Source organism: Rhinolophus sinicus, chromosome 14 (assembly GCF_057876585.1).
Source record: "Rhinolophus sinicus isolate RSI-liver-muscle chromosome 14, RSI-T2T, whole genome shotgun sequence".
NCBI lineage: Eukaryota > Metazoa > Chordata > Mammalia > Chiroptera > Rhinolophidae > Rhinolophus > Rhinolophus sinicus.
The window spans coordinates 25,052,781-25,157,951 of NC_142514.1; the positions used below are offsets into that span (position 1 = coordinate 25,052,781).

The 105,171-nt window shown below is 43.7% G+C and overlaps 3 protein-coding genes across 6 annotated transcripts; 2 read left to right on the plus strand and 1 right to left on the minus strand.

Annotated features, from left to right (window-relative positions):
* The first annotated feature begins 9,547 nt into the window (after positions 1 to 9,547).
* On the plus strand, positions 9,548 to 81,403 carry THRAP3 (thyroid hormone receptor associated protein 3). 3 transcript variants are annotated; one of them, XM_019726532.3, is made up of 13 exons: positions 15,990 to 16,142; positions 39,419 to 39,518; positions 49,070 to 49,240; positions 63,007 to 63,178; positions 67,170 to 68,072; positions 69,605 to 70,318; positions 71,382 to 71,554; positions 72,292 to 72,403; positions 73,404 to 73,488; positions 75,399 to 75,586; positions 77,277 to 77,472; positions 77,893 to 78,033; positions 79,860 to 81,403. In XM_019726532.3, exons 4-13 carry the CDS (start codon positions 63,042 to 63,044, stop codon positions 80,079 to 80,081), a joined length of 2,871 nt encoding a protein of 956 aa, XP_019582091.2. In that variant the 5' UTR covers positions 15,990 to 16,142; positions 39,419 to 39,518; positions 49,070 to 49,240; positions 63,007 to 63,041; the 3' UTR covers positions 80,082 to 81,403. The 3 variants fall into 3 exon arrangements, with proteins under 3 accessions (XP_074190503.1, XP_019582091.2, XP_019582090.2); XM_074334402.2 differs by lacking the exons at positions 15,990 to 16,142; positions 49,070 to 49,240 and adding an exon at positions 9,548 to 9,790; XM_019726531.3 differs by lacking the exon at positions 49,070 to 49,240.
* Positions 81,404 to 82,311: 908 nt separating this feature from the next.
* MNMIP1 (manchette microtubule inner protein 1) lies at positions 82,312 to 94,289 on the plus strand. Of its 2 annotated transcripts, none has more exons than XR_012497136.2 (16): positions 82,312 to 82,703; positions 82,870 to 83,027; positions 83,116 to 83,179; positions 83,428 to 83,546; positions 83,775 to 83,865; positions 84,047 to 84,102; positions 84,192 to 84,237; positions 84,387 to 84,487; positions 84,607 to 84,693; positions 84,849 to 84,891; positions 92,545 to 92,638; positions 92,723 to 92,775; positions 92,880 to 92,974; positions 93,106 to 93,817; positions 93,974 to 94,037; positions 94,111 to 94,289. XR_012497136.2 is itself a non-coding variant. In XM_019726534.3 (16 exons), exons 1-16 carry the CDS (start codon positions 82,700 to 82,702, stop codon positions 94,174 to 94,176), a joined length of 1,926 nt encoding a protein of 641 aa, XP_019582093.3. In that variant the 5' UTR covers positions 82,322 to 82,699; the 3' UTR covers positions 94,177 to 94,289. The 2 variants fall into 2 exon arrangements, 1 of the variants encoding a protein (XP_019582093.3); XM_019726534.3 differs by having other exon boundaries at positions 82,322 to 82,703; positions 93,106 to 93,890.
* Positions 94,290 to 95,070: 781 nt separating this feature from the next.
* EVA1B (eva-1 homolog B) lies at positions 95,071 to 96,889 on the minus strand. Its single transcript, XM_019726605.3, has 3 exons — positions 96,516 to 96,889; positions 96,020 to 96,223; positions 95,071 to 95,735 (listed from the first exon to the last, which is right to left on the minus strand). Exons 2-3 carry the CDS (start codon positions 96,084 to 96,086, stop codon positions 95,308 to 95,310), a joined length of 495 nt encoding a protein of 164 aa, XP_019582164.3. The 5' UTR covers positions 96,087 to 96,223; positions 96,516 to 96,889; the 3' UTR covers positions 95,071 to 95,307.
* Positions 96,890 to 105,171: the final 8,282 nt, after the last annotated feature.

Consider the following 105,171-nt stretch of genomic DNA (forward strand, 5'->3'; position numbering starts at 1 on the left):
CCAATGGAGTTGGATTTTTTGTTATGTGTAGCCAAAAGCTTCTAAAGTATCTAGGGACACAGATAAACAAATATATAAATGTATTTCCATTGTGAGCTACGATAAAGGAAATCAAATGGATAAAAGGATGGGCAGTAGGAGGGACACCTACTCGGAGAAGTTATTCTCTAAAGATGCAGCAATTAAACTTGACCTGAAGGATGAGGAGGAACCAGCCACGTGAAAAAGCAGGGAGAACAGTTGCAGGTGGAGGGGTATGTGAGGGGTCCTGGAGGAGTGGGAGCAGAACCAGTGTTGTTGGGGCATTGAGGACAATGGGAAGAACTGCAGCAGGGGAGAGGTAGGTGGGACTAAGTCACAGGTGTTGGGGATGAGGAGGGGCAGGGAAGGGACTAACAACTTCTAGGCCCTCTCCATGGTGAGAGCTTTGCATACCCTTCCCAACCCCCAGTTCATATTCACACTGAGGTGGTGGCACCAACATTTCCCTGAAGGCAGTACCTTTGAATACTCTGCAGGGGAATCACTTATTCATTTATTCATTCAATAAATTGTGAAGCACCAGAGGGATATGTTGGTAACCCAAAACCAGATGTGGGAGCTCCTGGGGCTTCCTGGTGGGGATAGATGGGCATTGGTCAAATAACCACTCAAACAAAAAATAAAAAATGTGATCAGTGCTCAGAAGGTGGAATATAGAGAGCAATAAAAGCATCTAACATGGAGACCTAAGTTGGGAGTCAGATAAGCTATCCCTGAATAAATGGTGTTTAATCTGAGATGTGATGGGTGAGTAGGTGTTGACTTGGCAAAGTCAGGAACTTACAGAAAGGAGAGGAGAGAGATGCCCTTTCCAGACAAGGGGGAAAGCATGTGCAAAGGCCCTGTATGGAAAGGAGTATCTGGAGGATTGTAAGCAGATCTGAAGGAGTCTATTTTTACTCACCACTGAATCCTCAGTGCCTGGTAAAACAGGCACTCATATTTGTTGAATTAAGAAAGGTCCATTGAGGAGGTGGAGTTTGGCATGAGGTGAGCCAGAATATGCAAAGCCTTGTAAGTCTATGTCAGGAGTTTGGATTTCAAAAGGTCCATGGGAAGCCTCTGAAGACTATTAAAAAGCAGGTGGGAAGGGTGACAGTCAGACTGGCATTTTTATTAGGCCATTCCGGTGTTGGGTGGGAAACTGGTAGGGACTTGATTATACACTGGGAGACCAGTTAAGAAGTGATTGCTGAGGTCCAGATAGGAGATGATAGAGGCTTAGGGTCAGGAAATAGAGATGGAGAGAAGTGTGCAACACGCAACATTAATTTACTTATCCAAGAAATACTGAGCACCTACTATGTGCCAGAAACATAGGTGCTGGAGATTTTCAAGTGAGCAAAAATTGACGTAGTCCTCACCCTCATGGAGCTTACAGTCTAGTGGAAGAAACACATATTACAAACAAATGGACAATTGCAACTACAGTAGTCCCCCCCTTACCTGCAGGGGATACATTCCAAGATCCCCAGTGGATTCCTGAAACCACAAATAGTACCGAACTCTATATGTACTATGTGTTTTTCCCCTACATACATTCGTGTGATAAAGTATAAATTAGGAACAGTAAGGGATTAGCAATAACTAATAATAAAATAGAACAATTATAATAATATACTGTAATAAAAGTTATGTGAATGTGGTCTCTTTCAGCAAGCTAGCACGAATTTCTTTTTCCTTCACAAGTTCACAGACAGAAGATTTATTCTTTTTTTTTTATTTTATTAAATTTATTGAGGTGACAATTGTTAGTAAAATTACATAGATTTCAGGTGTACAATTCTGTATTACATCATCTATAAATCCCATTGTGTGTTCATCACCCAGAGTCAGTTCTCCTTCCATCACCATATATTCGAGAAGATTTATTCTTACTGTAGATCTCAGCAACCTCAGCATATGATTTTGAAACACTTTATAGCTTCTCTTTGGCACATCCAAATTGCCAGCATCACTAGTATTGTGCTTTGGGGCCATTCTGAAGTAAAATCAGGGTGACTTGAACACAAGCACTGCGATACCATGACAGTAGATCTAACTGAGATAGTTACTAAGTGACTAATGCGCCGGTAGCCCATACAGCATGGATACTCCCGACGAAGGAAGGATTCATATCCCAGGTGGGACAGAGCAGGACAGCAAGAGAGTTCATCACGCTACTCAGAATGCATTTTAAAACTTATGAATTGTTCGTTTCTGGAATTTTCCACTTCATATTTTCAGACCATGGTTGACCGCGGGTAACTGAAACTGAAAAGCAAAACTGCAGATAACGGAGCACTGCTCTATGACAAATACATGAAGGAGAAGTATGTGGGGCTAGGAGAGTTAATAATAAGGGATCTGACTGAAGCTGAGATCTGAAGGAGTGGGAGTTAACAAGGCAGAAAGGTAACAGTATGTGCAAAGGCCCTGTGATGAGCACAGCCAGTGTAGTTGGAACAGAGAGAACGAAGGTAGTGCTGGAGGCAGGAAGGACCAGACCATGCTGGACCCTGTGGGCCATGCTAAGAGTTTGGTCTGGGAAGCTACTGAAAGATGTCCGAAGATGCATGATGATTGATGGTTTGAAAAGAAGGTCAGGGTTACCACCTGGAGAAAGGATTGAAAGGAGGGGGAGAAGAGTGGTACTAGGGAGTTCAGACAAGAGCACCAGTTCTGGTGAGGGATGATGGACACTTGGTCCAGTGAGCAGCGGAAACCGAGAGAGAGAAAAGGCGAAAAAATGGACTGGACATGGGGAATGAAAAAGAAAGGTGTCAAAGATGATTCCCAGGTTTCTGGTCAATTAACCACATAGATAGAGAAGAGAGGGAGAGCCAGTTTTAGGGGGACAGCTCGTGATTTTGACCTGAAGTCGGTGGATAACAGTTTCTTTGTACAGGTCTAGCCCTCGGGGGTTTGATCCCACATGCACACGCCGGGAGCAGGGAGCCAGGAGTGAAGAGTGCCTGGGAAGGTCTGGGAGGCCAGCAGTGTTCAGGAGCCTGGGGCCTCTGGCGCAGCCGTGCTCCTCAGGGAAGTCCTGGGGCTGAGGGAGTTTTGGAAGAACTGGCCCAGGCTGCAGGAAGGCTGGCCTGGTCTATTTCCAGGTTTCCCGCCGGAGACTTAGGAATGTCCGGTCTGTTCCTGAACTAGACTGAGGAGAACCAGGGCGGAAGCAGGGGCCCTGCGCTCTGGAGAGTCCTCCCTTTCTCCAGCTCTGTCCTTTCCCCAACAGGGCCAGACAAGGCAACAAATGCCCTTCTCTCCTCCTCCCTGCATCCCGCTGCCAACGCTTCTGAACTCCGGCTCTCTTACAACACAACCCCCACCCCTACTCCGCCCCCGGACAAACCCTTTCTTTACCAGGATCCTCCAGCTTTACCAGCGGATATCGGTCCGGGTGGGCCTAAGTCAAAAGAGCAGTCGCTCCACCCCTAAGCCTGGGCCCGGCTTGCTCCCATGGACGGCCATCTGGCGCCCCTTCGTGGTTAAATGAGCATATGACAAGACGGGCGAGGTCGGAGCTGCAGGGACCAGACGCGAGACTCTGACGCGAGTCTGGGAGGACAGATCAGGAAGCGAGCGTCCAGGCCTGCTCAGTGACTCGCTCTATAGTCAGGCAATTCTCCTGGTTTCTGTGAGTTAGTAAAAGTTAGGCCTAGTCATATGGATGAGGCATTTCTTAAGCTAACACATAGAATAATAGTTCTGTTACTTGCAAGGCTTCCTCTGCACCTCAGGGGGCTTTGACGGCCTGGGGCAACCCAACTCCTTCTGTGTCCTACAGGCCACTTCCCCAAGCCACTTCACTTCCGGACAGCCATGTTAGACGTATTCTGATGAGGCCATAATATTGAGCACTAGTTGATCCACAGGGCCAGGTCCTTACTTTCAGGGTGCTCAGCCTAGAAGTGGAAGGAGACAATTACAATACAATGTAAGAGTTCAGTGACAGAAGCAGACATAGAGTACAATGGGGATATAAAGGAGAAATATCTGATCCAGATTCAAGGAGGGAATGTCAAGGGAATATTTCGTGTAGGAAATAACACCTGAAAAGGTCTTTTAAGTTAAGGGCTGAGAACTTGAATGCCTCCAAAGGGCAGCCCCTGGTACTCAACTCTGGTTCACATTTGCAATTGGTCCACAGGTGGAATTGGATTCCAGTATCGCTGGGAGTGGCCTGTCAAGTGTAAGATGATGGTAGGGGTCTGCCTGCCCCAGGTGTAGGGCGATACAGGTGCATTGTCTGGAGAGAATTTAAGAACCATAATAAAAATGACTAAAAATCGCTTGCTTTTTATTATCACCATCCATTTGGCAATTTTAAAACAATGTCAGTCAAAAATGCTTCTCCCTGAAAAAAACTATTTTATTGGTCTAAGTTCTAAATAGTTCTACAGGTAGTGTTCAGTTTTAGTAATATATATACGTAAATTTCAAATTAGCACAAACCTATTACTTACCTTTTAATAAAAATTGTATTCTACATGGAACTTAATAAGGAGAAATCTCATTTAAATAGTTGACTCTTGACACACACAAACTCAGATACACATGTTCATTTTGAAAGTAATTCCTTAATAGTTTGGAATCTCTCCAAACTATTGCTTTGGGCTCAGTTGGTGTCTCCAACTCTGTGACATTACATGTTCTCTGAGTTTAAATAGTGGTTTCAGAATAAACAACCATGACACAATGACTATAAAGGCAAAGAAACAGAACTTAAGTTACTTCAGTTCTATCATTCTATGTGACCAGTGGTGCTAATTTAAAATTTACATATATATTATTAAAACTCAATTACCTAGGGGCCGGCCCGGTGGCACAGGTGGTTAGAGCTCTATGTTCCTAACTCCAAAGGCTGCCAGTTCGATTCCCACATGGGCCAGTGGGCTCTCAACCACAAGGTTGCCAGTTCGACTCCCTCAAGGGATGGTGGGCTGCACCCCCTGCAACCAGCAACGGCAACTGGACCTGGAGCTGAGCTATACCCTCCACAACTAAGACTGAAAGGACAACAACTTGACTTGGAAAAAAAGTCCTGGAAGTACACACTGTTCCCCAATAAAGTCCTGTTCCCCTTCCCGAATAAAAAAAAAAAATCTGAAAAAAAAAATTTAACTTCCCATTACCTCCTCCACTCAACCCCTGGCAACCACCATCCTACTTTCTGTCTCTATGAATTTGAGTACTTAGGTACCTCATATAAGTGGAATGTATAATATTTGTCCTTGTATGACAGGCTTATTTCACTTAGCATAATATTTTCAAGGATCATCCATGTTGTAGCGTGTCAGAATTCCATCCCTTTTTAAGGCTGAATAATATTCCATTGAATGTATCTACCACATTTTGTTTATCCATTCATCTGTCGATGGACATTTAGGTTGTTTCCACCTTTGACTACTGTGAATAATGCTGCTGTGAACATGGGTGTACAAATACCTGTTCAAGTCCCTGCTTTCAATTCTTTTGGGTATGTACCCGGAAGAGGAATTGCTGGATTATATGCTAATTCTATTTAATTTTTTTTAGGAACTGCCATACTGAACTGTTTTCCAAAGTGACAGTACCATTTACATTCCCAACAAGAGAGCACAGAGTTCCAATTTTTTCACATCCTCCCTCACCACTTTTTTTTTTTTTTTTTTTACAGTAGCCATTCTAATGGGTGTGAGTGAGGTGGTATCTCATTGTGGGTGTGATTTGCATATTCCTAATGATTAGTGACTCTCCTCCGTGTCTCAGGGCCTTTGTACGACCTCTTTCCTTGGCCTGGGACACTCTCCCCTGCCTGTCCCCCTACCCCGTGGTTGGGTGATGACTGTTCCAATCTGAAATATCACTTCTTCCAGGAGGCCTTTTTTGACCCTGAGCTCTGTATGTACCCTAGCACAATAGCGGCTTTATTGTAACTATTTGTCTGTTAAATGTTCCTCTGCCAGAACCTGAGTCACAAGAGCAGGAATATCTCAGTTTGCTCACTGTGTCCTTCCTAGCCCCCGGTGCCTGGCACACAGTAGATGCCGTTTGTGTGCAATAAATGTCTGACAGAGAGAAACATGAGCAAGAGCATGGACGCCAGGACAGGTGGGGGAGCAAGGGACACTAATAGGCAGGTCGTGTTTCTGTGATGCCATGTGAGACAGGCAGGAGCGGTGCCAAGTGTCCCAGAAGCTGGACAGGAGTCAGGCATGGAGCGCCTTGTAGACTGGTTAGCTGGGAAGTTTGTTCTTTCTCCCATGGCATGGAAAACCACAGAAGGGTTTTAAGTCAAGAAGTAACATGATTGGAGGTAAAACCCCAGCCGGCCACAGTATGGAGACAAGAGGGCAAAACTGGAGTCAGGAAGACAGTTCTGAGGCTGTGGCAATAAAATGGACCTAGGAGGAAACACAGAGAAATGGGGAGGGGAGCTGGGGGGCTGAGGGGCAGGGGCGGATGAAACATTTCATTGCATGCTCCCGTGTCCCGTGTCCCTATGGAATTTTGAATCACGTGACCATATTACTTGGTTAAAAAGTCATTTTAAGGATTGGACAAAGGGGTATGTTGCGATAATCTAGGCAAGACATAGAGTCTATATTATTAGATTTTTTTATGGTACATGAATGCTGACACCTTAAAGAAAATGTGAAGCTATATAGAAGTAGAAATAATAAAAAGGAGAATCCCCTAAAGTTCCCTCTACCCAAAAGTGAGCTGTGATAGAAACACTGTTTTCCCACCTAAAGCTACAGGGAGATAACCTAGGTGAGGGCTGGGGGTGAGGCTTATCATAACCCTGGTGGGGTTGCTGGATTTCATAAATTGAAATACCGAACCCCTGTTCAAGTAGAATTTCAGATAAACAATGGAAAAATTTTTAGTAGACTTATGTTCCAAATATGGCACGGGACATACTTACATTTTAAAAGTTTTTGTTATTACAGAAATTCAAATGTAACTGCTCAGCCTGTATTTTATCTGCCAAACCTATTCCCTGGCCTTTCTCCTCCCTCTGCTTATACTGCTGGTCTTTTCCCCGATTTTTATTTTAATTCCTCATTTGAATGAGTTTTACTTCAAAAGCCACCCAAATTTGTTTTAAAAATTGCCATCAGACTTTTCTGCAGGGTCCCTGTCCTCACACAAAGCCTACCCTGGGCCCTGCTGTCCCAGCACACAGCAGTGTAGGCCGCTGGGGGTCTGCCAGGTGAAGTGAGTGGGAGGGGCAGGGTGGGCAGCTCCGGCAGCAGGCACTGAGGGCTGGGTCCTGGGTCCTGGTGATGGGAACTGGTACTTGAGCTGTGATGCTGAGCATGGACTCCAAGCACAGCGGACCATGTCCTGGCTCTGAGTGCTGGGCTCTTGGTCCTGGAAACCAGGGCCAGGGCAGAGGCCACTGGTCACTAGGCGGATGGTTTTGGGCTCAGCGGTAGTCATGAGTCTGGTATTATTTACTGCCCAGGATGGGGCCAGGGGCGAGGAGCTGCCCAGCCCCCAGTTGTTTTGTAACAGCTGCTGGACTAGGCTAGAGGAGAAATTTAAGAAGCCAAGGGTGGGGTAGGGAGGAAGGGGTCTGTGGGCAGGGCACGCCCACTTGGGTATGCTGACTTTGGTCCCGGGCCCTGGGAGCAAGAGGAAGAGAGCAGGCTGGAGCTCCGGGCCTCTCACAGGCAGGCAGTAGGGCCCTAGAGTCAAAAGCAGGATGCCCCCGTCTTTGCATCCCCCCTTTCACCAACTTCCTGGCTCAGCTCCCAGGCCAAGTCAGCTGGAGTGATTAGTGTGGGCCGAGGGAGCATGAATGCCAAAGGCTTGTCTCATGTCTCAGAACACAAGGCTCCAGCCAGAGCAGATGGCATGACTGAGAGTGAGAAAAAGAGACCAAGAGATAAGCAGAGATAAACGGGGACAGCACCAGAGACAGACGGGAGAAGCAGGGCAAGATACAATGAGTGACTGAAGGACCCACACTGAGAAATGAGTGCCGTGGGGAAGGAAGGGATAAGTAGCTACCTGGCAGGCAGACCTTTCCTTTATCTTTTTCTAGACCCTGCCCTGAGTATCTCCCCACTGTGTCTCCTATCCCAAGGTTTCTCGGCCTCAGCACTATTGATGTTTGGGGCAGGATAATTCTTTGACGTGGTGACGGGGGCGCTGTCCTGGGCATTGCAGGATGTTTAGCAGCATCTCTGACCTCTGCCCACCAGACGTCAGTAGCAACTTTCCCCCACAAAATATCCCTAGACATTGCCAAATGTTCCCTGGGGAGAAATTTCTCCCAACCAACAAACTTCCCTCCTTCCAAGTAGATCCATGTGGTTGGGAATAGGCAACTCCTGGTTCTCCCATCAGCCCTTGCCCAGCATGGCTTCAACTGCCCTCACGTGGAAGCCGGGGAAACTGGGAGAGTTGTTGAGACTGAGCAGGGGCCTGAGGGTCTGCGGAAACAGCGGTGAACAAAGCCCCTGCCCTCATGGTGTTTCTGGTCTCATTTCATCCAGAAGGCACTACAGGTGTGTTTTGGGGTATGCTAAAGGGTGCTTTGTTAGTGGGAGGAGGAAGAAATGAACCCCAAGTATTTCTTGACTAGGTATTTGTAGCAAATGTGCATTTTATCCACAATACTCAGATGTACGACATGTCACATTTACTTATTTTTTAAATCACATTGTATGCTCTAAACACCCCAAAATTCAAGCATAATTATATTTTGGGACTCCTCTACCCAGTGGCATAAATGTTTACAAACAGCTTGAGAGTGGGTGTTAGGGAGAGACTTGATTTGTAGCATTTGCCAATTTCTATGGTGTAAATACTCCCACCAGGGCCAATTTCAAGCTGCCAATGACTTCCTGACAGTGTTGCTGGGAAGAGGTTCACAGCAGTGCCCCATTATGTGGTATTTCCACCATACAGCTGTGAATAACCCCAAGAGCACAGATAATACCAAAATATAGTAAAACAATTAGGAAGTGATGCACTCTGAACGTCATTATCTCTGAATACACTTTATTTAATCATAACTTTACATAATTTAATTTTGTAAAGTGGCCCACCCCTCTGAGGCACTGTGTATAATTCTTGAGGGTTTCTCCAGTCCAGAACATTCCAGGGAGGACTCTGATCATCAGTTTGTTTTGATCTATCTTCATGGATCTGTGTGGCTTAGCCACAGCAGTCTTTTGTTGTGACTCCCAAACCACCACTCTGAGCCCTCACACACCCGACCCTGCCCCTCTAAACTGCAGCTCTGCAGGCCGCTCAGAGGTCCTGGGAGATCTGTGTGGGAGTGGAGCTAAGTTGCTATTACTCAAGGAAAGACAACAGCCGCAGCAAAGACATCAGACCCTGTTCACTTTCTCAGGCTCTGGGAAAACTCTTCCAACCTTCTCTGATGGGGCCACTTCTGCCCTCCCGAGCCTGGGAGCCCTGTGTTCAGGAATGTCTCCTAGAGCTGGGCCTTGGTAAACAAAAGCCCTGGCTGGGGATGTCTTTTGGTGCCTGGCAACCTCTGCTTTTGGCCTGGCAACCCCGAAGCCTTTAACAGCCTCTATCCTCACCCCCAAGCAAAAAGAGGGAACCATACCCACAGCAAGGAGGCCAAAATGCAAATTACAACCTCAGTGTTTCTCAGCAGCATGGTCAGACGATTGCGGTGGCAGCAACCCGCTGAGGCACTGAACTAAACAAAAGGAAAAGGAGAGCTTCCAGCTAGACTTCAAGAAAGACTTCCGGACCTGGCTGGAGGGAATTAAACACAGACACTGTGAGGGTGAGTAGTCTCCCCTCCAGCCTGCCCCAGCGGCCACTCAAAGCTGACAGGCGTTAACGTCCTCTGATGGCCCCCTAACCGCCTCAGGATAAAGTCATACTAGTAGCTGAATGCCCGAACCTTGTAAGGTAGGAATTGTCCTCTTTTACTGATGAGAGAACTGAGTCAGAGAGGGTAAGTCACTTGCCTAAGGCACACAGCTAAAGAAGTAGTCAAGGCTGGAATATGAATTCAGATCTGATTCCAAAGCCTGTGTTCTTTGCACTGTGTGACCCCATCTTTCATCCCCATCTGACCCTAATCTACCTCTGCAGCATCCCACCCTACCCCCACCTCCACCACCTTCGGTACTTGAGCCAGGGAAAGGAGAGCAAGTATCCATTTATTGATAAATTGCAAAATAACCTTGTGTTAGCCTTTGCTGGTCAGACCATAAGAATATTTTAAAGCTTAGTGTTATTGAACTTTTTCTCTCTAAGAAAGATAGAGTTTCTCAAACCTTGACACTATTGATATTTTGGGCAGGATTATTCTTTGTCGTGGGAACCATCCTGTGCATTGTAGGATGTTTAACAGCATCCCTGGGCTTTGCCCATCAGATGTCAGTAGCACCCCACCTTCATCCCCCTACCCCGTCCTGGGGTTGTGACAACCAAAAGTATCTCCAGACATTGCCCAATATCCTCTGGGGGATGAATCTGCCTCCCCCCCCCGCCCCCCGCCCACACAGTTGAGAACCAGAGTTAAACCAAAGATAAAAAAGCAGTTGTTTCAAAGAAGCAGATCTTAGGAGTAAATAAAACAAGCCAAGGAGGAATAAGTCCCCTGTTCTGAAGTAACTTGGGGGGTCCAGGTTCTGGCTTCTGATGCAAGAGGGGATGCGGAAGGCGGGGTCTGAGGCCTGAATCCCAGTTTAGAGAAGGATCTGCGGTGATCCCTTGAGGCCTAACTCTGACTTTCCTGGGAACGGCTGGCTTTCCTGGGACCCCGCACTATAAAATCAGAGTCCAAAAGGGGTCAGTGATGTTACACTGAATGCCATCCCAAAGGAGGATGTCCCAACTGCCGGAGGAACTTGCTCAGAGGCAAGGTTGGGAAAAGAGTAGTGACTGGTGGTTGGTGCCACATCCTGCTTTTCCGTTAGGACCTATTCTGTGAGCCTCTTTTCTTTCTGTAAGTGTCTGGTATTGAGTGCTCAGTCTCAGTTGATCTGCCCACATGAGTGGACTGAGGAGGACTGAAGTGAAGCCCTGCCCTCTGGTTTACTCAGAGATGTGTGCAGATGTGGGGGTGTCATTCAGAATAGTCCTTCCAAGTGTTCTTGGGGGAATCCAATATCCCATTAAATGAACCGTTCATACCTCCGTACCTTTACACTTTTCCTGTAACATCTCTCCCGTCCTTCAGGAACCAGCCCACATGCTTCTTTTTTGAGAAGCCTTCCCTGCCCCTCTGGGTCTCTTAGTCACTGGGACCCCCGAGAGCAGGGATTATACTGCATCTCATTTGTATAGTTTGTGTCCCTTCCTATCTCATAAATGGAGCAGGAATTTAATCAAGACCTGAGTCAATTTATATTATTTATATTGAGAACTTCCATGGGAATCTCTGTGCTAGGGGAATACAGAAGACACAGGACACAAGTCCAGTAAGAAGAACCAATGAACAGAAGTTGGTACAAATGCTAGTATTAGGGTTTGAAAGTGATATTTACATCCCAGCTCTCACCCCTGAGTTCAGACCAACTGTTCTCTGATCCTGTTTGGTTTGGTTCTCCTGCAAAGCAGAGATGGAAGTGAAGGTACTTTGGTTGGTCTGAGCAAAGGTCACTGCTCCTCTTCTCCACAGGTGGCCCTTCCAGGCTTAGCGGGTCACACACTGATGCTTGTCCCAGTCTGTTCTGATTTCCCTTCCCATCTTCCTTCCTGTCCTGAGAGCCTCTTGTGTGCAACAGATAGGTCCAACCGCTTCTCTCTGCCCGTCATAACTCTAGCTGGGAAGTGACAGAAACCCAGCTCAAACGAATTCATTTATTGCCTCTTGCATGAAAGAGTTCAGAGGTGCTGCAGACTTCAGGCATGGCTGCATCCAATGGCTCAGCCTGGGAGAGCCAGGAATGTGTCTTTCTCAATTCATGGCTCTGCTTTCCAATTGTGTTAGGCTTTGTTCTCAGGAAGTCTCTCTCCAGTAGTGGCAAAGATGACCATGAATGAGTCCAGGCTGCTACTCTTTCAGTTTAGCAATCACCGGCAGCAAGCGAGGGTCCTTTTCTCAGGGTTCCAGCATAGGTCTCAGGCTGATGCTCATTCCCTCTGCTTGCCTGTTTTGAGCCACCTGCCAATCACTGTGGCCAAAGGAGTGAAAAGTGCTGATCAGCCAGAGTCACCTACTCACCCTGGAGCCAGGGTGGGGAGGGAGGGCTTCTTAAAGGATTATCAGAGTGCTGTTACCAGAGGAGAAGGAACTGAAGAAGACACACAATAGATGTGTGGCACAGCAATAGATGGCCGCTCTGTTTGTTCCCAGGTTAGTGGAGGAATGGATGTGTAGAAATCACAACAATGTAAGGGAGGATCTGACAAATGCAGAGGAGTTGTTGGGGTGCTCCTGAGGGATGGGACCCTGAACTGATGAGATAAGTCTTTGACAGGTGGGACCACTGGGGAGGAAGGGCATGAGCTGCTGGCATGAGGAGACAGGAAGCCCAGAATAGCACACATGACTGGAGCATTGTCATGAAGGAGCCGAGGCTGATGCGCCCAGATGGTGCAAGGCCTTGAGCCTACCCTTCATCCCTATGGCAATGGAGAGCCTTTGAAAGTGTTTGAAAGTGAGGGTGAAACTGGAGAGATTGTCAGAGGTTAGACCACATGGGGCCTTGTAGACCACATTGGCGATTCAGGGATTGATCCCAAGAGCCCTGGAGTCAAGGAACGACACAATCAGAGTTGTACTTGAGAGACAGCACTCTGACTATCTTCCCGAGGATGGCCTAGATGGAAAGAGGCAGGAGGCTGGGAGGCAGGGAAGAGCTCTTAATCATAGCTAATACTTACATACCTCTTAGTCTGGCTCAGGCACTGTTCTAACCACTTTACACCTGCCAAGACAAGAGAAGGCCTGAAACAGGGTGGTAGGAGATTCAACAAGTGTTCTGTGGGCAGAATACATTGGACTTTGTGATTGATGCCATATGGTGGATGAGGTAGAAAGAGGAAGCCAGAATTCCTCTGAGATTTTTGGGTAGTCAGAAGGCTAGAGGACCCTCTATCAGAAAAAGAGAAATAACAGAGAAAGGTCCATATACATTTATTGCCGGCAATTGTGAGCCTAGCCTACCTCTGGGCCCTAGGAAGACAAGAACAAGCTAGTTGTTTCATCTAGGAGATGGTTCTCTGCAGGAGACACAGGCATGAGATGGATGATTTCAATACATTGTGATGAGTGTGGGGAGATCCGTACAAGCAGAGTAGGGTAGGGAGGCAGTAATAGTATTTCCATCCACACAGCTGCTCAAGCCAGAAACTTGAGGGTATACCTTGACTCCTCCATCCCTCTTTCATCCAGACAATCACCAAGACCAGTAGATTTGATATCCTAAATACCTTTTGAGCACCTTTTGAATCTGCCAACTTTTCTTCATCTCCACTGAGAACACACTAGATCAAGTCCCTGTGTCTTCTCATTTGAACTATTGTAATGTAACTTAATTGGTCTCTCCATTCTCATTCAGGTTTGCCCTAATCCATTCTCACACTGTGCCAGAATAATCCTTTAAGAAAGGAAATCTGAATCCCTTTCCCACTTATAAAACCTTTCAATGGCTTCCCATTGCTCTCAGAGTAAGGTCCAATATCCTCAACCTGGAATATTCAGACCCAGAAGAATCTGGCTTCTTATGACCTCAGCAAGCTCATATGCCTTAGTTCCTACTGCACTCCAGGGTCAACGGCAGGCCTAACAAGATTCAGGATGTTGCAGGTTCCTTCAGGCCACAGGACTTTCCTGCGTGTTGTTCTTTTTGCTTGGAATGCTCTTCCCCAATTCTTCGCCTGGTAAACTACAAGTTTATGGGTCACTTCCTCAGGAAAGCCTCCTCTGACCTTCTAGCCCTAAGTGAGGACCTTCTTAGCCCTAAGTGAGGACCTCAAGATTCTATGCCAAGAGTCAGCAAACTTTTTCTGTAAAGTGCAGATAGTAAATATTTTAGGCTTTGCAAGTCACAGAATATCACAACGACTTAACTCTGCATTATAGCAGCCATAGACAATACATAAACAAATTTATGGATATGAACTTCAAATTTCATATATACTTTTCACGTCTTGAAACATTAGTCTTCATTGATTTTTTTTCAGCCATTAAAAAATGTAAAAGCAATTCCTAGCTTCTGGCCATACAAAAACAGGATGCAGGTTGGAATTGGCCCGTGGGCTGTAGTTTGTGATCCCTGTTCTATGTTGTCATAGTATAATATATAACATGTACGTTCCTGTGTTGCACTTATTACAGTAGTAATTATGCATGTGATAGACTTCTTAATGTCTTTCCAGCTGAAAGTAAGCTCTTTGAGGGCAGGGACCACATTTATTTTGTTTACCATTTTCCTCCTGGGCTTCTAGTATAGGACCTTGCCCATAGCAGGTGCTCAATAAATGAATGGAGTGATAAGGTGTTCTCTTCCTTGAGAGGAGCTCAAAGCTTAGTGGAGAATACAGATGTAAACAATTAATTAGGTAATGCTGTATTGGAGAGAGGTAAGAAGAGATCCAGCATAGAGTATTTTAGAAACCAAGAGGAATGATTATGTATTTTTGTATCCATTTAGTTTACCCGTGTTCATAGATTTTGCACTGGGCATGGCATATAGTTGACACTCAGAAAACCTGTGAATTGGAAATTAAATTGCATCAGAACCTTTCAAGAAGCACTACACAGCATGCAGCCCACTGGAAGTGTTCAAATAAGGAAGAAAGACTAAGCAGTGTGGAAGTAATGTTGCTGCGGGGTAAAGGCGAGGGTTGATGCTCGTGGGGTCTGAGACTTAAGTTGAGCCTGGTAAGCTTTTCCTGCAGGAAGACCAGTACATTCCTTCACTATTTATTCACATTTATTCAATATTTGTTTATTTATTCAATATTTATTCATATTTATTTACTTTGCCTTGGGGATGCAGAAATCCACCAAAACTGATCTCTGTTCTCGAAGAGGTCACAATCTGGTGGGGAAGACAAACATAGGCCCTGATAATTATTACAGAATAAAGTGCAAAGGTACTGTACGAGTGCAGAGACAGGGAAGGAGCTAGTCAACTTGGGAGGCTTCACAGAAGAGGTGACATCTGAAATCAGTCCTTAAAGGTGTGAGTTCACTAGGGCAGGAAATCCAGCGGAAATCAGCCTGTGCAAACCCTGATAAACGAGGTAGTTCGCAAACTTGTATGTGCGTAAGCATCTCTGGTGAAATCGGTTTCTAATGTACATTCTAAGGCGACACTCCCCGGGAAACTTCTGGTTCAACAGGTGAGTGCCACCTATTTTAACAAGCTTCACAGGACCACACTTGGAAAACCTCTTTCGGTGATCCCATTGTCATGGAAGGCGGGAATGGGGGGAGGCGCGGAGGTGGGAGTCGAGGCTGGAGAGAGCTTTGCCCATCCCAGCTCCTGGATCTTCGAAGGTCATACTATCACAATAAAAACAACTCCATTTTCAGTCGCGCTTTCAGGGTACTAGACGCTTTCAAGAGCCTTACTTTGCTCGAGCCTCCCAACAAGTCTGTGGGGTAGAAATTACGAGTCTTATTTCGTAGGGCTGGGAACTGAGGCTCACAAAGGGGGGCGATGATTTGCTCAAGGTCACAAAGCGAGAGTTGGCCGGGTAGAGACTGAAAGCCAGACCAGATTCTCAGCTCAGGGACTTTTCCACAGCAAAGGCAGGCCGCGAGTGGGTGGAGCTCAGGCCCTCCCTCCAGGCTGGCTCCAAAATGGTGGGGGCAGTAGCGTCAGCAACGCCTCCTCCCCTTCCGTCCACCTCCCTCCTTCTTCCCCTGGCCACCCAGGCTGGGGGAGGGGATGGAACGGAGCAACCCATGTGACTGCCGACAACCTGGCGTGTGACGCAAAGCGGCGGGCCCATCGATCATCTTGTGTTATGGGAAACGTAGTTCAGTACATTGTCGATTAGGCAAAGAGAGACGGGTCTAGGACTACATTTCCCAGGAGGCAGCGAGGCGACGCCGCCGCTGCCGCCGTCGGAGAGCGGGGACGCGGGGCGCGCTGTCGGGCGGGGGCGAGCTTCGGGCCGGTTGTGCCGTTGCGAGGCTGCAGCTGCGATCGCTGCGGTGGGCCCAGGTGAGTGAGGGCCTCAGATGGTAACTAGGGCAGCTCGACCCGCTCCAATCGTTTCGTATTTTATCTTTTCTCGGTGGCTCTGGGTCAGGGTCCCCAGGCCTGCCTGGCGCGGAGCCGCTCCCCGGCGCCTACCCCTGGCCTCCTCTGAGCGGGCCTCGCTCCCTCCGGCTCCTCCCCCTCCCCGCCCTACTGGGCTTCCCCTGGCTCTGGCCTAGCTCCGGCCGAGCTCCCGACGCTCTAGGCCGCCTTTTCTCCCGAGCTGCTCCGACCCTCCTTTCTCCTCACAGGCTGTCGTGGGGCGGCCTCCACTTCCCTCTCCCCGTTTAGCCGTATGAACCTGATATTTGGATTTCTGCTTTTCCCGGAACTCTTGAGTGCCCTCCCCCCACCCACCTAGTCTCCATTGGCCTGGTTCTGTCTTCCCCTAGGGCGCATGTGGCTGGCAGTCAGTAGTACCTCTTCCGTTCTTTTCTGCCGTGTGGCCAGAGAAGGTATAGTCCAAATTTATCTGCCACGGGAACGAACATTTGTGCGCTCACTTTTATTTCAGTCTCTTGGTCTGGAGATGAGGCCGGCTGCATTCCAGTGGTAATCGGCGTGTGTTCTGCTTCTATGAGGCAATTTTCTTTGCCTCCCTTAGCACCTAACCAACTTTTATCATCTGTTATATTTGCCTTTCTAAATCTTAGGGAAGGAGCATGGCGGCTGAAGCTGGCGAGTAGCGCTGGCGCTCAGAAGTTGGAAGCCATCAGTGGGAGTACAGTGTTTAGGGGAGGTTGTTAATTGGATTTAAGGAAAAAAGCCTCTGAGAGTAGTCTAGCGAGAGACAGCCGATGAAGCCTCTGGTGGCAGCATAACAGAAGGATCCTGGAGCCAGCTTGCCTGGGTTCACATTTTGGCCCTGCTAGCTTTTGATTTTAGGTCAAGGGGCTTCACTCTCAAGTACCCCAGTTTCCTTATCTGCAAAATAGCGGTAACAAGTGGCCACTGTATAGGATTATTGTGAAGATTAAATACGATTAAATTGAAAACCGCTTAGCTCATTACCTTACATGTGGTAAACACTATTATTATCACCGTCATTTATAGGATTTCTAGATTGTGGGCCCAGAGTCGAAAGGCATGTATCACACCATCTTCCTTCCCTTTCAGATGGCCCTCCCTTTTTTTGTTTGTGTAAATACTGTGTGTGTAGTCTGCCCTGTAATCTAGGATGCCTTATGTGTCTGTCACTGTATAGAAAGAAGCCTGTGAAAGAGCCAGAAATGGCTGCTGCCATAGACAACTTGGGGAGCAAATTGGGCTTAGTTTGTTCTTTGCTGGGAAATGTGTTTTGTGAACTAGTGTACACACTAGACATTTCAAAAACTTTTTTTTTCCTGCAGCCATTTAGGCTTGATTCTATTTTGTAGAAGAGGCAAGTTGAAGTTTCTATAAGAAACTGTTTAACTAAAAACCTTTAGGTCCAGTACAGTTCCATCTTTGTTTTTTTCAAACTTTACACGAGTGAAAAAAAAAAAAAACTTTACATGAGTGAAAGCTCTTCAGTTTTGGAGACTGATGTTTTTAGTCTGCAGACTAGGTGCAGTTCAATTTTAGCCGTGGGTAGTGTTGGCAGTAGTAATAGCAACAGCAGCAGTAGTTCTTTAACACCAAGTACAGGCACTTTTTGAATTTGGGTTAGCCACTGAAATTATGGATTGTGAAAGTAATGGCCTATTTTGTACTGAGAAATTGGAGGGAGGAAGCTTGGAGTGTTTCTTAGATTAGCTCTGAGATGGGACGGGATGAGGCTGACAGAGAGCATAAGATGTACGATTTACTTACGTTTTAGAATGGATGGTCTTAACTACCAAGAATTTTAAAGTGCTAGCCTGTTTCTTTTGGGCGTAGTGACATCCTGAATTGACGGAGGTGTGGTTAATGCTGTTCTCTCACATTAGATTTTGATGGATTGCTTCACACACTCATTCTGTAGACATCGAAGACTGATCAAGTATTTGACTGAGTGGGAGATTGAACAAACGGTGCCAGAGAATCCACCATCTCTGGGAGTAAATACAGGGAGTGTGAGGCACAAGGGGTCTTGCCTTTTGGGAATTGAAAGTGTAGTGGGAGAAGACAACAGGTAAGAAATAAATTACAAATTGAGAAAAGTGATGTGGAAGTATTAAGCAGGGGACTCTGCTAGACACTAAAAAAGGAGAGAAATTCAGAGGAAAAAAGCAGAGAAATTCTTTTTGTCCGGAGTGAGAAGACAGTTTTAGTTTTGTGCGGTGTCAAGAAGAAAGCATTCCAGGTGGAGGGAACAGCAAGCGCCAAAACTTGAAGATGGGAAGAGTTTAGCATGCTTTCAGAACTGAAGAGAGGCCAAGTGTGCCTGACACGTGGAGGAGAGGTTAAAGATGAGATGCGGAGGTAAGGTTGTTTAGGGAAGCCATTGAAGCCTTCTAAAGGATGAAAGGAGTTTCCGTCTGATTTATACTTTAAAATCATGTTTACAGAGTTGTGGAAAATGGATTGTGGAGGATATCACTTAAGAGGCTATTGTACTGGGCCAGGCTGGAGATGGTAGTTGCCTGAAGTAGATTGATGGAATAGAGATGTAGCCATGGGAAGAGACAGGGTTTGGAGATTACTTAGGTTTAATATGCTCTAGAACAGGATATTATGGTCCGTGGACTATAGGAGGCCTGTGAACTCTGTAAAATGTTTGTGAGGGAGTGCATTTTCTCAAAGAAAGTGTTACCTTCCATCGTGTTCATCAATCTCGAAGTGTTAAGAACTACTGCTCTAGAGTCTGTAATGTAGATTTGTAACCCATAAAAAAGTAACTGCCCATGGCTTACCAGCAGAGTAAGAATCATGGGTATCCTTTCTAGAAGATTCACTTTCTTAGTCTTTCAGGGGAACTTCTGTTTGTTTGTTTACATCAAGGTTAATTGCCAAGCCATAAAATCATCTTTTGAATTTCTTTGTCTAGAAGATGCACAATACTGAAAAAGCTGAACATTAGTGAACTCAGTTTCACAAAAACTTATTTTCTAGTGTTTTCTTCCATTGGATTTTGTTTATAGTTCCTAGTCTGGTGGAAGAAATGGAGCACCTTACTGTGTGAAGAGTAAGATGATTTCTTGCTTTCCTTCAACAATTACGGGTTTCCGATGTATATTCGTATATTTTGTGTATTTTCAGATGATACTGTGTTGGAAGCATAGGGCGTGTGCTTTCTACCCCCAAATTAGCACTGAAAGAACCAGGTTTTTTCTTTCTATGGCAGAGGTTGCAAACAGAAGGCTCATGCACTGAATTCAGTTTGCAGATGTGGTTTGTTTGGCTCACACAGTGTTGTAAATTTGAATTAGTTGTCAACATTACAAAACAAGGAGATTTCATGTAAAAATTTGGATTCAAGGTGCTTTTGAAAAATCTGACCTGGTAGCTGTGGACCTGTGTTTTGGCTTTGCAGCAGCCATCTTTTATTATAGTTAGAACATGTTCTCCAGTTTGTCACAGACCTCTCCTCAGCCTGGACATGTATCCCTGACACAGAGCAGAGTGTTAGTTGATGCTTATCACTTTACACCTTTATATTACTTGTCTGTAGGCGTTTTAATTTGCTGTCCCTGTAGATATATGATACAGGTCTCTAATGTCCCCACTTAAAGTCATTCTGCTGCCATAACATTACATCGCCACTAATTTGTCTGTCTTGGTGCCTTATTTCTTTTCTTTGTTCTTTAAAAAAAAGAAGGAAATTTTAGTTAACTTTAGAAGAGGTAGATGAAGCAGTGTGAGGGGGGAACCCAAAACATTGAATTATTTTGTTTCCAAGCTGAAGAAACCCAAGGCTTATGGAAAGCATGAAGACATTGATCTGACCCTTGCCCATGCCTTTTAGCTGGCATATGTGCAGTGTCCTCATTTTTGTTCTGCCTGATTTGCTTTTTTAGCATCTGGAATATCGTAACTGCATAGCTTGGCTTGTTTCAGAAAATAGAAGGCCAAGCAAAGTTAAGTTGCTGAATGTCCACTTAGAAGACTTGGTTCCTATCCTGAGACATAAGAACCAGGGTTTTTTTTTTGTTTTTTTTTTAATGTGCCTATGAAGTCCATTGCTTTGCTTTCAGTAATTCTGCATGTTTTTTGAGGTGTTAATAACTCAATTTTCTTTTTCTCTTTTAAGAAAAAGCAAGATAAATAAAGGATTGATAGAGGAAATCATAGAGGTGAGACTGCTTTTTAAAGGTACCCAGGAGATTTCTTCACTCCAGGGCTCTCCATTACATTAGGGCTTCCCCAGAAGATGTTCCCAGTGTATATAAAGCTTGTGTCCTAGAGTATTGACTAATACCTTTGGCTACCAGACTATCAGGAAAAGAAAAATAAAAAAAGCTTAAGAAATGAAGATTGAGGAAGCTGGTCAGATGCCAGAGTAGAATTGACCAAAAGAAAAAAAGAATTGGATAATTTTTTTAATATAAGAAATTTTTTTTCAGGTATAATAAAGTGATTCTTCACAGAGCTTTGCTTTGTATACTCTGAAGTTTTTACTTCTTAGCTGTCAAGGAGTTGCTGTATCACATTTTTGGCTTGAGCCATTTTGATGTCCCCTTGTATGCATGTATCACATTGGGAAGTGTTCTGAGAAAGGCCTTCCTTGACCACCCTCTCTATAATAGTGCTCCTTTCATCAACTGATAACCCCCCAACCCTGCATTGTTACTATGGGACATTATATTTTAAATCTTTTGTGTCTTTACCTCTTTAGAGGGTAAAGCAGGGGTTTGTTTGATTCACTGATGAATCCCCATATCCAGGATGGTCTCTGTCACACAGAAGAGGCTTAGTAAATACTGAAAGAAAGGACGAATTAATATGGGAATAAATAGACGGCTGACGGGGTTGCAGTTTCGAAATGCTCCCACTATCAAGTCCTAGTTTACTCAGATTGTGTTCTACCAGATGAAAATAATTTGTATGGTAATAGATGAGGAGATTGCAAAGGGGCAAGAGGGTACTTTCTGGAGTGATAGAAATACTCTGTATTGTGGTTGGGGTGGTGGTTACACAGTATTTTTGTCAAAACTCACCGAATTTTATTCTTAAAATGTGTACACCTATTCTCTGTGAATTACAAAGTTGATATATAAAAATTTCGTATTCAAAACCCATCCTCAAAAATCTATTCTGTAAAACTGAGGTAACTAGATTGTGATAATGATTGTTTAGTAACTTTAGCCAAGTATAGATTGGACAGGAGACTTTAAACTACTCTGCAATGAAGAGGTGCCTCAGGAGCTGTTGAGGGAAAGAGACTGAGCTGGCAGGGCTCTGAGCAGCCCACCTCCCATTTCAATCAGAGCAGTTCTGCACTGGTATTTTATACTTTGGGGTTCTGCTTACCATTTCATTTAAAAAAAGATATATCTTTTAGGTCTCTAAGACCCTCCAACCCCTACACCAGGGTTTAGTTAAGCAAGGCATAGCCTATAAAACCATTGGTGGGGGCAGGTAGTTCAGTGTTCTCTCCTGCTCACAGATAGGTGCTTGTTGAAAAATTTCAGACATTGCAAAATTATGTAGTGTAGAAAGTAAATGTTTTCTGTAATGCCATCTCTTTAGGCCAGTGTTAACAATTTGGATATATAGAAGACATTTCTACTGTTTTGATGTACATATAATTTTTTGGTGCAAGGAGATTTTTTTTTTTAAAAAACTTTTTTTTAATATTAGTTTTAGGGAAACAACAACATAATGATTAGACATTTACAACCCCCATAAAGTGATCACTCCACCAAGTCTACTACCCACCCGACACTGTACATAGTTGTTAGAACATCATTGACTATATTCCCCGTGCTGCACTACTGATCCCCATGGCAGTTCCTTTTTTAAAATTATAGCTGACATTCAGTGTTATTTTATATTAGTTTCAGGTGTACAATGTAGTGGTTACACATTTATATAATTTATGAAGTGATCCTCCAGTAAGTCTACTACCCATCTGACACCATATATAATTTTTACAATATTGGCTATATTTCCCATACTGTACTTTACATTTCCGTGACTCTCCTGTAACTTACCAATTTGTACTTCTTAATCCCTTCACCTTTCTCTCCCAGCCCCCCAACTCCCCTCCCATCTAGTAACCATCAGTTTGTTCTCTGTTTCTATGGGTCTGTTGGTTTTGTTTGTTCATTTATTTTCTTTAGATTCCACATGTAAGTGAGATCATATGGTATTTGTCTTTGTCAGTCTGACTTACTTCACTAAGCATAATACCCTCTAGGTCCATCCATGTTGTCGCAACAGTGAACAGTATCTTAACAAATTGTTGGACTCGACTCTTGATTCAGAAGCAATGGATCTGAAATTTATTGAATGAATGATACAGAAGAGTATCGTTTAATTATTGTAAATGCTTTGTCATATCAGTTATGATCATCTCTTTATATTTTTGGAGCATCTGTTTGAGAGAATGAAGCTTAATGAAGAAATTTTTAACATGCTTAACCCGAAGTACAAGCTTCCTGATAAAACCTGATACCTACTCTGACTGTTAACATGTTGAGGTATTTGATACATGAGCCATAAATGTAAGTGAAAGATAATTGTTCAATTTCAGAATTGTCAACTAAATTACTGTTGTGGTTATTAGGAAACTAAGATTTTATGTGCTAGTCAAATGTACAAGGTATGATCAAATAGTATGGTGAATGACTAAATTTTTAAAAAATTTTATTACTGTGAAAGACACATTGCCATTAATCTCTGCAAAATACTCCCCCTCCCTTTGAACACTTATCCCAGCATTCTTGCCACTTTCTGAAGCACTTCCTGAAGTCCTCTTTTGTGAGTGGCTGTTGTGGCTGCCTCGATGTCCTGAATCATTTTGACTGGGGAAGAGCTAGAAGTCCCATGGTACCAGCTCCAGTGAAGAAGGTGGATGAGGACACACCGTAATGTTCTTTTTTCTTTTTTTTAAAGATTTTATTGGGGAAGGGGAACAGGACTTTATTGGGGAACAGTGTGTACTTCTGGGACTTTTTTCCAAGTCAAGTTGTCCTTTCAATCTTAGTTGTGGAGGGTGCCGTTCAGCTTCAAGTTGTGGTCCTTTCAGTCTTAGTTGTGGAGGGCGCAGCTCAGCTCCAGGTCCAGTTGCCGTGTTCTAGTTGCAGGGGGCACAGCCCACCATCTCTTGCGGGAGTCGAACCAGCAACCTTGTTGTTGAGGGGATGCACTCCAACCAACTGAGCCATCCAGGAGCTCAGCGGCAGCTCAGCTCAAGGTGCCGTGTTCAATCTTAGTTGCAGTGGGCAGAGCCCACCATCCCTTGCGGGACTCAAGGAATTGAACCGGCAGCCTGGTGGTTGAGAGCCCACCGGCCCATGTGGGAATCGAACTGGCAGCCTTCAGAGTTAGGAGCACGGAGCTCTAACCGCCTGAGCCACCGGGCCGGCCCCCATAATGTTCTTATTTGACAGAAATTGCCGTATACCAGAGCGATGTGTAACACGGAGCGTTGTCATGATGGAGGCTGATTTACGGCACACTTTAAAAAAACACCTCAACCATAGAACAAGTTGAAACCTGTCACACACTGTTACTGAGTTTCAAATTGAGGATCCCTGCCTTGGTGGTGGTTGGCAGTAGCATTCACCATATGTTTTGATCACAACAGAAAGGCTCTGTGTCACACATTGCTTCTGGTATGGCAATTTCTGTCAAATAAAAACAACAGTGTATCCTCATCCACTTTATTCACCAGCTCTGGCACTCTGCGACTTCTGGCTCTTCCCCAGAGTCAAAATGACCATGAAAGGTAAACGTTTTGAATTAATTCAGGACATTGAGGTAGCCAGGGCGGCGCAACTAAAGACACAAAAGAGGACTTGCAGAACTGCTTCAGAAAGTGGCAAGAACGATGGGATAAGTGTGTGTTCAAAGCGAGGGGGAGTATTTTGAGGGGGATTAATGGCAGTGTTTTTTACTGTAATAAATTTTTAAAATTTAAACATTCACCGTATTTTTTTATCACACTTGGTATACAGAAGCTGTAACTTTGTATGCAATATGTTATTCTAGCTGGAATTTAGACCTTGCCCTTCTTACCTGTTTTTATTCTGGTAACTAATCTTGGAGCTGCCAACAAGAATAAGAGGTGCTTTCTGAGGACAGGATCTTTGGTTTCCTTGTTGAGTATTAGATATCCCTGCAAAGCTATAGGGATACATACAGGCTTTGTCTTTTGGATCATTCATCGTCCTCCCTTTACTCCTTTTAGTGTGTACGAAACCATTGTTTAAATTGTAAGTGCTGGATACACTATTTTGATGCTTGTCTCCCGTCATAAAGAATTGTGTGTGCAAAACTCCGCTTTTTATATAGTAACTCTTGAATAATCTAGTTTCCTGTTGAAAATATTTTAAAACATTTTCTTGACTACATTTCTTGTTTAAAGTTATTTAGTGTGTAATTTTCCTCTCTGAGTTGTCAGCATCTGAACTGGACCTAATGTGGAGTTAGGCAACATTCTAGAGATTTAGCTTGATCTCTACTTTGCATTGTACAGGTATTTGTGTATCGGCTTAGTTTTTTTTTAAGGTGATTCTGGCAACAAACATCTTTAAGGATTTAATTTGTGGTTTGGTGATTATGTAAGACTGTTGCTGGGGGGGAAAAGTCTTCATGAAGTGTAAAATAAACCTTGATTTACTCCTGAAACAGTTGGAAAAACAAAATTCTCATTGTTGAGCATATCCATTATTATCCTCTCCCTTCCAATTTTTTATTTTTCAAACTGCCCTTTTAGAATAAAATGCTATGTGTTTAATGTTCATTAATTCATTTAACTTTTATGACAAATTTGTTAGTGTATCTGCTTTTCAGAGATGAGGAAATTGAGTAAGATTATATACGTTGCTCAAGGCTGCACAGATGTGGAGTCAGGATTCTAATCCTGGCTGCACATATGTGGAGTCAGGATTCTAATCCAGGTTGCGCATGTGTTTTCGAAGCTCTTGTTCTTAAGCACCCTGCCTATACTCAACATACACTTTCATATTTTTATCCTTCAGTATGGAGTTGTTTCTTTGATTTGACCTTAAAAGTATTGCTTTATGGGTCCTATTTCAGTCTTTAGAACTTGTTTGCAAACATGTAAATATGTGTGGCCAAGAAACTTGTGAGGTATATGGGAATGCCTGTACTTTTCTGTCACTAGCATAGGAAATTTTATTATTCTTTTTCTTCTAGGAGAGGGACTGGGAAAGGAAGTCTAAAGGTAGCGCAAGTACAGTATTTAGCATGGTATAAACATTTTTTTCATGCTTTAAAAAAGTATGCAATATGAAGACATGCAAAAAAGTGCAAAGAATAATACAGTTAGTACCCATGTATTTAAGAGAGAAATTTAATAAACTTAAAGTTCTATCGCCATAGCTAAATCTAGGATTGTTCACCCCTTCTCCTCCAACCAGTCTTCTGATTTTGGTGTTTATGATACCTAAGCATTTTTCAAGACTTCTATTAAAAATGTATGCATTCCTCAACAAAATAAAGTTTCATTTTTGTGTGTTTTTCAGCTTCATATAAGCTGTGATAGCGATTTACCTTTGTGATGTATTTTTCTGCTCAGCCTTGTTTGTGGGATTCATTCGTGCTATCTTGTTTTTCATTTTCACTGCTGTATAGTATTCGTGGTATGAATGTGCCACTTTTTTAATCCATTTTCCTGTTTGTACTCAGAGAGTGCTGCCAAGAATTTTCTTGTATATATTTTCTAGACTTGGGAGAGTTTATCTAGGTTTTATACCTAAGAGTGGAATTGCTGGGTCATAGAATGTACACATCTTGGACTTTATTAGACATGGTCACATTATTCACCAGAGTGATTATACCAACTTATACTCCCAGTATAAACATTTCTGTTGCTACCTATGTTAATGACACTTGATATTATTAGACTTTAAAATTTTTGCCATTCTTAAGAGTATATAATATTTCACTGTAGTTTTAAATTGTATTTCTGTGATTACTAGTGAAGAGGAATCTTCTCGCATATATATAGCCATATAGGTTTCCCTGTTTTTGAATTGCCTGTTTATCGCCTTACCCTACTTTATTTTTAGCATCTATCATCATTTGACATACAGTATATAGTTGTTTGTATGTCTCATCCCACCTGAGGTCAGTTTCTCCTTTTGTCAGTGTTTTATCTCTGGTGCCTAGGACAGTGCCTGGCATATGGTAGGTGTTCAGTAAATATTTATTGAATAAAAGTAATCTTTTTTTACCTAAAAGAATTTTTTTGCCTTTTAATTGATTTGTAGAGGTTCTTTACTCATGTATAGTCTAGCGTCTGGATTTTAATCCTTTGGTTATATGTATTGCAAATATACTTTCCTAGTATGTGGGTTCATTTTGATTTTCTAAAGCATATAGACTTATCAAGCTTTACCTTTAAGGTTTAGACTTGTAGTATCTTATTTGAAATTCTACTCTGGATTCATACACATATTCACCTATATTTTCTTCTGAGTTTTAAAGCTTTTCATCTTTAATATTACTTGCTTGTGGTTTTTTTTTTTAGTCCACTTGGAGTTTATTTTTGTCTGTGATGTGAGATAGGTGTCTAGTTTTACTTTCTTCATATGATTGGTTTTAGTATTTATTAATATTCTGAATCTCAAGTCCTAACTTGTTTTGGGGTTTTGTATTGTGGCCTTTCTACCATTGTACCTTTGTATGGTGGCTTTTATATCTTTTTGCCAGGCTTAAGTCTTAACTTTATACATGAGAAATTGGAAAAATAGTAATGTAATCTAAAACCAAATTTACTGGAAATAGAAAGCAGGATTGCTATATCAGGGAGGGAATGAGTCAAACAGCTGAATTAAATCTGTTAGAGGGAAAACTCCATTTATAAAAATTACTTTGACAAGTGAAAATAGTTCTCTTAGTAAATGGAAATTGCAGTTATACCATTTTTATAGCAATCTATTTTCCTGGTTAAACAAGAATATAGAGCTGATTCTGGGGAGCTATTACAGTGCTTATAAATGCTGTGGAACTAAGATGCATGTTGTGAGAACCCTCTGCTTAGGTAGCTCTGGGATTTAGTATTTTGTGGGAAGAGGGTTTTGTTTCCCTAATGGTGTTTGTAAATTGCTGTTGGGTGAACATCAGCTGCAAAGCAGCTGAAAATTAATTTTCTAGAATTAGCAGAACCAGAGAATATAGACATTTTGGATAGATTTCCAAAATTGCTGATAAGATTATTTTTAATAGTAAGTTTGGTTGAAAATAAGTTTGATAGTACTCTGAGAAGTAGTTTTGACCTTCATGTCAAATCTAGTAGCTACTTTTTTAAAAGAAAAAGAAAAGAAAGAAAAAAATTTCTGAAGGTGAATGTACTTTAGTGGATTCTCCAGCATGGTATGATCATATTTGTGATATTATTCTGGCATCAAATTCAGTCTCTTTCCTGTTGCTTGTTTACAGATGGAAACAAATATGACTCATCCAGAAGTTGGTTATACTGGTCTGATGACCTGTTTTAAATGGGCTGTTATTCAGATTACTATTTTGGATGGAATTTTTTTTAGTAAAACTAATAAGCATTTGTGGAACATAGACTCTGAATGTTCTGCCCACTTTTCTAGCTCTAAAATTGAATTTTTGACTGAAATTTCTTTTCAAATAGGCCTTTAGTGGGTTAGATTGATTCTTATTTAGCATTCCCTGTGATTAGATTTATTCTTAGTTAGCATTCCCTGTAGCTTCCAATAGAGTACATTTTAGCTAAATAAGTAAGATTATTTAGGAATGTTTCTAAAACCGATTTCATAAGGTACATTAAAAAATTTTTTTTCCTTTAGGTCATAAGTAACTGGAAAGAAAAGTGAGAAATCAGAGCTGCCTGGATGAAGTTTGTGGCTTAAGGTTCTTTAACAGGCAAAAGGGGGCCTGATGATGTGAAAGAACTAACGGTCAAGGAAGGGCCTGTAGGCTCTAGTTTTATGCAGAGCTCGCCTTATTGGGCAGATCCCTTCCTTTTTCCCTTCTGTAAAGCTAGGGTTGTGCTAGATAGGCTCTCTCAGAGTGCTTCCAGTTCTTAATGCTCTGCGACTCTAATTCTAGTCATATTTGTCTAAAACTCTGATCTTCTGGCTCAGTGGTCTTGCACGTAGATTGGATTGGCTCATGGTCTCTTAATCACAAAAATCTTCACATTATGATTAAATCCAGTTGAGGCTACACACCCTATACATGGTCTAATGATAATGAACTTGATTCTCTAGCACTTCAAATCACAATTATATTTCGCAAATAACTATTTCAGAGAGATTTAGAACTAGATTCATAAGAGTTAGAATTAATTGTAGGCTGGAAGTTGTATTAATCTGGTTCTCAGCAGAATAATGATAATACTGAGCAGAGATAAACTCCTCTGTTGTATTACAAGCACCTGGAAGGGCACAACTTCTGATTCATCTTTGTGCTTTCTACAATGCCCTGTGAAGGAAATTAATAATTAGTTGTTACTCTTACTTGAGTGCTTGCTATATTATTAGGAACTATACTATAATTTAGATGTTTTTGTCATTTAATCATTGCAACAGTTTATGAGGTAGCGTTACTCCTATTTTATAGATCAGGAAACTGAGGCTTAAAAGAGTGAAAATGTTTTCAACTGGTTTTTATGTGATTCCAGAGCCTGTAATCTTTCTTGCCTCAACATGCTGTCTGGCAAAGACGTTATTCATATGGTGCTCTCACTGAACTGTTAACTTAATGAAGTATTTGTAAAATGTTCTTAAAATTTTTATGTACATTGTTTTGTATCTTTATGTTAGTATTTTTAGAAGAGAGGAACAGCCAGCCCTCATAGGCCAACTGAGTATCTTACTAATAGAACGTCCTCAAGGCGAGGCAGCAAGTAGTTGGTGATCGTGTTCCAAAGTAAAATATTTTTAAACCAGGGAGGAGGACTGGAAGTTGGGGATAGGGAGGGCAGAAATTAGGAAGGAGACCTCTTTTCATTATATGCTCTTGTACAAGTTTTTGGTGTTTTGTTTTGTTTTGTTTTTTTTTTAAATTGGGAAAGGGGAACGGGACTTTTTTTTTTTTTAATTGGGGAACTGTGCTTTCAGGACTTATTCCATGTCACGTTGTTGTCCTTTCAGTCTTAGTCGTGGAGGGTGCCGTTCAGCTTCAAGTTGTTATCCTTTCAGTCTTAGTTGTGGAGGGCGCAGCGCAGCTCCAGGTCCAGTTGGCCTTGTTAGTTGCAGGGGCGCTGCCCACCATCCCTTGCAGGAGAGGAGGAATCAAACAGGCTCCTTGTGGTTGAGAGCCCACTGGCCCATGTGGGAATCGAACTGGCAGCCTTCGGCGCTCCAATCGCCTGAGCCACTCGGCAGGCCCTATGCTCTTGTACAATTTGAAATTTTTACTGTGCATGTGTTACTAAAAAGAAAAAACTAAGAAACATTTTAGTATGTTTAGGCAAATAAAACACTTTATGTTACAATCTCAAGTTCTATGATTCTGTACATTTTTTCCTCTTTTAAAACTTCATAGGTGACAACATGGATGAATCTTGACATTATGTTGGGTGACATAAGCTAGACATAAAAGGACAGTATGTATGATGTCACTCAGATGAGGTAGCTGGAGTAGTCAAATTCACAGAGACAAAGTAGAATGGTGGTTACGGGGAGGACACTATTTAATGGGTACCCAGTTTCAGTTTGAGGTGGATGGATGGTGGTGATGGTTGCCTAACAGTGTGAATGTACTTAATGCCACTGAACTGAACTGTACACTTAAAAATGGTTAAAATGGTGAATTTTGTGTTATGTATATTTTACAATAGTAAAAAGAAAAACTGTATAGCTAATACTCATTTGTCAGTCAATGAACATGTAACTAGACACTAGGAATACAAAAAGGAATTTGATCTGGTATCTGTTTGTTATCAAGGAGCCATTTAGTTTAGTGATACTGCTCTAGTAGTTTTCAAGGAAATAGAGGCTTATGTTGTAGGGAAATGGTAGCTTATAAAAGTTTTGTAATGTGATGAAAAGATGATAAATTATGGGAAAGTAGCTTTTGGGGTTTCAGGGGTAAGACACAGTCTTATCTGGTGGTCGGTGGGTCGGAGGACTCAGATGATATGTTATTTTGCTTTAGGGCACCTCAACATGATTTTAAAAACCACCTGTCTGTGTAGAAACTGTCAGGTGCACAGATGGCATGTAGATCCCTTGTAAACTGAGAACCTGTGGCACAGAATAATGATGTCATTTATGGGGCAGACTCAGCATGGGATCAAGTATAGCCTGGGTTTGTTGCCAGAGTGTTCTGCTTCTTTAAGAGGTTTTGAAGACGTAATAAGCATCTTATATTTTGAGTCTGCCTGAGTTCTCAAGAGAAAGAAGGTTATTGTAACAGCTGTATACAATGTCAGAGAGACAGTAGACTTGGAGGGGGGGGCTATCACTTTGTGAGGGGTACGAATGTCTAATCGTTATATTTAGTACACCTGAAACTAATATAATAAAAAAAATGTACAACAAAATAAAAAAGAGAGAAAGAAGGTAATTGTTTAATAGTGTGACTACCCGTACCAGCTGGCTGCAGTCCTTTTGTCTTTTAACGGCCATTTTGACATTGGCCTGATTAACAATATAGTAATAATATTTATTAAGTACTTACTGTGTGCTAAGCACTCTTTCAAGAACATTACACACGAATTAATTTATTCAGTTTTTTCATAACAACCCTGTGTAATAGGAACCAGTTTTACAGATGAGGAAACAAAGATAGTAAGATTTAATCAAGGGACTTATCACAGGCCTCACAACTGCTAGTTGGTGGAGCTGGGGACAAACTTAAGTAGTCCGGCCTTAGAGCTCTTTCTTACTATTTGTTGGGCCAGTGCTTGGGAAATTTGGAATGGTTGATTACTGATTTTATTTGCCTTACTGTAAGTTGCTGGGCGTAAGTATTAAAAAATGAGTTTCTGCCATTTGAGACTCTTGAGTTTTCGGAAATACTGCTCAGTGTTTATCCTTGTTTGGCCATTTGCACTAAATGCCTTTGCTAGGCAAGTGATGTAGAACCAGAGTTGGCAAACTTTTTCTATAAAGGTCCAGGTAATACTTTAGACTTTGGGGCCAAGGGGCAAAATTGAGGATATTATGTAGGTACTTACATAACAGAAGAGAAAACATTGTTTTAATTGGCAGAATTCAGAATACAATACTTGAATACAATTCTTGTAATACAGGTCTGTTAGAAGAATGGGATTCTTTTTGGGGGGATAACATTTTACTTGGGTTGAAAGTTAACTTCATCTATCAAAATTGATGGCAAATATTCGTCTGTGAATGTTGAAATCTGGAATGACATTTTACGTATGTCATCTTTGAAAATGTCTTCACACAGAGAGGTACTGCCAAGTACTAATAATCCATGAGCGTATGATTTTTTTTGAGCACAGGATTTTTATTTTTATTTTTTAAGATTTTATTGGGGAAGGGGAACAGGACTTTATTGGGGAACAGTGTGTACTTCCAGGACTTTTCTCCAAGTCAAGTTGTCCTTTCAATCTTAGTTGTGGAGGGTGCCGTTCAGCTTCAAGTTGTTGTCCTTTCAGTCTTAGTTGTGGAGGGCGCAGCTCAGCTCCAGGTCCAGTTGCCGTTTTCTAGTTGCAGGGGGCACAGCCCACCATCCCTTACGGGAGTCAAACCAGCAACCTTGTGGTTGAGAGCCCACTGGCCCATCTGGGAATCGAACCGGCAGCCTTTGGAGTCAGCGCGGAGCTCTAACCGCCTGAGCCACCGGGCCAGCCCGAGAATAGGATTTTAATTGGGCATATTCATCACTTGGAAAACAGAATTCTGTTAGATTCTTGATATTTGCTTTTTAGCATGTAATTGCACTGCAGATTAGTCATTTCCAATTGAGGATTAGATGGAAGCTCCTCAGTTGCAGTTAGATGGATTTTGAAAGATGGTTATTTCCTTGGTACTTGCATTGAGGTTGGAAATAAGTTGAAACTATAGTTGGAGCTAAGAAAATATGTCTGCTTTAGATTTGTGTGGGAATGGAGATGTCATTGGTTGTTTTAACATTTGACAGCAAGAGAGTGAATAAAGTAACTTAACATTACTTGTGATTGAAACAATGTTAAAATTAATTTGCTGCATTGTTTCCCAAAGTGCTATTTTGCCTTGTAATTTTTGATTGAATTCATTAAGAAACGCCAAGTCTGCAGGAAAAGATAATTTCCAAAGCCATTCAGTATTCAATAATAGTGTTTAGTAGTGCGCCCTCTTGTTGAGGAAATTTCCAGATTTTTAAGCCCTGAGCTTAAAAAAAAAAAAAGTCAATAAAATTTACCACTGCTGCGCCATTGAACTATTGTTTGGTAGGCAGGTCAGGACTCACTTTCTATTTTTGACAAAAGTTCACAGAACTGACAATGGTTAAGTCTACAAAAGTAAATTGAGAGCAAATGAAAGTCATTCTTGACAATACTGGCTCAATAACATGTGATAGTTTAAAAATTTTTTGGGGGGGCCTGGCCTGGTGGCTCAGGTGGTTGGAACGCAGTGCTCCTAACACCGAGGTAGTGGGTTCGATTCTCATGTGGGCCAGTGAGCTGCGCCCTCTACAGCCAAGATTGTGAACAACGGTTCTCCCTGGAGCTGGGCTGCCCTGAGCAGCCGGAGGTGGGTGTAGGCTACTGTGTGCTGCCCTGAGTGGCCAGTGGCCAGCGTGTGAGTGGCTGGCAGTCAGCGTTGAGCTGCTGTGAGTGGCAGACCGGCGACCAGCTGCCTCAGCCGAGAGGACTGCAAGGCTCATAATACCAGCATGGACCAGGGAGCTGGGTCCTACACAACTAGACTGAGAAACAGCGGCTTGAACTGGAGTAGGGGGGGGAGGCAGAAGAAGGGGCAAAAAATAATATAAAATAAAATGATGTTTAAAAAAAAATTTTTTTTTTTTGCAGAGCACCTGCTGGTGAAAATAGGGAATAATCATATGCTTTAAATACTTGACATTTTCACAAGCTTTGTAAATTGGTCCAACTAAGCCCTTTCTTCACCACACACATTTTTAGCACAGTCATTTTGTGACACCTATTATCAGATTCAAGTTCAGGTTGTATTGAGTTAGTGTTCTTTCAACTTGAAAAAAATTCATACAGATTAATCCATACAGATTATTCAAACAGGCTAACTCTTCAGTCACTTCAAACTTGGCATTGGCTTCTCCAGTAAACAATGAGCAAGGTCAGTAATAGCTGTTGAATCATCAAGAGCCAAGGAATACCACTCAAAGTCATTTGCCTTTTTTCTTTTTAGACAAATGCTTTATTTGAACAGTTTCAGATCTATAGAAAATCAGGAAATAGTACATGTATACGTTTTCCCTGTTAACATCTTAGTATGGTACATTGGTCACAACTAATGAACCAGTATCAATACAGGTTTTTTTTAGTTTCAGATGTACAAAACAAATTGATCAGACATTTATACCCCTCACAAAGTAGTAATCCCAACAAGTCTACTACCCCTCTGACACTGTACATCGCCATTCCAATACCAGTGACTTTCCTATGCTGTACTATTGATAAGTTCTTAGCTAAAACCCATGTCTTCTATTCAGATTTCCTTAGTTTCTACCTAATGTCCTTTTTTGTTCGAGGATCCCATTTAAGACAACACATTTAGTTGTCATGTCTCCTTAGGCTCCTCTTGGCTGTGACAGCTTCTCAGACTTTCCTTGTTTTTGGTGACATTGACAGTTTTGAGGAGTGCTGGTTAGGTATTTTGTAGAATCTTCCTCAGTTGGGTTTGTCTGATAGTTTTCTCATGATTAGACTGGTGTTGCTGCTTTGGGGCAGAAAGACCACAGAGGTAAAGTGCCTTTTTCATCACACATGAAGGAATACATGCTGCCAGTGTGACTTACTGTTGGCGCGAACCTTGACCATCTGGCTGAGTTTCTCCAACGCAGGTTACTCCCTCCTGTTCCCCTCCATCCAGTACTTTGTGGAAGGAAATCCCTTGAAGTGCAGAATTATGTTCCACCTCCTGGGGAGAGAGTATATACATAAATTATTTGGAATTCTGTGTGGGAGCTTGGTCTCTTGACCCATTTATTTATTCCATCATTTGGGTCTATTAATATGGACTCATGGATATTTTATACTTCGAGTTATAATCTGGTACTACTTTATTTTGTTCATATTTTTCCGAATTTAGCTATGGCTATTGAGACTTTTTTTTTTAAATTGGGGAATATTGGGGAACAGTGTGTTTCTCCAGGGCCCATCAGCTCCAAGTCATTGTCCTTCAATCTAGTTGTGGAGGGCGCAGCCCACCATCCCATGTGGGAATTGAACCGGCAGCCTTGTTGTTGAGAGTGTGAGCTCTAACCAACTGAGCCAGCTGGCTGACCCTCTGGAAGCTCAGCGGCAGCTCGTTGTCTTCAGTCTAGTTGTGGAGGGCGCAGCTCACTGGCCCATGTGGGAATTGAATCAGCAATCCTAACCAACTGAGCCATCCGGCCGCCCCTGGGAGCTCTTTCAGTTGGACAGGAGTGTCCTTTTGACAAACCCCAATGAAGATTGTGGCTTCTTTTTTGTTTTAAAGCACTTCCTTACTTTGTGGCCCTTCAAGATACTCCAACCTCATCCTGTGTATTCCCTGCCCCAGCCCTAGAACCAGCCATTTTCCTAAGGAGTCCCGGTTTCTTTTATTGGAAAGGGGTATTAGAAATTAAGATCTGGGTTTTAAGTGTGCTCGTTGCTACTGGAATGTTATTGCGTCTAGGTCTTCTCAGCTGACTGAGCAAGGAAACATATGTGTGTATACTAACATATGTGTTCCATATACCTAAAGAATATATGTGTGTACACATACAGGAAATGTGTATATAAACACATTCTGTGTACTTATAGAAATATCTTTGAATAGTTCTGATATTTCTGTGTGTCCATTTGTATCTATATTAAGCTAAGTATTAGTTCATAATGGTATCTCCAACTAATACAGTTCCATGTCAATGATTTCTAACCTTTTCCTCTTTTTTGTCTATAACCTCCCACTGTCTCCCAACAGTGAGAAACTTGGCTCTCACCATCTGCCATCCATTTACTTATTAATTCCAGTATGCACATACAGTGGTTTCAGAATCGTTAACCCAAACCCCCTTGGGAAACAACTCTTATCAACTAGAATGCGGTGGTTTTGTGCAGTTTCTTTTCCATTTATTCTTCCCTATTCCACTCATTCCCACAGTTACTTAGGTCAGCACCTTTCCCCTCCACCTGCCGTATTTTTTAATTGACTGCTGATGTTGCTCTCATTGTGCCTGATTCGAAAGCCAAAAAGCTAATAGTCTTAAGTTCATTTTCTCTGGACACATTTCTTTGGCTGCTGTAGTCAAACATGGTTTAATTAGCCCACTATAAATAACAAAGTAATTAATAGTATAGCAATATAGTAGTAGCAGATTTCCTTGTTACCCTAACAAATGAACCTCTCAGGAACTTAATTTGGTTTTAGCCTCATTTTTATTTTTTGCGAAGATTTTCTGTGTTGTTTTAAACTTTCTGATTTTTCTACTAGAGTCTGTGAGTTGGGACTATTGTGATGAGTGCTTAGTTAAGTAATGTTGACATGTTGTATCCCTGGCACAGCTATGGTGTCATTTCATAATAAACATTACTTTACCATCTAATTCGATAATAAAATGATCCACACGCCACATTGTGCCTTAAATGGGTAACAAAGTCTACTTTTCTTGTTTTGACATAATGGATATGCACTGGTAATTTAAAAATAATAAAATGTGATGCGACGGAATGCATGGTACTTGAAATGTTGTTGAGTTATAACTTCACTGCAAAGTGGTGAGATCACTGCATGCAACCTCTGTTCCAACTACTCAGCTTTGCTGCTGTAGTGTGAAAGTATAAAATAATGAACGTGGTAGTGTTCCAATAAAACTATTCATAGATGTTGAAATTGGAATTTAATAGAATTTTTTATACATCATGAAATACTCTTGAATTTTTTTCAACCATTTAAAAATGCAGAACCCATTATTATCATGGGTGGTACAGAAACAGGTTGGGCTAAATTTGGCCTGTGTGCCATCATTTGCTGACCTCCCCAGTGTAGAGAAGGTCTTGTATACACGACCCTTTGGGAAGTATCTGTCTTTCTCTCCAAGGCCATTTATAGTAATTCCACAGTGTTGGATTCAATCTTGGTTCCTGCTGTTACCGGGGAAGCTACATGGAGCAGACATTGCAGTTCTCTTTGGTAAAACGTTAAAGGTTTATTTACTCAGCTGTCATGATCTTATCAATTCCTGATTTTTTTCACTGGGGATTGGCCAAGATTAAATTTTGTTATTGATTGGCTACTTTGGGTTAATTTGAGTAGAAGAGACACTGTCTTCTTGTTTGCTTTTATTGGTGTCATGTTTTTGAAGATAGAACACATTAGTTCATCAGTATTTATATAAGCACGTTATGCCTGGTGGCTTAAAGGACTGGCTTTGACCTCAGTTCATAAGAGCATGCAAGGTTATCCTTGTGTTTCCTTATGTTCTGCATCTCAAAAAATTAGCAGGGGTGCCTGAGATGAGATAAAAAAATTTCAGTCTTCTTCATCCGTAGGAGGTACAAATATGGCCCTAGAATATTTGTGTTCACCGTTTCTTTTGATTTAGGAACTGTGTTATGGAAGGTCTAGTAGCATATAGGACTTTGGAGTATTCTGAGCTACACCCGGGTCTAAGCTACTGCTGTCCTTTACCTGGGTGATTGTAAGCAATATCTACCAGTTCCTTCTGCCCTTGCTCCATTAAAGTCTGTTCCTCACTCAGCAGCCAAGATGATCCTTTTGAAACATAATTCTGGTCACATTACTCCTTTGCTCAAAACACTCCAGTGGCTGCCCACATTACCCAGAGGAAAACTAGAGCCCTTACGATGGCTTGCAAGTCCCTATCCATTCACTCATATCTCTGACCTGGTGTTCCAACTGCTCCCTGACAACTTTTTACATTGCAGCCACACTTTTCCTCCCTCAGATACGCCAGGCGTGTTCCCTCCCTAGGGTCTTTGCACTTGCCGTTTTTTGTTTGGTTCCCTCTACCTTCAGTTAAGGCACATCACACTCTTCAAGTCTGCTCAGCTGTCTCATGAGAGAGGTCTTCCCTGACCACTTTATATAAAATTGTAACTCTTATTCACCCATGTACCCCCACCTACCCCCTAGAATGCAAGCTCCAGGAATGAAGAGATTTTTACATTGTTGACTCTCCATTGCCTAGAATAGAGCCTGGCATTGTAGTAGGCACTTAAGTGGACAATTAGAAGGGAAACTGTAGAAGGGGAAAAAGTATCTGACTAAGGGAGGTTCAGGAGACAGGCCAAAACGTATGCGTGTGACTGTCCAGGTGACACAGGTAGGACAGTTTGGGGTTGTGGTGTATGGACTGGTGGTAGGGGTGACTCAGGGCTTCAGGTGTCTCCTTTCTGTCACAGAATAACTAAGGGCCAGAGACTCAGGTCTGCTTCTCCACCCATTGTGGTGTGAAAGATTGAAGACTTGTTGGGATGATAAAACTCACCAACATCCAATAAGAGGTTAAGTAATAGGAAAGAAACAGGATGGGGTAGTAAAATGGAAGCCTGTGTGTTTGCTGTCTGGTTAGAATTTTAAGAATGGATGTATTGGAATAGTCCTTTTTAAATTCAGTGAGTTTTAGAGTAAGGTTTTTGATCCTGTAGCCTTTTCCTCAGACTAGTTGGTGTGAGCGCTTGTACCCAGTTAGAAATAGGGAAAGAAGTTTTGGCTGATGTAACCTAGAATAACCTGCAAGGCTGCAAGGATATGTGCACAAGTAGTTTGAAGCAATGAGTTTTTGAAAGTGCTGTGTTTTTACTAGTTATCAACTAAGTAAATATAGATCAACATTATTAATTTGGTAAAAGTTTTGAAAACTGACTTCATCTGGATAAAAGTCTTATCTTAGTAGCTTTAAGAGTAAATTTTTGTTGGCTTGTTTGAAGAGTAGGTTTTTGTTGCCTGTTTGTACTGTTAATGGCCTGATTACCTTTGGTATAGGTCAGGAGTTTATTGCTTGAGTAATTCATTTATTCAGCAGACACATATCACTGTCAGGGAAATTGACATATGAACAGATTGAATGAGATGAGTGTAAGGAGAGACGTGTAGGGTAACAGAGATGCAGTCCCTGACTCACCTGGGAGAGAAGAGCCAGGACTGCTTGCTGGAGGAGGAGACCCTCAGAGGAATGCGGAGGAGTTTGGTGAGAGGGGAGGAGGCTTTCTAGGCTGAGCCTTCCTCATGTACCAAGAGAGCATAGTTTACATTCCTTTCTTTCCTGGCTAAGTAGGCAAGGGTTAAGCTATGTGTAAGCCACAGGTTTCAGAAAAACCGTGATCGAGTGAATGCTAAGTAAGTGAAAAGAAAAGGTTAACATCAGGCCTGCATGGATGCCTTCCTACTTTATTAGTAATGTGAATGAAGCATAAAGCTTTATTAATAAGCTAGAAGTGAGGATGTTAACTACATACATGAGCTTGTTGGTTTTGGAACTTTGTTTTCTTATTTGTTTTGGTAACACTCTACATAACTATTGTATGACCATGTTAGTAATGTTTAGATCTGAGAATATTTAAAAAACTGGATCAGAAGAGAGGGTGTGTGTGTGTGTGTGTGTGTGTGTGTGTGTGTGTGTGTGTGTGTACACGTCTACGTACTTTGAGGGATGAAGATGGGGAGTTATTTTAACTTGAAATGTATTTGTTAAATTTAGTTCAGCATACCTCGGTTATTTTTTTGTTGTTTCACAGATACCTAATTCTTCTGAAGTAATTCTCCAGGTTGAATGATGAAGTTTGTGAATTAGTCTTGCATGATACAAACCGTAGCACCTGAAGTGTTGCCAGTGAAAGTATCAGGGTACTCAAGAGGAAGGTTTTAGTTTTTTATGCTGCAGCCTTACCAGAGGAAGTCGGATGGATAAAAACGTGAGAGACAGACAGAGACTCTCAGGCTAGTATACTTTGAGAGAGAAGCTTGTGCCCGCTTGAAGTGAAGTTGAGGACTAGAGTAGAGGTTTTGCTTATCGATTTTAAGTATCAGTATTTCAAGATGCAATCTGCAAGGGTTGGGTAGCTATTTATCACTGTTTGTTCTCCTCATTTCCAGAATTGTATCCTGACTGTAAACTGGAGACGCCAGCGGCACTGCCAGTGTTCCTTGAGGTAGTGTGTGTTTGGGATCTGGTGCAAGTCGAATCACTCATAAGGTAAATGCATGGTCGTAAAAGGAACTAATGACTTCACTGACTTACAAAACCAATCTTACATTGAATTGTTTATTGATAAAATTCCTTAATGGAAGTTCTGGGTTCTGACTAAAGCAGTGTTTGTTTTTCAGTTTAACAAACTGAAATAAGATGACAAAGGAGCATTGCTGTCTTCTCTGATTCCTTTCTAAGTTGTAGAATCAGCAGTTACTTTTTATTTTAACTAACATTTGAGTTTTTTAATAACATATGTTTATTCATTTGGAAATACTGAAAAAGGTCATCTATAAACTTGACCTACGTATAATTATTGTTAATATTTTGGTGAATAGTCTGTTTATGCATATGTTACTTGGATATGTGTATTTAATCAAAATTGGGGTTGTACTTGCTTGTCACCTGGTTCTTGTTAACAAGAACAAGTTTTTCTCTGCATTTTTAAATGACTCATGGTATTTCATTATGGATGTGCCATATAATTTATCTAGTTCCTTTTTGGTAGACATTTAGGCTCTTCTCTCATTTTTCCCTGTCTCAGATAACTATGTAGTGGACATGAATAAATGCAGGTACACAGTTGACTTTTTCCCATAGTTCATTTTCTTTTCTTTAAAAAGTATCTTATAAGTGTATTTGCACTTTTTTTTTTACTTTATTAAAACATATACAAAACTCCTATGCATAGATACATCAGACCATCATCTCCACAGGGATTTTTATGAAAAACAGCAGTCCCTCTCTGCCCCCTTTCTAGTCCCTAGAAGCAATCATTTCCAACTCTTTACTCTTTCTTTTGGTTTTACGTTTAAATACAATCTTATTTTGCTACTTACTGATTTTCCAGTTTTTGGTATTTATTAACTTCCCACCTCAGATAGTAGCAGTTTTCTGTAAGAATTGCCCGACACCTCACACATCCACATTTGTTGTCACTCTGGTTTTATAATGTAATTTTGGTTAGATCAGCATTCACTGTTGATGATATTATGGTTATGTGTAGCTTATTCACAGCCAAATCATGTTACATGCTATAGTTAGTTTTCTTTTCTTGTACAACTTTTTGTCTTCTCTGTTGATACCTTTTTTTTAATCTCTTTTTTTTCTCTATGTGCTTAGTTTCTATATTTTTATCAGTAATTCCTCTCTAAACACTACCTAGAAGAGTCAATCTTCCTCGAGCATTTTAGCTAGATTATAAATTTTATCTTGTGGAGATACCTTCTGATCTGCTTTGTCCCGATGTGTGCTCGAGGTAGCTGCGCAGCTGCCATACCTGCCATCCCAACATCATCATCATCATGATTTTTCCTTCCTCTCTCGTACTGGATCCCATTATCTTTTCCCGTATCTTCTTGACTTATCTCTTGTTTTGGAGGAGCACCTTTCTCCATTAGCTTCCTGAAAAAAGGCTATACAAGAAGTAAAATTTTTAGACATGCGTATCTAAAAATGCCTTTATTCTGCCGTCACATTGGTCATTAGTTTGGTGGGGTATAGAATTCTAGTTTGGAAATAATTTTGTTTCATAATTTTGAAGATATTGCTCTATTGCCTTTTGGCTTTCAGTGTTGTTGAGAAGTCAGTTACATTGCATGTAACCTGTTGGTGATCTATGAGACTTTAAAACTTTTTTCCCCCAATGTTATGAAATTTCATAATGATGTTCTTGATTTGACTGTTTTCATCCAATGTGGTGGTCATGACCGCTCAGTGCGCTGAAACTTATGTTCCTCAGTTTGTGAAGTTTTCTAGAATTACATCATTGATTCCCCCTGTCCCCCCTTTATTTACTCTCTTTCTGGAATTATTTGGATCTTGGATCTTTTGGACTGATCATGCACATTTATCTTTTGTTTTTGCTGTTTCTTTCTCTGTGTTTTTGTTCTACTTTCTGGAAGATTTCCTTGGCTATGTTTTCTAACTTTTGTTGTCTTTTATTCACTTGTGTTCATCTATCTATATCTGTCTATCTATCTAGATTTTATATACACACACACACACACACACACACACACACACATTTCATATTCAGCAAGAGTTTTGTTTAATCCTAGTTTTTCATACAACTCTAAATAACCTCAGTCTCTACAAGACATAGCTATGCCCTTCATACATTTGCAGAAACTTGTACCTTCTACAGCTGCAAGGACAAACTGACAATAGTTGGTTCTTTATATTTTCCCATTTGAGTCATGGAGTCCGATTGCAATAAATTACAAACCACTTCCCACCTCTCCTGAAGGCTTTTCAATTTGCTAACATCATGGATGATAAGATTTATTTTATTCTGGTAAGAACATTTAAGATGAGATTTACCCTCTTAACAGATTTTTAAGTGTAGAATACATTGGTGACTAGATACCATGTTGTGCACCAAATCTGTAAACTTCTCATCTTATTTAACTGAAACTTGGTGTTCACTGACTAGTAACTGACCATTTCTCCCTCCCCTTGCCCCGTGATAACACCATTCCACTCTTTGAATCTGTGAGTTTGTCTCGTATTTTAGATACCTCATATAAATGGAATCACGCGCTATTTGTCTTTCTGTGGCTGGCTTATTTCACTTAGTGTAATGTCTTCAAGGTTCATCCATGTTGTCACATACTGCAGAATTCTTTTTTAAGGTTGAGTAGTATATTGTATGTGTGTGTACACATTTTCTTTATTAATTCATCTTTGATGGACATTTAGGTCCTTTACACATCTTGGCTATTGTGAATGGACTGCAGTGAACATGGGGGTTCTAATATTTCTTCAGGATCCTGATTTCAGTTCTTTTGGATAAATACCTAGAAGTGCAATTGCTGAATATGTGTTCTTTTTTTTTTTTAAAGATTTTATTGGGGAACAGTGTGTACTTCCAGGACTTTTTTCCAAGTCAAGTTGTTGTCCTTTCAGTCTTAGTTGTGGAGGGCGCAGCTCAGCTCCAGGGCCAGTTGCCATTGCCAGTTGCAGGGGCGCAGCCTACCATTCCTTCAGGGAGTCGAGGAATCGAACTGGCAACCTTGTGGTTGAGAGCCCACTGGCCCATGTGGGAATCGAACCGGCAGCCTTCGGAGTTAGAAGCATGGAGCTCTAACCGCCTGAGCCACCGGGCCGGCCCCAGTGATAATCTTTTTAATAGTTTTAGACAGGCCTAACAAATAGACACTAATATTTTTTTTAATGGCTTGCTTTTTTACATTTCTTTAACAGGAATTTTATTTCTGTTTATGGTAAGAAGATGGAATCTAACTTTTTGTACCACGTTGTTAATCAGTTGTCCCAACTATTGCTTTATTATTTTTCCTAATGATTTGAAAGTATTATAGGGTATATTTCTGAACTTTGTATTTTGTTCCATTTATCTGTCTAACCTTGTGTTAATAATACTGTGTTTTTAGTATTGAAGCCTTATTCATCTTAAATACTTAGTGATGCAAGCCTTCCCTCTCCAGCCTCAGCAAACAAAACACAGTTATTTTCATAGTTCTTTTTGTTTTTTTGTAATCCATACGGAAATACGGCAGTTCTTCAAGAGACTTAAGTATTGGAAATTAAAAAATAAAGAGTAGAAGGACATGTACATAGGAAGCCAGTTGGCATAATTTTTTAAATAAGCATACTGGATTTTAACCTCTAAGATTCTTTTCTTTGTCTTTTAAGGCTGCTTTTCATGTGTGTTTTTTTGATTCATTCAGTTAGCAGGCACTTGAGGGCTTATTACCGTGCCTGCTGTCTGTTCTAGGGAAAGCAGCCATGAGCAAGACAAACTGGGCGCTGACTTTCTGGTTTGGGGAGGCATATAAGATCATTTCAGATTTTCCTAAGTGTTAGGAAATCAATAGGACCACAAGATAACTTGGGGGTGGGGGAGCAGTGAGGTTTCCTTAGATAATATACTAAAGGAAGACGTTTTCAAGTAGGTGATGAGCTGAGATCTGAAGGATGAGCAAGGAACCAGCCATGCTTACTTGAAACTAGCAGAATGTTTATGTGGAGACAATGGCAAGTGTAAAGGTGCTGAGACTATAAATGCCTGGCTTGTTCAGGGAGCAGAAAGAAGACCGTTTTTGGCTTGGGGAGAGTGGTAGAAAGGGGAGATGATCGTCTGAGATAATTTTGGAGACATAGGCAGGGGCCAGATCATTGAGAATTTTGAAACTATGGTGAGCCAGAGCTTTAATTGTAAATATGAATTTAGTTTTGTTCCTTTTTAAAAAAGCAAAATACGTAAGATGTCCTGGGAAATAATTAGACCTATTTCTGTAGTAGGTTATATGCTGTACTGAAGGAAATCCCAGAGGGGAGCCACACTGACCACATGTATCTGAACTAAGTTCTGGTTGAGTGTTGGATCTACCTGGGTTTGAGGTAGTTGAGTTGTCTTCAAATTTAGATAGCTTGCAATAATGCCTTCATCATTTTATTTTTATTTATTTTTTCGCCTTCTTCCGCCTACCCCCCCAACTCCAGTTCAAGCCGTCGTTTCTCAGTCTAGTTGTGTAGGACACAGCTCCCTGGCCCATGCTGGTATTAGGAGCCTTGCACCCCCCTCCCCGCCCCCCAGGCTGGTCGGTTGGTCTGCCTCTCATGGCAGCTGCAGGCCACTCACACGCTGGCCACCAGCCGCTCATGGCAGCACACAGTAGCCCATGGCAACACATAGCAGCCCACAGCAGCTCACGCTGGCTGCTGGCCACTCGCGCTGGCCACGCCGCTCACAGCAGCACAAGGTAGCAGGTGGCAACTTAGCTGACCTCAGGCTGCTCACCGCGTCCCAGCTCCAGGGAGAGCTGTTGTTCACAATCTTAGCTGTAGAGGGCGCAGCTTACTGGCCCATGTGGGAATCGAAATGGCAACCTCGGTGCTGTGTTAGGAGCACTGCGCTCCAGCCACCTGAGCTATTGGGCGGGCCCAGTTAATTCATTTTAAATGGAAGCAACACGTTGGGTTCTTTTTTGTTTCCTTTATAGACTCAGGTGACTGGTAAGATAAAAAATGATAGCAGATCTTGAAATCATTTTTTGGTTTCTTATGTAGAGTTGTGTGTATATTTAAGACATTCTTTTCCCCTCTTCCCAACTTACCTGGTAAAGTACAGATGTAAATGGTGAAGTAAGATGTAAATAGAAAGACATCACGTAGCTAACAGGATAGTCTTAGTGGATAGAAATTAGAAACTGCAAAAATAAATCACAAATTTAAAAGTGACGAAATAACTTTGGGTCAAGTTCAAAACTTGAACAATTGAAAAGACATAATCATTGTTATCTTTTAGGATAGCACCGTCCAAGCAAAGTGGTGTGAACCACACGTAATTACATTTTCTAGCAGCCACATTAAAAAAAATAAAAAGCAGATGAAATTAATTTCAATGATTTATTTTATGTAACTTAATATATCCAACACATTCTCCTTTCAACATGTCCTTAATATAAAAATAGTTAAGGGGCCAGCCCGGTGGCTCAGGCAGTTAGAGCTCCATGCTCCTCTCCCAAGGCTGCCGGTTCGATTCCCACATGGGCCAGTGGGCTCTCAGCCACAAGGTTGCCAGTTCAATTCCTCGAGTCCCACAAGGGATGGTGGGCTCCGCCCTGTGCAACTAAGATTGAACACGGCACCTTGAGCTGAGCTGCCTCCCGGATGGCTCAGTTGGTAGGAGCACGGGCTCTCAACCACAAGGTTGCCGGTTCAACTTCTCGAGTCCAGCAAGGGATGGTGGGCAGCACCCCCTGCAACCAAGATTGAACACGGCACCTTGAGCTGAGCTGCCGCTGAGCTCCCGGATGGCTCAGTTGGTTGGAGTGCCTCCTCTCAACCACAAGGTTGCTGGTTCGATTCCTTGACTCCCACAAGGAATGGTGGGCAGTGCCCCCTGCAATGGCAACTGGACCTGGAGCTGAGCTGCGCCCTCCACAACTAAGACTGAAAGGACAACAATTTGACTTGGGAAAAAAAAGTCCTCAAAGTACATACTGTTCCCCAATAAAGTCGTGTTCCCCTTCCCCAATAAAATCTTTAAAAAAAAAATAGTTAAGCTATTTTACATTCTGATTTTTGTACTAAGTCTTCAAAATCCTGTAGTATTTATTTTATATCTATAGCTCATCTCACTTCAGACCAGCCTTATTTTAAGAGCTCAGTAGCCACATGTGTTTTGGACAATGCAGCTCCAAGAGCTCATACTTCTGAAGGAATAGATAAATAAATATGATTTAGTTATTGAACAATTACCTTCCCATATTCCAAACTCAAAGCAGTGATAGACTAACATACGAAATAAACTCCAACACAAATACTTTTTCCCCTCTAAACCTGTGTGTGATAGATTTGTTTGAGGAAGATGATTTGATCCTATAAAAGACCAGTGTCTATCAAAGATGTCAAACAACTTATTTCTTATAAAGTTGTAAACAAGCTTTATGTAGAACTCCATGTAAACCGTGGATTTCGGTGCATCAGTGGTGGGAGGACTGTTTTACAAAGAGAGATCATAACCCTAGTCCTTGGAATCCGCAAAGAATAGCTGTCAACCACTGGTTCTGAATCCCTTTCCAGGTTTTCTGAATAAGAATCTTAATAAATGGCCTTTTTAAAAGCTCTGTAGGTGATTGCAATATGTACCACTAGTTCAGCCCAAAGTATTAGTAGTAATAATTTCATTTTAAAAAATAAGTAGTTGAGTGTCATGATTGGCTGTTTAGTTTTCAGAAAGGTTTGCCATAATGAGAGCTGGTAGGAAGCCATAGTCCATTAGTTAACATAGGCTACAGTGTCTTTATTAAGTTAGAAAAGCTAAGAGTTTCTCTTCAAAAAATGAGAAGAACATATTCCCTGATGGTAACCCACACCCATTTAAAACAGGAACTAAAATTGCTGTTACCCTCCCCTAAGAATATAGGAGAAGAGCGCCTGGGGGGTGAGTTGAGATTATTTAAATTAATGCTGTGTTTTTCATGCTAATGATGAACGTTTAATTGCTTGGATGATCCTGAGCTTAATAGACATCTATGGAGCAAATTCTCAGAAGATACAAGTTGCCTACACTGGGGATATTGTGATGAACAAGTTCCAAATGAATGGCCCCCTCAGCTTGCTGTGGATTTTCTCTGCTAACATCTAGCAGCAAAGGGATTTGTTCTCTAAAGGTCATGGCCTTAGAATATGACCTACTCTTGCTTCTATATATCTCAGTGCAGCACATGCCAATTTAGCCATTAAAGGTAAAAAACACTTGATTGTTCTGTGTTGGAAGATCTGATTACTTACTACTAATAGCAAGAAAATGGAATCAGTGGTGAAGGCTGTTTGCTCAGAGAAGTTCCAACCTGGGGTTACTCTGGGGTTACAGCTAAATACAGCCTATGGTGTGAACTCATCTGCCGTATGGCAGGCAGTTAACATAGACTTACTAATTTAAATTCCATGGCGATCACTTTTGGAAGATTGAGAGTATCTTATCCAGCTAAGGAATGGAGGAGCTAAGATTTGAACCCAGTTCTTTTTTGGTGTCAAAGCTATTACTGTCACTGGTCCATTATTATAAAGTGACTCACATCAAGGGTTCAGTCCATTTGGAAATTTTAAACTGAGTATTTGCTTCAGCATATTCCCTCACTTATACCCACCTTTATGTCCATCTTGAAGTAGCATAATGTTAAGGAAAACACTGAATGAAACCTGAATTCTAGTCCTCGCTCTGTTGCTTACTATGTGTTGGGATTATGGGTCCCCTTTCCATCCAGCAGGGATTTCCTAGTTATCTGTCTACCTTGGCATAACTGAGATAGGAATACCATTACCTCTGTCTTTTTTTTTAATAAACTTTTTGTTCGAGATTAGTCTAAGATTTACAGAAAATTGCAAGGATAGTACAGAATTCCTGTATTAGTTTGCTACGGCTGTTGTAACAAAGTGCCATAGACTGGGTGGCTTATACGATGGCAATTTATTGTCCCACAGATCTGGAGGCTAGAAATGAATAAATCAAGCTGTTGGCAGGATTGGTTCCTTCTGAGACCTGTGAGTTCCAGGCCTCTCTCCTTGGCTTATAGGTGGTCATCTTCTCCCTATGTCTCTTCACATTGTCTTCCCTCCACATATCTCTATGTCCAGATTTCCCCTTTATAGAAGGGCACCAGTCTTATATCTGTATTAGGATCCGATCTCCAAATGACATCACACTCTGAGGTACTTGGGGTTAGGACTTCAACATTTAAATTTGGCGGGAGGGTGATACAGTTTAACCCACAATTCCTATATTCCCTGTGTCTAATTTCCCTTATTATTAACATCTTCCATTGATATGATACATTTGTCACAATGAATGAACCATTATTAATACATTATTATTAACTAGTGTTATTCTTATTTTTAACACACAAGAAAACTTCAAAGAGGGAATGTGACTTGGAAAAGTCTTACTACTAGTGACCTCCCTTCTGACATTACTCTGGTGCAAGCAAAAGAAATCTTCCAAAGTCGTATTAACCTGAAGAGATAATAAATAAAAGATAATTTTCTTCCTATAATTACAACAGTACAGAGAACTTGTTCTTGTTTGCTACATATAGCATAATGCATGTCACGAGTTAAGTGTTCAATAAATTCTGATAGAATGAACAGAAGAATGCTCTTGGTATTTGCTGGACCATGGTATTTTTGGAGAATATACTCACCAATTTACCCAACTAACTATAAAATACAGAGATTGTGAAATTTGTTTTAATGAGAAAGTAAAACTATTTTAAAAATTGTGAAATTGTGTGTTTACCTTTCTGGTAAGCACCGCTTAGTGCAATGTCTTATTTGTGTTTGTAAAACTCAACCTGCCACCTATCCTGAAATCTTCAACGTTGTATGTCAGTATTTTATCCACATTTCACAAAAGAATAAACTGAAATCTACAGAGATTATTACTTTCTAAAAGTCCCCCAAAATTCCTCTCTCATTCCAAGTCACTTCCTTTTGCTGTGATGTTATTAGATAAACTGTGTACTTACAACATCAGAGTGCCAGAAACTAAGTTGAATTTACACCTACATACTTTTTATTCCTTCAGATTCCCTTTAGGAGGTATAATTAATAATAAACGAAATTGGTGTGTAAAATATTTTGCATGCGTTTTATTTTACTAGCTTTTTTCAAGCCGGTGACTTGAGACCTAACTTCATTATTTGTATATATTTTTCAGATTTTTCCAAGCACTGGTTGATTAAATTATGCTGCTTTCTGTGAATATTGTGTAATAAATATGCTAGCTGTTTTAAGACTTCCATATATTTTAATTTTGACTGTGGGAGAAAACAGTTTGATTGAAAGAATGAATAAAGATATTTCCCAGCAAATGTTTGTCATTATGATCTTAAGTTATTTAATATTTTATCTGGTACTAAAAAAATAAAGAAAAAAGCTTTATGAAACTGATTCCTGTGTGGAAATAAGGCTTGAAATAATTAGTGCCCCTCTGCATGCAAATGGAAAATACATACATTGAATTTTTTCTGCCTTTACAAGTTACTGAGAGGTAATATGGTGTTGTTCCTTTATAAAATGAAACACGGAAGAGGTGGAGTTTGCCATGTCATTGGGACAAGAAACTAATTCACTCATTGAAGAGCTGGAATGAAATGTGACCTCTTGCTGTCGCTGATAGAAAGAAGCTAGCAGCCGTGTCCTCACCCTGATAGGATTCTGTAGCAGATCCCTGATTCATTCTGGGAACTCGTCTTTCCCAGGTGAGGTTGATGCCTGAATTTGGTGTAGGTGGATTGCCCCCGATCCAAGTGATGAATATTTAAGTATTGTCAGAAGGTAAGTGGCCAAGTCCTTGGTCAGCTAATATCAACTTTCAGACAGATTGGCTAGTTTTTATGAAGGAGTAGAATATGATAGGAGTCTTAAATGACTTCTTCTACAGTAAATTTCAGTGATAGGATGGGGGTGGAGGGCTGATCTTTTTTTTTTTTTTTTTTTTTTAAGATTTTATTGGGGAAGGGGAACAGGACTTTATTGGGGAACAGTGTGTACTTCCAGGCCTTTTTTCCAAGTCAAGTTGTTGTCCTTTCAATCTTAGTTGTGGAGGGTGCCATTCAGCTTCATGTTGTTTTCCTTTCAGTCTTAGTTGTGGAGGGCGCAGCTCAGCTCCAGGTCCAGTTGCCGATTTTTCTAGTTGCAGGGGGCGCAGCCCACCATCCCTTGTGGGAGTCCAACCTGCAACCTTGTGGTTGAGAGCCTGCGCTCCAACCAACTGAGCCATCCGGGAGGCAGCTCAACTCAAGGTGCCATGTTCAATCTTAGTTGCAGGGGGCGCTGCCCACCATCCCTTGCGGGACTTGAGGAATTGAACCGGCAACCTTGTGGTTGAGAGCCCACTGGCCCATATGGGAATCGAACCGGCGGCCTTCAGAGTTAGGAGCATGGAGCTCTAACCGCCTGAGCCTGAGCCACCGGGGCCAGCCCCCTGATTTCTTTTTTAAGAGCAAAAGTTTAACCCTTTTAATTCCACCTTTAGGATATGACTGAAGTATGTGCAGACTTCTATGTTTTTTAATCAGTTATTTTATTTATGAAAAAATAGGCACAGAGAGGTAAAACACTTCCCCAAATAGGGTTTTGGTTTTATTAGAGGCATTAGTTTGTTTTGGTAAATTTCTCTTATCTAAGGTGCTTGAACGCTTGTTTGGTGCTAGCGCCATTGGCAGTGAAAAAGGTCAGGTCTGCCTTTCCTCAGAGGTCTTGATATTTTGGAGTGGCAAGGTGGTGCTGGGAGAGAAGAAAGCAGCTTGCAGTAGCCAAAAAAGAGGCTCGAGCAACATCTGTTATTTTAGTTGATGATTGGTGCTTGTGTTTGAAAGGAGAAAAGTGGAGAAAACTCTGAGGTAGGATGGACTTCCTGTTAGATAGACAGGAGTCCGTAGTCCCCACCCCCACCCACAGAATACAGGGCAGCTGGTGGCTTTTGGAGATGAGCTCTGTCAGGACAGGTCTGAGCAGCCCAAAGCGGTCAAAGTGGCAATACTATTAGAAAGGAATTATCCCTTTTCTTCGAGTTTGAAGTGACAGCAAAAGGTCATCACTGTTTTTTTCTTTTTTTGTTATACAATTTTATATGAATTTTTTAAGAGATAGGTAACTAACTCTGTTCCTGTTTGCTACCCAAAGAAATATTAAGGCTAGAAAAGGGAGAACAGAGATGGACTTTTGGAGGACTTGGAATTGAACCTTTATGGATAAGAGCTGGCCCTGTACTTCCCACATTGGCAGTATTCTTGACCTAGGGAAAAAAAGCTCTTTTATTGTTATAAATGATCCATGTGTCCTTTTATATCAGGTTTGCCATTCCTTAATTGCTGTACTTGTAAATGACTTCAGAGCTTACCCTCAGGGTAACTTCTTAATGCTCACTTCAGAAAAATTATCCATGTGTCTGGATAGCTATCATGAGGTGTGTGTTGTTTTTTTTTTAAATATAGTAAAAACAATACACAGAGTTGGACCTGTTGTTTCTGCAGTTACCCTGACACAAGCCTCAACGGCCAGATACTGTTTCTCTTGGGGTGTGGGTTTTATAGCAGTTCTTTAACCTTCCCTTACTGAACACAGAGGACTCCTTGTGCTGAACTGTTTCTGTGAAGTTTGCCAAACTGCTTCCTGCTTGAATTCTCTTTCTAACCTAATAACAACTATTAGGAAGGACAGTTGAGAATTTGTTTTGTAAACAGGTCTGTTAGCATAAATGAACTGAAATAGTGCTCTCATTAATAAAAGTTATTTTCAGGGAAATCACTAGTAAGACTTGCGTAAAAGCACATTGGAAAAAAATGACAATGTCAGATATTTCCCCAAATGCCAAACAAACCAGTTGAAGTGAGTTCATAATTTTTACAGTGGATTTTGGACTCTGTAGAGTTGGAAGCCTTAGCTTTTTTGGTTTGCTGATCGAAAAATGTAGTTTATTAATATGTATTTTCTCTCCTTATTTTCTCAGCTGTTAGGAAGTCTTCACACTTCTAAAAACAAGTTGATGAAACAGCCCACAATAGAATTGGTATTTTGGATTACTCATGTGCTATAATTAGGAGATAGTTTAATGTTGCACTTTGGAATTTACTTTAAATGTCTTTGTACTTAAATTGGAGTGATTGTTATTGCTAGTAAATGATTCTCCTTTTAGACTTATTTACAGAGCACACATGGAGAAGCATGTAGAGGTGAGCCATTTGGGTCCCTTCATTGCGTGTTTGTGTTTTTTAATACAAGGATTCTCTGATATTTTTAGGGAAAGGGCATGGGAAAATAGTGGCAGAGACTCGTTATATTCATCCAAACTAATTAGGATTTTGACCATGAAGAGAGCCCACCTGCCGAGTTGATGATTTTTAAAGCTGGATGATGGGTACACTGGGTTTCTATTCTTTTCTACTTTTGTGTGTGTTTGAATCAATACATAATAAAAACATTTAAAAAAAATAGAGCCCAGTTGGCTCTAAGGCTGGCCCTTCTTAACCTTCTTTAAAGTTATAAAAGAGCAAAACAACTCCATTGTAGTAAGGTTCCCTGAAATGGACTTTGAGTAATTAAAATGCAGTTTTATTTATTTAGGGTCATGTGGAAATTACAACACTTGATCTTAGCTAAAAGGCCGAGAAGCGATAGGAAAATTACAATTTTAGATTTTTAAAATATCTCAGAAGTAGGTAAATGTTTTGATTTCAGATTGAAGACAGAAGAGTCAACACCATTAACTATGAATGTCAATAACTTTCTTTTAGAATAATATAGGGAAGTCATCTATGAAATCACTAGCTAAAAAAAAAATTGTATATAAGGTGAAAAGCAAGTGCTTTCATTCTATCTGCCGCATTTTTTGTGTTTCCCTTTTCCTGCTTTCTTCCTTTCCATACCTTTCTTCCTGCTCTGCAGAGGTAACCACTGTTAACAGTTTGCTTTTTGTGTTTATATACATATGTTTTATATGTACGTCTGTACCTACGTAGTACACATTTTTAAAGCAAGTTTTACTAAATTCCATGTAATTCAATATTTAAAGTTTGAGAATTTTAGTACTAAGCTCCAGAATAATCTTGATTTTATAATACAGACAAGGGCAAGCCTTTTACTATATCTTTAAATTGTTTAAGCAATAAATAAAATTGTCATTCTTCCTAATGGACTGTATCTCCACCTTTAGGAAGGTGCTTCATGCACAAGTGGGTATTCTTCTCTGTAAATTTTAAGACCTCAGAATTGAAATTAGTGTTATATTTACTGAATTATTTAATAATTTGAGAGTGTCACTTAATAGAGTAAATATAAGAAATGGGGTCTCTGGTTTGATTTCTTCAGGGATATGGGTGGGGTGTGAAGCCTTGGCAAACTGTTAACCCTAGAGATATCCACAGCTGCTCTTGAGTCTGTTTCCTTCTGTCACTCCCTCTTACACAGGAGAGGATAATCTCAAGAGAAAAGTGCAAAATAGTAAACATGGTTAATATTTCCCCTGAATTCTGCTTTCTTCACCAGCCGGAGGCAGAGGGCACACACCGGGCCTACTGCGGTGCCTACAGTCCTTTAGAAATGCTTAATGTCCTTCTTCGTTAATTTTTGCCTCTATCTTTTCTTTATCTCAGTCATTTGTGTCTTTCACCAAAAATCTTGTGCTTGGCCTTTAGTGACTGTTGAAAGCATGGTTATCTTGACTGGGCTTGGAAGCAGTGGTTTTCACTCTAACCTGGCACCGAAAAATGAAGTGTGTGTCCCTAATACTGAGATCAGTCAGTTTGGCCCTCTGCGCCTTTGAGTAAGATGTAGAAAGGATAAGAATGATCTCAGCTTCCAGTTTAGCAGTAGTGAATAGGGCTGTGGTACGTATTTATTTTCTTCCTGGACTATATTGTTAATATTTGATGAACTGATCTTTTATTATTCCTGCTGATGTGGTAAGGAGAACGGAGAAGGAAGACAAAGTTTGAAAGCGCCTTTTCGCTTATCAAATACCAAGTGTTCCCTCCATGGCTAAGCTAAGCACTGTGCAAAGACTGAAGGTAAAATGGAGAACAGATCAGACATGATCTCTGACCAGTTCATATTGTAGCCTCTTGGGTTTGGTATCCTGAATTATTAAACATATTTGATAGGACTCTTGTGTTACCTAACAGTCATCAAATATAGTGCCATCGAAAAGTGTGCTGTCCTCTTGGCAGAACAGAGACAGTCTTTAGGCCTGGGCAAGGGACAAGGGAATGGAGGGCCCATGGGGTCAGTCCTCAGGGACCTTTCCTATTCCGTCAAGTTTATGTTAGAGACCCATAGATAGGTGAGACTAATTTAAGATCTATTTTTAAAGTAGGTGTTAGGCGATCACAGTTGAAAATCAATTAATGTAATCCATTGTATCAATAAAATAAAGGACCAAAACCATATCATAATCTCAGTAGACTACACATAGTAAAGACTTTTTTAAAAAATCCAAACTTTCATAATAAACATATCAATAAACTAGGAATAGAAATAAACTTGCTCAGTTCGATAATAGATACCAATGAAGAACTACATTATCATCATATTTTTAAAGGTGGAAGAAATACTGAATGTTTTTCCCCCAAGATTGGGAACATGACAAAGATGTCCACTCTTGCCACTTTTATTCAACATTGTGCTGGAGGTTCTAGCCAGAGCAGTTAGGCAAGAAAATGAAATAAAAGGCATCTAACTTGGCAAGGAAAAGGTAAAACTCTTTTTGATATGATATGACCTTATGTAGAAAAACTGAAGGAATCCACTAAACTATTGAAGTAATAAATGAATTCAGCAGGGCTACAGGATACAAGATCAGTATGTTAGGTTGGTGCAAAAGTAATTGTGGTTTTTGCAATTTTTCAACCTTTTAAATCGCAATTGTGCACCAAACTTACTTATAGTGGAAATGAAGAATTGTATAGCTGCTTTGGAAAATAGTCTGGCAGTTCTTCATAAAGTTAAGCATAGTGTTACCGTATGACTGAGCAGTACCACTCCTAGGTGTATATACCCAAGAGATGAAAACACAAAAAATACATGAACGTTTATAGCAGCACTATGCATAATAGCCAAAAAGTGGAAACACCCAAGTGTCCATCAGCAAATGTGATATATCCATACAAAGGAATGCAGTACTGGTAACATGCCACAACATGTATCAACCTTGCAAACATGCTGAGTGAAAGAAGCCAGTCACAAAACCCCACACAGTAGGAGATTCCATTTATACAAAGTATCCCGCAAAGGCAAATCTCTAGAGACAGAATGTGCTAAGTGGTTGCCTACCACTGTGGGGATGGGGGTGCACCTGGAAATCAGTCTGTCTGTACAGCCTGGTGTAGGCGAGCTCTAGAGCCGGGAGTCCCCTCAGAAAGAGGCTGGTGTTGAGCTGCTCCTCTGCGAGATGGATGCTTTTCCAGGCAAGGACCGTTTTTGTTTTTTTTTACCCTTGGTCATTAATGTTCGTGTTTCTTGTTATTAGTCTCTTGTTACACAAAGCTCTTTGTTCGCATCAACTGGCTGTAGCTTTCCTAGTTTAGGCTCTCTGAAATCATCTGTAGCAGAAACATTCCTGCTGTCTTTGGCAAGGGACTTCTTTTTGCACTGGAAGTTCTGAGACAGATTTCAGGCAGAGCCTATTTCCATGTTTTGCATGTGTTATGAGTTAGAGAAAGGGTGGGGAAAGAACTGTTGGCTGCTTTAGTTCAGCTAAACATCTCAGCTTTGCTGGTTTAAGATAACTATGCTTCAGAGATTGATTTTGATTTTTAACTGATCAAATTCACAAGAGACTGATGAGTGGGGTATGACATGGGACTAGCTGGTGAGGTCTGTGTTTGAATTCTGGACTTCATTAGCTGTGGCACTTTGGGGGGCATGTTAACTCCTAAGTCCTGGTTTCCTCTTCTCCAAAACAGGTACATGACGTTGTACTTAAGAAGGTTTGTGTGTATAAAATTAGATAATGCTGAAGGTTCGTAGCTCCCTGTCTGGCACATCTTAGGAAATGTTAGCAGTTATTACAGATAAATAAAAGTGCCAGGGAATCAATTTCCGATGGATATGAATCTACCAGGAAAGCCAGTGTTTGCCTGGGGTAGTCTCTTCTGGTAGACAGGTCCATCCAGAGACCAGATTCTAAGTTAGAAGGGTGTTTGGTGAATATATTCTAGATATAGAGCAAGAGGCGCTGGATGTTCTTACGTAGGAAGTCCATCAAATCAGGGTAGCTAAACTGTCCTTGAGGAAATAATGTATCCGGGCCTCTCAGGAAAGTCCCAATTTAAAATCCTTTTCCCCATTGTCAACTTAAATATTCTGTAAATTGTACATTGCTGGATACAAATGTCACACTCACACCTCCAGCCTGTCTCAGCCAGAAGCAGGGTAAAAAACCTTTTTGTTTAATGATATGCTAATTTTTAGGTTTGAATTCTATGGTTCCCCTACTCCTCGATGGATATTTTTCTTTTGACAATTACTATGAGGCATTAAATCATAGCCTTCTCTTTCTCTGAACTTAAAGAAGATGCATATTCTTTATGCTTCAGTTTCCCCCTTTCATTATTTATTTCAGTATTTATTACTAAAACTTACGCGTTTATAAACTCAGGTCACAGATGTTACACATTTCAGTGTTTCAGTGTATCTTACAGTATTTACATCTTAGAGACTTACCTAAAAGGATTCTGTCTTATGTTGAGATTTTTGCATTTTTTTTTTTAGCAACAACAAAACGATTTATTGAAATACATAAAAATTATAGATTTATTTATTTTTTAGAGGTGATAAACATTTTCTTAGATTTATTAAGTTTTTTTGCATTTCTTTTTGGAGGGTTATTTTTGGGGAAGATTTCCATAAGTGACTGTTTTTATCCATTGTTTTGACCGTTTCCTTTTAGAGGGTGATATTTATTGCTCCTGTCTTGAAATTCCTTGGGCTTAGATTTTATTTGGGTCCTGTAACCCAAATTAAGCAGATTAAAATAAATGATCATTTGTAATATTCCTGCTGCCTTGAGTTAACACCTGGCTTTTCTAATGAGCCTTTGGAGTAAGAATTAGTAATAAAAGTTTCATGAAGTTAATGTGTTCTAATAACCTAAGAAGATAACGGCACCTCTATGCTAGATTGTTGAGGTAGCTGCTGTGTTAATGTTTATCAGACTACCTCATACTTCGTTTGCTCTCAAATTGGTTGTAATATGGACATTGAAATGAGAGTTACCATGAGAAAGGCTCTGAATATGCTCTTCAAGGTACATGAGATCTCTTGGAGAAATTGAATATCCTGTGAGGCAGTAAGTTTGATATTAATGCGAATGAGCAAAGGACAAAGAGTGGTTTGCCCAACAAAGCCCTGTACAGACATTAAATTACAGCAGTGAAGCCATTCAAAGCAGTAGTTAGGTGTAGGTACCAGAGATCAAACTATTTACCAGTAGGCTTTAGTTCCCTGGTCCAACTCAATTTCCATACTCTTCAGTGGTTTGAGAGAGCGTTAAAAACTTCGTTTTGAATTTATTTTTACACGTTAGGATGGCTGTGTATCTGTTTGATGTTATTTTCAGGTTATAGTATGTTTGCCTTACATTTTTATTTGCTTGACTGGTAGTAAATCCTCTTTCTATAAAAATAAACAGTTAAGAATTTTCTTTGAAGACCTTTTGAATATGAGCCTAGTATTCATAGATTGAAGGATAGTTGTATGGTTTCTGTGTAGCCTGGCCATTTAGGACTGCCAATGTTGGAACCTCAGGGTGGCCCTTTGAGACGCTTTATTTGGCACTACTTAGTTTTAGGAACCCAATCTCCTGCCACATATAACTGCTCAGTAGGCTACCCTCAGGGTTCCAAACATGGGGCAAACTGTAGTAAATACTCCCAAAATGTTCATCAGACACGTACCATGTGCCAAGCACAATGCTGGCATAGTCAGTAGGGATACCAAGAAGAAACTTAATACGGAATGAGAAGGGGGAGGAGTAATTTAATTCTTCCTTATCTTTGAGAGTTGTTGATTGAGAGAAGTTTGGTTTTGCCTTCTCTGCCAATATTATTCCTTTTTCTTGGAGTTGAAAAATAAGATCTGTGTTTTTTGTGATATACAAGCCATGTAATTATATATCTTAAGACCTTTGTTTTGTTTTAAGTAAATGCATCTGTTCTTCTAAGAGCTGTGTTCTTTCAAGGACCATTGATCTGCTTGGTAATTAGGTGGTTTGGGTGGAGAAGCCTTGGTCTTTGAAAAGGGTGATGGGTCTGGAACCTATCCTCAAGGGGCTTTGCAGAACAATTTGAAAATGAATCCTTGCTCCAAGTGACAGAATTGTATCTGAAATGCTTTCAAAAGGCTGTTTGAAATTCTACACTTGGGTTTTAAATGAAAGGGGAGAAAAAGAAATAAAACAACTGTTGTATAAATACAAGAAAGAGGAGGAGGACATCCTGCAGCTGAAAAAGGGTTTATGAAAAAGGACTTCAGGGCTTAGTGACTCTGAGCTCACTCGGAATCAACATGTGTGGCTGCCAGAAAGAGAAATGGTAGATTGAATAGTGTCTAAATAGTTCTATATTAGGCTACAATTTGAGAATTACATTAAGTTCTGAGTATCCCAGTGAAGGAGGACAAACAAGAATTGGTTCAATGATAAGCAGGATAATAATGGGGATATGAAACCACATCATCTGGAGAATGTGGGGAAGTTGAGGATGCGTGGAGCCTCCCAGACCCTTAACTGGGAGTTTAGGAGCTAGGTCTTACATTTCTGCATCCTAACATGCCAAACATAATAGATAGTATTGATCACCACTATCAATAGATAGTAAGTATTGATCATTACTGTCAAATAGATTGTAAGTATTGCTCACGAGGTGGATTCTTTTATAATGCTGTTGTAGGCACACAGCTACCTTACCTGAAGTAGGAGATTTTTTTTTTTCTTTTTTTTTTTTTTACTCAAAATAGTTGTGTTTTAGGAGGCACCTTTTTACCTGTGGCACATTTCATAGCCATGAGCTATGTAGGGACTGCACTTTTTCAAAATAGTCTGAACAAAACAGCATGTCCAGAAAGAGTGGGCATTGTTGAAGCAGCAACTTTCTTTTGGGGGAATTATAGTTGGAACAGAAACCATGCTAGGTACACGTAACATGTAAAAGGTGTTAAATTGATTTCCAAGGTAGTATTTGTCAACCTCACTTCCCATTGTATTTTTAGAGCATGAACACAGTAGAAATGGGAAAAGCTATCTGTATATGAAGTTTGAAGGTCTTCACAATAGAATTGAGAGTTGTTTTGAATGAATCTTGGTAATTTAATCAGCTGGCTTTAGTTATGATTGTCCCTACCTTATCCTAAAATATATGTATTTTTTATATGTTTATACATATTGAGAGAAGAGACCTCATATCTTTTGGACACTTCACTTGCCTTTTCATGTGACTTACTCTTTCTTAATCTTCAGATGACAGCTTAAATGCCATCTTGACCATCCTGTCTAAATAACTACCACACTGCATGAATTTGCCAACGTCATATACTCTTTGTCTTCTTAGTACTTACCAGAATTTATGACAATTTTGCTTGCTTTCTTATTTGTCTACACCTCTAGATTATAAGCTCCATGAATGCAAGGACCAAATGTACTTTAACTTACCCTTGCTCACCCCCCGTTGTCTAGATCGAGTCTTCTTGAATGAGTTAAGTGTTTCGTTGATATACTTCGAGCTGTGGTTTAGATCATCCAGAGTTCTTCCACTTAACTCTCAAGGTATAGTGATGTTTTTAAAATTGGTTTCAGTTCACATTAAAGAAGTTGCAGGAGAAGGTGTCACAGTAGTGCCACTCTTGAGTATACTTGCCCCGTCTAGTAAGCTTATATATATATATATATATATATATATATATATATATATATATATATATATATATGTGTGTTAAGTTTGGCTCTCTGTGTATTTAGATGACAACTTTTTCTCTTAATGAAAATTAGCTGTATGTAACTTTACTAACAATTGTCACCCCAATAAACTTTAATTTAAAAAAATTAAAAAATTAGCTGCTTAATTTTCCAATTTCTGGAGGTTGAAATGAGTATTTCCTTTTCCACTAAGTGTTGCCCTTTCTTTTTCTTTTAAAGTCTGATATTGACCACCTGTTGTGTAAGTGATCTAGAAGGATTTTTATTTTGGCTCAAGCTAAAATTGAAAATGGGACAAAGATGTTGCTAGGCAGACAAAGATATATCTCTAAACTTGTGACGGAAAGAAGCCATTCAGCAAGAATGAACCCAGAGAATCCCAAAATACACTGCAGGCCAACCAGAAAAACAGTGTATTTTCAATATTCAGTTTCTATAAATTGCTCATTTACATTTCCACCTCCTATCCCGGAGTAACTTATTCCTCTACCCTGGCTTTGTACAGTGACACTCCTGCCAAAAATCAGCTCCAAATTGCAGTATCTTTGACCTTGCTGGAGCACACAACAGTTGAATCCTTCTGGCAGGATCTAGGCTGTAGGTCTTTGGTGTCCTCATTAAGCAATCTCTTACTCATCACCCTTTGTCTCTGGTTTCCTAGCAGTGTCTCAGTCCTCACTAAATTACGTCTCTGAGATTATGGTTGTTTCCCCTATGAACTGGAGTTATAACAGCTTCCTGGACTTGTTACCTTTCCCAAAATTCTTAAAATCCAAATAAAAAACTGGAATAGAATAATTAGAAACAAGTATCACTTTTTGCTTTGTCTATATCTCTTGTCTCCTTTATCAGCTCCTAAACTCAGTAAGGATGGAGTATACTTAAATTCACTTATTCTACAGATCTGTGAATGCCTTCTGTGTGCCAGACACTGCTCGGAGAGGCAGTATATTAGTGGTTAAGAACACTGGCCTGGAGCCAGGTGGGCTGCGTTCAAATCCCAGCCTCACCACCTAAAGCTGTGTGCCCTTGGTTAAGTTAGGTACCCCATCTCCATATCCCCGTGTGTAAAATGGGCTACGGTAATGCTCTCCTTGAGGATAAAATAAGTTAAAACACTTCTTTTTATTTTTAAAATTTTTATTGGGGAAGGGGAACAGGACTTTATTGGGGAACAGTGTGTACGTCCAGGACGTTTTTCCAAGTCAAGTTGTTGTCCTTTCAATCCTGGTTGTGGAGGGTGCCGTTCAGCTTCAAGTTGTTCTTTCAGTCTTAGTTGTGGAGGGCGCAGCTCAGCTCCAGGTCCAGTTGCCGTTGCTAGTTGCAGGGGGTGCAGCCCACCATCCCTTGCGGGAGTCGAGGTATTGAACTGGCAACCTTGTGGTTAAGAGCCCACTGGCCCATGTGGGAATCGAACCAGCAGCCTTCGGAGTTAGGAGCATGGAGCTCTAACTGCCTGAGCCACCGGGCCGGCCCAAGTTAAAACACTTTTACAGCATTTATTCTTAACAAAAGTTCGTAAATAACAGAAGTAAAACCAGTGAATCACTGAAGTAATAGTTAGTAAAAGTTTATTGTGTACATAGCAGAAAGACAGTACACAAACTGGGAGCACTCAAAAATGAGGAATGAAGCTCGGGTATGTTATAAAGCGGCTTATATAGTGAGAAAGCAGTACTATTTATTATTCACAGTGATTGGTTAGAATATCAGAGTTTTCAGTGATTACTTCATATCAACCTTGAGAAACTGTTCAAGTTTTGTTTTTGATTTCCAGAGGTGTAAGCAAGAAATGACATAGGTCAAGGTCGTCTTGCAAAATAAGCTTAAATTCAGCTTTCTTCGTGTGACTCTACTGGTTTGTCTGCTCAGGGAAATTTCAAGGCTGGTCTCTTTTTATTTTAGCATTATTCTGGGCATTAAATAAGTAAAGATGAGATTTCTGCTAGTGGAGAGCTGAATTGATTTCTCTGAAGAAAAAAGAAGTAAGGTGTTGGATTAGACCCTAGAGAATGACTGAATGGCTACTCTGGTTGGGTGGCCAGGGAACCTCTATGCAGATAGCTTTTGAGCTGAGATCTGAGTAACCAGAAAATCTGTGAAGTATTGGAGGATGAAATGTTTGTTGATTATTATTTTCCCTTCATAAGCCAGGAGCTGCATCACTTAAAATGATCTTTTAAATGATGCTAAGCAGTGAAACAGTGAGATGTGATGGAACAAGCCCGGGAGTTTTGGCCTGGTTTGGCTGTCAACTAGCGCTGTGATCTTTGACAGGTCCTTCTTCTTCCTGGTCTTTGGTGGACACATGCTTTAGCACTTCAAGTTTTTGCTCCTCAGAAGACGCCCAAAGTTCTAGTCGGGTATAAAGGAGAATAAATGAGCCGGCTTGACAGTGTACCTTGCTGACCAAACCCAGCGGTCACTTGTCAGGCAACTCTGAGGCCCTCTGTTCATTCTTGTGGAGGGGGGAAGAAAAGAAAACCAAACAAACAATTTTTTGTTGTTAAGATTTTATTGGGGAAGGGGAACAGGACTTTGGGGAACAGTGTGTACTTCCAGGACTTTTTCCAAGTCACGTTGTTGTCCTTTCAATCTTAGTTGTGGAAGGCGCAGCTCAGCTCCAGGTCCAGTTGCCATTGTTAGCCGCAGGGGGCGCAGCCCACCATCCCTTGAGGGAGTCAAGGAGTTGAACCGGCAGCCTTGTTGAGAGCCCGCGCTCCAACCATCTGAGCCATCCGGCCACCTGGGAGCTGAGCGGCAGCTCATTGACTTCATTCTAGTTGCAGAGGGCGCAGCTCCCTGGCCCATGTGGGAATCGAACCGGCAGCCCTGTTGCCCAGAGCCCACGCTCTAATCAACTGAGCCACCCGTCCGCCCCACAAACAATTTTTTTCATGGGAAAATAGCCCTGGAAGAAGGTTGACTCTTGATGCTAATGACTAGCTAGAAGCAAAATAATGGTTCTTCACTTTATAAATTACTTTAGTCCTATGTTTATGACTTGATATCTTGTATTTTACAGGGTGCAGTATGTGCTATTGTGGTATTAGAATATTTAAGAATACTCTCACAGTTTTAAAACCTTTTCTTTGGAAGTAAATATTAAGGATATGTCGCATGGCTTTAAGGTCCAGGGATTAGAGAAAGGGTCAGAGGTGCCACATACACCATAACCAAGATATTGCATAGGGTTTCTTCTTTTAGAACTTGGAAAGCCTGCCTTAGGCCATCTCAGGTCAGGTAACTTAGTTTGCAAAACTTGTTTGCTTATTGAGAAGAGACTGCACCAAATCATTGCTAGCTCCCCTCATTTTTGCCAGTCTTTTATAGTGTTCCTCAGTTGGAGTTACATGTCAGGTTTTCTGTCTGCTGCTGTGGTTTGGTCTGTTTGGGATTGTACTGCTTAGAAATCAAATCCTCCTTGAGGAAAGGGCAAAGAATGTTTTTTTAAAAATAAGTTATCTGTATTTAAAAAAAAAAAAATGTTTCTGAGTCTCCAAAGAAGTTCAAGTTCGCAAAGGGACTAATTTGTTTGAATCTGTTTTTTTACATTAGGTGTAATTGAAAAGTGACTGACCCGCTCTGCAGAGATGTCAAAAACAAACAAATCCAAGTCTGGGTCTCGTTCTTCTCGCTCAAGATCTGCATCAAGATCTCGTTCTCGGTCATTTTCGAAGTCTCGATCTCGAAGTCGATCTATCTCTCGTTCAAGGAAGCGCAGGCTGAGGTAAGGGGTTGTGGTTGTATATTGATGTAATCATTGCATTGGGTCTTTGAAGATCTTTCGTTAGACTCTGTGAATGGTCAAATGGAGTTGGGGGGTTAACTTGAGGTGGAGGTTTGGGCTGTAAGATATTCCAGGTTTCTTCAAATGCTGCAAATCAAATCAGCTTTGCTTGCCATACTGTTTGCCTAATTCCTTTTCTCCTCTGCCAGCACATACTGTTGCTCATCTGCTTCAGAAGAAAGAGCATTTTATTTTTATTTGAGCTGTGTACCTCAAATCTCTACATCTGATTATTTCTCAGTGAAGTATTTTTGGAGGCTTGAACCAAAGTTTATTTTCATCATCAGCAAAGAAAGGATAGCTAAGAGGATTAATAGTATGCTCAACATTGCAAGGAAAAGAAGTCCTAACCCACTAAAATAAATAAACCTTAAAAGACTTATCAGGAGTCATTTGTGTGCACTTGATGTGCCAGTTACTAACACGCTGCATCTGTTTAGTGAACACATCTTGAAACTAATCTAAAAATCACTATTGTAGACATCACTTTGACTTCTTACTAAATGTTCAAATGATTCTTTAGAATTTATTGCCAGTATTCTTTAATTCAGTCAGTTTTCACACCTTTAGGTGGGATTTCCCTATTTCAATTATGTCTTGGAATAGGATGCCAAACTTCCAGCGTCTTTTCCTCTTGATGTGTTGTGAGTTGGATTTTTCATTCTTTAAATCTGTTTTAATTTTCTTTTGTGAGCAGATGAGAACTTTTCAGTAGATACAAGTTTTATGTGTGCTTTAGGGAAGTGTTGATATATTTAAATACCAAAGGGGGATCTTTACACAACTTCATTCTTTTTTGGCAGAATTGCGCCAGGCAATGAGGTAATTTCTGGGTTTTGCCACTTGGAACCGCTACTGTTTCAGATGAGTCTCTAGAATCCTGTTCTTAAATGAATTATGAAATTTAAAATGAACCTCAGGAAAAGTTGTTATTAAGCTTTATTTTTGATGGTTCCATAGTCTATAGTACTTCTAAAAGAGTTAAACAAATGGTTGGTGGGGTTTTTTCTCTCCTCCTAACAAAAACAAGTTAATTCCTTAAATGAAATCTGTGAGAAGCCTGCCTGAAAATTAATTTCAGACCAGAAGTTGAACAAAAAAGTAGATGTGCATAAATATTAATGACTCAAATATAATGTAGAATAAGAAGCTATAAATTTTGAGTCTCCTTCAAACAAAAGAAATGTTAAGGTTTTTTTCCCTTTTTTAAACATAGCATTACACCTGGAGGATAACAACCACTTCTAGCTTTTTTCTCTCTCCCGTGTTTTTTTGGGCATGCATTTTCATCCCAAACTTTGTTCAAGCCCTAGGCTAGGTAGAGTCTGTCTGTTGCCCAATTGTGTCAGAGTCTATATAAGTAAAATTCTATCCCACCTTCTCACCCTCCCAAAAAAGAAGAGGGAAAACCCACTAAATATACTTACATCTACCTCAAGAAGTTGCTGTCAAGGCCTTGGGCAGAGACTCTTAAGTAAATTCGTACCTTGCACCCAGAGTTTTTTGATTTGGGCTGTTTAAATCTCAGTTCTAGTTCATTTGGTTCTGAAAGGTAACATTTTAAAACTTAATCTAGTAAGTGGAAACTAAATAATTGGTTCAAAAACGAGGCTATACAACCAAAACTGAGACACAAAATTGAACTGACACAAATCAAATTGAAAAATGTTAATCAACTCTGAAGTATTTGTGTGAGCTGGAACTCTGGGCATATCTGTCTGGACAGATCGCTTTATTCTGCAAATAATTTGGCATGGTCATTGACTTAGCAAATAAGGGAAAAATATCTCAGGCAGGCAATATGTGGTGGGGTAGTTCTAGAGCCACTTTATGTGATATCTTACACCTAGAAGATTGCGATTTTGGAGGAATTTCTCCACTAGAAAACATGTTTTTATACTTGATTCTAGTCTTACTTTTGTTTTTTAGAAACAGATAAATTTGCCACTGGATGTTCAATTCTTATTTCTGGCTTATCTGTTTCATGATTTTTTTCCCTTTTGTTTTCCCTCTCCTACAAGGAAAGTGTACTATCCAGAGAGTTTGAGAAACCATGCTTTTAAATTAACTTAACTGCTTGAGTTCTACAGAATTGGAGAAAATTGATTGTTTCCTTGTGTTTCACAGACTGTATCCTTTTAAGTGACTTCTCGTAAATAACTTCATTTGCAATCTGCAGAGACTCATGTTCCTGCATCTGTGCAATGACTGCGGGTTTTGGATGCAGTATGCCACAGGGCCCTCACTAGTAATTGGTGACAGAAGCAGCAGTAGCCTCTGAGGATGGGAACATGAATTAACCCTCCTTAGTGCTGGAGGTGCATGACCTCCTTCAAGTATAGCCATTTAATTGGGTCAGACTCAATTTCATAGCCTGCACCTGCCTCTTCCTCCTTCTTTTCTTATATTAAACTGTTTTCGAATGAAAAGTATGGAAGGTAAGTTTTTTGTTTTTTTTGTTTTTGTTTTTTTAATTGTACTTAAATAGCAACCATTAACAACCAGAAGTATGATGCATGTTTTCCAGTTACTCTTATTCTTGGGGTAGATAAAGAACCTGAGCACCACAGAGTAATAAGTAATAGAAAACCAATCCCATTTTATTTTCTTTAGATTAAATTAAATGTAAGTTTCTTCTTTAAAATACCATTTTGTTTAGTTGTTAAAGCCTGTCACATTTGCTACATGGAGTTATTTATAAAACAAGCAAACACAGGAAATGCATCTGTTCCCAGTCAGGCCTGATATGAGGCCTGCTGATTAACTAAAGAATTTTTATTCTATATGTAAAGAAAATATTTTTGGAAGGAATTTTCTAGTAATTTTACCTAATTCCAGCTAACTACTTAGCAGTAGTGGTTAATGTTAATGATCTATATCATAGTTGACAAGACAGGTGGTATCCAAGAACCCACAGAGGGTTTTTACACCAACAGGTATAGTTCTGGGCTTTTTGATAGAAGCAAAGCTCCCTCCCTGTTATTGACAAGCTTGGCATTCATTGACATGTAATTTTTACAAAGTTAGGTCACTGTTAAATCCCCGTGGTTCTGGAAATGTTCCTTTGGTAAACTAGGGTTCAGTATTTTTAATCAATGAAGAACACAACACTAGACTTCAGGTTAACTTGAAAGATGTGCAGCGGGGGGAGGGTTTTCGTAGTTCCTCTTTGCTTATCAATCGCCTGTGTACTCGGGTGTCTTATAGTCAGATAGTGCCCTCTTGTGGCACCTAAGTAATACCTTGTAGTTCAGCCACAGAAACTGACCTAAATTAAATAGGGAGAACATTTCCAGGTCCCAAGTAAAAAAAACAGTATTTATATGCTCTGCTCTTCTGGTTTTAGCTAAAAATCTTTAAAGTTTTGCATAGATGCATTCTCGAGGTCCCTAGTTAAGTGTTCTTTGGTTTGAAGATACTGTTTTTTTACAACGCCCGGTCTTAGTGGACTCTTAAGAAATGAGCCCTGCACAGAGAGGTGAATAGGGTGGGGAGTAGAGTGTTATAACAGCGCAGAGGCCAAAAGACCTGAGTAGTTACCGGTAGGTACTACAGCTTGCGATGCTTCCTCACTGCCAGTGACCTAAGGACCTGTAAACCCCGTGCCTGTGGAATTCAGAGCAGTCAGTATACTGTATTAAAGTGTCTTTGTTTAGTTTGCTACACTAAGAACATGTCACTGTAGAAATCCATCTCCATTTACAATGTGCTGTAATATTAATGCAGCAATCTCGGTATCTCATTTGTTAAAGAAATTTTTATCTGTATTTTTGTACTTAATATGGGCCACAAGCAGTGGGATTAAATATTTAAGTGTGCACCCCAAGAGCAGGAATTTCAAAATGTTACTTTTCTGTTGGCAGGTTTTTCTTGAATAAAAATGCTTGTGTCAAAAATTCAAACATTTCCTCTCCCCCCATCCGCTTTTCAGTTCTAGGTCTCGTTCCAGATCATATTCTCCAGCTCATAACAGAGAGAGGAATCACCCAAGAGTGTATCAGAATCGGGATTTCCGAGGTCACAACAGAGGCTACAGAAGGCCCTATTATTTCCGTGGGCGCAACAGAGGCTTTTATCCGTGGGGCCAGTATAACCGCGGAGGTTATGGAAACTACCGCTCAAATTGGCAGAATTACCGGCAAGCATACAGTCCTCGTCGGGGCCGTTCCCGATCCCGGTCCCCAAAGAGAAGGTCCCCTTCGCCACGGTCCAGAAGCCATTCTAGAAACTCCGATAAGTCTTCCTCTGACAGGTCAAGGCGCTCCTCGTCCTCTCGTTCTTCCTCCAACCACAGCCGAGTTGAATCTAAGCGCAAGTCTGCAAAGGAGAAAAAGTCCTCTTCCAAGGATAGCCGGCCATCTCATGCTGCCGGGGATAACCAGGGAGACGAGGCCAAGGAGCAGACGTTCTCTGGAGGCACCTCTGAAGATACAAAAGCGTCTGAGAGCTCGAAGCCGTGGGCAGATGGCAGCACGTACAGTGCTGGTAGTGCATCCCGGGCCTCAGCGGTCTCTGAGCTGAGTCCCCGGGAGCGAAGCCCTGCTCTGAAAAGCCCCCTCCAGTCTGTGGTGGTGAGACGGCGGTCCCCCCGTCCTAGCCCTGTGCCAAAGCCCAGCCCTCCACTTTCCAGCACATCTCAGATGGGCTCAACTCTGCAGAGTGGTTCTGGGTACCAGGCTGGGACACACCAAGGTCAGTTTGACCATGGCTCTGGGTCCTTGAGTCCATCCAAAAAGAGCCCTGTGGGTAAGAGTCCACCGGCCACTGGCTCCACATACGGCTCGTCTCAGGAGGAGGAGGCTGCTGCTCCAGGAGGAGCAACCTATACAAAGAGGCAAGTATCTTGTTTCCCCTGCCTGGTTCTGTTTATCTCACCACCTGGCAGTTTAGTTGTAATGTGATCTGAGTTAGCGCTCTGATTAATCGTAATAAGGTAATCCCCATTTCCTAAACTTTTCATTAGCTAGCAAACTTTAAAAGCGTCACCCAAGGAAACCTTAAACTTAACTCTAGCTTTCCTACCTTCCTGAATTTGTATTGCAGCATAAAGTTTCTTTAGACTACTCTGCAATGATGTTTTCACATTTAAAATTTGCCTTGGATTCTACCAATGTAAGCCAGAGAGAACTGTAGAGATTTGTGGGTCAGCTATCAAAAAAAATACGGTCTTTTGTCAAAGTGAATGGCCATTGGAGCTGTTAGACTCTCTAAGACCCACCCTGTGATGGATCTACATGGTGAAGAGCTGCACCCTCGCACCCTCACACCCTCCAGTTGAGGAGACTGGGCACAATGGGAAAGTTCAAGGCTTAGTCCAGGAAGGCCTTGTTGTAAAATCGCAAGGTGGGTGTATGTCCCAGTAGAAGCCATCCGGGCTGCGTGTTAGGACGTGACAGTGCTTCCGTCTTTGTACCCTGGGGGACATGGTGAGTTGGAACCTGAATCTTTCTTTGTGTGATTGGATGGACTGGGACAGCAGAGATGTAACAGGGACGTCACTTTGGGACCAGATTGTCAAGCGGGACTTTACCGGCCCGGCAAGTGGTTTCCCTTTTCCTTTTCTCCTGTTAGCATATTCTTTGATGTCCTGCTGTCCTTTGATTCCGTTTACCATATTAACGTAACTGTAACTTGGTTAGACTTTCTCCATTGACGGTACAAATAAGATGTTCAGAATCTGTACTGTCCAGCCTTCAGTAAGTCCACTTTAAAATGTAAGTTTTTTGTTCCTTGCCAGAACTGTGAATGTCATTAGAAGACGTAGACTTGGGCATGAGCTCTGCTTTTCCATAAGAAAGAATAGCATGATTTCTGCCCCCCTCCCCTCAATTAACATGTATTTTGTCTTTATTTGTGTTTGCAGTATATTTTATATTTAGATCTTCTAGGTGACTTGAAGCAAATTTGAAGTCTCTTTTGAGACTTGTATTTCCAAATGTGAGTTGTATAAAAGCAAAACAGTCCAAGGTTGAACATTCTGTGTTAACTTTGCTGAAAGCAGATTGTAAGTGACTGAGTGGAGGTTGGATAAGACCTTAATTTTTTTTTTCCTAGACCACTTACAGGTAAGTAGGTTTTTGTTCTTTAGTATCCTAAAAATTACTTCTGTTATTTTCTTTTTGGTTGGCTTTTGTAAGACACAGCTCCACAGACCGTATATTTTTCTCTTAAATGCCAAGTTTCTACATCTGTGATGGGCAGTTTTTTTTAAATTACTAGACAGTAATCAAGTAGAAAGCCCTTTGGTAACACGAATCCACAAGACATGTTTGTTCAGAGATTCAAAACTTAAGACCATATAGTGCTATTTTAGATGAAGTTGCTTAAGAAGTCTTTTGTGTGTCTCCCTTGTGTTTTTGTAACTAGGTATCTAGATGACCAGAAGACAGAGAATGGAAAAGATAAGGAACAGAAACAAACAAATACTGATAAAGAGAAAATGAAAGAGAAAGGGAGCTTCTCTGATATGGGCTTGAGTGATTCGAAAATGAAATCTGATCTGTTTGCTCCCAAAAGTGATTCTGAGAAGGCTTTCCGGGGTAGCCAGTCTCCCAAAAGGTATAAGCTCCGAGACGACTTTGAGAAGAAGATGGCTGACTTCCACAAGGACGAGATGGACGACCAAGATAAGGACAAAGCTAAGGGGAGGAAAGAATCTGAGTTTGATGATGAACCCAAATTTATGTCGAAAGTCATAGCAGGTTCAAACAAAAACCAGGAGGATGAGAAGTCAGGCAAATGGGAGGGCCTGGTGTATGCCCCTCCTGGGAAGGAAAAGCAAAGGAAAACAGAGGAGTTGGAGGAGGAGTCTTTCTCAGAGAGATCCAAAAAGGAGGATCGGGGAGGGCTCAAGAGAACCGAAAGTGGGCACAGGGGGTTCGTGCCTGAAAAGAATTTCCGAGTGACTGCTTACAAAGCAGTCCAGGAGAAAAGCTCATCACCTCCCCCAAGAAAGACCTTTGAGAGCCGAGAGAAGCTAGGAGCCAAAGGAGACTTTTCCACGGGGAAGTCTTCCTTTTCCATAACTCGCGAGGCCCAGGTCAATGTCCGGATGGACTCTTTTGATGAGGACCTTGCAAGGTGAGATGCAGTCCTTGATCAGGACTTTAGTGGCCTTAAACGGTGTCTCCCTGAGGACACTCTGGAACCAGGACAGGCCCCTCCTGTATTGCCCCTTCTGTCCAAGTTTCAGTGCTGATACCCTTGAGTCTACCTGTTTTTAGTGGAGAGTGTGTGTCCCTGAGAGATTATGTGTTGGGGTCAGGATCACAGGGGTGGTGAAGCCTGTTTCTTTAGTGACTGACTTTCTGGGTGCTGGGTCCCCTCTGCTGCTTTCTTGCTCTCTGTCCAGCACCACCACCCCTTTATCCTATTTTTTTCCGAATGTGCTTAAGATACCTTTTGCTGTAGAGCCTTCCAGGACAGGATCTGTTTCTCCATTCTTAACTAGGCTACCAAAGTCTATTATTTATAGGCCTTCACCATGAAATAATGTCGAGTGGGACTGGAGGGTGCAGGGAGAGCTTCAGGAAAGGGGGTGAGGGCCAGGCTGTGTGTACTTGCTGGAAAGCCTGTGTGGCCTATTGGAAGTCTGCTTCAGCCATATTCCAGGCACATCCCGCTCTGCTTCATTTTGGCGCTTCACTGAATGGCCACGGCTGGCCAAGCTAGTTGATCTTTTAAAATATATTCGCATTTGTTGTGCATATTAAAACCAGCAGTGACCTTCCCCCCAAAAAAAAAACCACAAAAAAAGCAAAAAAAAAAAAGAGTCACTGAGGTTTAACACTTCATCCTGCCTATTTGTTCCTGTTAAAGATTCCCAGTGAAGGGGAGAGAAGGGTGGCTGGTTAGCTCAGTTGGTTAGAGCGTGGTGCTAATAACACCAAGGTTGCTGCTTCGATCCCCGCATTGGGCCTCTGAGCTGCGCCCTCCTTAAAAAAGAAAACGGAAGAGAGAGATTTTGCATGCCTTTTGCTGTGATGCATTGAAGCTACTTTGAACTTTGGTAGAGGGAAAGAAAGGAACTTTGTGGATAACTTTAAAACTCTTTGAAAAAAACACACATTGCATTTTAATGGTTTAAATGTTCTGACTTTCTGTATATCTTATTACATTGGGCCTCCCTGTGTTTCTTTTTCAGACCCAGTGGCTTATTGGCTCAGGAACGCAAGCTTTGTCGAGATCTGGTGCATAGCAACAAAAAGGAACAGGAATTTCGTTCCATTTTCCAACACATACAGTCAGCTCAGTCTCAGCGGAGCCCCTCCGAGCTGTTTGCCCAGCACATAGTGACCATTGTCCACCATGTCAAAGGTGAGTCGTGGGCTCCTGGGCCACACACTCAGCCTCCTCTCTTAAAAGCAGAATGATGAGGGGGTGTATAGGGCGCCTTCGGGGCCCCTTTATCTTACCGAAAGGGCCTTTGAAGCTAGGAACTGGCTTGAAGGAAATCCCTTCTAGGAAGGAGTTACCATTTTTTAATTACAGAGCTAAACATTCTGAATTGCTAGTAGTAACCTGTGATCGTTGAGAATAGGAAAAATCCTTCACATGAAGGTCTAAAATGCTTGTAAAAGGAGGTGTGAAGAGTGGCTTTTCCTGCACCTCTGTCTCTTCCTGTCTAGCAAGTGGCAGCCTCTAGGGTTCTCTTGTGGTGTGAATTTCTTCCCCACATTATTCTGCCATCTCCTGGGCACATGGAGGTGGGTGGGTTGGGGAATGGCCCAGAGAAAGTGATACAGAAGCTGGGTTGGGCCAGTTACAGATTCCGTCTGAAATTTAAACTCAAGCTGGAGTTGGTGGTGTGATTCAAACGATAGTAAGCTGCAGGGTTCTCTCGTTGTGTCCATGTCCTAAGATCAGGGAGCGACAGTGGTATTCCAGTGCTCATCATGGGATTGTGTCTGAACCAGCCGCCTTTCCTTCCTCTTTTCACTATGTTTGTTGTATGAATTTGACTCCTTTAGTCGCGTCTCTGTGGCTGCGGGTTCATGCCAAAGAGTTAAATATGCCTTTGATGGCATAATGTGTTTTTCTTTGAATCCCCACAGAGCATCACTTTGGGTCCTCAGGAATGACATTGCATGAACGCTTTACTAAATACCTAAAGAGAGGAAGTGAGCAGGACGCAGCAAAAAACAAGAAAAGCCCAGAGATACACAGGTGAGGACCTCAACCTTATGTACTGGAGGTGATCATAAAAGACTGATCATCACTTGTCTTGTTTCTGTGACATTAGGTGCATTTGCAGCAGAATTTAGGGTAACTTCCTGAAGAATGTAGGATAGAAGTGGGTGTTGGTAGTTGTCAGTGGAAAGGACACACTTTGTGCTACAAGTTTCTCATTTGGGGCCTGAGGAAAACAGTGTTTTTGATGTAGATGAACCTCTGTATTCTTGGGAGAGGGCAAGTGGTAACCTGAGTTCACTGAGCTTTCTGTAGGTAGAGAAAACGTTAAGTTTCTTTAAACAACCAGTGTATTTCATGTATCAGTTTTTCTTTTGGAAGTATTTGCAGTGCATAGGGGCCAAGGGTGGGGAAGCTTATAGAATTATGTGAACGAGTTTAAAAGCCCAGTAGGTTTCAAGAATATCACATTTGGTTGTGGGAGTCTATTTAGCAAATAGGGACTTTGTCTAGAAACAAAGCTGGCCTTATCTTTAATTCCTTAATAGTCAACTCTTTCAGGATAGGATGTAGGAGAACCATGTTTGTACAACAATCTTGGATTTAGGGTCTTTTGGGGTCGTGTACATGCCAGGCAGTTGTTTCTCACCCAGACCTAATCTCATAGGTGCATAACGGGCCATTACATTCTAATTCCCAAGATGAAAACTGCCCTTTGAGGTTAGCAGGCCATATAGATAGTCTTGATGTGAACTTGAAATTACAGATATGTCTGTAGGTGAGTCTGTCTTCCTGGATGTAACATTACTGGGAGGGAATAATAAGTTTCTTCTGTTTGAGAAGTTGGGATTTATTTTGTGTGTGGATGTGCACACATAATGGGAGAATGTACGTATGTGACCAACATGTATGTAAGTTATGAAACATAATAAAAAGGAATGCCTGTGATTCCATTCCCCAACTGACAAACTGAAATACTATACATACTATGTTTACGCTATGGAATATTAAATAATTTTTGTGTTTTCAATTTTAGGAGGATAGACATTTCCCCCAGTACATTCAGAAAACATGGTTTGGCTCATGATGAAATGAAAAGTCCCCGGGAACCTGGCTACAAGGTGAAATGTTGCTTTGATCAGTAATTCCAACAAAATGAGTGCGTTGGGCATGAACTTGACAGAAATGTGTTTGTTTAAATTACTCTCTACTTAAGTTTGTGTTTTTCTTTTAAGGATGGGCATAATTCTAAAAATGAACTACAAAGGGTTAATTTTTATTAAATGTATCAACAACCTTTGTGAAGTGGTTAGAATATGGTAAATGACCCCAAAGTCTATTGAGGTGAGCTTGAGAAAAAAAAGAGAGGAGTTTTGGAACAAGTGCCCTTGATGAGAGAAGAAACTTTTTGTGATATTTTTCTGCTTGTAAGTATTATCAAATCAACTATATACATGCGCTATTTCCAACCATGATTTCAAAAAAGACATGCATGTCAGAGGAGAGTGAAATATTCATATCTTAACTTAATAGACTGTTTTAAGCAGCTAGTCCAGTTTTTTCCTAACATTGTACCATATCTGTCATCTGTTGGTTACTGTTATTTAAAGCTAAACGTTACTTTGATAGCCCAGCTACATTTGCAATGATGTGCACGTAAACCACTGTTATTAAGAGGTTAAAGCTTGTATGCAGTCTTTTGCTGTGAAATACTAGATTTGGGGTTTGGAAAAAAATCTTAGTATTTATGGACATTCATTCACATAAACAGTTGACATTTAAGAATTAGAGGTGGCTCTTCAATGCTACTGGAACCTTTTCTAAAAATAGTAATCAAGTTTTCCAAACAAATTTGTCTTATTGGTTGAATGTGATGAGAGGCACCTCTTGCACAATCTCTCTTCTCTCCCATCTCCCTTTTCTTTTTCTCCAAGTATCCACCAGCTTGACGAGTTAACATGTTGAAATGCAAGGTTTTGTAACATCAGAAGACGTCTGGTCCTCTGTGTCTCACAAAGCCAGCTCATTATAAGTGCTGTCTGCACTCACTGCTAAGGGAGCAGCAGCTACATTTTTTTTTTTCTTTTTTGTCTTTGGAGGGTGCAGGGGCCCGGTTAGCTCTCTCAAAAACAGTGGTGACACTACAACTACTGACTACCTACCACACTTATTTCAACAAAAAGCTTAGTGGTTTGTGTAAGTAAAATGTTAATACAGAGTGAACTGCTCATTCCTTCCTCTTTTAGGGAGGTTTTACGTCCATGAGACAAGTCCTAGTGTATAATGTCCCTGAAACCACCTTGCATCTCCGCTCTCGCTGAGTTTCCCGAGAACTGTTGAAACCCTTGCTGTGCTGGTTTGTAATGGAAAGCGATTGGTGCTCCTGGGCTCATACTGTGTCTTTAGCATACACTTCCTAGAAAGTTAGCAAAAAGATTTTTTCTTTTTCTCCCCCCCCCCTTTAAAAATAAACTTTGACTTCATATTGCCACTTTATGAATTTATCCATTATGGTTTTTATACTCCCCCTCTCAAGAAATTTCTCAGTATAACCAAGCATTTTAAAAGGCTGCCTAAGTTTCCCAGTGTCTGTCATTGGACTCAGTCCTCAGAGATGATTCCAGGTAGAGGATAAGCCCTGGGTGGCTGCTGCAGTGTAGGTAGGGGCAGGACAACACGAGCATTTCCACTTCTGATGGTGACTAAGCCAGAGCCACCCAACCACTTCCAGAGCTGGTCTGGCTGTCTTGACTTGTGGAGGCTAGTCAGATCGTTATGGGGCCACAGAGGAAACAAAGCAAGATCAATACGTAGCATTTTAGGAGGCTCTCATTACTGTAGAGAACTGGTTTGGGCTCTGAGGGATCCTCATGAAGTGACTTCTTGGGACATTCTGCATCCTTCCCAAGCGTACGAGGTGCCTCACATTCCCAGTGCTTCTCTGCATTGGAGCCTTAGCCGCAGTTTATGGGGTGGTTGAGTTGGTAGCCCTGAATCCCCAAAACCTTCATTTTGATTTCTCTTTTGGCAGACTGAGGGAAAATACAAAGATGATCCTGTTGATCTCCGCCTTGATATTGAACGTCGTAAAAAACATAAGGAGAGAGATCTTAAACGAGGTAAATCAAGAGAATCAGTGGATTCCCGAGACTCAAGCCACTCGAGGGAAAGATCAGCTGAGAAAACCGAGAAAACCCATAAAGGATCAAAGAAGCAGAAGTACGTAAGCCCGTCTGTCACCTTGTTCAGACTCTTCAGTGGAGTGTCTCGCCTGCCCCCTTTAGGCTATACCTGCCAAGCCAGAGAACTTTGGGGTTAGGAATGAGAGCAACTGTGCAGTTTCTCCTTTTACACCATGGAACTAACATCAAGGAAGATCCTAGTTTGAAAACAGAACTTTTGCATCTAAGTAGGTGTGATCCTTGTCTAAAGAAGGCTTCCTGGGAGACCGGCAGTTCATTTGGCCATAGGGACAGCATGGAGAATCATTTGAAAATTCTTTTTGTAGTTGTTTTAGACACGTTCTTTCTCACCGGGAATCTTTGTGGGGAGATTATATTTTAGAAATGGCTCAAAGTACTTGTCAGGTGCTAACACTTTGTCAGAGAAACAGTGTGGAACCAGATAGGACAAGATTGTTGATCTTAAATGCCTTTTAAACTAGTTCCAAGAGGTTATTCTTCAAACAAAGGTAGCGTTGTTGAACTTCATAGGGCGGCATGTGTGCCAAGGTCCTGTTGTTTCTGTTTACATTTTTGAAAGTTCCATGATTTTTGAGTCACGTCTCGTTAAACGTAGCAGAATCGAAACCTCTGGATAGCTCCGATTTCTAGTAGTCTGAGTTAAACATCTGAGTTATAAAAATTCTGGGACAAATCCCTTTTTATGAATAAAAGCTAATAAGATTAAACTATATAAGTTCTTGAGCTTCTCAAATGTGGGGGTGGGAGGTGGGAGAGGGGCAAGGTGTTTTTCATGATAGAGGAGGATGAGGGATGGGAGAACAATAGGTCACTGACACTTGACTGGCTTCTCCCTGTAAGACCTTCTGTACCCCTGAGAGCCTTGTGTTTCTGCCACCTTCAAGGCAGCCTGTAACAGCCTTCCCTAGAGGCGGGGCTGGCACTGACCTCCAGTCCACAGACGGTGACTCATCGGGGGAGTCTAATTTGCCCTAGTCTGTAATTTCCCCCAGATGAAGGGAAGGGAGGGAAGTAACTCTGGGAAGAGTTTCATCAGATCCTGTGCTTAATAACACAACCTGTGTGAGCTCAGTGGGAGGTGGGAGGTGTGTGGAGTAGTGGTATAATTAGAGCTTGGTTTGAATCAGGTTCTGCTCAGGTCTGTCACCTGGTTACAATGTGCAGAATATTACTGAATAATCATAGTTGCCCTTTACTGTATGCCAGCTCTGTCAGTGTAAAGTTGTTTAAGCATACCAGTTTTTTAATCTGGAGAGCAACCCCAGGAAACAGATAGTATACTTCCTATGAGAAATAAAAGTACTATAAAGCACAAACAGGTGATAATGTATAAATTGTCATATTTATATGTTACTTGTCCCAGTACCATATACATTGGACTCTCAGTACATTGTTAGTTTCTTTTTGCTTTTCTAGTTTGTGCATATATGTTATACTGGGCTCCCAGAGGCTGTAGACTATATTTTGTTCCTCCTTATGTATACGTCTAGTGTTCATCACAGGCTCACACATAGCTGTGTCACTGAATGTGACTGACAGAATTGGGAGGAAGCTCCCCAGGTATACTGGGGCGAAAGTTGGGGGTGGGGCGGGGTTTTTTTAGGTTACTCGTCTTCATCCTAGACAGAGTCTTGGTGGCCTCCTGGGTAAGGAGGGGCTGTACCTGAGAGGCTTACTGATTTCCCTGGCTCTTTCTGTTGTCATAGGAAGCACCGGCGAGCACGAGACCGGTCCAGGTCATCGTCCTCTTCCTCCCCGTCGTCCCACTCCTACAAAGCGGAAGAGTACACTGAAGAGGCGGAGGACAGAGAGGAGAGCACCACGGGCTTTGACAAATCAAGACTGGGGACCAAAGACTTTGGGGGTCCAAGTGAAAGAGGAGGCAGAGCTCGAGGGACCTTTGTAAGACCTTGCCCCTCCCTTTTTCTCCAAGCCCCTGCTCCCACCAATTCTGTGTTTATCAGAATACTAGTTCAGTTGCCCTTGATACAACCACAGAATCTGTGGTTGGTTCCCTATTACCCAGGCTTTTTATTTTTGTACTTTTCTAATCATAATCACTGAGCTAGAGAATCTCTTAGGGCTTCTGGTCTCAATACCCTGGCATGTCTTGCTCCTGCTGTGTGTAGGGAGTCCCTTGTGCCATGTGGTCCTCTGTCTAGGCTGTAGACTTGAGATGAGCAGAAAGGTGAATGGCTAAAAACCAGTCGACCAGCATATTGACTGGAAGACAACTGTGCCAGTAAAGTGAACAGAATGCAGAGTTGTTTTTCTCCGTTCCTGACATGGTCCTTTGTTTCTTTTCCCTGTTTATTGCCACAGCAATTTCGAGCCAGAGGGAGAGGCTGGGGCAGAGGCACCTACTCTGGCAACAACAACAACAGTAGCAACGATTTTCAAAAAAGAAACCGGGAGGAGGAGTGGGACCCTGAGTACACTCCCAAAAGCAAGAAGTATTACCTGGTATGTGTGGGGATGAGCAGGAAGGGCCGGGCGCCTTCGGCACACACGGTAGCTGACACCAAGGCTTTAGTCGGTCTCTCCAGAGCTGATGAAATACGTGTGCAGGCATCTTGCACTGGAGGGCTGTGTACTTGGGGGACAGTGTAGTGCTAGCAATGAGTGTTCTCCAGAGAGGCAGTCCTGGCCTTGGAAAAGTTTACCATCTGAGACATTCATGGGCTCCATGACAAGCAAGAGCGTTGCTCTTACATTTGTAGTCTGTGAACTTGTTTTACTCCTCACCCATCCCCTCCCGAGGCCTCCCTCCAGCTTCTACCCAGGATCGAACTGTAACCCTCCCCTTAGGCCGCAGTTCCACTCTGTCACTCCCCAGTGCGAGATTGACAGGAAGGACAGCTCAGGATCTCTGAGGAAGGGGCTCCGTCTCCAAAATAAAATGCCCCTGGGGCTTCTCTCATCTAAGCTGTTGGTCTTTCCCAGGTACCTGGGCCTCTCTCCCTCTCTCAGGTTGGGGCTCTTCTAGGCTGAACCACCTGGCCAATGAGTGAACTCTCTTGGCCTTGCTATGTCATTAGCAGGCTTAAATCCAAGCAGATGTGACTGAGTGTAGAAATCAAGGTAAACTTGGAATTGAGTCTCTGTTACCCTACGAGAAGGGCTGGAGTGGGTCTGTGTTGTTCGTTGCACAGCTAGGAAACAAGCCGTTGTGTGGATGACTATGTACAGCCACCTTCGCTTTTCTAGGGCTGCTGGGAGCTGCTTTGAGACTCCTAGAGGACCTTGAGCCTATATCTAGGCTAGGGAAATGTTGGCTGGGTCCAGGATAGGTACTGGAGTGGGACTGCTTTTGGGGACAACTAAAGGCCATATACAGCCCTTTGCCCTGCTGCCATTTGCCGCCTGAAGCAGCGTTGCTGAGCTGATGCATTTCAGTGTGTAAACAAGCAACCTGAGAGGTAGCAACTGGCCCCTGTGCCGAGTTGACCCTAGGAGCGGGGCCCTACATGCGTGGGTGGGTGGTTTCCACTCTCAAGCCATGGGGCTGATGAGGTAGCAACAACTTCTAGTTTTTGAAATTCTTTCTTATTCGTTATTTCATTGGATCCCTTCTTATCTCATGAGATCAGAGCAGGGATTGAGATGTAGGTTGTGTTTTTTCCTACTCTTCCTCTCTGCCTCCTTGCATAAGACTGAAGAGGGGAGGTAAAAGATGAGAGGCTGGGTTCTGGTCCTGCCTTTGCCACTAAGTGGTCTGAGACCATGAGCAGGTCATTTGTTCTCGGTATTGCTCTCTGTTCTTGGCTGGGGATAGGGAGGGTTGGGAAGAGTGGGAGCTCCAGCTGTGTATCCTCTGTTAGCTTCCTGACGACCCAGATCAGACAGTTTTCTGTTTTGGTGTGATTGGCTTTCTCAGACCCATCGTTTGAGAGATGGTGTACTAAATAACATGGGGTTATTTCAAGTTCCTGAGCCTGTTTCCTCATTTGCATAGTGGAGGGTGATAATGACAGGGTAGATGTGAGGATTCAGTGAGCTAACGCATGTGAAGGTCTTTTGGTGCTCAGTGAAGATTTTATCGTCATACAATGCCCCATCTACTGCCTTAGCTTTCTTGGGCACCTAACTGGATGTTCTCTTGGATCTGAATCAGTAGTATGTTTGAAGTGGGGAACAGGGAGGAGGACAGAAAAGGAGCAAAAGGTGGATCGGGGCACGGGTCCCTATGAGAAAGTCACACTGGGTGACTACATTGGGTGGGTACAGAGCGGAAGGTTCGGACTGCTCTTGTTCACTCTGGCATTGATGGCAGTTTTCTTTGCTCTTAGCATGATGACCGTGAAGGCGAAGGCAGTGAGAAGTGGGTGAGCCGGGGTCGGGGCCGAGGAGCCTTTCCCCGGGGTCGGGGCCGATTCATGTTCCGGAAATCCAGCACCAGTCCCAAGTGGGCCCACGACAAGTTCAGTGGAGAAGAAGGGGAGATTGAAGATGACGAGAGTGGGACAGAGAACCGAGAAGAGAAGGACAATTTACAGCCCACCACTGAATAGGGGCCACTCTTGATGGGAGCCCCACCCCAGGGGAGAGAGGCGCTGGGAAGATGGCTGGCGAAGAGCTAAACAGAGGAGCCCCAAGAAGATTCTGAAAAGTCCTACGCATACCCCCTACCAGCCATGCAGAATCCTACTACAGCTGAAAGCATCCCTGGCGCTGCGTCCCACTGGACAGAGGTGGCTGGTGTGGAGCCTGGGGTCAGGCCCAGCTCTTGAGCAGAACACAGCACATTGGGCTTTAGCTGTGTTTCTCATTTGTTGTTGGTGTGTGGGGTGGGGGCTGGGGCTGGGAGGGGAGAGCGATACTTGGATTTTGGTTTGTTCCCTATTAGAAACCAACAGTTTTGTTCTTAATTTCATTTGGAGCGAAGACTAATTTGATGATTTTCAATTTTTTCTCCCATATCCTGGTTTTAAAAGCCCCTCCCCCTTTTTTAGGTATATGTAGTAATATTAGCAGAAAGATTTAATTTGGGCAACTTTGATTCTTAAAAGCGAAAACAAAGCATGTGAATAAACATTGAAGTGTTCACCTCAGTTTGGGACCAAACTGCTTGGATCTTTGTACAAATCAGTTTTGTATGTCGAGGAGGAGTTCAAGGCCTTTCTGAGCACCTTGTGTTCCCCTTTTCTGCACAGCCATTATCACATGGTGTTGCTCCTAACCACACCCCACGTGCCCCCTCCCCCATATTTTCTCATTTCTTCTGGGCTGGGCTTCCCATTCTCCACCAGCAGCTCCAGTATCCTAACTTTCTAGTCCTGCTGATCTGCTCAGCAACGGGTGGAAACTGGACGGCGGTTTCTGGTCTGTTTTCTAAGATACTTCTGAATTCTATTATCTTTACAAATATAAGATGAGAAAATAATTTTTTCAATATTTTTTATTAATCTTTTTATAAAATGAAAAGAAACTCCTATGATCGATTAAGGAAGGTGGTTATGGCTGGTGGTTTGTGGGGTTTTCTTTGTTTTCTTTTTTTTTAACCTTAAGCTTTAAGTTGAAACATTCTCAGATGTGTGGGGGGAAAACATCCTCTTAAAATGGGGTCCTTGTGCTTGCCTTCTGGGGAGGCGGTCCTGAGCAGGTGAATCATATGGCGTTTATGCATATGGTATATGCGGACTGCACCCACCTCTTTCCCCTCCAACCTTTGCCTCTTGGGTTTTTGTGCTACTTTCCCCTTACTTTGCTACGTTTCTATAGTTAAGTTGGTTTTACTTGAATGATTCATGTTTAGGGGAAAAAATGAAAACACCTTAAGATTTGTTTCAACTCCTCCTGCAAATAAAAAAATAAATGAAGTGGCAGATGAAAATGGGGTCTGGTCATTGTCACCCTGTGTCTGTGTGTGTTGGGGGGGTGGTAGATATCCCCCATAGCAACTTCAGGGAACCTGCCAGACAAAATGGGGCTAGGCCCAGGCTGTTGCCCAGCTTCCACAGTTACTCATTCCGGGAGGCGCCTTCGCTATCCTGCTGGCTCCTGCTGGCGAATAGCTACCGTGTTTCCCCGAAAGTAAGACCTAGCCAGACAATCAGCTCTAATGCGTCTTTTGGAGCAAAAATTAATACAAGACCCGGACCGGAACTTATGTTAATTTTTGCTCCAAAAGACCCATTAGAGCTGATTGTCCGGCCAGGTCTTACTTTCGGGAAAACACGGTATTCATCTTAAGTGGTTTTACTTCATCCTGTACCTTGGACACCCCAGGAAAATCAAGATTTTTTCACCGTGGCGTCATGAGCAAGGCTTCCAAGGTGGTGGGGCAAAGGCCAAGGGGTGTGGATAACAGCCATCTATGTTTTCCACTGAGCTGGGAGATTACCTGAAAACCTCCGTGGGCCCTAACTTCAACCCTTGCCAGCTCTGGGCTTGGCTGTAGCCAGCAGAAGCACTTAAAGCTAAAAATTCCTCCTTCTCACCTTCCCCTCCAAGGAGAATCTGGAGGTGTTTTCTGAAACCAGACTGGAAGCCTCTTTGTACCCTTCCTCTTCCCTTTAAGGGGGCCAGGGAGGGATATGCCTCCCAGGGAAAGCGGAGTACAGGTATATACCAGTAGTTTTGTACACACTAGAGCAACCACTCCCATCCACCCAGGCAGGGCCCGCCTTGGAGCGGTTGCTGCCTGCAGGGCTGCTCCACCCTGCTACGTGCCTCTCCCCACCTCTTCCCCTGCAGCTAAAAGCTTGCCAGTTGCGAGGCTAAACCAGGAAAGCTCTGTGCTAAAGGTGGGTGGGAGCTTCAGGGCCAAGGTTGGGATGAGGGGAGGCGTCTAAACAGGAATTTAGGTGACTAGGCAGACAGGCCAAAGCAGGTGGGGGAGCTGTGACCTCAGCACTGGCAGGAGACCCTGGAGTCCTCACCCCTGGGTTGGGGGCCGAACCTGCTGAGCCTGGCCGCCTTCTCTCCCACACCCACTCTGCACCTGGAGCCCGACCCATCGGCTCTTGCCTCCGCCTCCTCTGCTGCACAATCTCGCCCCTTGTCCCAGCCTCCGCCTCCTTTGCTGCACAATCTCGCCCCTTGTCCCAGCCTACCAGGGTCCAGTACTCGGCTGCCCGCGGGACCGCACTGTCCTTTCTGCCCGGCTGTGGAGGGGGCCCCGGAAGCCATGGGTATGTGTAGAGGGTTTAGGGTGGCTCCTCTGCGCAAACGTGGAAACGGCAACCAAAGCCTACACCACCATCCCGCGCTTCCGCGGTCCTCTACACGGAGCGCGGGACTCGCGCCATGGCCAGGCGGCCCTGACTGGGCCCTTCTGAACCGCGCTTCCGCCCGCAGAGGTGCTCGTCCTGGCGGGATACCACGCGCAGAAGGAGGGCGAGCTGAGTCTGGCGCCCGGGGACGTGGTCCGGCAGGTGTGCAAGGGACCAGCACGGGGCTGGCTCAGCGGAGAGCTGGGAGGCCATTGTGGCCTCTTTCCTGAGCGCCTAGTGCAGGTGAGACGGGCCGGGGATCGGGCTGGGGGCGTGTCTCAGCGCACCCCGCGGAACTGAGACCCCCCCTTCCCCGTGTCCTCATTTCTAGGAGATCCCCGAGACACTGCGCGGCGCGGGGGAGGCGCCGAGACCACGCTGTGCGCGCCGCCGAGGTGAGCGCCGGGACCCGTGGGCGGGCGCCCCGGAACCAGCGCGGTCTGGTAGCCCGCGGCTCGCCACGACGGGCGCGGCTCTGGGCGGGGCCGCTCGACAGCTCTGCGGTGTGATTGGTTCTAGAGCACAATGCTCCGCCCTTGGGCGGGGCCTGGAGGCACTGAGGTGGGCGCTGCAGCCGGTCCCTACCGCAGCTCAGGGAACTGGGGCACCCAGGTCTAGTGGCTTTGCTCACGTCCCACTCCAGGTCGCCCCGCAAAGTCTCGGGGCCCTCAAAGATGGTGCAAAGTGAACTTCAACTACAGCCCGGAGCAGGTGGACGAGTTGAAGTTGCAAGCTGGGGAGATTGTGGAAGTGATAAAAGAGGTGAGAGGATGGACTGATGAGGGTTTGGGAGAGATGATGGAGCTTGTCCCTGGCCTGAGGAGATGGGTGAAGTGAAGGTGTGGGTGATGAGAATGGTGAGGGGCGCAGAGATGGGAAAGAGAGGGAGCAAGGGAGGAGGGAGTCATCGGGACCGAATCACGGGTGTGTGATTTCTAGAGAGACCGTTGGGGCAGAACCAGATGCCCCTGCATCCTACCCTCTCCCCAGATTGAGGACGGCTGGTGGCTGGGGAAGAAGGACGGGCAGCTCGGAGCCTTTCCATCCAACTTTGTGGAGTTGCTGGACAGTGAGCCCCCAAGTGAGACCTGGATCCTGTGACCCCGTGAGACCCTGTGACCAGACTGCCATCTCTAGTGACCCTCCTAGTAGCCTGAGCCTGTGATCCACACTTCCTGACCCTGTGGCCCCTTTGACCTTTCCCATGATCTAACATGTGAAGTAGCACCCCCCTTTAACCTTCCTATCCGCTCCCCCACCAGGCCTTGGGAACTCAGACATGCCTTCAATCAGCCCTAATCCCCAGCGGCCTCCCAAGGTAAATTGGTTGGAGTGGGCACAGAGGTGGTGCATTCCTCACAGGGAGTTGGAGGCTCAGCTTGTTCCTCCTCTCCCTGCCCTCACTAGCTGAGCAGCCTGACCTATGACAGCCCTCCCGACTACCTGCGGACAGGTGAGCACCCACCCAAAGGGTCCCTTGAAAGCCCCTTCCCCAAGCCACCCTGACTTTGGGGAGTGGGGACCCAGCTAGGCTGATGGAGGAGGGAGCCACTGACTGATTTGGGGAGGGGAGTTGGCTTCAGGGGATTGACCTCCCCTCAGTCTCCCAGCCTGAGACCTACAGGGTCCTGTTTGACTACCAGCCCGAGGCCCCAGATGAGTTGGCACTGCGGAGGGGGGACAAGGTGAAAGTACTGAGGAAGGTAGGAAAGGCAGCGGGCAGGGGAGGGTGCAGGGAAGGACCTGCTGAGAAGGGATGGGACCTGGGGAAGAAGGAGCTTGGGGACCTGGCTCACCTCCCCACAGCATCTCTCTCTCCCAGACCACAGAGGATAAAGGCTGGTGGGAAGGGGAGTCTCAAGGCAGAAGAGGAGTTTTCCCAGACAACTTCGTGCTCCCACCACCCCCAGTGAGTATGGAGCCAGACATTCAGGGGTGTGTGGGGGTGGTGGTTGAGGGCATACAGGCTACTCTGGACACAGCTGGAGTGTCACCCCTAAATAAGGGTGAACCTAAAAATGTGGGGGGCTCCTTTTCAGATTCTGATACTTCTTTTCTGCACAGATCAAGAAGCTGGCCCCACGAAAAGTGGTATCTCGAGAATCAGGTGGGTGTCTGAGAAGCCTGAGATTAGGGGGAGCTTCTGGGAGACCCATCCCTTGCAGTTGCCTGTAAACACCCACCACTCCTCAGTGGTCCAGTACGCCCCCTTAGGAGCTACGTCCCAGTGAGTTACGGCTCAGATAGCAATGTATGTGGGTCAGTGTTTTTGCTAATGTGTTCATGTTTCTCTCTGTGTTTTGGGAATGCAGCTATCAGTGTGTTTAGACTTGTTTAATTTTGTAAGAACACGTATGGATTGATATGTCTGGGTCTATGAGACTGTGTATTCACATGTCTTATAAGTGTGTATATGAATAGCTCTGTTTATGTGTCTCTACGGATGTGGATGTGTGTCTTTTGAATCTTTTACTGTAACATGCCAAAAATATATGCAACATATGTGTTTTAAAACTTAATGAACACCCGTGGTCTGTCACTCAAACCCAAGAGCTAACACATTGCCAGTAATCTGTGTGCTCCTTCTTTTTCCCATTCTGCCACTTACCCCACACCAAAGGTAACCACTGTCCTGAATTTTGAGTTTATAATTCCCATGAGTTTTTTAGTTGTCTAACATATGTATGTGTGTAAACAATGTATCACTTAATGTATTTTTGCTTGTTTATGAGCTTTATAAAACTGGTATCATGTTTCTAGTCTTCTGACACTTGGCTGTTTCCAATCAACATTATGTGTCTAAGATTCACCCATGTTGTGTGTAGATATGGTTCATTTATTTTTCTCTGCTATGTAATATTCCTTGTGAGGAATTACCAGTTTATGTATCTAGTCTCTCCTGATGTTGGATACTTTCACTGTTTCTAGTTTTTACTATTACAAATTAGTGCTGCTATGAAGATTCGTGTACCTGTCTTCTGGCAATGTAGATATAATTGCTTCTCTAGGATATAATTCTAGGAGTGGCACTATTAGATGATAGGGTATGTAAATGTTCAAGTTTTATGAAGTAAAGTAAAATTGATTTCCATAGTGATTGTACATTTCAACACTCCACCATCTGTGTATATGAGACCCTATTGATCCAAATCCACTTCAATACGTGGTATTATAAGATTTCATTATTTTTGTGAATTTAATAGGTATAAAATAGCAACTCATTGTGGACTTAATTTTCATTTCCCTAGTTAGTAATAGTTTGTTGGAATTCTTTATATGTTTTGAATATGAATCCTTTATGGGTTACACACGTTACAAATATTTTCTCTCTGTGGCTTGTCTTATCCTTTTTTATGATTTTTTTTTTTATTAACAGGAGTTCTTAATTTTAATTTAAGCATATCAATCTTATCTGTAATGGTTAACATGTTTTTTCTTGTTTAAGAAATTCTTCCTGCCCCAAGTTCAGAAAGAGAGTTATTTATATTTTCTTTAAGACTTTCAAAGCGTTGCTTTTCATTTTTAAGTGCTTTTATCTATATAACATTGATTTAAATTGGTGAGCCAATTAAACCTTTTTCCATATGGACAATCAGTTGTTCCAGAATCATGTATTATTTTCTGCATGTGAGTTTTACACAACTTTTCTAATATTTATTCCTAAATACCTCGGAGTTTTTATTGTGCTTTTTCAAAATTAGAAATCCTGTTTATTACAGGAATATGGAAATGCATTGATTTTTATATACTGATTTGATCGCCAGCCATGGTGGTTACTGATTATTTCCAAGTAATTTATCTATAGATTCTTAGTAAGTTATTCACGAAGACAGTCATATCATCTGTGAGTCATGACTTTTTTTTTTTTTTTTTTTTTTTTTTTTTAGTATTGACTATTTTGCTCTATCTTTTCCATCGCTTGTGCGTTTTTGTTTTATTTATTTACTTACTTACTATGGTGGCTAGGATCTCAATACAATATGAAATAGAGGTAGTGATGCTGAACATTATTACTATGTTCCTGATTTTAAATGGAATGCTTCTAACTTTTCCCCTTTAACATCGCTGTTAGTGATGTTTGCTTAGAACTTTTGTACATATCTTTTTGTCAGGCTAAGGAAGGTCCTTTCTATTTGTAGTTTACTTAGAGTTTTTAACGAGTGTGTGTTGAATTTTCTCAAATTGTTTATATGAACCTTATGAAATTATTATATGGGTTTTCTCCTTTTATCTGTCAATGCGATAAATGATAGTTGTATAATTTTCTAATATTAAGCCATCTTTGCATTCCTGGGACAAATTCAAGTTGGTCATGGTTTATTATCTTTTCATACTGTTGGAATACTTTCCCAGTTTTTCTTTTAAGATTTTTGCATTTTTTCTGTCCTCATCTGATTATTAATGTTATACTGGCTCACGAATGAATTAAGGAGTATGTATTTTGTTATTTAATTATCTGGTAGATGTTATAAGATGGGCATCATCTTTCCTGGAAAGCTTGTAACACTTGCCTGTAAATTTATCTGGTCGTTTTTTTCCATTATGGGAAAAAAACATACTTAAATTTCTTTAAGTAAGTCTGGCTAAAACTGTCCTTTTCTTTCTTCCCTCCTTTCTTTTTTTTTCTTAAAACAACAGAAACGTAATCTCATATTTTTAGCAGCTAGAAATTTGAAATGAAGATGTTGGTGTGGCTATATTCTCTGTAAAAGTTTTAGGGGAAGAATCTTTCCTTGCCTCTTGTTAGCTTCTGGTAGTTGCTCAGAGTAATTGGCTTGTAGATGCATCACTCCATTCTCTGCTTCTGTCTGTACATGGTCTTCTGCCCCGTGTGTCTGTGTCCAGATTTCCCTCTTCTAATAAGGACATCAGTCGTTGGTTTAGGGTCTACCTTAATCTAATATGACCTCATCTTAACTTGATCACATCTTCAAAGACTCCTTAATAACTGCTCTTCAAATGGCTTTACATTGAAACTCAGAGGGGAAGAAACCTCTTAGGAGACTTGCACAGATAGCATTTGGTCTGCTGATCCCTGGGTAACAATGACTGGCAAAAAATCCGACTACAATTCTTGAATCAGTTTTAGTGAGTTACGTTTCTTTTAATTATCATTCAATCCATGTTTTCTAATTATTTGTGTAAAGTTGTTCATAATATTCTCTTATAATCTTTTTAATTTCATCTGTATCTGCAGTTATAATCTCTTTCATTTCTAAGAATATGTTTCCCTCTTTTTCTTGTTCAGTCTCACCAGAGTTGTACTTTGAAAAAAGTATTTTCTATTGTACTTTTTGTTTTTTTTAAATTATGATAAAAAAACAAAATTTACCATTTTAACCCTTTTTAGTGTTAACTATATACATATTGTCATGCAGCAGATTTCTAGAAGGTACCTTTGTCTTTTCATTTTAGTCTGTTAGTCTTTGTCTTTGGTGATAAATTGGTGAGTTTAGACTATATTAATCATAATTATTTTACAATATTTAAAGTGGTTTTTTCTCCTTTTTTTTTCTTATTTTACTTTGTTCATTGATTTTGATTTTGTACATTTTATTTTATTATTTTAGTTTGCTCTTGAAGTGTACTATGTACGTATATTTAACTTAACAAGTCTAAATTCAGAGTCTTAATCTTCCTCCTGAATAAAATCTCCAGCTATTGTTGAATTGTTTATTTTTCCTTTTAGTTCTATCATTGTTTGCTATGTGTACTTTGAGACTTTTTTGTTAGGCATGTATACATTTGTAATTGTTATCTCTATCTGTTTATCATTATGATTTCTCTTTGTCTCTCATAATTTTTCTTGTCTTAAAGTTTGTTTTGTCTTATATGAATATATGGTTACTATTCTGGTTACTATTTGTGTGGTCTATCTTTTTCCAACCTTTTACTGTCAACGTATTTGTGTTTTTCAATCTGTTGTACTATATATATATATATATATATATATATATATATATATACACACACACACACACACACACACACACACACACACACACAGTATATATATAGTGTATATGTATATATATGTGTATATTTAGTTGGATTTTGCTTTTTTTAATTCAGTCTGATGATCCCTACCTTTTAATTGGGGTATTTAGACCAGGAGTTAGCAAATTATAGTCTGTGGGCCAAATCTGCCCTGCCACCCTTTGTTTTTAAACAGCTTTATTGAGTTAAAATTCACACACTACACAATACAGTCATTTAAAATATACAATTCAGTGGGGTTTAATGTAGTCATAGAGATATCCAACATCACAATTTTAGAAAATCCCATACTCTTTAGCCATTACTCTACCGGTCTCCTCATTCTCCCCCGCACCAGCCTACACAACCACTAACCTACTTTTGCTTACATTTCATTTACATTATATCATACAATATACGGTCTTTTATAATGGGTTTCTTTCACCTTGTATACTATTTTTAAGGTTCATCAATTTTGTAGTATGTATCATATTTTATTCCTTTTTATTGCCCAATGATATTCCATAGTATGAATGAATGTACCACATTTTATCCATTCATTAGTTGATGCATATTTGAGTTGTTTTCACTTTTTAGCTATGAACTTTCATGTACAAGTTTTTATGTGGACATGTTTCCATTTGTTTGGGGTATATACCTAAGAAAGGAATTTCTGGGTGATATAACTCTGTGTTTAAAACTGTGGGAAGAGGGGTGGCTGGTTAGCTCAATTGGTTAGAGCGTGGTGCTGATGGCACCAAAGTTGCCAGTTCGATCCCCGCATGGGCCACTGTGGGCTGCGCCCTCCTTAAAAAGAAAAATAAATAATAAATAGAAATAAAATAAAACTGTGGGAATAACTGTCAGACTTTTCCAAAGTGGTGGCACCGTTTCATATTTCCACTAGCAATGTATGAGACTTTCAGTTTCTCCACATCATCAGCAACACTTGTTACCTGTCTCTTGATTATTATCATCCTAATGGGTATGAAATGGTAGCTCATTGTGATTTTGCTTTTCATTTCTCTGATGGCTAATGATGTTGAATATCTTTTTATATGTTTATTAGCTATTTGTATGCCTTTTGGAGAAATATTAATATCCATTCGGGTCCTTGGCTATTTTTGAATTGGGTTGTCTTTCTACTATTGAGTTGTAGAAGTTGTTTTTTGTTTTGTTTTGTTTTTAATATCTTTTTCCCATCCCTTTACTTTCAGTCTGTGTGTCTTTTTTTTTTAAGATTTTTTTGGGGAAGGGAAACAAGACTTTTTTTATTGGGGAATAGTGTGTACTTCCGTACTTCCAGGACTTTTTTCCAAGTCAAGTTGTTATCCTTTCAATCTTAGTTGTGGAGGGTGCCGTTCAGCTTCAAGTTGTTGTCGTTTCAGTCTTAGTTGTGGAGGGCGCCGCTAAGCTCCAGGTCCAGTTGCCGTTGCTAGTTGCAGGGGGCGCAGCCCACCAACCCTTGTGGGAGTCGAACCCACAACCTGTGGTTGAGAGGACGTGCTCCAACCAACTGAGCCATCTGGGAGCTCAGCGGCAGCTCAACTCAAGGTGCCGTGTTCAATCTTAGTTGCAGGGGGTGCTGCCCACCATGCCTTGCGGGACTCGAGGAATTGAACTGGCAACCTTGTGGTTGAGAGCCCACTGGGCCATGTGGGAATCGAACCGACAGCCTTCGGAGTTAGGAGCATGGAGTTCTAACCACCTGAGCCACTGGGCCGGCCCCTAGAAGTTTTTTATATATTCTAGATAAAAGTCCCTTGTCAGATATATGATTTGCAAATATTTTTTTCCTATTTTCTGTGTTGTCTTTTTACTTTCTTGATAGTGTTCTTTGATGCACAAAAGTTTTAAATTTTGATGAAGTCCCATTTATCTATTTTTTCTCTGGTTGCTTATGTTTTGGTGTCATGAAACCATGCCAAATACAAGGTTACACCCTGAATTGATTGAACTCCCTTCAACCATGATAGTGAAGCTTCTGATCCTTAACCTGCCCCATACTCAGGAAATCTACATGGACCCAGGTGGGGGAGGCGGCTGTGCGGGAGGGGTAGGCAAGAACATTACCAAGCATAAATGCTTCTGAGATTATTTTATGCCATTGGTCAATTTCTAGAGCACTAAAATGGTTGCTGTGTCATTTTTGTCCAGCTTTATAGTTGCCATGTGGGGCGCGGATTTGTCCACTACCTCAGCCATTGTCAAGCCCTGCTTCTATTATCCGTGCCTTTAAACATTGCTTTCAAAATTTTCACTCATTATCTCACTATACTTCTAGTGTACTAATTTAATTCTCTCGCTAGTTTTTGGCTATGTTTAATCTGCTATTTAACCTACACATTGCATTTTATTTCAAGAGTACTATTTTTCATCTCTAGTAGTTTACCTTTTTTTTTTTCCTTCAAATCTGCCTGTTTATTCCTGATGGTCCCTTTGTTGCAGGCTCGTCCTTTATGTCTTCAAATATTTTTTACAGAGCTGTGCTGTGTTTTCTACCTGACAGTTCCAGTATCTGCTGTGCGTGTGTCTGTTGACTCTGCTCTTAGTGGCCTGTCTTCTCATGTGTTGTATTATCTTCTTGTGTAAGCTCATGACTTGATCTCCATCTGTGGGAGGCTTGCACACCTCAGTAGGGAAAGACTTCTTCCAGAGAAGGCTTACTTCTACGTCTGTCCGTAGCCAGAGGGCACCGACCACTAGAGACCACTCTAGCCCTCTGGAAGAAAGCGGTGCCCGGGTCTTATGGCTGTGTGGCTACTGAGTTTTGGGCCCGTGGTGAGCCGCGGGAGCAGAACCTGGGACACTTGCTCTCATCACGGGCTCCAGGCTCAGTAGTCATAGTAGTGCCGCCCTCTCACCACCGTCCTGGCCCGTTTCTCCCTTTTTGTGGCCCTCCCTTACCTCTTTTAAGTCCAACAGTGCCCCCAAATTATATCCTAAGCAGGATATAATTGCTCTCTAGTGGGAGGACCCCACAGAGCACCTAATCAGTCATCCTACAAGAAGTATAAGGCAAAGTTAACATTTTAACGAGCTCTGACTATGTGTCAAACATTCTTTTAAGTACCTCATAGAGATTAAGTCCCTCAAACTTCACAACAACCCTATTAGATGTATACCCTTGTTACCCATGTTTTATGGATGAGAACATTGGGGCACAGAGACGTTAAGTTCCCTACCCAAGTTTTCACACAACTGGCAAACCATGCCGCAGGAATTCGAAGCCTGGCGTCTGGTTATAGGATCCATGCTCTTGCCCGCCCACTAGGACACGGTATCGGGTATTGTTCATGTATCTGTGTAATAATGCGTGCGTGAGTAAATTTCAGCATGCGTGTCCATGGATATGAATGTCACTGTGTCACTGTGACTGCCTTCAGGTGTTCACTCTGATGTCACCTTCAGAGTGGAGACACAAAGAAGGTCAAGGGAGGATGAACTGGAAGGTTGTTGCCACGGTCCGGGGTAGAGAGGAAGTCTGAACCAGGGAAGCAGTCATGGCCCTAAACAGGGACAGGTCTTAGAAAAGCATAGGGAGAAAACTGACAGGATTTGGAGCCATTTCCCCCACAAAGCCTTCCCTGATGACTCTTCAGGGTCTCCCACAGTTCCCGATAGCCTGAGGGTGGTCAGATTCCCCAGAGTTCCCAGGAGGCAGAGTCAAATGTGATCCATGTCCTCTCCCTAGTCTCTGTGCACACCAGAGGACAGGGCCAGCGACTCTTGGATGGTTGGATAAATGAATGAACAAATGCCACACTCTCCTCTTCCTCCCCAGCTCCTATTAAGGAAACGAAAAAGATGATGCCCAAAACAGCCCTCCCTACCATCAAGAAGCTGATGACAGCTCCCACTGTGCCCAGCAAAGTGAAGTAAGGAGCAGGGTAGGGATGAGGGTACAAAGGAAATGCTGCTCCCTGCCCCCCATCCCCTGGGTCTGATGTGATATGTTGCAGGTTATCTTGGACACCTGGTGGAGATGGTCATAAGCTCCCATCCCGGAACTCTGGTAAGTCTTACTGCCTCCATCAGTGGGGTGAGGACTAGGGGACAGAGATGGGGAGAGACGCAGGGTCGGACTAGGCATGGGCCCCTGAGATTCTGTTGTCATAGGCTCCAGTGGCAGCCTCCACAGTGGGGGTCCAGGCCACCCTGGCAGAAAGCGATCCAGAACCCAGGCTTCCCAGCACCACTCTACAACCAGTCAGGTGAGAGACCTGCAATGTGGTGAAGAGGGAGACTGGGCAGGGGTGAGGCTTGCCAGGGGTATGGTGTGTGAGGGTGAAGGATCCCAGGCCAAGGGGAGCCCTCCGCTGAGACCTCAACCCCATCACCACAGGAGCGGCGCAGCCGAGCAAAGGCCTTTCCTGTGAATAAAACCCCTACTCTGGGCAAGACCCCCAACCCACAGAAGATCCCATCACCGGATAAGGCCCCCAGCCCAGAGGAAACCCCGACTCCAGATAAGACCCCCACGCCAGAGGAGACCCCGACTCTGGAGGACAGGGCCTCTGCACCAGGTGTCCCACCTGAAGATGAAGCCCCTGGCCCAAAGAGGGCCCTTCCTGGGGACGAGGCCTCTACCGTAGAAAAGGCCTTGACCCAGGAGCAGGTGCTCTCTGAAGTGGCCTCTGCTGGGGACACCACTCAGCTCCATCTCTTCTCTCTGGAGGCAATGAAGCTGCCCCACGGCAAGTCTCTCCTGGTCAGGGAAGCTCAGTCCCTGGAGGAGGAAGTGAACAAGCCAGAGGAGCCCTGCCTCTGCATGATGAAATACCCCCTGGATAAGACGGATAGCTCTGCACTCCAGTCCGAAGATAAGCTAGAGTCCGGACCTGCCCTCGAGAAGGCCCACCCCCTGGAAGAGGCCACCACCCTCCTGGAGGAAGAACCTGTGGAGGAAGAGACTACCTCCCAAGAGGTTTCCCCCAAAGAGGTAGAACCTGCCCAAAAGAATCGACATCCTATCAGTCCGATTCCAGACCCTCAAGAGACTCCCATTCTCTCTTCGCTGGTCCCGCAAAATCCTACGGACAGCAAAAGTGACAGAGGTGATATAGTGAGGCTACAGGACGAGGTGGAGTCTTTAAGCAGGGCCCTGAAGCTGATGGGAGTGCAGCTGGAGTAAGTGGGGAGGAGGTGGGGGAAGAAGGGCGGGGGTCTGTGCCAGCCCGACCCACCCCTTCCTCTTGCTCTCGAATCCGCAGAAGGAAGCTGACCGACCTCTGGGAGGAGCTGGAGAGCGAGAGGAAGAAGCGCCAGTTGCTGGAGGTGGGTGAGGTGCGGATTCCCGCCTGAGAGGGGGCTGGTAGCCGGCCCTTCCCTGACGTCCTCTCCCAACTAGGTTCAGATGAAGCAAAAGAACCAGAGATCCGAGACCTCCTGCCACGCGCAGACGCAGACGTACTGAAGGAGGACCCAGGAGGAATTATGGCGGGGCCTGGAGGGGAGTCTGTCTCTGGCCACCCAACTCCTTATACACGACTTTGGGAAACCCAAGAAAGTAAACTGCGGTGCACGCTCGCCTCGCCTGTGCTGGTCCGTGCTGGGGCGGGGCCTGCGCGGAGGGGGCGGGGCCGGGCTGGCGACCCCAGCGCTCCGCATTCCTGGCGGGCTCTCCCAGGCACATCTGGCCAACATGTGGCTCCCATTACAGTTCCCAAGGCCTGTGCGCGGCTATTTTTACCCACCGGATGGCAGGGGGAGGGGGAAGGGGGTGGTGGGCGTCTCCTTTGGATGCCTGCCGGCAGGAGGGGCCCAGGCGGGTCGGGCTCTGCCTGCGGCCCAGATTCCGGAATACAGCTGTGCCCCAGAGGGGCCCTGCAAGCCCTGCTTTCGAGCCTGGACCCCTCCCAGTTTGTCCCACTGTTCCTTCCGGAAGGACTCACAGGAACGCACCTCGGCTGACACCAATTCCACAGCCCAGTTCAGGCACACATGGTTAAACTGGGGCTAATAGCGCCTCAGCGTCAAGGTCAGGGTCCCGAGGCCTAGGGGGAGAGGGAGGGTGTGTGTGTGTGTGTTTGCAGTGATGCATGAACCCAGCTTTGTAGGGGCAGGGGCGACATGTGCCCCGCGTTTGCCGATCAGGAATGCATTTGTGAATAAGGAATGCGAATGAGACTTGTTCTGTGTGAGACTGGCGAGATGTGGAGTGTTTTGTCGTTAGCGAAGTGAACGCAAGCATGTGTGCCGAGGACAGTGATGGAGGTGGTCAGCCTGGTAAAGGAGTCAGTAGGTTCTCAGCTCTGCATGGCAGGAGCCTGGGGGCCATTGGGGGCAGGGGTAACAGAGGGAGACTGAGTCACTGAGAATGCAGCTTTCATTGGTCACTTCACCTCTTAACCACTCCCTGGAGGGGGGGCCCCTGTGTCCTGCCCTCCCCCCAGAGGGTGGGAATCCACGCCCAATAGCACCATGGGAGCTGTGGGGGCGGGGCCACCACAGCACCGCAGACTGGGCCAATCCAAAGGTCCTGGGGCAGCTGTGAGCTCAAGTGCATGTCCAGTACCCAGAGCGCCTTGCAGAGGAAGCAGCCCAGTCAGTAATAGTGCATGCGACCCAGGGTGCCTGTAGCTGTGGAACTGGGCCCCAGTGTGCCGGTGCCCAACAGGTCTGGCTGACCGGTGCGCCAGATCTCCCGCAGGATCCGTTCCCGCTCCTCCAGGCGCTGCGCCCGCTCCAGCTCCTCCGCTGACGTGAAAACGTTGACGCCCAGAGGCCCGTCGGGCTCGCTGGACAGCTCGGGACCAGGCAGCGTGTCATCGGGGCCCAGCCGCGTCACCGTGTCCTCCTCCTCGTCCATGTCCTCAGCCTCCAGGGTGCTGCTGCGGGGGTCTCGGTGCTGAGCGGGGCCCCGCGGCCGCGGGCGGGGCGCGCAGGAGATGCTGATGACCAGCAGGCACAGCGTTAGCAGCAGGCCGAAACACACGCCCAGCACGAAGTAGAGGCCAAAGCTCTCGGGGTTAGCTGGAGGTCAGAGGGCAGAAGTCATAGAGGGGCCCTGGCGGGTGGGAGTCATTCCATCTGGAAAAGACTCCAGGTTCTACGTCTCAGGGGCAAGAACAGTACTCTATTTGAAGGACATTAGGTAGCCGCTATCCCGCAATGGAGGGCAATGAGGGATGGGGGGAATTGGGAGTAGGTGACGGGGTGGGTGAGGGGAGGGTTTACAATGGTAGGGGTGGGGAGGGAAGGAGCGGAGTGGGGCCTCAGCGGGGCAGGGAGGGGTGCATTACCCCCGCCGCCCTCACCACGGATGTGTGCGTAGGCCGCCAGGCTGTTGCTGATCAACTCCATGTCCCTTCGGGGGGCATCCATGCTGCTCTGTGGGGGCAGCTCCCCGGTTAGCCTGCGAGGTCAGCAAGGTCAGATGCTAATCCTCAGTCTGAAGCTGATCCTGACGCCGCTTTCTCCGGGCAGCTCCTCGCCTTGGAAGAGCAGCTCTAGTTTCCACCCTGGAGAGAGAGCGCCCTGACTTCACTGCAGACCTGGGCCCTGTCTGGGGATCTCTCCCCTGCGTGTGGCGCCCCCTCCAACCTGGGGATCAGGAAGTGGGCCGCAGGAGGCTCAGCCCCCTTATTAGGTCCCCAAAAGAAGTCGGGTTTCGTCGTCCGGGTAGTGGGATGTTGGAGAGACGCGGGTGCCTTCCGCCCTCCTTGGGGGAGCTCCGGGAACGAGAGGCCACCTCCCTTTCCCATCCTGCCCGCCCCCGGGGACCCACCAGCCCGCAGGCCGAGGCTCACTCACCGTCAGCGCCCCGCTTTCCCGCGGTCAGGCCCCGGCACCTCCTTCAGCCGCACGCACCCGGAGACCCCTGCTCCCGCCCGCCCCGCCCGTACCGCTCAGCTCCCAGGCCGCGGCAGCGCGGGCCGGACACGGGCCGATGGACCAGCCGGCGGAAAGTTTCCTCGGAGGAAAGAGGAGGGACGGGACGGGGCGGGGCGGGGCGGGGGAGGCGGGGAGGAAAAGGGCCGGCAGAGGAAGGGGAGAGGGGGGAAAGAGGCCTGCGGGGCGTCTGCTCCCCCGCAGGAAACGGCTGGGGAGACCGGTTCCAGGGACCGCCCCCAGGCTACTAATAACAACAAATAATGACGAGGATGGAGTTCTGCCTAGGTGCCAGGCAATGGGCTGAACCCTTTACAATATTCTTCCATTTAATCCTTCTAGTAATTCTATAATGTGATGCCATTATCCTCACCTGGCAGATAAATAAACTGAATCACTGAAAGATTGAAAAACTACCAAACGGTCGAGATTTGAACTCACTGCTCTCCGACCCTAGAGCCTGCCTGGGCTCTTAACCCCGTGCCTATGCCTTGCCCTTCTTCCCAGGAGCCCTGCTTGCCCAGGGAAGACTGTCAGCTCTTCCCCAGACCAACCCACAATGAAGGGAAGGGACCCTCATTCCCTCCTCCTAGGCCCAGGCGGTGAGTGTGTCCAGCTGGCAGAGCTGGGCCAGCAGGGTTAATGAGTGCTGGACTCGGGCTTCCAGCCAGGCCCAGGCCAGCCTTGCAGAACCCAGCCTGTGGCCTCTGCTGGCCCCTGTGTTCTGCTCCCGAGTGTTCAGCAGAGATGCCTTTGCCTTCTGGCTAAACCTGCCGTGCACACACATTTCCACATGGGCTCAGGGCTCACGCATGCCATGTGTATGTAGTGTGATCAGTGTGTGGGCCTGGGTCTTCCTGCCCAGACTCTCAGCCCCTCTTTGTGGGCCCCCCTTCCTGTGCTGGGGCTGGAGTGAGGGGGAGGCCTTCTTGGCGGGAGCCTTAGGGAGGAGGAGGGAAGGAAGGGGGGAGAGGAAATTGCAGACATAGCTGAAGGCGCTGACTGAGGCCTGTGGGCCAGTGACCCCCCTCTGTCCAGGCTGGAGACCCTCACTCCAAGTCCTGTCTCAGGGTTCAAGCAGAGGGCAGATCTAGGTGGAGAAAGAACTAGGACTGGCTCCCATGGGGGTGGGAAAAGCACTCCTGGGGGTCTTTGTGGCTGTTTAGTCTGTTTTATTAGCATGTGGTGGTATTGTTGCCCACATCTGTATATTTGTGTGTCTATTTTCGTGTTGTATCTGCTTGAGCATTTTTGTGGGGGTGGGTATGTCTGTATAAATCCATACAGCCGCTAATCAACAAATGTTAACTGAGCACTGTGCTTAGCACATCCTAGTAAGGGGGGTTCAGCAGTGGACAAAACAGACAAGAAATCTTTGCCCACATGGGCAAAGGTTTGCCTGACACTAAGGTGGAGACACAGACAATATGTGAAGAAGAGAATCTAGGGTGCTGCCAAGTGCTCAGAGGAAGGAATAGGGAAATGTGATGGAGAACACCTGGGCAGCTGCTGAGGGGCGCATGTGAGGTGAGAGCTAGATCCTGAGGAGGGTCAGCCATGCCAGGACCCGGGGCAGAGTGTTGAGCGTCCTAAGGTAGAATGTCCTGAGGCACCTCTTCTAGGGGCAGAGGCACAAGGGAGTGATGGGGTGATCGTGGAGAGGCTGTGGGCCCTGTGGAGGAGCTGAGACATGATTGTGTTGTGGAAGCCCCTGGGGTTTTAATCAGCAATGTCATGGTTCAGTGATGCACGCTGGAGAGATCCCTGTAGGGGTTCATCGTGGGATGGGCCATGCGGGGCAAGAATGGAAGCAGAGCAGTGAGCAGGCTGGCGGCCCTCCAGGCCAGCAGTGGCTGGGGGCTTGGACTGGAATGGGCAGTGGAGGAGGTGAGACAGGACCAGGTTCAGGCAGTATTCTGAGGGGAGTGTCCACAGGACTTCCGGCGTGGGATGCTGATGCGAGGAAAGGAATACAGGCCAACGGCTGGGTGTTGGGCCTGGACACCTGAGGGAAGCTTAGGTGGGGAGCAGGTTTTGGGTCATCTGAGTTTCATGTTCGATAGATTTGAGGTGTCCAGGTGGAGGTGTCAGATCAGTAGGTGGAACCGCGAGGAGTCTGGGCTGGAAATGTGTGTGAGGATGGACTGAACACCCTGGGAGTGGGTAAGGTCACCTGGAGGCGGCGATAGAAGAGAGGAGGTTTGAAGCCTGAGCTCTGGGTGCTCCAATATTGAGCAGGCCTGTGGAGGAGGAGTCAGCGAGGAGAGACGAGGGAGACGGGAGGCAGACGTGGCCAGGACCAATCTGTGATCAGCCATGTTAAATTGGGCTGAGAGGTGAAGGTGAGGCTGGAATCTGCCCATTGGCTGTGATATCGGTGGGTTCCCATGGCTGGATCGACATGCTGGATGCCTACCATCCACGTGAAGGTTGGTCTGTGCTACGGCCGTGCTTGTGAGACTGATCCTGGGCATTGTGGATGTTACGCCTGCTCTGTCTGGCACATCATGTGTCTGCTCGAGGGTCCACGTGCATGCCTCTCTATGGGGGGCTGCGAGATTTGGGATATGGTTGTGTGGGGACAGAGCCAGGAGTGCAGTTTCCAGGCTCTCGCCCTCACGTGGAAATGTGCTGGCTCGGGTAGTAAATGGCCATCAACTGTGATTGCATGGCCATCAGCTGTGGCTAGTTGGCCGTCAGCTGTAACCAGTGAGCCATTGGCCACTAATATAACTGCCGTGGCTATGCTAGCAGCAAGTGGAGGCTAACGAGAAGATGGTGGCTGAGCTAGCAAGAGCGGATTGCAGTTAGCACGGCGGATTGCAGCTAGCAAGTGAGCTTGGTTGGCAGAGAGAAATGGACAGCAGGTTGCGGATCGTGTGGTTCCTGCTTCCTGTGTCTCCAACCCAGCCGCCAGCGAGACTATAGTGGTGTGACTCCCCTATCTATGGCTCCGTGGGTGTTCCTTTTTGGCCTCACCATGTCCTGTGTTCTTATGTGGGGAGCGGGACCAGAGACTCTGCATGACAAATGGCGCAGCGAGCAGGGTACTGTGCCGGCCAAAGCTCTCTGAAGGGCGGTGGAGCATTTTGTATGTATGAACACTCAGCGTCAGGGAGACCAGGAGGAGCGGCTGCTGGAGAGCTGGACCCCTGTGGACGGTTCTCCCACCAGCACAGGAAAAGCCGTGTAGCTGCTGGAGAGCTGGACCCCCGTGGAGGGGTGGGAAGACGTGGACAGTTCCCCAACCAGGGTAGGCCGGAGAAAGCGAAGGTTGTTGCGGCCCTGTGGGCTGGGAAATGCTTGCTGAGGCCCTTACCCCCAGGTTGGGGAGGACTTTGTGCCCTCCCCCTGCAGAGAGGGCACACTTTGTGAGACTAATGCACAGCCCTGGTGAATGACTGTGAACTATGGGGAATTGCCTTCCATCCCTGATTTGATGGACCGCTTGACTGTTTGGGAACGTAACACCATGCAGCGGAACTAGTGGATGTTTGCTTTCTGTGTCTCAACCGGCTGCCATCGGGAATATGTAAGCACATTGTCTGTGAGCCATTATTGTTCCAGCATGGTGCCCTGAGAACCCTGGCTGTGCCCAGGATGTCTGGCTGTGCCCGGAAAGACTGGCAGTGCCCTGAGAATCCTGGCTGTACCCTGAGAACCCTGGCTGTGCTCAGAAAGACTGGTGGTACCCTGAGAAACCCTGGCTGTGCCCAGAGAGAGAGGCAGATCCCTGAGAGGCCCTGGTTGTGCCCGGGGAGACTGGTGGTACCCTAAGAAGCGCAGGAAGTCTGGCTGTGTCCAGAAGGACTGGTGGTGCCCTGAGAAACCCTGGCTGTGCCCAGAGAGAGAGGCAGATCCCTGAGAGGCCCTGGTTGTGCCCGGGGAGACTGGTGGTACCCTAAGAAGCGCAGGAAGTCTGGCTGTGTCCAGAAGGACTGGTGGTGCCCTGAGAAACCCTGGCTGTGCTCAGAGAGCCTGGCTGTGTCCAGGATATGCATTCACCTCCAGGCTCCTCGCACAGGGCCCCTCGGGGAAGATGCTTGTCGCGTAGATTGTGAGGCGAGACCCTGGAGGTTTGGAATGTGGGGACAGAGCCTGGAGTGCAGTTTCCAGGTTCTCAGCCTCACATGGAAAGGTACTCACTCAGGTAGTAAATGGCCATCAACTGTGATTGGATGGCCATCAGCTGTGGCTAGTTGGCCGTCAGCTGTAACCAGTGAGCCATTGGCCATTAGTATAACTGCTGTGACTACGCTAGCGGCAGTTGGGGGCTAGGAAGAAGATGGTGGCTGGCAAGCACGGATTGCAGTTAATATGGTGGAGTGCAGTTAGCAAGTGGGGTTGGTTGGCAGCGAAGCGGACGGCAGGTTGCGGATAGTGTGGCTCCTGCTTCCTGTGTCTCCAACCCAGCCGCCAGCGAGACTATAGTGATATGACTCCCCTATCTATGGCTGCGTGTGTGTTCCTTTTTGGCCTCACCATGTCCTGTGTTCTTATGTGGGGAGCGGGACCAGAGACCCTGCATGACACCCTGCATGACACATGGCGCAGCGAGCAGGGTACGGTGCCGGCCGAAGCTCTCTGAAGGGCGGTGGAGCAGTTTGTGCGTATGAACACTCAGTCTCAGGAAGACCAGGAGGAGCAGCTGCTGGAGAGCTGGACCCCCGTGGAGGGGTGGGAAGACATGGACGGTTCCCCAACCAGCATAGGCCGGAGAAAGCGAAGGTCGTTGCGGCCCTGTGGGCTGGAAAGTGCTTGCTGAGGCCCTCACCCCCAGGTTGGGGAGGACTTTGTGCCCTCCCCCTGCAGAGAGGGCACGCTTTGTGAGGCTAATGCACAGCCCTGGCGAATGACTATGGACGGTGGGGAATTGCCTTCCATCCCTGATTTGATGGACCACTTGACTGTTTGCTTGGGAACATACCACCATGTAATGGACCCGGTGGATGTTTGCTTCCTGTGTCTTGACTGGCTGTGGAGGGGTGGGAAGACGTGGACGGTTCTCCAACTAGCATAGACCAAAGAAAGCAAAGGTCATTGTGGCCATGTGGGCTGGGAAGTGCTTGCTGACGCAGCCCGGATGCGGGACTTGTATAGCCCAGGAAGTCTGGCTGTGCCCAGAAAGAGCACTGTGCCCTGAGAACCCTGGCTGTGCCCAGGAAGTCTGGCTGTGCCCAGAAGGACTAGTGGTGTCCTGAGAAACCCTGACTGTGTCCAGAGAGCCTGGCTGTGCCCAGGAGGACTAGTGGTGCCCTGAGAAACCCTGGCTGTGTCCAGGATACTGCATTCACCTCCAGGCTCCTCGCACAGGGCCCCTCGCGGAAGATGCTTGTCGCGTAGATTGTGAGGCGAGAGCCTGTATGGGTGGAGTGTGGGGACAGAGCCAGGAGTGCAGTTTCCAGGCTCTTGGCCTCATGTGGAAAGGTGCTCAGTCGGGTAGTAAATGGCCATCAACTGTGATTGGATGGCCATCAGCTGTGGCTAGTTGGCCGTCAGCTGTAAGCAGTGAGCCATTGGACACTAATATAACTCCCATGGCTAAGCTAGCAGTGGATGGTGGCTGGCAAGAAGATGGTGGCTGAGCTAGCAAGCGTGATTGCAGTTAGCAAGTGGGGTTGGTTGGTTGGCAGAGAAGCAGACAGCAGGTTGCAGATCGTGTGGCTCCTGCTTCCTGTGTCTCCAACCCAGCCGCCAGCGAGACTATAGTGGTATGTCTCCCCTAGCTATGGCTCTGTGGGTGTTCCTTTTTGGCCTTACTATGTCCTGTGTTCTTATGTGGGGAGCGGGAGCTGAGACCCCACATGACACCCTGCATGACAGTTTGTGTTACGCTGTTTCCATGCATCCCTGTGCTATGCAAATCTCTGAGTATTGCTGTCTATAGACAAAGGTATACCTGGGTTGGCGTGTGAAATGTGTGTTTGGAGTGGGCCAGGTGTGACTGAGCCCTGATGAAGCAGAGTGGGTGGAGATGGTTGCTGGTTCTTTCAGAGAGAAGGACACATGGTAGCTAGAGGGCTGCCCTCTCCACGGGGATGCATGTGGCCAAGCCAGGCCAAGTGGGAGAAGTGGCAGCTTTGCCCTAGAGGGTTGAAAGAGGCTTCAGGCTGTTCCTAGAAGCCCTGGGGGAGGTGCCTGAAGCCTTTGGCCCCTGTGGCCATTGCACAGTCCACGTGTCCCCTGGCCACTTGCCTATCTGCTTTTCCTACTGCCTCTCCCTGCCCAATCCGCCTGTCTGTAAGTCTGCCCAGCCACCTGCTTTCCTGGTGTGTTGGGGTCTCCGCATATGTGTCACCTGCCTGCCTGGCTCCCATCCCCTGCTGGGTTTCCTGTCTGTAGGCCTGTGACTGACCTGCGCCTGCCCGCTTGCTGATGAGTGGCTGCCTCTCTGCCCTCCTGTCTGCCTGCGAGACAAGATTTGTCACATTGGGGGGCACAGAGAGAATGATCCTAGGTCTTCATGGGAGACCAGGGGGCTGAGAGATCCAGAGCCTCTGGGAGGGGCCTCGCAGGGCTGGCATTTCAGGGCCCAATGCAAAGCCAACTGCTCCCTTTCCCAGGGGCCAGGCTAGGGCTGCCCTCAGCTACTCTGTTCCTGATACTGGGACCTCTCCCCACTGTTGGGGAGGGACAGAGGCTGCTTCGGTCTTGGATGGCGAGAAGGGGACTCACGTAAGGCCCCCTAAGACCTGCCCAGTCCTCTGAATGCCACCCTCCAGCACCCAGGACAGCTGCTGGGAAGAGGACTCAGAGTTTGCAAAATGAATAGCAATGGCTACTGAGTACCCTTCTGGCACCTGGCACGCTGCTAACTGCTGTGCAGCCTCAACCCCTCAAATTTTCCCTGTAACCATGTAGTTTGCAGCATGGCTCCCATTTTACAGAGAAGGAAAGTGAGACTCAGAGAGGTTAAGTAACACCTTTGCAGTCACATTGAAGTAAGTGGTGGGGCCTGGATTTGAACTTCAGAGCCCATGTTCCCAAGCAGTCTTCCAAAGGTCATGGTTCTCTACCCCCTCAGACCTAAAGCTGCCTGTCCATTCTTTGTATTGCTTTTATTCTCCTGAATGAAATTTGTGGCTAATATACCACCTCCACATCTAATTTAAAACACACACATATATACATATATGTTTTATAAAAGATAAAGGGTAATGATGTGTTTGTGATCAATTGCCAGGCAGGTGACAGCTACGCTGCAGACTGACGCTGGGATAGTGTGGTGTCAGTGTCTGAAACAGTGAAGAACAAAACAAAATACAAATGTCCTTCACTTGACACAGTAGTTGCATTCTCCAAAAATGTAGTGGGCATGATGCATACAGTCCTGCGTGTTTATGTAGCAAGTGGAGTTAGATTCTTGGCTCTGGTGATTAGAAAGAAGTTCTTCGCTCGTATGCAGGAGTAGAATCTGCCTTCCTGTGGCGTTGTCTGGAGTCCCTGGCTGCCACTCTGTACATGCCAGCAGCAGCCCGCTAGTCACTGTGATGAGCAGCCCCCAAGGCCCCCTGCATGGACACAGATTCCTGCCCTCACAGAGCTCACCTTCGCGTAGGAGAGACTGATGTGATGAGTAAGCAATCAGGTAATGTTAGGCTGAGAGAAGTACAATGAAGAAAAATAAGGCAGGGCAGCGGGGTAAAGACCAGGTAGACATAGGGAGGGCCTCTCTGAAGAGGTGACATTTTGAGCAGAGAAGTGAGAGAGGAAGTCATGCAAATATGTGGGGGAAGAGGCTTCCAGAAAAGCATAGCCAATGAAAGAGCCTGGAGGTAGAAGCTGTGCTTAGCTTGGTCAGAATCAGCATGGCTGGGACAGCACGTGGGGGTGAGGGGCCGAGAAGTTAGACAGGAGGTCAGGTTAGAGCCTGGTGTGGTAGCGCTTTATCAGCTACTACATGGGCTGGACGCCATCAGAAGGGTGTAAGGAGGAGAGGGACAGAATCGGACTTCTGAAAGGCTCACTTGTGCTGCTGTGGCAGGGCTGTCGTGGGGGGGAGACGGAGCAGGGAGGCCCGGAAACAAGAGAAGGGGGCTCAGACAGGGTGGTCACAGGGATAGAAGCTGTGTGCGAAGTGGTCAAAAGCATTAGCAGTGGAGTGGACATGGGGTGTGGGACGGAGGAAGACAAGAAATCACAGCCTGAACAACTCAGCCACCAAGAACGACTCCATTTCCTTACGTCCTTTCCCACTTTACGTAGCTTCACACCTTATCTGGCTTCTGTCTGAAACTGCTTCCCTGAGGATACTGGAGATAAAGGTGGTGGCCACAACTGATGGAAACTTCTTAGTTCTTATCTGACAGCTCAGGAGCATAGCAGGCTATTGATCACACCCACCTGTCGGGTACTTTCTCCTTCCTTCACTTCCAAGGTGCACAATAAAAACAGGTAGAGAGCGACCTAAGAAGTTTAGCTCAGTCAACAACAGCTCTGCCCTGCGAGCTGTGTGCCAGCTCTAGGTGCTGAGGATACAAGAGTGAGCACAGCAGAGTCCTTGCTCGCAGGCAGCTTGCTGTCAAGTATTTCTGAATATAAGCCCAACACGTAGAGGTGCCTAGGAGACACCTGTGCA

Bases quoted from the DNA above. Each gene is read 5' to 3' on its own strand.
- THRAP3 (XM_074334402.2), top strand. From the start codon at position 63,042: ATGTCAAAAACAAACAAATCCAAGTCTGGGTCTCGTTCTTCTCGCTCA. The intron at 68,073-69,604 runs GCAAGTATCTTG...TTTTGTAACTAG, and splicing joins GGAGCAACCTATACAAAGAG to GTATCTAGATGACCAGAAGA. The intron at 78,034-79,859 runs GTATGTGTGGGG...CTTTGCTCTTAG, and splicing joins AAAGCAAGAAGTATTACCTG to CATGATGACCGTGAAGGCGA.
- MNMIP1 (XM_019726534.3), top strand. The intron at 84,238-84,386 runs GTGAGCACCCAC...ACCTCCCCTCAG, and splicing joins TCCCGACTACCTGCGGACAG to TCTCCCAGCCTGAGACCTAC. The intron at 84,892-92,544 runs GTGGGTGTCTGA...CTTCCTCCCCAG, and splicing joins AGTGGTATCTCGAGAATCAG to CTCCTATTAAGGAAACGAAA.
- EVA1B (XM_019726605.3), bottom strand. From the start codon at position 96,086: ATGGATGCCCCCCGAAGGGACATGGAGTTGATCAGCAACAGCCTGGCG. The intron at 95,736-96,019 runs GTGAGGGCGGCG...TCTGACCTCCAG, and splicing joins GGCCTACGCACACATCCGTG to CTAACCCCGAGAGCTTTGGC.